Raw genomic sequence first — 144,179 nt, 5'->3', positions numbered from 1 at the left:
CATCGATCTGTTTACAGCGTCGTGTTTAATCCTGTTGTCTCCCGATAATAAAATGATTCTGGCTGTATTGATTTTCCTTCCTCCTAACATCGTGTACCATCGCACCGCTGTCTGTCCCGCCCTCGGCACAGGATTCTGAACGCAGAAAGGGAAATGGATATTCTTAATAGAATAAAATATAGGACTTCAGGAATATAAAGGGTATATTAACTTAATTCCGTTTATAAAAGTAAGCAGCAGGGTAGCGTCGTTGTTAGCACTGTGGCCTCACACCACCAGGCTTAAAGGTTCGATTCCCACCTGAAGTTTGCAAGTTGTCCCTGTGCTTGGTGGGTTTCCTCCAGTGCAAAGACATGTAGATTAGGCTGATTGGTGTCTCCAAATTTCCCATAGTGTGTGACAATGTGTGTGCTCTGTGATGGATTGGCACCCTGTCGAGGGTGAACCCAGCCTCGTTCCCTGAGTCCCCTGGAATAGGCTCCAGGCCTCACGCGTCCCTGTACAGGATAAGTTCTATAGAGAAAAAGTGAGTGAGAGTTTATAAAAGTACTATAATTAAATATACATAACATTCAGTTTATAGAAAAATGATTCCAGTCGGAATTAAGTTCTCGGCTGATTTCCCCCTTTTACAATTTTTACTCTCTTGTTTCATGCTGTTTTAATTTCCTTAGAGCTAAAAGAAATTATTTTAAAACATAATTTTCCTGCAGCCTAATCCCCTAAAGATCAATACGATTAATAATGCGTTCATAATAGGCAATAATATGGAGCAGTAAAACGACTTAAGGCCCCGATGACTATAAGAGCTGGTTAAAGTGATGACATGTTTAATTAAATGAGGTCTGGAGTTATGGAGGAAATAAGAACAGAATCAGATGTAGGAGTGAAAGAGTGGAGACCTGACAGGAGGTGTGATTTGCTGTGAAGGTGGTCAGGTATATCGTCATTCTGCGCTCTAACAGATAACGGCTGAATGATGAGATCCATAAACATGGTTAGAAATAAAAGTTATGATGTTAGAATGTCTACTAAAGCAAGGTGAGATCCAAGTCCAAGTTTTTACCAAAGAGATTAATCCCATTCAGCAGGTAAGTGTTTGCCTCAAAGACTTGGAGATTCAGTACTTTAGTCAGTACATCCTTTCAGTCATTACTCATAAGTGATTGGTTCAAGTGTTTCAGTGTCTGACTCAGTGAATATTCTCAGTCCAGAATGAGATTCATTTCTGTTTATCTAAATGAATCGGTATTTGAGTCAGTGAATCTTTTTTGCATTCATTCAGTAAACCGATGATTGAGTCTATAAAAACACAAAAATGCATTTTATAAAATAAAACAAAATGGCAACAAATAAAAGTGATTTGAATCAATAATCAATCTGTGAACACATCTGAATCTCACTCGATCAAGCTGTTGAAATACAGTAATACAGAAACAAACCATTGAGTTTAAAGCAGCACACTGCATCCTCGTGATGCTACTCTGTTTTTTATTTTACTTATTAATATTATTTTTTTAGAAAATATGTGTATTTTTCTCCTCTGACCCCGACACGAAAGTGAGTGTGTTCTGAAACGTTCTTTACAGCTTATTAGCGTAATTACTCTGTCGCTTTAGGGAGTTTGTCCAGCGGCGAGGTTAATGCAGAGCGTGTTTCTTTGCGACCTCGGAGGACTAACAGAGCCAACAGGAACATGCTTTAACTTAAAATGCACTTTTTATGTGTTTCGTTTCAAAGGGAAGAATAATCACATATTTTTTAATCCTACATCCACACAAAGTGCGTTTTCAGTTGTAATTAAAGTAAAATTAATGCTTATTCATTTGGTCATAATAATTATAGATTCAATTAAATTTTTTTTAAATTTAAGTTTTTAGCAATTGTCATTGTCACAAAGCAACTTTACACAATCAAAAGAATTATTTAAGTTTGTATGGAATGTGAATGTGTATGAATCAAAATGGTCAGTTTGTCCCTGATGAACGAGCCGAGGGCGACATGTTTATGCTATTAAACTAGACATCGAAAGAGAATCTGCGTTCACACTGCAAACTAAATGCCGTCTCTGCTAGTCATGCTTGAGCAACACAAATGCTAATTACTAGCCAAATCTCACTTCTGTGTCCTTAGCCGTATTTTATTTCTCTGTAATCGAGGCTAACTAGATCTGTCGATCTGGAAGCCCACAGTTTTATCTAGTATTATAGTAAATATGCTAAAACACTAATACTAGCCTTATAGCGAACGCGCTAATTCCTGACCCAGCAGTGGCAGGTTGAGATTATCGAGTGTTTTAGCACATTTGTTTTGAAAACATTCATTTTACCATTTGTAATCAAGTAATCAAAGCTAAAGCAGTAGAACACACTCAGAGAGAGATTTCAGAGAAATGTGCATGTTGTACTTCGTATAAAACCCTGGATGACGCATAATTCCAATCAGCGCGCAACATAATTATCTTCAAACAGCCTATGATAATGTTTGTGCTAAAAATGAAACATCGAAACACGATTCGAAGCTGATCCCATTAACGCACTGTTTTGTCTCTCTGGCATTTGACCTGATTTATGTTAATCACTGCAACAGCACAAATCTCATACACATTCAAACACACACACACACACACACACACGCACACACACAGAGCTGAATAGAAGTGATGGGTTTCGATTAAACCTTGTGCTTGTTGGATACAGCGTGTACCACTGCCTCAGAGAGAGAAAGAAAGAGAGAAATTATTTTTCCATCACGCCCCCTATACGCCCCCCCATTTATCCCCCCAACCCCCCCCGCGACGATGGTAACAGTTTTTCTTTACCGTGTTTCCTCAGACATGAGATTAAAAATGCAGTTTGGGGCTAAAACACAAAAATGCTCTGCGCTGACCTCACTGCTAACGTGACAGCACAATTACACTAATGAGGTGTAACAGAGTTTCGCTACATAATAACCTTCTCCTGTGGACCGCAAGGTCAAAGGAGAAAAAACACTTAAAGGCCTGGGCTTCCAGAACGCGGAGATACACATCCGAAATAAGTACAGTACATACAGGGGCCGCGCCATGATTAATGAGGATTTAAACGCTATTCAGAAGTTAGCGGAGCTTATGTAAAATGGGCGTGTCTCAGTTACACATACAGGGTGGAGTTTATGTAAAATAGGGCGTGTCTCAGTTACACATACAGGGTGGAGTTTATGTAAAATGGGGCGTGTCTCAGTTACACACAGAGGGCGGAGTTTATGTAAAATAGGTCGTGTCTCAGTTACACATACAGGGTGGAGTTTATGTAAAATAGGTCGTGTCTCAGTTACACATACAGGGTGGAGTTTATGTAAAATAGGTCGTGTCTCAGTTACACATACAGGGTGGAGTTTATGTAAAATGGGGCGTGTCTCAGTTATGCTAAGCTCACGGAGCTGAGAAGGCTTTTTTCTCCTGTTCATTTTTTTGTTTTATTTTTGTTCTTGTACTATATTTTTGTTTTTTTACTATTTGATTGTTCTTAAGAAAATAAAATAATTAAATTTCTACATTTTGGGCTTTTATTTATGTTGTCTAGCAGCTATGGATTTTAATAATTTTACTTATATCTAGGTAAACATATAGGTGCAGATATGCACATAGGTACATGTATGCATGTATATATGTGTGCATATATGCACCTATATGTTTACCTAGATTTTAGTAATGCGTACATATATGCACGTATATATGTACATAATATAATATAATATGGGAAAACGGCCAATTTTATACTGTATATGTCACATATATTAAAAACCTATATCACACCTATATTAAAACATATATGTTTATATAGGTTTTTTCCATGTGGGAAAGCACACAAAGATACACACACACACACACACACACACACACATACAGTCTAATCCTCTGAATCACAGCACCACGTCATCATAGTCTGGTTTTTTTTTTTTTGTTTTTTTATAAAAAAAAAAACTGTCAACCTCAGGGGTCTGAACTACACTCAGGTGATTTGATTGACAGTCATATGTAGCCCTTAAAGTTTTCTTTGCTGTTGCTAGCAGCTAGCCGCTAGCCTGATAAGTAACGTGTGTAAGAAAGTAAATATAAATCCTAGCGTTTAGGTCACAGAGCGAAGCGGGAGCAGCGCAGCGTTTCTCCGAGCTCATGCTGGTTTATTAAGCGCCTGACTGAGACGTTTATTTATGGCGATACGCCGAGCGTGCTCAGGTTTTAGATCTGAAGATTGATGCTCCTGAAGGCTGTGAAAGTTCACGTTTGATTATTTATAATGACACTTTTTCTGATGCTCTGTGACGAGTGCTAATGGAGAGAAAAGGACTCGTGAACACATCGCGTCTCGACTAATTTCCTCTTCGTCACAAAGCTTCATGAGAGAAAGGTGACCTTCATCTCCACAACAGAGAAGGTTTTTCTCTCTTTACTTCACCAGAAAGCAGATGAGAGGAGCAGCACGGAGTGAAGCTCTGACAGAGTGACACAACACTTATTTATCCATCACTGTCCTGTTATTACTGTATTACTGTCACCGTTGCATTAAAATCATCCATCATTGTATTTTTGCTCTTTTATAACAAACTTCACATTTTGAGAAACACATGGGAGAAACCAACCGACTGCGATTTACAGGACTGGAGACAAACAGTTAGTGAGCCACAGTTAGTGATTATTAACAGTGGGTGAGTGTAGTGTTAAAGTCTGTAGGCGACAGGTGATACACCCTGGAGCTGGTGGACAGTCCTGAGAAACTCACCAGGTTTACTTTATATTTTCACTTATTACACTTTAGAATATCAGATCCGTTAACTTTAGGGTTCTGGGGTTGAATCCAAAACAGCGTTTAAGCTAGTGCACTATGTAGGGTGTACACTCCCTTGTTCCACACACCAAGTAGTGCCCTTGATCAGGGGTTGGAGAGGGATTTGGGATTCAGCCTTGTGTTAGACGCTAGTTAGCTTTGTAGCTAAGCGTTAGCCGCGAACAGAACGACACGGACGGTTCAGAGGCGATTCAGAAGGACTTAGAAGTGATTAGTGCAGAGACGGCGTGTTGTTTAAGACGCCATAACGTTATCAGATGTGTGTTCTTACTGAAAGTGCTTCTGTGACTGGGTGTGAATGTGGGTTTAGTCAGACAGCTGCTCTCTCCTCAGTACTGCGGACCGTACAGACCTACTCTCACCCACGCTGAGACACACAGTTAGTGTCATTAACCACTGGACAACACCTGGGACACGCCCACTCATACACAGAGTTACACCTCACAGTGCTGTTACTGTCTGTTATCAGCATTCATGGAATAACTCCTCTCGTCCAATCAGATTACTCGCTCAGGACTAACTGCTGCTGTATAATTGACTTTTTGATAGAAGGTCCAGCGCTTTAACCCCTGAGCTGCCTCTGTTTCATCACTGTGTTATTACTGAGTTTCTCAGTATTTTAGTATCAGCACTTTTTTGTTTAATGCTCTGTCTGTCTTTCTTCTTAAGTGTGTGCATGAGTATGTGTGTGCGTGTGTTCATGTGTGTGTGTGTGTGTGTGTGTGTTCATGTGTGTGTTTGTGTGCATGGAAAGGGTTTTACGGAGCACAGATGAAGCGTCCGTGTCTAATTAACCCCTGCAGTGTAGTCTCTAAAATTTAATGAGTCAAATTAATTTAAATACATTTTATTCTGCACAGTTGAAATAAAACACTGATCACACACACACACACACACACACACACACACATATGAGACAGAGAGAGAAAAAGAGTACCGTAAGAGAGAGAGGGACACAAACATCACATCAAAGGGACACAAACAGGTTCCATTTTATCTTCCAGTGATTTTGTCCAGACCTGCTCTCTATCTATCTGTCTGTCTCTTTCTCTCTCTCTCTCCCTCACACACACACATGTATTTCCTTTCTCACTGTCATAATTGCCTTTGACCTTCATTGCCAAATTGAGAGAGTGAGAAGGAGAATAATGTTGCCTGTCAGAATCTGCAGGTCTCTTTGGACGTATATCTATATATAAAAGTGAGAGAGTGTTGTAACTCCCTCTCTGACATCGTCTCTCTCTCTCTCTCTCTCTCTCCCCCCCCCCTCCTTCCCTTCCCCTCCGTTCTCTCCTCGGGATGAAGTGGTCCATCTCAGGTGTGTCATTAACTCTGCCGTTCGATGGTGAGGGATGACGGCTATAGGGCGAGAGGCGAGTGTGTAACAGCGACACTCCTTCAACTCATCAGATCAATTCCTCATCACGGTAAAGCTTTAGACCTGATGGAGAGGAGCGGACGCACAGGGGGAAGGAAAACTTGGTTTAGAATGTATTCTGCACTCTGTAATAATAGATCATCATTACTAACGAGGCAGTGTTAATCTCCGCCCAGTGTTTTCCTTTAATGCAAATGTAATAGGGAAAAAACAAATACCGTAAAACAGTGGTAACGGATGTTCGATCTTACATTTTATTAAAAATTTACACATTTATTACATCTAATTAAAAATTCCGCATTTATATATATATATATATATATATATACACACATTACCGTTCAAAAGTTTGGGGTCACTTGCAAATTTCTTTGTTTTTGTTTGGTGATTTATTTTCTACATTCTACAATAATACTGGGGATTTCAAAACTATAAAATAACACATATGGAATTAGGTAATTACGTAACAACAAGAAAGACAACAGTTATTTTGAAACACAGAGGTCAGCCTTTCTGTAATAGTTCTTGCAAGAACGTCTCGGGTTACTTTGCTGTAACCCTGTTTCCTGAAAAAGCGGGAACGAGATGCTGCGCGACAGCGCTATGGGAAACAATTTCTCGTGACCGGTTGTGAAGCACGTGTGTGTCAAACACACCAAATATTTTGGCATGTATAACCTCAGGCAGGTGACGTCAACCGATGAGGTGCACCTGGAGGTTATAAATAGGCATGAACCGGAAACGCCCTCAGGTCAATTTTGTCTGAAGGATGTCCAGTCACGGATGCAGTGCGGCATTGGAGCGCAGCATCTCGTTCCCGCTTTTTCAGGGAACAGGGTTACAGCAAAGTAACCCGAGACGTTCCCTTTCAAAAGCTACACTCAATGCTGCGCGACAGAGCTATGGGAACGAGAATACTCACTCCGCCGCACTGCAAGTGTCTGGACCCCAGGGTTGTGTAGTGTGCGCCCAGTACCCCCAAGGAGTCCTAGACATAATCCTGGGATGCTGACTCGAGGACCCGCGAGCCTGGCATCCCCCTATGAAGCCTGACTGCTCCGGAGCTAACGGCGGAGGACAGAAGGCTTCGACTGTGGGAGATAGTTGGGTAAGAATGCAGAACAGCTTTTTTTTTTTTTTTTTTGCAGAAACTTCCAGCACTGGAACAGTTTGACAGTGGACTGGGTCTACATGTTTTATGTCCTGGAATGTAAAAGATCCTGAAGGACAGAATTTGTCCTGTCCTCCCAGGCTAGGGCACTAGCATCTCTATCCCTACTCGTCTAATGGCGGCAGCCCTTCGGCCGCGGCCCCAAGACGTATGAAACCCTGCTCTAATTTATGGCCCTGGCTAATGCAGAGGTGCACTGTAAATTGAAGAGCATGAGTTGGGCACAGAAGTCTTACTGCTCCGGAGCTAACGGCGGAGGACAGAAGGCTTCAACTGTGGAAGATAGTTGGGTAAGAATGCAGAACAGCTTTTCCACCAGCCCCATCAGTCAGGACGTAGGCGAGAAGCGGCTACATATGTTCTGAGTGTACTAGGGCAAAAGCCCGAGGTCAACTTTCTTGCAGAAGCTCCAGCACTGAGGCGGTTCGGCAGTGGACTGGGGCTGCATGTTTCACCATTAGAATGTAAATGATCCTGAGGGACAGAATTTGTCCTGTCCTCAAAGCAGAACCTAGTGCGCTAGTCTTCTTAATGGTGCTAGCTTAGTCTGCCCAGGCAATATTTACAAGACTGCCGAAGTGTCCGCGCTAGGACTTGATAACCTCTTGACTGCTGGAGGGAGTATTTCAGGGCCAGAAATAGAGTCATCGTTTCGGGGCAATTGATGTGCCACACGAAAAGATGACCTCTCCAGCTCCCTAAGGGAAAAACGTCTGCCGTTAGCAACTTGCGACGACAGGACGGACCTAGAGTGGGCCCCAGAGTCAAGGACGAGGGTCTGAACCACATAAAGGGTACGAAGCTCCCAGCGCGTAACCCTTGTTGCCTCTGGGGATTGGCCCTTGGATAAAATCCCCCCGGCACTAAGTCACCACTGAAACCACTCTGGGAGCGGTAACGTTACTACCTCGCCTAGCTTATACTCCTTTAGAGTATGCTATAATAAATTCGGCGCGTGCAGGAGACAGCTGTGCCCGCATTGCGCTCCGATTCCGCATGACACTCAACTTGATGAGTGATGGTGGTGGCTGTTAGGTGTTCGGTGTCCTGAAACACGGTAGGAGGAACCCAAGCACCTAACACTTTGTCCTGAGGATACTGGTTTTCCACAGTGCTTCGCGCTTAAGGAGACATAGCTGGCAGTAGGTTTCCCGCTGCCAGCCTCTCTAAAGGTGCCCGAACTTTGACACCTCGGCTAGATGGGTGTGTTAGGTGTTCGACATCAGGAGGGGGAGGGGCCATCATTAAGGCCCCCTCTCCTCCGGCCACTCGACAGACACCTGTTGGCTGACCTTGCGCGTTTGGGGGATTTATTTAATTTATTTATTTTTACGGCGAATCGAGGTGTGCGTTAGACCGCGCGTTACCACCTCTAACACCAACTAACACACTGGCTCATCACTAGAGGAGCGCTCTGAAGTGATAGTTTCCATCTCCGCGGAAGCGAGAGAGAAAGTTCTTCCCCCCTTCACAAGAAGCGCCGAAGCGCGCTGGAGAAGTGGAAGGTAAAAGACTCAGATTTGCGCGCAAGAAATGCGCTGCGGGTCGCGGTTTTGCTTTAAGGCGGCAAACCCGAGCGCGCAGGACTTTAATAGGGAGAAAATCGCAATACTTACCTGCTCCCTGAAGCCCGAGGATAGCGTGCTCTTCCCCCAAACACTCAAACAGAAAACGCGGAGATCGCCCTAAGCGAGATATTCTTCTACACAGAGGGACGGACTCGTGTCTAACTCTGCCCTCTTTCTGGTGAGTAGTAAGACACTTTGTATTTTCGCTTTCTGTTAAAAAAATGCTTGCAAACACACACACACACACACACACACACACACACAACATGGATCTTGAAGAGAAAATGATCTGAGGGTGTTTCCGGTTCATGCCTATTTATTACCTCCAGGTGCACCTCATCGGTTGACGTCACCTGCCTGAGGTTATACATGCCAAAATATTTGGCGTGTTTGACACACACGTGCTTCACAAAGTTTCCCATAGCTATCGTTTCCCATAGCGCTGTTGCGCAGCATTGAGTGTAGCTTTTGAAAGGGAACAGTATTGTGTCAAGTGCATTTGCAAAATCCGTCAAGCACCATAATGAAACTGGCTCTCATGAAGGCCGTCCCAGGTGGGCGAGACCAAAACCTACCTCTGTCTCAGACGAGAAGTTCATTTAGAGTTATTAGCCTAAAAAATGACCGATTAACAGCCCCTCAGTAAATGAGTGAATTATATATAATTCACTCATTTACTGAGGGGCTGTTAATCGGCCATTTCAGGAGTCTATCTCAGGGGGCACGAATCTGTGTACCCCCTGTGCCAATCAATCACAGGGCACACACACACACACACACACACACACACTATCAGAGCATGCTCTACCATATTACTCACTAAGTACTTATATTCTTTACGGCTTTATCCTGTATTTAGGGTCGCCGGAACCTGGAGCCTATCCCGGGAGACTTAGGTACACCCCGGACATGGTGCCAATCCATCCTGGAGTACCTGGAGGAAACCCTTCAAACAGGGGAGGAACATGCAAACCCCACACACACACACACAGACTCCGAGGTGGAGATGCGAGGCCACAGTGTTAACCACTACACCACCATGCCGCTTAATTCATAAATTAATACTTTATAAAACAAAATAAAACAAAACCACTTTACACGAAAGTAAACAAATGAAAAATGAAATCAATAGAATTCAATAAACAATTAAAGACAAATAAAGATTAAATATTCTTTTATTTGTTTACTTTTTTCCACTTTTTCTGGTGAAGGCTGCAGTAATTATTAAGCCAGTAAATTAAATAATAAATACAGTAAAAGACAAATAAATAAATAAACAACAAATGTATAGAATGCTTAAAGTTTAATTTAAATTGAAATACTAAATGATCACTCTGTTTTACTTAAATCCTCATTTATAGTTTGTAAAAAAAGATCTGTCTGTATATATACATTTATTTATTTATTTATTTATTTATTTATTTCCCAGGAGGACGTCTGTCCCCGTGATGAACTCTCTCTCCTTCCTGCAGCTTTATGTGTTTTGTGGCCGTTCTTCAGGCCTTCAGGGTGTGATGTGTGAACGCTGTTCTGTGTGCTAACGCTGCTACAGTACATCATCAGAACAGCTGCTAACAGGAGGGAAAAAAAACTGAACACAGAGGAAATAACATGAGCTCAGAGTGCGCTGGAATTTATTTCACTAATGTTATACTGTATGTGTAAAAAAAAAGGTAAATGTTAAAAGAAAGAAGGCTGGGAGTTTCTATAAGACAAGCTTCTTCAAACTTAGTGTAGAAGTGTTTGCTATCATTTTCTTTTTATTCGAGCAGTAGTAATAATTCTGATGTTAATGAATCTGTGCGCTGTTCAAACCAGTGGACTATCAGGGTCAGGAAGGTTTTTACATTAAAATGCAGAACTGCATGATTATCATCTCAGAATGAGCAGCTGAGAGAGAAAAAGCTGAAATCCTGCAGCCCGTATCACCATGACACGAGCGGGAACATCACCCGAACATCAGCTTGCAGAACCAAGTGCAACTCTTTAGATTTTTGGAGAAACAACATGAACGACGATGCAAGAGAAAAGCAGTGAATATGTCGCTTCATATGTAAGGCTAAAGGTTTGTTATATGGTGCAGAAAATTAGTTTTATGGACAAGAGAGAGAATAAAAACGAGAAAGAAAGACATGAAGAAACGATTTGTGGTGCATGATGGGATGTTTGCTCTCACACTCTCGCTGGTGAAGCTGGTGAGTACACACTCGGTTCAGTAACGCTACAGTAAACGAGAACACGCTCTCTCCATCCCGCCGCCATCGCTCATCCTCGGCCTCCCCAACCGCTCGCTGTGATCCATCGTTCCTGCTCTCCGTTTGTCCTCAACAGCAATTTCTCGTCCTCTCCTGAGACACATTACACACATATAATTACCAACCTGGGGACGAACATTACTGCTCTTACTTCTGCTGAACATTCATCACGGCTGAGAGGAAACACGCCGTGCGTTTAATGCGATCGACTTTGGCTCCGTGGTTTCTCTCCTTGTAGCCGATGTTTGTTGTAGCCTTGAAGCTTTTTTCGAACATCCAGGTGCAAAGATTTCCGGCATAAGAGCGGAGAAGGCTTTTTATTAACTGCTATTCATAAATCATCGCACTGAGCTGGAGTTTATTACTTATAACCATCCAGTGGCTAATAAACTCAGGCTTAGACATGATAACATCAGAGAGAGCTTCGTATCTGCCTGAACTTAACGATCGCTTTTCTCTAGCTGTAGATCAGCGATGACAAACTGACCGACCACAGACTAAATACTGTAAGGAAACGTTGCAGTTCAGCGGATCAGTGTTTCAGTCCCCTTTAAAGAAACTAAAGCTAAGAGGAAAACTAGCGCTAGATTACAGAGTGAACAGAGACACAACGCCACCCGGTTCTCAGATTCATCACAATGTTCAGCGAATCTCTTGAATTGTACCTGTTAAAGACACTTATAAATAGAGTTACCTCGTCATAACAACTCCCCACCTCATAGATTTTCGCCTTAAGAACAGACATTTTGCAAGAAATTTGTGTGTGAAGCATTTGCGGTATTCAAGCGCCCGAACCGAACCGGACGCCGGCTAAGTTGGCTTGTTTGGATCAGTGGAAAGCCAAGTGAAGCGGGTTTATTGTGGTTTTTTTTTTACACTTTCTGTAAGATTTAGTGAAGATGCAGCACCATGGGCTCAAGAATGTTAGAAAAAAAGGGAAAAGGGAGCCGCTTTCATTTTGGTTTTTAAAGCAGCTGGTTAAATTAGGTTTAATGTCTATTTATTTCATATTTCACTTTATTTACATGTCTTTTCTAAATGTTTTGATTGTTTTTATATGCAAAAATATGATTATAGTGTTGTAAATGTTGTTGACTGGAACGGATTATCTGCATTTACATTATTTCCTATGGGACAATGTGTCTCACAACACGAAATGTCACCTTGTCAACTCGCCTCCGGGATGGATTAAACTCGCATGTCGAGGTTTCGCTATAAGTGACAGATGAAATGCTAAAAGAGGTTTTGAAAAGCAGCTGCTTTTATCTCACAGCATGATCCTCATCCTTTAGCTTAGCATCGCAGAGCTCTACTGTGCAGCATGATTCCCAAACAGTCTGGCCATCATTATGGATTTTTTGGCAACACATTTGTCTCTGTTCCCACACGTATTAGCACTAAATGCTAACCATGCTCTCATTAATGCTACTCATGATGCTCAGCTCCACCTTCTGCTTCAACCTGCTCAGAAGTTTTTTCTTTAGTGCTGCTGCTACATTTTCTTTTATCTTTTTTTACTTTCTTTAAAGAATTCGCTTGATTTTACACCCTGTGTTGAAACCAGTTCTCCTCTGTGGTCTTTACCGTGCTGTTCCTCAGGGATCGGTTTAATTTATTCTCTCTGCACACTCCCCTGATTCGTTCTGTTTATTCTCATTTCTAATATCATTTTCTGTTTCTGATACTTTTACCACATGTGGTCTATATTTCTCTAAATCATTAGCCACATTAGCATCAAAGCTCCAAAAGCAGAAGCAGGAACTTCAGAGACCGAACCATGTCGTGGCCGATGTGATGGAACGCTCTTTACATTTTATTTTGGCAGGAAAACCATGTTGTATTTTTTTTCTCGGTCAATTAGTTTCAGCGATGCAGTTTTGTTGTGCAAAATGTGGTGATGTTTTTTTGTGCTGAGATTCAGTAATTAAGTTGTTGACTTTCATTTTTAGGAGAGATTTGGATGTGGAATGCAGATGCTCATTATCAATAATTACCCAGAATACTTAAAAAAAAAAGAGAGAGAGAGAAAGAAAAACCTCCGTAAATTTATATTAGCAGCTAATCCTTGGTTTAAAATCTAACGTATATTGTGGTAATGAATTTTAATCCTGCATTAATGTTAGAAACTCTAAATCTCCACAGTGTCGAGATCAGCGGTACACATTACACTGCGGTATGAGCATCAAGGTCTGTTATGAAACAGCGTCGCTCGTTTCTGTAACGATGAAGAAAAACTGTTTTGTCTATGATGTGGAAACTTAATGAGTTTGGTCATTAGGCGGAATTCGCATACAATTACACCATTAATTACATCGTGGCCAAAGTCCAAAGGAACATCGTTTCATTTTTCTGAAAACCTGGATCGACTCCAAACCCAGAGCTGAAGAAATAAAGCGCCAGTAACTGCTTTTACTTAGTTTGAGTTAGTTATATATATATATATATATATATATATATATATCCATATAAATACTGTTGAGTGGGCATGAATTCAAGTCAAATTAAACTCAGACACGCCCCTCTTTCAGTAAACTCCGCCTCTCAATGTGCAACTAAGACATGCCCCTGTTTTAGATAAACTCAGACACTAACAAACTATATTTGTCTTCATCTATTTTTAGTCGACAAAAGGCTAAAATCATTGTAGTCAAAGTTTAGTGATGCAAACTAACTTTCATAAAGAATAATGTTACATTAACTTTGCATTTAATAATACAATAACAATTAAATCACATAATGTTAGCCCACAATTTTTATTAAAATACATAAATTTCAAGTGAAAATTTCACTAAAATGACTCGTGATTTGTCTCATAAACAGTAACAGTGAAGTGAGCACAATCTGCTTTCACTGTGACTGTAGGGGGCGCTGTTTATATCCAGCGTAATTGCAAAAAGCGTCACAAGAACAACAATAGACCACAGTGCTGTCAGAGCATCATGAAAATCTCTCTCCTCATTAAATACGACTGTAACTGCAGATAAACACTGATGCGCGATGCTAAAGCCTGCTAACAGTCCTGCTTGACACGCAGCTGACCTTAATGTGCACCGTTGGCTTTGTCAGTAGCTGCAGTTAATAATTTCTGATGCTATAAAGGTCGTAGGAATTGCATTCACTTGTAGTTCATTGTCTTTGTTTGTGACCACGCTCAGGGTTTAGCATTAACGAGCTAAACAAGAACGCAGCATAAATCTGTTAAGAACGGCTAACGTTAATTAATGGTGTAAATACCCAATGTCAAGGTTAAATAACGCTACACGTATACAGATAAAGTTAACTGTATTAATGTAACACTGTGTTCACAAACTGCCTCACTGTGAAATTAATCTTAACACTAATTTGCTTTTTTTTAAACAAATTTCTGCACGTCTGGTTTTCAAATACCTCTTTATGTTTGTCGTGTTTTTACCGCTGACCGCTGTTTTTTTTCCAACTGTTTTCTTTTCTGTGGCAACACGGCTGCGCTGCAGTTCGTTAAGTAAATGCATGCAGATTATTAGATAGAAAGATAAACTGATTGAATTTTTTGTCCGTTCATGTCTAAATAACGTCAAATCTAAATAACGCTGTAGTTAACTCTGTGCTTAACTCTGAATATGACCTATATATACTTTTTATCATTAACCTTTTCTGTTTTCTTTTATTCCACACATTTGATGTTTGATTATATTTTCGACAGGTGGGAGGAGCTTAGATTAAAATAAACTTTCTGTTTTTTTGTATTTTTTTTACATGAGTAGTCAGAAATAAACCGCATGTTTTCCCCCTACAGCTGTCAGCTCTGTTTCTCTGTTCCCGTGCCCAGTGTAATAATATCTCACGTTAAGCTCTCAGAGACCGTAATTATTGGCGCCCTCGACTCGTGTCCTTCATCACTCACGTCCTTACAGCTTTGACGTCTCCTGGAGCTCGTCCTTCAGTGGAGGTGTGAAAACATTCACCGGCTCCGTGGGGACGAACACCTCAACGTGTTCAGACTTCTCCTTAATTTACCTTCAAGTGACCTGATTTCAAAACTGCACATTTCATCCAAGGAAGAAAAAAGAGTGTTTTATTACACAGATGTTCTGTTGGTGGAATAAAAAGGTGACATTGGGATCCGTTCCAGTTCCTTTATTTCTCATTTAAACCCACACCTGTGCACTTACACCTGCCAGAACGTCTGGACCAGGGGCGTGTCTCAGTTACACACTCAGTGGTGGAGTATATGTTAAACAAGGATGGAATCAGATATGGAAGCCAAATCGTACCTGAACACAGAAGTAGATTGCTGTTTAGAAACAGCATCATTAAATATAATTTGCCATAGCGCGGTTTAATAGCGACTGAAATACCAACCAGGTGCGTACTGCCACCTGCTGTATTGGAGGGTGTGAATATGCAAGTGTACCCGAGTGCGGAGAACAAAAATAAGATGAACGCAGTGGAAACGCCCTTAGAGCGTCCGAGTGAAAAACCTCGTCTCAGATGTTTCTACAATCACTGAGGTGTGAACTACACACAGGTGACTTTAATTTCCACTTAAGCAGCTCCTGTGAACACCAGGACCTTCACTTATATAAAACAAAAAACTGTGATAACATCTGATTTTGGCTTTGACTCGCTAGGACAAACACATTTCACCTAATCAGAGCTTTATAACTAGAGGAATCTGATTTAAAATCAATAGTTTTAACCTAAATTAGTGTTTTAATTTATGATAGTTAAAAGGGTGAAAATTTAAACGTGTTTGGGGGCGGGGCTTAATTGGGCACTTACTGTAGGGATAGTTATAAGTATGTCTCAAACCGCTGAAGTATGGACTGGACATTTATACAACGTGTTTGGGGCCAAAACTGGCACTGCGGTGTGTAAAACAGGAGAGAAAGAGGTGCAGCAGCTCCGGGCGTTTTAGCGATGGATAGCAAGTCTGTCCTCTGCACTATAGCTTTGTCTTCGTTTCTTCTGTTTATGAAAGTTTTTCCTTTTCAGCAAACGCTCTGACACTTTCTTCTCCTCCTCATCCTCCTCATCCTTCTCATGGTGTTCGATTTGTGCAGGTGTGAAGATAATTAAACACTAAACCGACACTTCAGGCGACACGGCGGATTATTCTGATTGACAGCAGAGTGACGGAGCTAACCTGTGTTAGGAAGAGGAGTAAATATTCCTCCTCTCTGTAAAGGTTTTCAGTCATGTCGACTTTCGCACCTCCGCCGTGTGACCTTAACCCGTCTTCCGACATCAGGGGAGGTGTGGAGGTATTAACAGTGTGTGTGTGTGTGTGTGTGCGCTACAGTGTGAGTGAAACACTGAGATGAAGAAGGGTAACAGTTACAACACTGACACAACGAACACACAAGTGCTTTATTTCTCTTATACCCTATTAATATATTACATTTTTAATTAAGCATGTTTGTTTATCCGTTTATGATGATTTTTAACGCGTTGTTATCGAGGAACCGCAGTGAAGAGTAAACTCCTCTGTTCTGAAGATGTGGGAGAACTTACACTTACACTTACACAGCACTGACACTGGAGACTCCTTCCGTAGATGTTGCACAAACATCTCTTAATGCAAAGAAAACCTTTTTTTTTTTTTTTTTTTTACAATTTATTTATTTATTTAATATTTATAGTTGATGAATTGAGGAAAACGAAAGAGAACAAAGAGTAGAAGAGGTGACTGTTGTGGAACAGGAAGTAGCAAATATTGGTAGAAGTGAGGTGAGAAGGGCGTTGAAGAGGATGAAGAGTGGAAAGGCTGTTGGTCCTGATGACATACCTGTGGAGGTATGGAAGTGCTTAGGAGAGGTGGCAGTAGAGTTTTTGACAAGTTTGTTTAACAAGATCTTGGAAAGTGAGAGGATTCCAGAGGAATGAAGGAGAAGTGTATTGGTGCCAATTTTTAAGAACAAGGGAGATGTGCAAAGCTGTGGCAATTATAGAGGTATAAAGCTAATGAGCCAGACAATGAAGCTGTGGGAAAGAGTAGTGGAAGCTAGGCTAAGGGCAGACGTAAGCATTTGTGAGCAGCAATATGGTTTTATGCCTAGAAAGAGTACATCAGATGCAGTATTGGCTTTGAGGATGCTGGCGGAGAAGTACAGAGAAGGTAACAGGGAGTTGCATTGTGTCTTTTTAGATTTAGAGAAAGCGTATGACAGGGTGCCAAGAGAGGAGCTGTGGTATTGTATGAGGAAGTCTGGAGTGGCAGAGAAGTATGTTAGAGTGGTGCAGGACATGTATGAGAGCTGTAAGACAGTGGTAAGATGTGCTGTATGTGTGACAGAAGAGTTCAAGGTGGAGGTGGGTCTGCATCAAGGATCGGCTCTAAGCCCCTTTTTGTTTGCTCTGGTGATGGACAGGATGACAGATGAGGTAAGACAGGAGTCCCCATGGACTATGATGTTTGCAGATGACATTGTGCTCTGTAGCGAGAGCAGGGAACAGGTGGAGGAAAATTTGGAGAGGTGGAGGTACGCTCTGGAAAGCAGAGGAATGAAGGTTAGCCGCAGCAAGACGGAATACATGTGTGTAAATGAGAGTGACCCAGGAGGATCGGTGAGGCTACAGGGAGCAGAGGTAAAGAAGGTGCAGGATTTTAAGTACTTGGGGTCAACGGTCCAGAGCAACGGAGAGTGTGGAAAGAAGGTGAAGAGGCGAGTACAGGCAGGTTGGAATGGGTGGAGAAAAGTGTCAGGTGTGTTGTGCGATAAAAGAGTATCAGCGTGAATGAAAGGAAAGGTGTACAGGACAGTGGTGAGACCAGCAATGCTCTACGGCTTAGAGACAGTGGCACTGAAGAAAAGACAAGAGGCAGAGTTGGAGGTAGCAGAGCTGAAGATGTTGAGGTTCTCCTTGGGAGTGACAAGGATGGATAGGATTAATAATGAGTTTATCAGAGGGACAACCCATGTTAGATGTTTTGGAGATAAAGTCAGAGAGGCCAGATTGAGGTGGTTTGGACATGTTCAGAGGAGAGATGGTGAATATATCGGTAGAAGGATGCTGAGGTTGGAACTGCCAGGCAGGAGGTCTAGAGGAAGACCAAAGAGGAGATTTATGGATGCAGTGAGAGAGGACATGAAGTTAGTTGGTGTGAGAGAAGAGAATGCAGAGGATAGGGTTAGATGGAGGCAGATGATTTGCTGTGGCGACCCCTGAAAGGGAACAGCCGAAAGACAAAGAAGAAGATTTATTTATTTAATATTTGGTGATTGAGCTGTTGCTATAGAAATAAAAACCATAAGGTGTCAGAGCGTTTGTATTAACATAAACCTGCGCTATGGTCAGGAGCTGCTGTTCCACAGAATTAATCAACACTTTTTGACCAATCAGGCCTCAGCAGCGTTGTGGTGTAATAAACATACATGGGGCTTATCTGTGTATTTTTGATCTTGCTGATGGAAAGCGTAAGATAGATGATGCTCTCGGCGAAACAGGCGTTTGGCCTTTAAATGTGATTAGAGCGTAATTCGGGTTTCTCTCCCACGGCGCATGTTTCAGCCGAGAAATGAATTTAAAGATGATATTTTTACCTCTCCCTCCTCCGCACACCCAGTAACCATGGATACTGAGGGAGATTTTGCTGATATGACTTTATCCCCCCACTCAAACACACACACACACACACACACACACACACCTCATTAATGAGGAGTAGTGTCCGCACATTTGGTGTCCTGAAGTTGTCCAAAAACTAACACTCTGAGTTAAGATACCAATTATGCAAATTAGATTATAACGTTCACAAATAAAAATAACACAGTTGCTGCACTAAAATGAGGCAAGAAAAAAAGAAGGAAAGTCAATAAAAGTTGAAAAAAAAAAAGTCCCCAGAAGTCTGCTGTCAGCCGGAGAAGAAGCGCGCAGTGTTAATAATTAGCACAGGACAGATTGTGGAGGAGGAATCGACTTTATTTTTAACACCTGAAGCGTCTCTACAATAAAACAACACCGTTTTCAGTCCAGGAAACTCATATCAGTAAACAGTTTCTACCGTGATTTATGTAACGATCAATCTGATGAAACACAACACACGAGCAGATTTATGCAGTATTGAACTACAGCATTATTTAAAATGCTGTTAGGTTTTAGGGTGGAAAGGTGAGTATTTAACAACTCAGTCTTAGAAGCTTTTAATCAGGAAGTAGGTTAGCCTTTGTTATATGTCCATATGTAATAACACTTGCTATACAGTGCATCTGAAAAAAAATATATATATCATGAAAAAGGGTCTTTTTCTTGTACTTTAATTAAAAAGTAAAAGTCTAATATTTTATATAATCTTATATTTTAGATTTTCAGTGACAATCAGTGAAATATTTTACGCCTTTTTTGTTTCAGTTTTAATGATTACAGCTTCAAAATTACAGTCTCAAAATATTAGAATATTAAATTGAGTAAATGACTTTTCATACATCTGCCTAGTTCAGTACACGCATGATTTGAGGAGAAGATGATCAGCGAACCCGTCCATGTGAGCCACAGAAACTGCCTTTTGGAAGCATATTCATGGAAACTTAACTGGAAGGGTAAAGTGTGGAAGGAAAAGATGCACAAAAAACAGTGATGACTGCAGGCTTTAGAAGATAGGAGAGCTTCAGAAGGAGTGGAGTGAGGCTGGAGTCAGTGCACCAAGAGCCACCACACACAGACCGTCTTTAGGAAATGGACTACAACTGGTATGTTCTTAGCGGACTCCTGAACCAGAGACAACAGCGTCTTAGCTTGTCCAACCCTAACCCAAGCTCTCAGAGTCTGAAGGAAGAACGAAGAGGCACAGAATCCAAGTTTCTGGAAGTTATGGCGTTCCATAGAGAATCTCTCTTTTCTATTGAAATAAAAAAAAAAACAGGACATTTAGGTATAATAATGCACTCTGCACTCTGATTGGTTACAGTGGCATTTGTTCAGCAACTATTTCATATTTTTTTATGGGTGCATTATGGGCGGGGCTTGTGGTCAAATGACCCGAAGTAGCATTGTGGAGTAGCAGGGACTGCAGTCTGATCGTTACAGTGGCATTAGAGGCAGAATATAAAAGGGAATTATAATGAAATTCATTGCCCTAATGTCTTCCGTCACTACATTTGCGCTCCTTTCTTCTTTCTTCCTTCATCATTCAGAATAAAGCCTCGAGTGACCTGAGATTAGAATTTCTATTAACTACCTTCTTCAAAAAGACACAGAAAACTTCCGTTCGCACATGCTTGCTAATTAAAATAAATGCCCTTAATTTAAAGCCAATTAAAAGAAAGAAGACGCTGCAATAATTACAGCAGTGCATATGGAGCGTGAGATGGCCCGGGGTCAGGACTTCAATCTGGACCAGATCGGGTTTACGCGTTCGCTGAACTCAAACACTGTTCCGCTGTAGCTAATTAATTAGCGAGAAATCCCTCTTACGATTCACTGCAGTCGGCAAAAAAAGTGCCGGAGTGCTTCCAGTAATGAAAAGAAAAACTTGCGTGAGATACAGCATGGGTTATTTATAAAAGCCAAAAGTCTTAGCACCTCCTGTTCCAATTTTACATCACTGTCAGTCAAAAAACAAGCATGTTAAGATGTTTTTTTTTTTCTGGATTCTGATTAGTCAGGAGGTTTAAGTATTAAAAAAAAACTTAGTGCTCTTTAGTACTTATTCTAAAACGTTATTGTCTCTATAGTAACAGTTAGGGGTGGCTGATTCGGTATTCTATATCAGTATTAGTCTGATACTGGCCAAAATTACTGGATCAAATAATGTGAGGGGGCGGGGGACGTCAACACTACAAACTTGATTAAACACTTACAGAAGCATCATGGAAAGGACTACGCTGAATTTATACAGAAGAAAAGTGTGCCACAACAACAAACATTGTGAAAAACAATTCAGAAGCGTAAATCAGAAACTTCTCTGGACGGGAACAAAGCAGAGCTGATATCAGAGAAAGTGACTGAAGTTATTGTGCTGGATGACCGGCCCCGTTCTGTCGTTGAAAATCTGGGGTTTTGATGCTTAGTGCAGTATTTGGGTTCCTCGCTACACGTTGCCACTCCGGCATTCCCTCTCTGAAATGTTTGGGAAACGTTTTCATGATTCGTTTCACACCTGACATCTGGAGACTGGTGTCCTATGGCCTGACTAAGCCTGAGTGCACAGTGAATAGACTCAGCATCTTTTTTACTTTTTAAAAAGCAGTGCTGCAGGCTACACAGTTTTATGGCGCACACACAGGAGAGTCCATCGCTCTAACAGCAGAACAGTAAAGAGCAAAGTAAGTGTCATTTTCAGAAACAATGCTAGTAATGTAATAAAAGCAGTTTAATGTGTTGGAGTCTGCAATGCTTTGTGCGTACCATGGTACTTATTAGGGTAGCATAGTGTAAGTGATGTACTGGTTAGCGGCAGAAAAATGGGTGCAGGGATCGCTCAGTGTTTAAGGTGTTGGCCTACTGATCGGAAGGCCTGAAGTTCAAACCCCAGCACCACCTGGTAGCCGCTGTTTGGCCCCTGAGCAAGGCCCTTGGCCCCTAACTACTCGGATGGACAATGAGAAAAGATGTAAGTCGCTCTGGATAAGGGTGTTTACCAAATGCCTTAAGGGTAAAAATCATGGGTCAGTTCAAGCACTCATTGATGGCCTGTTCATGCTTGAAGGACATTTAAGTGGAACTTGGTCTCTAAGGCCTTTGCCAAAAAGATTTAGTGAATTAAAGTTGCTAAAGTAGTACAATTACAGAAGAAGGGGACCCTCTGAACTGGTTCATATTTACTACAGTCTGCTGTCTGATCAGGTCTTTACTGCTTCATTCACAAGAAGAGAAAGATCGTGTCTGCGTGGTGTGAAATTGTTAATTTGATTAGATTATTCTGTCCTTGGGTTCTGTAAGGTGTATTCAGGATTGCTTGTTGGTTTAGTGGCTCGTGTTTTGGGAGTCCTCTGAATGCACAATAATTTTATGGTTTTTCCTTTTTTGTTTTTATGTTCTTTAGAATTAATTGCTTAATCGTGAATGATATGAGCTTTAGAGCCTCCATGCGCTGCAAAAACTATAATAACAGCCAGACGTTCTACAACTAAATTACACCAGTGCTTTAGTTGCGTGTTTTACGTCTGGAGAGAGATCACAGTTTTGGATTCACTGAAGGCGTGAGACTGAAATGTACGGTTTAAAAGTGGTAAGACTAACTCCACTTCATCCCCCTCCTTCTACACACACACACACACACACACATTCAGTCTTTATTACTGTAAAAAAGAAAAATAATTTCATTGTGAATGTTAAACGTAAAGTGCTGTTCCTCTCAGTGATTGGTCGATTGTTATTCGCTGTTTTACTTCATCTATCAGACATTTAGTCATTTCACTTCTGCCTGTCGATCAGTCGGTGTTTATTCCCACATTTCAGCAGTGGGTATTGACTGCAGGGGAATTTTACACAGTTTGACTTTCTCAGTTGTTGTTTTTTTTTCGTCTCAGCTGCAGTTTGTCCTTCACTTTTCCGTCTTTGACTCTTTTACTCAATATCCTCTTGATGTAATTTTTTTCTCCCTTTTTGTCTGTCTTAAAGGTTTTACTTCTGTGTTTTTTTTCTGCCAAGATAAATTCTGCACTCTTTTCCCTCCAAGTGTCTAAGTGTTGGAGAAGATCTAGTAGAACTTTGGAGGATGTTAGAACGTCTCTGTACTTTTCTTTGATCAGGAATGTGCATGGAAAGTTTCATGACTGTTTTTGAATGCATTGTAGTTTTATGTGTTCCTGGGCAGGCGTAACTCAGTTGTTAACACATTGGACTAGTGAACGGAAGGTCACAGGTTCAAACCCCATTACCACCAAGTTCCCACTGTAGGGCCCTTGAGCAAGGCCCTCGACTACGCCCTGGATGAGGGTCTTTACCAGATGCTCTAATGTAAATGTTTCGATGTGTTGTCGCTCTTGTTTGTACGTGCACTTTATGTTTTCTCTTTGTATAGGACTTACATAGTTTCCTGTTAATTTAAAACTTCAGTCTGTTTTCTCTTAGCTAGTCAGTTAATTGGGTTTTTCAGTTTGCTAGTTAGTTTTGTTGATTTATGTTGTTAGTTTATATTGTATGTACTGTAGCTCCTTGGTCCTGGAGGAACGTTGTTTTGTGTCACTGTGTTCTAAACTGTATAGGATTGAAATGACAATAAATACTTGACATGAAAGAAGAAAGAAACCACTTTTAGTAAACCAGTAGTTGGTCAAATAGGTAGATAGATATTTTTTCTAGGTTAATTTTATTATTTAATAAAAATACCTGCTCATTTCATTCTTTTTTTTGTTTTTGTTTGGACTACTACGCTCGTGTTGTTCACTCCTGCTGCAAGTAACAACTTAAAACGTAATCTTTCCCAAAAATAAACTTTTTTTCCCAAAATACTGCTGACCTTCAATGTAATTAAATAGTTTTTGCAATGAAAATAAAAAGCCCAGCACAAGGTGTTAAAGGAAGAAAAACATCCCATGGAGAGAAGTTGGCCTTTAAAGGAAAACTCATGAGATTAAACTGAAAAGATAACTCAATTTATTGATACCAAAAGGCCACAATAAACAATATTACAGTGTGTTTGGAAAGGTCACACCTGCCTCGTAAGTATTGGGATGAGAATATGATATTAGTAGGTGTTTCAGCTTGATCATGACCGTGAAGTTGTTTTACAGGACAGAATTGTAGGAGTGTGCTAACAAGCCATCTCCTTTTACCATCAATTAATTTATAGATTTTCCTGAGAACTCTGTATAAGTCTGACTAATAAGCTGAACAACGAACGAGTCCTGAGTCGTAAAAGCAGCATCACACAATTGCACCCAAAATTATTCAACACCCCGCCCGCCCCAAATGGACAAAATGACTAACTTGCAGCTGTTGGCAATAAATCAGTGAAACAAGAGCAGTTTAAATCGCCCAACACAACTAAGATAACAAGTGGTTTCTGCAAATTCAATACAAAATGCTACTTTTACTGATTGCTGCAGTTTCAGATTTATTTAACCCTCTGAATGAAATCCCACAAATGTGTAAATCAGGTGTCGTCTCAAGCACCGATTAGATGCCTGTTTAGATGAATGATTTTTATTTTTATTCACAGCATTATCTGAAACTTGCAAAAGGTTTACAGCTCAGTTCAGCCCCATTGTTTTGAGGTGGTTGAGGTGTGTTTATCAGTCCAGTCCATGTGTGTAGAACCTGTTACACAGTCTGGATGTGTGTGCCCGAATGCTGACCTTTTAGCTCAGTGGTTAAGGCATTGGGCTACGGTTCGGAAGATCCCAGGTTCAAACCCCACAACCACCAAGTTGCCACTGTTGGCAAGCACGCCCTGAGCAAGGCCCTGAACTCTCAACCCACACACCTCTGCAGTAATGCACGGTTTCTGGTTGGGGCGTGAGAGGACGTTCTTAGAAACAGTAACGTCATCAGCGCGCTTGTTGGTTTAGCTAGTCACCTCAAAGTCGTTGAGGTCGCCATTAGATGCAGCCTCCGTAAGCGGCCTCCAGTCAGCGTTAATGTTGACAGTCATAAGGAGCACAGACGACGGCTTTTCACCTGCTTCAGAACCGAGACAAGATCCAGCGTGTTTTCCTCCCTTGTTGTAAAGTCCACGTACCGATGGAATTTCGGGAGCGCTCACTTGAGATTTGCACGGTTAAAATCTCCAGCCACAATAAACAAACCTTAGGGGTGTGTGTTCTGTAGTTCACTGGTTATGCCATACAGTTTACAGCCTTTCCTTAGCATTAGCGCTAGGTCGAATGTACACACCGATGAAGAAAGGCCTGCTTCCCGCAGCTCATCCTGAATGTAGTTTACTGGGGTTTTGAGTTCCAAAAGTGTCTGGCAGTGGTAGAGTATATACAGAACACCGGTTGTGCTGATGTCCATATACAGTGCCATGTTAAGGAGACAAGCTACAACACAAAGTAGCACCATTTTGGCTCCAGAGCGGCCACTGTGTGCTACTGCATCACCGCCAGCTTCTTTCAATTTAGGTTAATGATTACATTTTCTAAGCAACCAAATCACTAACAACCTTACAAACTTCTTTATCCAATTTTTCTTCTCCATTTTTATCTCCTCTTCAGTTTTATGTTGATTAAGAGGAAGCTTCAGAAAGCACTCTGAATGTTAACTACGCAACATGGAGCTGTAAATGAAAAGGAAAAAGAAGAAAGAAAGAAAAAGAAAATTGACCTTGGGTCATTTTCATTTTATTTCCAATCTGTAATACACACACACACACACACACACACACACACACGCAAACTGCCATGATACTGATTCATGTGAATCATCCTCGTTTGCATATTTTGATGCTTTAGTAAGATTACTAAAGCTGGGCGCATACACACACACACACACACACACGCACACACACACGCACACACACACACACACAAAGCGTTTTCGCTCGAGGTGATTCCTTCTTCACAGAATAATGATTCTTTAACAAAGTCGAAATAACACGATGAACTTGGTGATGAATTATTCATACTCTGAGCTCGAGTTGAATTCAGACGATAAAACATGCGATAGGTCTGAAAAGAAAATGTATTTAATATTAAAAATTACTCGTATAATAATGATTAAGAAGAAGAAGACAAAGAACAACAAGATACCTTTTTAAATATGTCAGTGAGGAGAGCGCTTGTGTTAAATTAACAGGAGTAAATAAACGTGACGATAGGAATCATAAGACTAATGTTTTATCACGTGTCCTGTGGAGCCTGTAGTTCACACAGTTACTGTGGAACCTGATGTCATCCAGCAGATAAGATCTAAATCAGAGCTCCCTGGAACACCATGAAGAGGATGAATTGCAGAGATGTTCAAGATGTTCTCCAGTTTTATTTCTGTCCTGTTCACAGTTCCTGCCATCACTAAAGCCAGAATATTCCCAGCGTCTGCCCCGGGTGCTGATGAGAAACATCCGTGATCTCACTGGAACAACTGGAAGTTGAATCTTAATAGGGTTTGCGTGTTTTTCTGGGACTGGCACGTGTGTTTTCACTGCAGTTTCAGTTTGGACAAAAAACAACAACAACACTGTATTAGGGAGGACAAAAAAAAGTGCAGTTACAGTTTGGACAAAAATACAGTTTAAATACAGAAAAAATGCGATTCTAATGAGGACAAAACGGCAGTTTAAATGTGAGCAAAAGTACAGTCTCATAGTGGACAAAAATACAGTCTCAGAGAGGACAAAAGTACAGTCTCAGAGAGGACAAAAGTACAGTCTCAGAGAGGACAAAAATGCACTTTAAGTGAGGACAAAAGTACAGTTTTAGTAAGGACAAAAATGCAATTTAAATGAAGACAAAAATGCAGTTTCCATGTGAATAAAAATGCAGTTCCATTAAAAACAAAAAGTAGGTTTATTGAGGACAAAAATTCATTTTCAGTGTGGACAAAGACACGGTTCAAAATTCAAAGGTTAAAAATGCATTAAAAAGCAACAAAAAGCCTTTACAGTGTGGACTAGAATGCAGTCTCAGGGAGGACAAAAATACAGTTCTATTGAAAAAGAAATAAAATAATGACCATGTTTAATTTTTTATTTAGTTTGGTCAAAAATTAATTTCAAGTACGTTCACACAGAAACAGATTTTTTCTAAAAAAGAACTTTAACTGATCTGAATGGTTTTAGATAAGATGTGCTCTACATGGATTTTAACCTGATCTTTTGTCTCCACCCGAGCTGATAAAGTAACGTAACGCTGGTGAAGGTGCAGCCGAGGTTCAGAGGAAACGAGCAGGAACACGACCCAGAGTGTGAGAAAATTAGTTAGAAGCTGAAGTGCTTTATTTCTTGCTCCGTTATTTTACTCTGTGTGAGCAGACCTGAGATGGAGGTGTGGGTACAGTTTAAAAGTAAAAAAAAAAAAAAAAGTGTGTGTGTGTGTGTGTGTGTGTGTGTGTGTGTGTGTGTGTGTGTGTGTGTGTGAATGCATTTGTGGGAAAGACTATGGCTGCCCCCTGCTGGAGATAAAAACTGCAGATTCAGGCTTCATAGTGACAACATTAAACTGTTCAGCAACACTTCTCATGTACACACACACACACACGCACACACACACACACACACACACACACAGCTTTAGAAATTAGTGTGTGTGTGTGTGTGTGTAATGAGTTTTATAGCCTGAGAGAGAAAGAGAACACGTTTAATGGAGATAAATCAGATCACGGCAGCAATAAGGACTCAATTACCGCAACTTCGGCACAATACACTCCATCTGAATGAACCTGAATGTGTCACTGTACAATACAGACCGTCAACGTGTGTGTGTGTGTGTCACATCAGCTTCAGGGTGCTAACAGTAATGCTAACAGTAACTCATCACCAAACGCTAGTCCACTGAATCCAGGACATTTTTCCCCAAATCAGCAGCAGCGGTGAGGTTCTAAACGCTAACGCTACAGCGTACGCGGAATATCACAGTTTACTGTGTGTCAGACTATAGACAGCTGTGCCTTAAAGGATGGATCGTTATTTCAATGGAATTCAACAGTCGGGTAAAAACTGACATCTAAAACTGATTTACTGCGACGTTGCCCCAGTTTATGTCTCAACCTGAAGGAAAGAGATCTCTCCATTTATAACACCACCATCATCATCATCATCATCATCAGCACCATCACCATCACCATCATCTCATCATGGGGCTAGGACATGAGTTCCTCACACAGTGATGCAGGTTTAAAGTCCGAAGTTTTTTGTAAAATAAAGAATTAAAGAACTAAAGAGTCCGATAAAGAACCACATGACTGAGGAATCATATAAGTGAAGTGAAGGATTTAATCGTCGAAGATGGCAAGGTCGAATCCCAGGCATAGAGAGAGCTGATTGGGCGATCTCCCTCCCTGTCTCTCTTGAGGGTGTTGGGGGGTGAAGGATGGGTGGAACTCCAACGCTCTCACATCAGTCGTGACATTACCTGATCATGGGCATCTGTGAGCTCATCAAGCGGAAGAAGTGGATAGTAGTGATGGGAAGTTTGAATCATTTTAATGACTCGGTTCTTTAAATCTCGTTCATCAGAATGAACGAATCTTTTTTTGTAATCATTTGGTTAATTTCATTCTTTTGATCAGAAATAAAATAAACTGCTAAATTTTCAATAAACAGACCCCCAACACGTCTACATACACACATTTTGTCTGTTGTTCCAGTAATTAAAATATTACGATGCAGCTATAAGGACATATTATAATAAACAGAATGAGCAGCTCATCTCTTATATCTTCTGTCCTGAGTCGTTTGAGTCTATCGCACTGCATAGCGTCTATGGGAGTCACGTGACAAAAGAACGAATGACTCGGACACTCTCTGAGACGACTCGTTCTTCTGAGTCACGTTAAAGATTCGTTTAAAAAGAACCAATCGTTCATGAACGACCCATCACTAGTGGCTAGCGTTTTGCTCCTCCGCCCCCTACAGGGTGTGTTCAACAATGCAGTTGGCTGTCGTCAGGTGTGTCAGAGGGAACACGTGATAGTCCTCACCTTTGTAGCCTTGTTGGGAGAGAGACCCTATAACGGGGGAAATTGGCAGCGGCTAAATTGGGAGGAAAATTGGAAAAATTTGATAAAAAGAAATGAAATAATTAAGAATCAGATAACTGAAGAATCAAAGAACTCAATTATTAAATAATTAAAAAATACAAAACTAATGATATGAAAAACTGAAGAATCAATTGACTCAATTATTGTAACTTTTACTTAACTTTAGTAACTTTTAATTAGTAAATTTTTCTTATCTCTCAGGGCAGATTTACACTCTTTTTAAAACCTAAAGTTAAAGTTATTTAGTATCAATTCTCTTAATTTCTGTACAAAATTCACTGCATTCAGATATCTTAGCTGCATAATCACTGAATTAGTGCTAAAACCAGGCGCTCTGGCTGTGTGTGTGAAATTTGTTTGTGTTTGTTACTCTAAGTTAGATCTGCCTTTAACCCCATAAAGCTGCTCTGTTACTCAGACAGCATGATCAGCTGTTTGCTTAAAATATACTGTTTAAAACTTATCCATTTTTAAGAAGACCCTGTATTTATATCCCAGGTGTTTATCAGGCAGGTGTAAAGCGGATAACTCCCTGTATGTCTCCACTGAACGTGGGGCTGAATATGTAGAGAGGAAAATGATGATGCTGTACAATGAGAACAGTGAAAGAGGACGAGGACTCAGGATGTGTGCTGGTACAAGAGGAAGACACCCAGACAGGGGTACGAGACGTGTGTCTGATGAAATATGAGCCACTGTTACCACTGCACCATGATATACTGGGAATCGTGGTCTCAGTCTTGAGGAAGCGGCGAGGGCAAGAACGTGCAGGACTTCAGATTCATCCAGAGGTGAAAACTTTACACAAACTACTGCGAATTTGTTATTGCTTTAATTTGTTGTAATGCATTTAAACTAAAATTCATTTTATGCTGAAATGTTTCTGTAAGTGACGTCATGTTTTACAAACTGTAACATTACAGAGAGAGAGAGAGAGAGAGGGAGAGAGAGAGAGAGAAACATCCTGATGGTGAAACACATCTCGAGTGAGGAAGAAGGAGATCGGAGTCAGGATGAGTCTGAATGAGGTTTCCTCCCACAGTCCAAAGACCTGCAGATTAGGCTAATTAGTGTTCCCTAATTAGTATTGCCCATGGTGTGTGAGTGAGTGTGTGTATGTGTGTGTGCCCTGCGATGGATGGGCACCGTGTCCAGGGTGTACCCCGCCTTGTGCCCAAAGCATCCTGGGATAGGGTTCAGACCCCCCACGACCCTGAATATGGGATAAAGCGACGACGACTGAGTGAGTGAGTGAGTAAGTGAGTGAGTGAGTGAGTGAGTGAGTGATATTCACTCACAGATCTTTGGTCTCTGGGAGGAAACCAAAGTACCCAGAGGAAACCCACCAAGCACGATGAGAACATGCATACTCCATGCACACACACAGACCCCAAGGCCGGACTCGAACCCGGACCCTGGTAGTGCAAGACCACGGTGACAACCACTACACCACTGTACCGCCGAATTTATATATTTTTGTCCTTAAATAAGTTAATACATGTGTTTATTGAAAAGATGCACCAAAAGCATTAAATTCCGTTTTGATAAGATCATTAAAATGACTAACACTAACATTTACGTCTTTTCAAAAATCCTTGAGCTTTGTAGGAGAAAATATCGTTCATGTTGCAGGAAAAACTAAATGTTTTGAGAGATATGAGAAATGAGTCAAAGAACCCGAGAAAAAAAAACACTGCAGCAATGTTGTAGAAACGATCGTACGCAACGCTCATGACACAGACTCTCTCTCTCTCTCTCTCTCTCTCTCTCTCTCAAACACAAGTGTGGTGTTCTGAAAATCCTTTGTTCACCAAATAAATAAATAAATCTGAACAGATCTGCGTGGAAAATTGTGAAATATTTAACCCGAGCTCCGCCTGTGCTTGAGGTTATAAAAATAAACAGCAGCTCCGACACACAGAAATGTCAGTGTGTGTGAAGTCGCTGCACAAACACGAGGAAATGTCAGCGCTAACAAAAAACAGACCTTCAGCTTCATCTTCCACGTCTCGCTCTCCATGCAAAATTCACAAACACACATTGAGAGGGAGAGCGAGGAAAATACAAAGTGCATGTGCGTGTGTGTGTGTGTGTGTGTGTGTGTGCATTTGATAAGAGAGGAAATAAAACTGTTCGGGCAAACAGACAGAGAGTTTTGTAGAAACGTGTGCTAATTGTCTCGCGGCTAATCAGAGCATCACATCCACTTTAGTCTTTGCGGTAACCATGGCAACCTGAGCTCCTGCACTACTGAGCGTTACTTCAAACAGGAACACTGAGTCTGTATGTAAATAACATGAAGTGAGGTAGAATAATGAGTGGAAGCTCCGCCCCCTCACATTAACATCTGGTGGGTTCATCCATTTATAGACTGATCACCTGATCACCTGATCACCTGATCGCTCATCCCATCAATCACTTCTTATACCAGTCACTTTCATCCCTGTAATGATGGACTAATACGTCACAGGGGTGGAGTTAGAGGTAGAGGGGCGGAGTCACGTAATGTACTGAGATGAATAGATAGAGGGATAGACATACTAGAAGATAAATAGAGAGACGGATGAAAAGTTCTATGGAGGAATAAACTGATAGATAGATAGATAGATAGATAGATAGATAGATAGATAGATAGATAGAAATAAGAAATGTGTGTGTGTACAGTACATGTGTCAGTGTGTGTGTGTGTGTGTGTGTGTTTAAACTTTCTGCACTGCTTCCTGTCTCTCACACACTCGAGCCTCTCAGGGATTTCTGACCCACATGTGGAAAGTATAAATCTTCAAGCTGCTTTTAGCAGTTTGTATTCTGCGATGTGTGTGTGTGTGTGTGTGTGTGTGTGTGTGTGTGTGTGTGTGTGTGTGCGTGTGTGTGTGTGTGTGTGTGTTTTATCCCCACAGGAGACATGGAGCTTGTGTCTGACATTCACAGCCACCCTTCTCCAGGCTGTTTATAAACCTGTCGACTGTAAAGCAACACTCTCTCCGTGGCTTTAAATAAGGAACAAACAGTGTGTGTGTGTGTGTGTGTGTGTGTGTGTGTGTGCTGCAGGTCTGTAAAAATAATCAGCGACTGAATGATGTGATAAAGCGGCGTCACTGATACATCACTAAAGTGGATTAGATTCATGTTAAGCCAGACTCAGAGAGTGAAGATGATCATTTTTATTTATTTAGGGACATGGGGTGATTCGCGTGTGTGTAAGGAGTCTCCAGTGTCAGCACTGTGTATCAGTCAGAGGTAAAGCCGTGACTTTGCTTTCCGACATCTTTAGCACAGAGGAGTTTATACTGCTGTGGAGTTTCTTATTAAGTTCAGAAGAGAACAGAGGGCGTGGCTGGAGAGGGGACGAGTGTGTAGCGCCGCGACTGCGAGCCGCGCTGCTTTACATTCACTCCGCCTGCGGCATCAATGCACGAAAAGCACATCAATGTTTAATAACATAAAAGCTGTTGGTGGTTAAAAAAAAAAAAAATAAGGAATAAGAAATTAAAATAAGGGATAACACGCTTGAGGATGTGCAGTTAATGTTCTTGCAAGGTTTTCTCGCGTGCTTTGAATGATTTCTCACCGCCGACTTGCACTTTTCATAACAAAGTAGTTTCTAAACATTTAGTTTTTCCTGCACAATAAAGTTTCTCCACACAGAAGGTGATATTCGGTTTATGCCTAAGAATCAAAGTGAGCTAGGATGACATCTTGTCGAAGTGCTAGCTGCTAAAACTGAGCCAGAATCAGCCAGTCGTCTATGTAAGTCAGGATATAAATGCCCTGGAATCATAGAGCCAGGGCTGCATCCGTACACTTTATATGTGCAGGGTGACATGGCTAGGCCAAATGGAAGGACCCGATACTGGTAGGCTTCGCCCCCGAAAGCGAACCTTATGAAAATATGCGTCCTTCAGGTCGATTGTCACAGACCAAACCTCTGGTTGGATTTAAGAAACAATCATTTTGGCTGTCAACATTTTAATATTTAGCCCACAAAAATGTAAAATTGGACGCAACCCCGCGTGTCTCTTGGAAACCAAGAAATACTGACTGTAATAGACTGATTCTCTGTCTGGCAGGGGAGCATGTTCTAGGGCTCCTTTTTCCAGCAAAGTCTGTAATCCTTACAATGCTTCGTACCTAAAGAAACAGTAGGTTCCCTGCTGCCAGCTTTTAAAAAGGTTTTGACACTTAGGCTAGATAGAGCGGGTGTTAGATTAACCTTTCGCTGGAGACCGCTGCTCCCCGAAACACCAGTGCTGGCGGAGATTGAACCACAGCCTCCTGAGGGTGCCAGGAAGGAGTTTATATTTTTCATTGGAACTTTTACGCACCCCTCCCCGGGGGAGACACCCCCATGATCCTGGGCACGTAAGCCTCAGGACTCTTTTTTGGAGATGATGCTTCTTAGGTCCGGCCTCCTTACGCGGACTGCGAACAGCAGTGAGTCCCGCCCCTATCTCTACAAGGGGGTGCTGGGCTCGCAACACTCTCCTTTTGCACTTCACGCCTGGCGAGAACCTGACCTGGTCAGGACTGGGTGGCCGACAGTCCCGACCCCTGAGCACAGCGAGGGAAAACCTCAGAAAAGCCTGCTCGTAGAGCTTTGCCTTCCGAAACCTAGTGGCGAGATGGGGGCATCCGGTTAAGCCACAGCTCTCTCTCCGTGGCGACCATGGCAGCCATGAAACGGCCGATAGCACGGACTGTCTGCTTGGTGGCACGAAGAAATAAATCTGTGGCTCGGCATAGCCCTGCAAACACTGTGTCGTTGATAGACCTGCCAGTGCTCAGATCTCTCAGTAGGTCAGCCTGGTATGCCGGCAAGGCCATGGTGTGCAGGGCAGCACCAGCCTGACCCGCTGCCTGAAAAAGCTTTTCCCACCAATGAAGATGTTAGTCTACACGGCTTGGTGGGGAATATGGACTTTTTCAGGGAGAACGAGCTTCCATGAAAGAGATAACCCGCAAGCGTCACTTCAATCTGGGGCATCATCATATAAAACCACGCTTTTCGCATCAACGACATTCGGATAAATCAATGTCAATAGCACAAAAACATGGGATGAATACGGCTTATTCCATAAAAACTCGTCATGGAGGTCGCCAAAGAAGGGGAGGGGCCACCGTTGAGGCCCCTCCTCCAGCCACCCAACAGAAACCTGTTGTCTAAATTTGAGCGTTTGGGGGATATTTATTTTCTTTTATTTTTATGGCAAATCGAGGTGTAAGCGTTCGACCGCGCGTTGCCAAATGAAATAACTCCTGATACGCTCGCTCGTCGCTAGAGGAGTGATATGAAGTCATAGTTTCCATCTCCACGAAAGCAAAAGAAAAAGTTTCTTCCGCCCCTTCACAAGAAGCGCTGGAGCGCTTGAGAAGTGGACGGTAAAGGCTTATGATCCAGTGAGAGAGCGAGAGAAAGGGAAGATTCCGTCTCATGTGCTTCCTCCAGATCTACATGCAAACCCCAGGACTGCGCCGCGGCACTCGTGGTTTCATTTAAAAAAAAGGCAAGCCGAGCGAAAGGGTCTTTAATAGGGAGGAGATTACAATACTTACATGCTCCCTCAAGCCCGAGAATAGTGTGCTTTTTCCTCAAACACTGAAAAGCGTGGAGATCGCCCTTAGCAAGATATCTCTCTCTCCGAAGGCAGCTCTCCTATCTAACTCTGTCATCTTTCTAGTAAGTAATAAAACACTTTCTAGTTTAACTTGTTTTGCTTCGAAAAGTGCTTGCACACACGCAGACACAATGCGGTCCTTGAAGACAAAAAAGCCTGAGGATGTTTCCGGTTCAGTCCTATTTATAACCTGCAGGTGCACCTTATCAGATAACGTCACCTGACCGAGGTTATATAAGCAAAAGTTTTTGGCGTGTTTGACACACACGTGCTTCACAACAAAGAGATGTTCCCATAGCGTTTTCACGCAGCATCATGTGTAGCTTTTGAAAGGAACATTGTGTGATGGCTCAGTGTGTGAGATTAATTTTCTTAGGTGCGGTTATGGTTTATGGCCACATGATGGCAGTGTGTGGAAAGTGGATAGAGATTTAGTAAAGTGGATTGGTATGCTTTACATTGTATATTTGTCTCAAAAGCATGAACGACTCACTTTGTCGGACTTAAGAACAGATCCAACTTACAAACATGCTTCTGGAACTGAACTCATTCGTAAGTAGGGGACGACCTGGACTGTATTCCCAGTTGAGCTATTACATCACACACCAACACAATCAACAGGTGGCTTCACAACCCTGTAAGTGCTGTACCCTTTACTGTTTGTACAAATGAGACGCTTGCTGTCCCTCATGGTTATGGTGTATCTGAATCAGGCAACACCGCATTGTTACTGTTGTAATTGTTCTCACATTTTGTTCGACTTCTTGGTACGTTTATTTTTTAAATCTGGTTTTAGTCGGCCTAACACAAGATCATGTAAACATCCTACACAGTGTGAGCCACTGTACTCTACATGGTGTCTACGGAGTGTTTTATTACTTCAACACCACAGCAATGTGAAGACCGTTGAAACGTTTAATTCATTAAAGAAATAAAGACACATTTACTTTTTATCCATTTATAGTTACCTGTAATGATTTGGACATACAGTATCAATAACTGTAATAGGACTTTACTCTAAATGAGTTTTGTACTTTAGAACTTTATTCTTTCCCACAAAGTTGGCCTGGGCAAAAAAAAAGGTGAAAAGGGTTAAATTATGAGGCTGTGTCAATCTAAGATAACATTTAAACACAAAAGAACACAAATAACTGTCCAAAACATTCTTAAATACTGGTATGACGGAGCTGAACCTTAATTTTTCAAAAGAAAATCATCCTGAATGAATGTGATGTGAGACTGGATGTGAATGTGATGTTGCATGGTATAAAATGTCCAGTTGAAATTTAAAGCTAGTGAAAGTAAGAGCATTTACACACACACACACACACACACACAATGTGACAAGAACTCACAGGATTGGGACTAAACAGCTGTGTGTCCATAAGAAAACCACTTATTATTGAGACTCATCAGAAGAAAGTCTTCAGTTTGTTAGAGATCATAAAGACTGGACTTTGGAGTGATGGTTGAAGGTCATGTGACCTGATGAGTCCAGACTGAGCCTATTCCAGAGTGATGGGCGTGTCAGGGTGAGAAGGGAAGGACATGAAGCGATGCTCCCATCATGCATAGTGTCCACTGTACAAGCCTCTGGAGACAGTGTTATGATCTGGGGTTGATCAGTTACTCAGGTCTAGACTCAGTAACGTTATGGGGCAATAAAATGAAGTCAGCTGAGCACCTGAATGTACTGAACCACCAGAGGATCACATCTATCTTTGATGGCACATTTCAGGACTCATTTTCACACATGAATAGAACGCTACACTGAGATCAAAGCTAGCTGCAGCGATACGGCGAAGTGGAATTATTTTGTATAATAATTTACAATAAAGATTTATAGCCTGCAGATGGACACCAAAAAAGGTAATATAACTAGAGAGATGATGACATGGTTGTCTGGAGAAGATTATTTAGATGCCTGTGAGGGTTTGAGTTGTTAGAAACGCCTGCTAAATAAATAAATGAACTCTTAGATGTTGTGTTTATTAGATACGTGCTGGTGTATTCAGCAATGAGCTGTCAAGTGAACGTAAGGGAAATACAATAAAGTGAAACAGGAGCTGTGACAGCTGTGCAGCCGGCTGAAGATGTGCACAGCGAGGCGTCACGTGGCCGAGTCTGTATTGAATATTCCGGCCAGCTCTCACTGCGGGAACACGTCCTCTCCTCCGCCTCAGACGCTCTGGCAGGGACGACGCGTCCCTCAGAACCCATGAGCGCTGCCGTCATATTCAGTTTCTCATCACAGATAACATGAGAGATTGTATTTGTGCTTATTTTGGAGAAAAGCTTTTTCATAGAGACGCTCATCTGCTGAGTGTGGGCACACACACACACACACACAGGCTGTAAACTCAATTACAGGCTTAATAATGATAATAAATTTCATTTATATATCGCCCAGGGGTGCATTCCAGATTTAATACTGCAAACACACACACACACACACACACACACACAGGAGAAGATATTTCGTAGAGAAGAATATACAGCATGCTCATAGTGTCCAAATGATGTTTACACATTACCCATAATGCCTTGTGTGAACAAACTGTTATAATTAATAAAATCCATCACTGTACATTCCTTTATCTCTCATTAGGTTCCCTGTGTGTGTGTGTGTGTGTGTGTGAGGCGTGTAGTTTCCCAACCTGTGGAATAAACCATGCAGAGGAATTTCACTTCAGAGTTTAGATCATTTTATGGCTTGTATTAAATTTATAAAAGTATTTAATTTACTTACTATAACATTTAAGCTTTAAAATAAGACTTGGAGATGTAAAAAACTCTTTTTTTCCAGATGGCTGTAAATGTATCCTAGGAACGTACTGTACATTATGGGATGCCAAAACACACTTCCCAGTCACTACCCCATTCAACAGATTAATTTAAATATTCAAATGAGTGGGTGGAGTCTGTTTACTGCAGAAACATGGCATCATTGTGCTTTTGAGATTCACCGTCTTCGTGAGTTTAAAAACTTTATAACAACCTGGATTTGACACAATATCATACAGAGAGCCGTTCACTAAGCCTAAAGTGATAAATAAGGAATAAAAGGGCAGAATGTGTCAATTAAATCAGGTTTATGTTCCACCACACACCCCTCTGAGCTTCACACAGAATGCAAACGACTGCTTCAGTTCAGCACAACGGACTGGAAATCATTGAGAAGGATCGGGTTTATTCCCTTTATTTTCAACAGAGTGCTTTTTAAAAGCGTAATAAAAACCCTGCTGTTTATGTGCCGCTCTCTTCTAATGACAGGTTTATTTTTAATTTTTTTATAAATGGCCTTAAACCCAGACTTTTCAAAATAAAGAAAATTAAATTTATATTTAAAAAAAAAACATCTATTTTTATATAAAAACAAATATTATTTATTAAGTATAAAGTAACAAATAAAGTATAATAATATTATTTTATTTTCCTGTTTTGGTTCTTTTTCATTTTGATTTGCGTGTGTGAACAACACACACTCTTTCTAGTGGATTATCTAACGGTTCTAAGTAGAACCCTATAACAGATTTGATTCTCTACCACAAAGGCTCAGACGATAGAAACGTTTTACTTGTGGGGTGCTAAGAACCCTTAATTATCTTTAACTATTAAAGAAGTCCTGAACTCTTCAAAGAAGCTGAAGCCACACCCATTTTCCCATTGATGGACTTATGCATGTTTATTCAAAGATGAAGGTTAAAGTTACCAGATCATAACCAAAAGTAAAAGTAATAGAATGTAATTATTTCTATTAAACTATGGATTATATTATTAGTTTATACTTTTTCTATACAGTATATTTATAGACTGACTTAAAGACACACATGTTTCTTATAACAAGTTTTAAAAGCACCTCCATTCAAAAATGCTCTCAAAGCCACACCCACATTTACACATAAGCTGATTCAGGGATGCTCAAAGCCACACCCACTTTTTCATACATGGTGTTGATATTTTGCCTACTTTTAGTTTTTACTTTTAAAGGTTTAAATGATTTTTATCAGAAAATATACCCAATGTGAAAACTTATCAAACTCTTAAATGAACTAACAGGAAGTGGAGCAACATTCGGGGATTTCTGCGGCGCTGTACAGTTTCTTTGTTTGTTTTTGTTTTTTCTACACTCGCAGAACAAATACATTCTTAAAAGATTTATAACCCTTAAGGCCTCTTTGGTCTTTTTCTCAGAAAGCGAAACTTTAAATGTTCCACCAGAACATTATAGTCAGTGAGAAAGGGTTTAAAGCAGCAAACGTTTTTCTGAAAACTATAAGCCTTTTTTTATTTTATAAATCCTTAAGAAACCCTTTAAAGAATTTATTTGTCCAAGTGTTCTTTAAGAGGCTTCTGAGGCTTCACGGGATACTCATGGGTTCTCAGCTTTCATTAAAAAAAGGGTTCTGCTTGGGGTTGGAAGGTTCTTGGTTTTTGACTGACAGAAGTTCTTTGATGTGTTTTATGTGTCTGTTGGATAAACAAAGCTTCAGATCTCGGGTTCTGTGCTTTGAACCTGTAATGTTTCACTTTAAAGAATAAATTAGTGGTTTTAATAATTTGTGTATAAAATTGAAAACGATTTCCTTACAACACTTCCTGTAACACTTCCTCTCCACACCTCTTATTCTTCCCTTCAGGTTTCTTTGCTTTAGAGGAATATTTTTACACCGAGCTGAGATCTTGCCGAGTGACTCATACAGGAGACGTCATTATTGCTGGTTGAAACAATAAAGTAAATATAGAGACTAAATGAGATTTTAAGTTGAAAAGGAAACTGAGTTAGTTGTTCTGGGCTGTTTGGGCTCCTGGTTCTTTAACAGAGTTATAAATAAAGTGAATTCTTTAAAAACGCAGAGTGCTTCTCTCATGAGGTGATTAATGAGATTCAGAAATCCTCGGCATTATTTGTAGGGTTTCCTCACTGGTCGTGATATAAGATAAGAAACCGCACATGTGGATAATCCGCACTTCTCTAATGGACAATAAATAAACATCCCTGGTGCCAATATTCTGGGTTTCCTCTTTGTTTTCCGGTTTCCTCCCTCAGTCCAGAGACATGCTATTTGTCGGCTCCAGGCCCCCGGAGACCCTGTGACAGGACGGAGTGGATGAGACCATGATGAGTCTTCAGGTCTTAATTCTTTCCTCTGTTTTTCAGCAAATTTGTCTTTGATTCACTGAATCTTTGGTTCATGATTTAATTCTTATTTAGCGATAATCATTTTCATCACGACCGACAGTCACTCCGCTCAAACAGTGAGTCAGTGTTTGACTCAGTGAATCGTTCACTCATCACATTTCAACATTTCAAATCAGCAAACCAGCGAATCATTTTACTGAGCACATTCAAACAGGAAGTGTTATTTTTTTCACGTGTTTATACTGTTGTTATTTAGGAATGACTTTATTAACCCTGGCACCCGCGGAGCGCTCATTCAGGAGCGGGGACGTCCCCATAAAACAGAAGCATTTCCCTAATTGCTGCGGTTTGACTCCGTTTAGACCCATTTTTCCTCAACCTGTTCCGCTCGCTAATCCGTCTTGTTTTTGTATAAAATGCCCAGGATGACACTTTAATGAATGTGTTGGGGGTTTGGGAGTCTCATTAGCAGCGTCCTACAGGAACGAGTCAGCGCATTCAGAGAATTCAGCGTAGGACTCAAAAAAAACATCCTAAACTCCTGAACAGGACCGCACGGGGACACGGACAGAAGACTCACTTCATTTTCCTGTCAATACAGAGCGTGTGCCCTGTGTGCATGTGTGTGTGTGTGTGTGTGTGTGTGTGGTTACGCCGGTCTTTCTTCTCCCCACAGCCTGACTACACTGCTTTCGTTCTTTTCACTCTTTTGTCTTATGTTTATTTTATTTTTTATTTAAAAAATCAAATTTTTATAGAATCTTCAGCAGTGTCCGGTGTAACTAACTCAGTTTTATCACGGCTCAGCCTTGAGCTTCGACAAAAAAGACAACAATAAAAGGTTTTGTTTTAGGCGACTGCGTTACTGCGTTACTGTATTTAGGGAATCACGTGGACGTGAGCGCAACAGCTCCCCTACTGGTGGTAAGAAAAACACACAGAATGGCACGACTGTGAGAAATGAGTCTGAATATTTCTTCAACCTGGATTGTGGCCGGTAAGTGAGGGTCATGGTGGTCAGGTAGACACGCCCACTAGGTTTGGGGCTGGAATCTTTCGCACCACAGGTGTGTGTGTGTGTGTGTGTGTGTGTGTGTGTGTGAAATACTCTGACGTGTGTAATCAACATGAACATGGTGCATTATTTACTTATACTGTCCTTTTTTTTTTACCCATGATGCCTTTCACGGAGAAAGTAAAAGTGGACAAATAAAAATCCTAACTAAGACATTACCAAAACTAACACCGTAACTAAAACATTACCAAAACTAACACCGTAACTAAAAACGAAAAACTAAACGTAAACTAAAAACGTAACACCGTAACTGTAGCTTTAGCTTTATTTCATTTGAAATCAGATGAAACATGACATGAAGCCGATTGACCGTTTGAGACTTAAAAAATCATAATAATGAGAAACATCATGATTGTAATATTTCTATTCTTTCCCTGATGTATAACACGGTGATCAAAGCGGACAGTTTCATCATTCAGATATTGATAAATATTAGATTTCAGCCTCCCAAAGCCTGCGGTGCCGTTAAAGCCGTACTGGATCGTCAGGCGTCTCAAAAACAAACCGTCTCATCTGTCATCCGTCAGCTTCCTCTTAAACTTCACGCTTTGTCCTGGTTAATACGACCCACTTCACACAACCGGTCTTCGGCCACATAAACACCACCACGGACGCCCGCGGCCACGTCCCCAACCGCTCGTCTCGCAGCCAATGGTTTCCTTATCATTTAATAGAAAGAGCTTTAGCCGTGTGATTGCCTAAAGGCTTCATTTGCTTTGGCGGAATCGAAGGGATTTTGTCCGCGCTCTGGAAAAGCAGTAAAAACTAAACAGCATTTAAAAACTTCATCGTGTTTAAATAGACGCCTGATTTAATAGCGTAGCTGCGATGATGAATAACGTGAGCCGTGTTATCAGAGGTGGGAAAAGTTTTATGTTTAAATATCATTAATTGAAAAAGAATACTTGTGCTTGTGACAGTATTGCAGGTTTACATTAATGCACTCGCTCTGATACGTTATTGTTTCCGTAGTAACGGCTCTTACACTGGGATGTGTACTGTACAGTGGAGACTCCATATAAAAGGATGATATGGTGAAGTTTTCTTAACGTGAGGAGAGGTTTATGTGACGTATGGAAGGAGTCTCCAGTGTCAGTGCAGCCCTGTGTTTAGGACAGAGAAAAATGTAAAAATATATATATATATATTAAAAACAAATATTATAAATCATCATGTGTGTGTTTGATATTCAAGTGTAAATGAACACACACACACACACACCATGGCAGGAATCGAACCCTTGACCCTTGACCCTGGAGGCGCGAGGCCATAGCGCTAACCACCGCACCTCCGCACCACCTCGCTCCTCCCCCAATACTGTAATAATGTTTTTTATTTCTATTTATTTTTATAGCCTGATATTTTTTAATCAATGTTTTATGAAATTAAGCAGTGAGATGTTTTTTTTTTGCACTGAAATGTTGATTTGGTTTCCGCAGGGTGTAAAAATGCAACACGGCACTCAAAAGTCAACATAATTATCTCCTGATGATCTGTTTGTTCGGTGGAGCGACGCAGAAACGAGCGTGTGATAGATGCTCATTTACTCGTCGTTACTGGCAACAAGTTTTTAAACAAAGTGAGACGCTTTAAATTTTTACAAAATTGACACGTTTTAGGTCTGAAGATTAAAGATGCGTTTGCACACCTGATTATCCGGATCATTAACGTCACTGAGTGTAAAGTTGTTTCTGGTGATAATGAAGGTCATAAAACTCTAAACGAACTAAATATTATCATTTAAACAATAAGCGTATTTTCCATTTCCTGTTCTGGAACTTTCCGTTTCAGCTCACTGGATAATTCAGTAAGTCGTATTCAGACGTACAGAGCTGTCGCGTGTCTTCTGGTTAGCGTTCGCTCTCGTGCGAGAACCCGAAGTACACGGGGAATAACAGGAACACAGATGTTGAGTGTATTTAATGGTTTCACGTTTAGTTAAAGCTTCGTTTTTGTGACTTTGTTTTGACGTGAGATGAAGTGGAATTAACCAGCGCGGGCCTGAAAGTCGTGTAAAGTCAGATGCTTTATGTTTTATGAATAATTCATGAATCCGTGCCCCATTTTCTCCTCGTGTTTTCTTTATCACCAGCACAGTCTCATCTGATACATCAATCATCATCATGCCACGACAGAATACTGAGAGAGAGAGAGAGAGAGAGAGAGAGAGAGATGTTTTTTAAAGCTTTTGTTTACAAACTCTTTATTTAAAGAATCTGCTGCGCTCTTCACAAACACATAAAAGAGATCGTGAACTGTTCACTGAGAGAGACCAGCTGTACTCTTCATGAGCTGTTCACCCACCAAGGCTGCCACATAGTTTATTAAAGTATGAACAGTTCACAGGCCACAGGTTTATGAACTCTTCGGTTTATGGGCTGTTCACCAAGAGAAGGTTCTGCTCTGTTTCTAGACTGTTTAAAAACCGTTTCCTTTTTTTTTAACTACATAAAATATCCAGGATATTTTTTGCTCACAGACTGTTCATTAAAACTGTTCCATTGCTCATGATGAACTGCATGATTTTATGAATAGCTCATGAGCTGTTCACAGACCGCAGGTTCACCAAGAGACAGATTTATATAAACTGTTCACCAACGGAAGGTCTATTAGCTGATCATCAGCTATCATCAGATTTACCAAAAAAATGTTCATGAACTCTTCACAGTCAGACGGGATTGCTCCCCAACAATAAAGTTCCGCCTGTTATTTTGTATGCATAATTCAGAACCAAAGCAATTTGCAGTGCATTATGGGACATGATAAGTGCACTGTCTATCCTTCACTATGAGCTCAGATCCTGGCTCTAATGTATGGACTCTGAACGAGAGTGTAGGACATAAACATCTCACTGCTTCACCCGTCAAAGTCCATCAGCCGTCTGAGGATGGAATTTTTTTTTCCTGCAAATTTTATCTGCAAATTCATTTGGATTTGGTTCGGTCTATTCGAGTGCTCTCACCGCAGGGCTCGGGTACGAGCCACTGAAATTAGAGAAGATCAATATGCTCAGAGGGCGTGTAATTAACTCGCCCCTGAACCTGCGACCTCGATCCACTGAGTCCGCTCCGTGTTCGGGCAGATGGGAGTGTCCTGTCCTGTTTAACACACTCGGGAATGTCTTCAAATATGAAAATGTTTTCACTTCGAAGGAAAACAGATTGTTTTAGGGATTTTATTTGGAGTAATCACAGCTGATTTTATCTCCTACTTTTCTATGGATAGGGAGTTTCAGGGGCGGAGCTTTATTTAATAAACATCGCTGTTCAAACACAATCAGACTGAGAAGCTAATAAACTGAACAGTTACATACAGTTAGGGGGGTTTACATCAGAGGCAGAACATTTTGGAGGCAGAAAATTTTGGATAGATAGACGGATGGATGGATGGATGGATGGATGGATGGATGGATGGATGGATCAGGTGTTTGTCCTGTAAATGATTTTCCATGGCTGAGCCACATGTCTTAACCTCTTAACCCTTATTATAAACGCCTGGATCTATAAATATTCTGTACTGAAACGTGTAAATTAGGACACGCCTCCTCATTGTTCCATCGCTGTCTATTTTAACTTGAAATGATGAACATTAGCTGATTTACTGCTCATAACCTTTTAGTTCTTTAAAAGCAAATTCAGCTTTTACTTTTCACAGAGCTGTAAGTTACACATTAAGTTATACATTCTGATTTATATTATTACTTTCACAGTTTACTTTCAGGCAGTTTCTTGTTTGTTGAGTTTGTTGTTAACGTTATACTCAGTCGTTGCTGTTCTTTCGGCTGCCCTTGTTAAGAGATTCTCGTATATATCTGATCCACACGTCCACTGCAGGTTCCATGCCCTTCCTGACACGCCCCTCACACTTTTACCCAGACCTGGATCCATCCAGTGACTGGGACTTGAACCCGCGCCCTCCACATGACCGGCGAGAAGCCCCCTACTGAGCCACCGATGCCCATTTATTCACATTCTCATGAGTTATTAAAAACTCTTTTTATTATTATTTTCCTTTTTCACTTTTCTTTTGTTCTGTTTCTTACCTTCTTATTTGTTCTTGATTTATATGCGCGTGTGTGATCAATACCCAGATTTTGGGGAACTCATCATTCAGACCAGACCTCACACCAGGCTGCGGAGAAGCAGGAGGACATTATTAATACAGGTTTATTCATATTTAATAAACTCATTTTAAACTTTAAAATGGAACTTTTCCTCTGAGCAGAAAGCACAGCACGTCTTAGAGTGTTTTACTATCAAATATTTAGCGTTTGTGTGACATTTGACGAAATTCATCTGTGAAATTGATGAGCGAAGAGTCGTAGCGCAATTAACAAGTTAAATTCCAGTGAATTATCCATGTTTCTGGCCTTCAGAAGTTGCTGTGAAAGTGTTTACTCAAATCGATACGCCGTCGCCGCATGAGTGACCGCGCCGCAGAACCGACGGTGTAACGGCTGCAGGGAGGAGAGTCGGTGTTTATGGGGTTTGATTGAAGGAGGAGGACAAAAAACATAAATAATATCAATATTATAGTAATATTAATGAAATGATTTGACATTTGAATAAAAGGAGAATATTTAAGGAAATGTGAATATGAATGAAACTATGTTTACAGCAAGACAGTCGTGTGTTTACAGGGAAAGAGGAGAATAATTAAATCATTGACGTGGCCTTTGGGTGGCCAAAATTTGATTTCAAATCATTAAAATCGAACCGTAATCACACTTTTCTCTACAGAACCCCGCTGTCTGTCTGCACACCTGTCTCTGTCTCTGTCCTCATGTACAGGACATTTAACTATCTGTATCTATACATCTGTCCTTCCGTTTTATAATTATATATCTGTTTATCTGTCCACCCACCTGTCTGCCTGTCTGCCAACTCATCTCATATGAGTTATTAAGTAAAGATCCCCATCTGTCTGTCTGTCTGTATGTATGTATCTATTTCCATACGCTTGTCTGTCCACCTGTTTCTTCACCTTCACCTGTTTCTTCATGTCTGTTTTCCATCCACCTTTCTGTCTGTCTGTCTGAATGTCTGTCTATAAAAAGTATACATGTTTTAAGCCATCTGTCTTTTTATCTGAATGTCTGTCTATCTGTCTGCCCATCTTTCATATGCCATCCATCCATTTGTCTGTCTGGATGTTGACCCAAACCCCCTCCACCCCCGCACCGGTCTGGCTATCAATTAAAGCAGCTCATTTATTTTTTCATTGTTTAGTTGTACATATAACACACCAGCCCTTGTCCCACCTGTCTGTCTGTAACTGTATAAACCTGTCTATCTCTATTTATGTATCTACCTTTACCCACTTATCCACACACGCAACTATTTGTCTATCTATATACAGTATCTGTGTGTGTGTGTGTGTGTGTGTGTGTGTGTGTGTGTGTGTGTGTGTGTGCCGAAAGCAGAAATACCAGCAGTGTGACGGCGTGAGCGTCTGTATTTACTGTAAATGAACGTACACTTCGATGGACAGAAGTGTTGCTCTGTATTTAAGCTTTGCATGGTGTTTAATCCTGTAGCAGATTTCTGCCCTTCAGCCCGAGGCCATCTCTTTAGATTAGACAGTAATACAACCGTGAAATCCCTTTAATCTAACTTTCCTTACCTGAGTGATAATCGATATAAACCGTCGTCAGGCTCAGGGATCCCGATGGAGAGAAAATCAGAGCCGCGTGAAACCGAAACGCGACATTCGCATTTACAAAAAGCAGCTATTTTTAAATTAGCGCTCTCTTTGTTTTGTTGCTCCTGATTCGGGAGGAAATGTTTAAAACCGAGTCATGATCTGCTCTGGTGAATCAGAAGCTCTTCTCCTGGCTCTCACAACCCGGCCAGCTGTAATCACTCGACGTGCTAAAGCAGGATCGATCGGCCTCTTTAGCTCCGCTGCATGCTGATACCTTTATTCGACGCCCGCGTGAGCGGGATCGGCTCTAATTTATTCGTCTTTTAGCCGCTCTCGACATGTTTAATCTCAGTGGGGACGGATGCTATCGATCCCTCATTCTTTCATCCCGTTTTTGTCCAAAGAGGAAGCGCAGATGGAGGAGGTGGTGTCACTGATAATCGTTTCAGAAAGTGGTGAAATAATGCTGATGGGATTCTGAGCGCTCACACTGCTGAAATAATGAATAATAATAAGACAGAAAGTTGGGCCTGTGTTTGCTTTTAAACATTTAAAACTCTTTACAACTTCTCTATAAACAGGAAACATTTCACATTCAATCCAATATGCGTTGTGACCTGAGACAATGAATAAAATAACAAATGAAATCAGCTTATATAGTAGATATAGGGCACACACACACACACACACACACACACACACACTACAGGCAATGTGGAAACAACAGTTAGTCTTATCTGCAGGTCTTTGGACTTTGGGAGGAAACCCGAGTCCCCAGAGGAAACCCACCAACCACGGGAAGAACAGGCAAACTCCACACACACAGACCTGAGACGGGAATCGAACCCTCGACCCTGGAGGTGCGAGACGACAATGTTAACCAGAGCACTTCGAAACTGATGTTTTTGTTTTTTTTTACTTCCACTGTAAACTATTTGACTTTATCACTGTAAGTAATTTACATGATCAGTACTTATGAAATTTACTATTTTTACTGTTATTGTACAAACAATATGTACTTTACTTTATTTAACTTTAGTGTATTATTGGTTTAATGTACTTTACTTTTGAATATTATGTATTTTACTTTACTTAGTGTACATAAGTACTTTACGAGACTTTAGTTTTTGTACTCTCTCTATCTACTCCACTCTTTTACTGTTACTCTATCTAATGTATTTAACTTTGGAAAGATTAGAAATGTTAGAAAGTTTTTGTTAGTTAGCTTTAGCCAGTGCTAAGATTCCTTCATTGGTTCCTTTATGATAAAGGAATTAATTTAGCATCAGAAACAAAACTCCTTAAATAAATAATTTTTTAAGTTTTAATTTTGAACTCGACTAAAGAATTTGAAACTGTTCTTCAACTCTTTATTTAGATAAATCATTTCATTTTACTCGTGTAAAGACTTAGCGCTAATAAAACCAGCTTTGTGCTAATATCTATTAGATGTTTCAGCAAAGACAAGCTAGTTACCGTAGTTACTCTTTTTACTGTCCATGTTGTTCTGTTCACGACTAAGCTAACTAGCTTCTAACACGAGGCTGAATCCCAAATCCCTCTCTAACCCCTGATCAAGGGCACTACTTGGTTCCCAGAAGCTGGTGCACTACCTTTGTCAGAGGTGAGGGTGGACAGCAACAAAGGAACAATAAAAAAAAGTGGGATAACAGAATCAGCTTTGTCCGTTTGGTTTATAGCCTAAACGGTGAAAGACAAGTTGGCTTTCTGTAACCCAGTAAGACCTCTGTATCGTTTCAGTACAGTTTCAGCTTGACTGTGTTTGCAAATCTCCATTTATCATTTTCGGAAGTAATTCCCCTACCGAGGCATTTGGAACACAGCCCGAATCCATTAGACTTTAATATCCTTGCCTCCTAGCCTTATGAGCACTCGAACCCGAAGTGCGCCATCCTCTAACGATCTGTAGGGCTATGAAATCTCAGTTAAAGTGCTGTTACAGATCCTCTTAGGAGGTTCCTCACATCACTCATTGATGGTTTGTTCTTTGGTATTTTATTTCGTTTATTTTATAGTTATTTGTAGCATATTTTTAGATCATCATTTTTAGAAGTTCTAGGAATAGTATAAAAACAATATATTATAATCAAATGTACAAAAGTACAGAATAAAATCCTTAGTGTTGGTGTAACACTTTAAGTTTATTTAAGTCAAAATGGACTCAAATAAACACTAGGTATGTTAATTCAACACTGTAAATGTTAATTCAATACTGAGGCGTTTGATATGTAATAACATAGTTATAATAACAGTAGTGGTACTGTATACCACTAGTAGTGGAACCTTAGTATAATGTTATTAGTATTTCAAGAAGTAAAACTTTTAGACTAGTATTATATTCACAATAGTATTGGTGTTATTATAATTACTATTATTAAATGTATATTAGTAGTAGTAAAAGTAATATAACTAGTTTTACTTTTCATTAGTAGAAGTTTAAGTCTTAGTAATAAGATTATGAGTTAGTCAGTAGTAGTAATATTATGACTACTAACACAACTCTTTTTACTGTCCATGTCGTTCTGTTCACGGCTAAGCTAACTAGCTTCTAACACGAGGCTGAATCCCAAATCCCTCTCTAACCCCTGATCAAGGGCACTACTTGGTGTGTGGAAAAAGTGATTGATGAATCCCTTCAGAAGTACATAGTGCACTAGCTTTCCATTTAACACTATTTGGGATTCGACCCCAGAACCTGGAAGTTAAGGGATCTGATATTCTAAAGTGTAATAAGTGTAAAATATTAAGTAAATATGATGAGATTCTCAGGACTGTTCGCCACCTCCAGGGTTTATTCTTCTCACCTTTTGGCTACAGAGTTCCACTAAGAGTTTAACACTACTTTTACTTTCCTGTTAATTACACTAACTGTCGCTCGCCAGCAAAATAACTGGTTAAATAAAGAAACAAATCATAATCTGTTGATAATAAATGGTTTTTGTGGAACTGCTGAATAAAAGCGATATCGCACATGGAAACAGTTTAATGCCGATGTCAGTGCGGACATGACAGTGTTTATAATGTTATTATTAATTAAAAACAATACTGCTGTAAACTGTGATAATATCATAGCTGTTATACAGAGGCTGAACTTTAGTAATGTCGTAATTGTAGTAATGTCGCTTCTAAACTAAAAGTTAGTACTTTTAGAATTAATACTTTTAGCTGTGATAATAGTAATAGTACTGGTATAGTTTTTTAAGTTTAATAAAAGATTAATATTTCGATGTAGTGTCAATATAATGAATATTAGCAGCAACAGTAGGATTCGTACTAGTGACAGTTTCATTAGTATTAAAATTAATATAATATAAGTACTTTACAAGACTTTAGTTTCTGTACTCTCTCTATCTACTCCACTCTTTTACTGTTACTCTACATAACATACTCAACTTTGGAAAGATTAGAAAGAAAGTTTTCGTTAGTTAGCTTTAGCCAATGCTAAGGTTCCTTCATTGGTTCCTTCATGATAAAGAGAGTTTAAACTCTAGTAAAAGTTGTAATTGTCCTGTTTTTGATTTCATGTTTTCTTTCATATGTTTATTCTTTTTTTTTTTCTGTCAGTGCGCTCTTAGTAACGCTGCAGTGTTCGGAGTGTGAGGGTGAAACTGAAGCAGCAGGAAGTTAAAGGATTTTTCGACTTCCTCTCGGATCAGAGAGCTCTCTATATATTACAGTCTAGATAATTACATCGAATCATTTGTCCCCTTCTTGCCAAGTCATTTGTCTTGTGTGTGTGTGTGTGTGTGTGTGTGTGTGTGTGTGTGTGTGTGTGTAGCAGGGGGTGGGGGGGGGGACTGTTTTTAATGAGAGATCTGAAGATTCAGAGATTCTGAGAGATTAAATGATGTAGAATGAGCACAAGAGAGATGCAACTGGAGTGTTTCTCGATCCTAAATCACTATTATTGTGTCTATTTTCATCAGGGTTCTGATTCTTAATAACACACCTTTTCTTTTATTGTTTAATTCAAAAGAAGATTTAAAGATCATTCAAACATGATATATCATTGTATCATACGTACACACATATTTGAGATGTAATTCAAAATGTAAATCGTTCATATATTTTAGATTTATTAATTAAATAATTAATAATTATTATTAAATTATAATTATTTATTTAATAAATAAATAAGTCTTCTTTGTTCTTTGGTTGTAATTTTGATGATTATGGCTAACAGCTCATGAAAAAAAAAAAAATTCAGAATATTAGAATATTCATTTGAAGGACGAGTAAACTACTATTTGTAGGGTGCGTGTATCTCACAGTCTGGTTCACTACCTGCATGGTGAAGACTGCTGATTTGACATTTGTGCAAAAGAAAACCATCCACTCCCTCCATCAGGAGCGTTAGCCACAGAAGGTCACCTATTTAGAGTCCTGGCTGTTTATCGAGTGCTGTATAGAAGTAAATTCATGGAAAGGGAAGGAAGGGGAAAGTGTGGTAGGAAAAGTTGCACAGCAAAAGGGATGACTACAGTTTTAAAAATATTGTCAAGTAAAGCTGATTCAAGAGCTTGAGAGAGCTTTGGAAGAAGTAGAGTGAGGCCCAAGCTGCTTAAAGTGCAGTGTAAAATTTCCACAGTTGGTGATGTTGGTCCACTTGTCCAAAGTCAACAGAGAATCTACCAAGAGATTTTAGAGCACTACATGCGTTTGTCTGCTGAGAAGCTTTATGTCATGCTGATTTCCTTTTCCAGCAGGACTCCTGCACACACTGACAAAACTACCACTAACTGGTTTGCTGACTGTGATATTACTGTGATTGTTTGGTCAGCCAATTCGACTGATCTGAACCCTGTAGAGAATCTAAAGGTTTTTTCAAGAAGCAGATTAGAAACACCTGAACCAACAATACAGACGAGCTGAAGGCTGCTATCAAAGCAACCTGGCTTATCGCCTCCACACCGCACTGATGCAGTAATCTGTGCTAAAGGAACGTCAACCAAGTATTGATTGCATAAAAGATGATACTACATTCACAAGTCGGCCTTTTTATTGTAAATCCTCTTTTAATTGATCTTACGATATATTCTAATATTTTGAGATAAAGGATTTTTTATTTTTTTTGAGCTGTAAGCCCTAATAACTGATATTAAAACAAAATAAGGCTTTTTTTTTTATAAAAAAAAAAAAAAGGCTTTATAACCGCACAGCACACTGTTTAAATGATTTATAAGTAAATTTATTCAGGTTTCATTTGAGTTTAATTATTTTGTATCCACAGTCCCACTCAGTGATTGAGTGCATTATTATGCGCAACAAGCTCTGGCAAAGTCCGTAAGCTCTGCAGAGTGTTTGCCCTCGGTGTGACCTCATTACATAAGGAATTATTTATAGCAGCAGGTTTATTCAGGAGCTGTAAGGAAACAGGTGCATTAATATTGTCTATGCTGAATGTATTATACAATGGAACAAAGTTTTAGGTGCTGCACATTTGTCTCATTTGCATGTGACCTCTGACAGTGTGATCCTCAGGAGGAACCATGTTGAAAACTTGAGCATGATACCATACACGCTTTTATTATAAATATCACTATTCTAACTAAAGCAGAGTCATGGTTAAAGTTTCTACACTGATCATGCAGTCATCACTCACCGAGATGAGAAGTTTACACGTCTTTAAAGCATGAGGTCCAAAACGCAGTTCTGGTGAGGACAGCGACCCACCACCTCAAACCAAGGAGCCCAAGTTTGACTGGCATTACAAGTGCTTTGCCTTATAAACATTTTTGCTTTACTTAACGGTACAGCTGATATCTTGACACTGTTGTTTTGTATTTACTTCCTGTCCCCCTGTACTGTATAATGACACTGACAGAAGCTCCTTAGTGGATACACTGATTTTGAGCGATGATATTCAGTTGTACCTCAACGTTCCTCAGCGCCTCCTGTGATTCATCTCATTGTCCTCCATGACAAATGACCCACTGCCTCTACAGTGACCCATTTTATGAAGTAAACAGCGTATCTTCTTTAGCATTACTGATCGTATAGTTGCGTCCTACTTTCACACTTCTGGACAGAAAAAAAGCCCAAGCAAACATTTGTAGTTTTAGGTTTACCTTGTTTATAATATTTTACTTTATGCTTAATTTCTTATATTTAATCTTTTCTGTAAAAAAACAAGCAAAAAAAGAAAACACAAGGGCAGAGCTGTGACAAGTTAAAATAACTTATACATGTATATTTGTTAGAAACAAAACATTTTATTTAAAAAAATGGAAATATGTTACACAAAGAGTGAACAAATACATTATCACAGAAGAGACAAATACAAGGTTACAGAGTGGACAGATACACCAAAGTGGACAAATATGCTGTTACAGAGTGGACAAATACACAATCACAGAGTGGACAAATGCAACATTACAATGAGGACAAATGTCGGGTTACAGAGTGGACTAATACACTATCATGAAATGCACAAATACAGGGTTATGGAATGGATAAATATACTGTTACAGAATGAACAAATGCAATGTTACAAAGTGGAGACATACACCATTAAAGAGTGGACAAATACCCCTTTACAGAATTTACAAATACACTTTTACATAGTGAACAAATACACCATTACAGAGTAGATACATGTGGATTACAGAGTGGAATAATAGACCAGACTGGACAGATACACTGTGGCCACATATGCCATTAGAGAGTGGACAAGTAAACCATTACAGAGTGGACATCAATTCTAGATGAATTTTCCTGTAATTTGATCATAAGTATATTTCAGTGTAGAAGTATGGTTTGTTCCAAAAAAATTAAAGCAGAATATAAAGCATAAAGCTTGACCTGAACTAATCAGTAAATGATCACGTTTATACAATCAGATGCAGCTCAGATCTTTCTGCACTTTTTCACTCTGTGTGTGTGTGTGTGTGTGTGTGTGTGTGTGTGTGTGTGTGTGTGTGTGTCCTAGTTTGCACTTCAAAATACATGTTTATGTGATTTTTCTCTCCTGAGAGATTTGTTATGCTGCTCAATCTGTCTGTGAGATAAGAAGAGTGTGTGAACTTTAGCAGCAGATGAAAAAACAAATAAGACCAACAATCTGAGACATGAAGCATAATGTAAGGAATCTCAATGATCCAACTTTTAAAACTCATCAAGGTTTTACTGTATCGACTAAAGAAAAAAGTAGTTATGGAAATATTGCGAAATCTGATTATGCAACATTATCGTTAGAAACAAAAAAATAATAATTAGCCCATAAACCCTGCTGTTAAGAGTGCAGGATGAGTTATCATCTACAGTACCTTCAACCATTTTTATAAAGATTATAAGTAATAAAATGATGATTATTATATATTAATAATTATTATTTTTATGTCATTTTTTCAGCATATTTGTGCTTTTGACGGAAAGAAAACTCGAGCTCAGTGAAACAGAACAGAAACCATTGTGCATTTTTAATCCATTAATTTCATTATAATCCTACTTCACAGTGCAGGACAAAAAAAATCGAGACGGAGGAAAAATGCGATGTCATGGATTATTAATAACCGAGCTCTTCATTCCTGCAGCACAGAGGAATATTGGAATATTGAGATAGTCACGTTTCCCTGCATGAGGAGGCCTCATCATTAACCTGACAGTGAAAGTGTGTCAGGTTCCAACCCATGTGACCCTTCTGCCATCTAGAGGATGGGAACATCTGAAAGAAAAAAGAAGAGAAAAGTGAGAAGAGAAAAACTCCTTGCAGTGAAGTGATGGTACTGTGGGTTCGTAGATCAGTCGTCTCTTTACTCTTTGTTTACTTCAGTACAAAACCCTGATGCCGTTATGTTGATTCATGAATTTAACTCGAAATCATTCATTAATTTAGGAATCAAACATTGCTGTTGACTGAAGTTACTAAAGTTACCCAGAAGGCATTGCAGAAAAAAAGAGGGATAAATATTCTGTCAACATGGTCCAGTTGAAAAAAGATACTGGGATCCGATCACAGCTCTGTTGTGACTATTGATCTAACACTTGGTTCCTGGCAACAAATTCCTTATTATCTATTGTTGATCTGTTATGATCTGACATCTGTTATGTTTAGTGCTAAATGCTAAATGTTAAAAATAGCATTGACTCGACTGTGATAGAATTTTAATCAACGTACTGTAAACGTCTCTTTTCTCTTCTCAAAATATGATTAGTTCTTTCTGCTGTGCCTCTGCAGAAGTGAGAGTTTATCAGCTAAAACATGACAAAATCTCTTTTAAAAAACTCTCTGCAGGGAAGCTCCGAGTCGCGTCTCCGGCTGTGTCCCAGCGCCGGGCCTGTCAGAAACGGTCCCGCTTTAATTACGTGAGCTCAGAATATAATTATATAATTTACTTCACAGGAGGGATTTTTATCAGGAATGTTGGCTTGGGAAAATAAATGTAATTATAGATAATGCTGATGTAATTAGGTGCCGCTTTAATGAACGGTCTTTCAAAACGACCCGACAGTTGATTGTGGGAATTTGGACAGACCCGCGAACTTGTGAGAATTATACCATTGTCCTCTTTTAGACTCCGTTAAATGTCTCCACAGTCAGGAGTCTTGAGGTGCGAACGTTCAGCCTGCGTAGACAAAAAGGAAGGTGGTGTGTGTCACAGCTCAGTCCCACAAACAGGAAGGAAGCTCCTGAAAATGACCTTTGACCTTGCTGTGACCTTGAGTCCTGTTTGGAGTGATGCTAACTCTATATGGATTTATGTGTCCTTCATCATCTAAAGTTAATCTCAGAGAGACACATGCATGGACAACCCCAAGAACAACGCAACAACAACAACACAACAATACAACAATCATATTTACCGCATATACAAAGAACAATAACACTGCGTTTTAAAGCTACAATGTTTGGTTCAAAAATCATAATTAAGTTTTGGTAAAAAAATGTATTCAAACAGCTAAAAACTAGGGGACTCAGTGTCTTAGTGGTTAGCACTGTCGCCTTGCACCTCTAAGGTCCAGGTTTGATTCCCATCTTGGGTCTGTGTGCATGGAGTTTGCATGTTCTCCCCGTGCTTGATGGGTTTCCCCCAGGTTCTCGGTTTGGCATTCCAAAAATTAACCGTAGTGTGTGTGTGTGTGTGTGTGTGTGTGTGTGTGTCCTTCAATGGGTTTGCACCCTGTCCAGGATGTACCCTGCATTGTGCCCTGAGTCTCCTGGGATAGGCTCCGCCCCCATGATCCTGAATACAGGTTAAAGCAGTACAGAAGATGAGAGGATGAGACTCCTGGAAACCTCGTAATATTAACTCACAGTGATTTAGTCAAAAATACTGGGATTGAACCAACTGATTGTCTTCAAAAAGAAATTTTCTTTTTATAATAGCTTGTGTACTAATACACATTATTAATTCATTAATTAGTTTGTTTATTTACTAACTTTTTTTATTTGATTACTTGTTTATTGGTCTGTTACATAGTAATGAATTATATCTATCTTAAGAGAATATTGATTTTTTTATGATAATCATAATAAATTAATTATAATGTTTTTTCCTTAAAATAAATATTAAGATAAAAAGAAAAAAATAATCCAGCACAATTAAGATTAAAATGAATGATTTATTTATTTATCAATTTTAAAAGCACCAAATGTTTTTTAAATTATGAAATACGCAGTATATGCAATAATAATAAATAAATATATAAAAAGTATAAAATTATTTTAAAACACTTAAAAAAGAGAAAGAAATGAAATCCTGTCTGGAACGTTGTTCAGCACAATATTATCATCAGGGTGACACACAGCAGCGCAGCGTTCATACACTCTTTTCATCCTGTTAGAAACGAACCATGCTTTTATCATAAATCCTAATTTGTTGAATTATTGATGGAGATGTGGCCTTTAATGGGAAAGTGTGTGTGTGTGTGTGTGTGTGTGTGTGTGTGTGTGTGTGTGTGTGTGTGTGTGTGTGTGTTAGCAAAAGGAACAGCAGTGTACGAAGCTTCATTCTGGCTGCTACATTTTCTTTCTTCTTTGCTGACTTTTTTTCACTATTACATGCATAAAATCTTACAAAATGAATCAGTTATTTTTTCATCAGAACCCTGTGATTTTTATCTTGGTGTCTCCATGAACACCTGCTACAGCACACACTTCAAAATCAGTAAAAAAAAAAGATTTCATTTTTGCCTAAATGTTTCCGTCTCAGAAAGCTTTTAAGAAAAGAAGAAAGAGGTTCGTTTTGAGAAACTATATATAAAATCAGCTAAAAAACGTATACACACTTTTTTATTTTAGGATACATCATACTATTTAAGAAAACTTGTATGGCATATATTATGTTAAAATATATATATAATATTATAACATAATAATCATTAAATTATCATATATATCAATATATAATGTATAGCATTAAACTTGGTATTAAAATAAAGTAAAATAAAGTTTTTCTTTTCCTAAAGTGGGTATAAACAGAACAGAGAAATATTGGTAAACAGACACCATTAATCAAATAAGAAAAAAACTGTAATAATTAATAATTTATACTAGCACACAAGCTCTTACATAAACCAATAAAATATATATTTGAAGAAAATCAGCCTTGAACTAAACTGAGTTAATATTATAAGATTTTCAGCTGATTTTTTATGTCTCCATCACTAGCTTGTGTGTTATTTGACATTATTTGACATTATGTTACAGAGAACACAACATAAGATCTATAAATAAATCTAAAATTAATTAGAACCCCCCAAAAAAAGTCAAACTATTTATTTGTCAATTAATTGGTTGTCAGTCTGTTGTTTTTTTCTGCTGCTCCCCATTAGGGGTGACATTACTTTTGACCCAGGTGTTACACCAGACGCCCTTCCCAACACGACCCTCCCACTAATAAAGTCTCACAGCCGTCAATGGGAGTGTGTGAGTCAGTGGGAGTGTGTGAGGCGTCGGCTGGGAATCAAACGGAGGTTTTTCTGCTTGTCAAGGGAGAAGCCCAGCTCTGAGCTGCAGACGTGGCTGAATCAGATTTTTTAAATATGCTTTATTTATTTATTGATTTGTTTGTTTGTTTGTTTTAAACTTTAATGTTTGTTTATTAGAATCTGTCCCTTAAATTGTTTAATAGAATTGAATTCAACCATCTGATAAAAAAATTAAAGAAAGAACGAAAAACAAAAAAGCAAACTTTACACGTTATTTACTGCCTTATACTTCAGTGTTAAGTTTATATTCATTATAGTTTTCTGACTTTCTCTAAAGTCAGTTAAATCTGGCACTATAAAGCCAATTAGCCAATCAGCATTCAGACTGAATCCCCAACACGGTCCAATAACAATACTGTAATGCACTGACAAATCATATTAAACTAAATGAACCTGTTAGGGTATGTTTCGCAAATGTTTATGTTAGATATGGCACTTCAGAAAATCTTCAGCTAATATCAAAGCTAACATCTCACAACTGTACACAGGACTGTGCTGTTGTAGGAAAATCATCAACGTCAGGTTCAGAAGAATAAGAAAGTGTCATCATGCTGCAGGATCACCTGAGCACTTTACTGTTACACACACGAAGCATGTTTACAGCGTAAGATGTGTCTGTGTTTTCACTGAGAGACGGATTGACACTGAAGGACCTCCGTGTCCTCAGCACTCGAGAGCCGGATGTGAGGATGTGAGGATGTGACGGCCTTACTGATGAACAACTCCGCACTGACTGCAACAACAAGTGATGTGACACACTCTAACAGGCTGGAGTTTTCAGGCTACGCCTTTCACCTTGTGGAATAGGAAACAGAGAAACACACTCACACACACACACTCACACACACTCACACACACACCTCTCCATTTAGTCTATAAGGCTGAACTCGTGTCACGCTCTGTCTGTCTCTGAGAGGTGCCTTTTACCATCCGAATGAATTTCACGTCTCAAATGCTGCATTGCTGCGCCTCTGAAATGCAGGAAGAGAAACACATGGTGGACTGTTGCTAGGAAACACAGACATATACACACACACACACACACACACACACACACATGTCAAAATGCCATTTTTGTTCCTACCCTGACTTTATGATGCTAAACTGAAATGTCATGGGACTGTGTACACAGTCTGCATTATGATACTGTTATATTTATATTTCAGACATGCTTATTAATGCTTCTTTACTTTAATTTTATTTTTGCATAAACCTGTAGAGAAGTGTCATTAGCTTATTGTCTGAAGGTTTTTCAGGGTTTTTTTTTATTTTATTTCATATTTATCTTGCTATTGATTCAGGAGCTCTGTGAAATACACTGAACAACTGCTTCTGAAAGTCATATACTGTATAAATAACAACACACACACACACACACACACACACACAGGTCCATAGGTGCGAGGAGACAGTGATAACCATACAGTAAGTCCCCTACATATGATTGCGTATACGATGTCCTATTTGTTCATAAGTCCAAATTGTTTGTAAATAAAGAAACCATTGTCTAGATACAGGCTAGGCTACTAACACATTTGGCTGTACACAGTATAAAACTAACATGTGATCTTGTCCCTTTTCTTTAGAATTATGATGATGGTTGAACGATTCACGTTAAAAGAACCAGTAATGTCTGCCATCTTTTCATCCTGCTCCATTCTCTCAATTATTTTCACTTTTGTCTCTTTCTTCGTTATTGTGCTCCTTAGCAGTACCAGCTTCATTGCCGCTGCTTTAACACTTGCTTCCAGACATCCTGGGATGCGCGCACGTGACAATGTACGCCAGACATGTGATCTAACTTCGTGAGGTCGCGATAGACCATGTGCGAGCTCATGTTCATATCTTGAAAAGTTCCTAACTCGAATGTTCATATGTAGGGGACTCACTGTAAACTGTACATCTTAATAACAGTTTAATAAAATGTCACATAAGTAAAACAGGTAAAGTAAAAGTAAAAACCTAACTAAAATAATGATGTATTGCAATTTTAAAAGGAAAATGAAGATAAGACAACTTTGATTGGCCAGAAAATGCACAAAAAACATAAATCATAAACCATTAAACAATTAATAATAAAATGTATACAGTCCGAATAATTGAATCGCTGCGATTGAATCATGTGACCATCCTGTAACCAAATATAACTGTTTAGAAATATAGTATTTGTGCGAAAGAGTGGGTGTTGATTTGAGTGACGTCAGGAACACACACACACAAACACACACACACACACACACACAACTAGCTAACTAGTAACTAATTTACTGCAAGCTTATGCTCACTAGTGAACTGAATACATCAAAGCTAAGGCTTGTGCTGCAGTTCAGATAGGCTGAACACTGCCCATTTGCACACACACACACACACACACACACACACACACATCCGTCATAGCTCTGTGACCGCCTAAGAGTCTCTCCTGTGTTTAAGATTCAAAGCAGGTAGAAACTCCGGCTGAGCTCAAACACGGCTGCCCACAAATCAGCCAGAAACGAGCTTTTTCCCAGAATTCATTTCCCAGGACAAAACAATTATCATATTCACAGTCGTCTGGGAATAAAAACAGCTCTTCCTCCTTCACACTCTAGCATTAATGCCTGTTTATTTTCGTTGTCAAGTCAGCTGTGTTAAGCCTAATTAACTTGTAATAGATGCTAGACTAATCACGTGTGTGATGAATTGGAAGAAATATAATCATTTTGTTTCTGAGGGCAAAATAACAAGGTGATAATTTGTGACAACGACATTTAAAAAAAAAATGCAGAGAAGTCGAGCAACATCCCTGATGCTGCTAAGGGGGTTGCTACGTGGTTGTTACGATGTTCCATTCAGTTGTTTGGGTGTTTGCAGACTTGGTGGTAGCCCACGTGGTTGCTAGGATGTTGCTAGGGTGGGTATGAATTGTTAGATGGTTCTCCGTATGGTTGTTAGGGTGTTGTTAATATCTCCAGTATCTGTATAATACCTGCCTATTATCTGTAATATCTCTCAGGAGGTTGTTAGGTGGTTCCTATTACGCTTGGAATGATTGCCATGGTGTTGCTAGGTGGTTGCTAGGTGGTTGCTTTATGCACCGGTGATGTATTCAGATGATGTGTTTCTAGGTGATGCTCCAAACGTTGCTCAGGGATTTGTTGTGGTTGTCGGGAGGTTCCTCTGCAGTTGCTAGGCTGTAAGTGTGAACTTTGGGAGAGTGTGTGACACCGAGGCTGTTGTTGAGGAGCGCTGCTCTCAGCCTTGATTAACCCAGTGTGATAAAGGTTTATCATCAGTAATAAGTGTTTCCATGGCAACGCTGATGATCAAAGGCAATGCAGTCAATAAGTGCTGGAAGCTAATCGCTAACTTCTAACCTTGACCAAGTCAGTGAATCTATGATCCTTACTGTATCCTACATTCCCTTTACTCTCTCACTCGCTCACTCCAACCCAGGGAAATGAGTGTGTACCAAACGAGGGGCGCTGCACAGGGATCAGGGTGTAGTGGCGACAGAACACACTTTTAGAAAAGCACACAGTTTACTTCAAACTCTTTGGCGCTATATTCGCCTGATAACAAGTTCAAATACTGTAGAACACTTAAACCAAGTGCAGTCGCTGTATATCCGTAATGTACGACTAGCGTGGCGTTATGGCTAGTTAGCCTGTAGCTAGCTGGGATAATGTCTTTCACAAGTGAACAGGAGAGAAATACTTCCTTCTAACGCAGAGAAAAAGAAAACTGAAAGTTTAACGCGTCAGTCTGAACTCTGCTTCACCGTAGGAACCCCGGCTCTTGTCCTGAAGCCTCATCAAAGATGGGAAATGCTAATCACCTCTGTGTAATGGCCGCCATCAGGCACTAACGCTACACTTAACTATTAGCATATGCAAGAAACTCGAACACCACATTATCCAGTGACCTCTGACCTCTCAGGAGAAACGCAGACTTTCCTTCCAGGAGCTGACGATTTTTTTTTTTTTTATCCATTCGCTTATTATTCAATCTTAATGCGGGTAAAATCTCTTATTTTGGCTAACAAGCTAATCAGTTTTGCCAGTTCAGTTTAACGTTAGCATTAAAATTTGAAGCGAATGTGTAAACTTTATATTTCATAACAATGACATAAATAGTATACGTTTCCGTTTACACAAATTAGCGTAGCGTTATATATGAAGAGATGTCCGTTAGTGTAAACAAATGAAGGAACTGTATTAGACATTTATATGAGGATTTTTACCCAATACGCAATTGTTTAAATTACAGAATATTACACAACAAAGTTACATTTATACCGCTAGTGTCTCATACTTTTAACTTTCTCCTCTATTGCTTTATGTTTATACACACACACTGTAAGTCTATTTTCCCATCTTTGATTGTCTCACACGATCACGTGACCGGACATTCACGCGAGTCACGTGGCTGAGATTCACGAGCATAACGCAGAAAAATAGGCCGTCACGTGACTCTCATAATTACACAAACATTGCTTTTAATTGCTTCTCATCGCCGTTTCTCTTTGGGTTAAAGTGTCTGAAATAATAAACAAAACTGAACTATTACAGAAATATCTGCTGTAAATAACTATATAAAAATATATATTAGAGTAAAAATAAGAAATAACCAATATAAACATAAAGGAGTAAAAAGCTCTTAGTGGGAGAGAAAGAGTTGCATATTTGCTGATTTTACTATTTTAGACGCAAAAAAACAACAAGACTCACAAATACAAAATACAAAACATCCAACTGGAGCATTAAATGTGTTTCAGTCTTGTTTTATTATTATTATTATTATTATTATTATTATTATTATTATTATTGTTGTTGTTGTTGTTGTCGTTGTTGTTTTTGTTGTTGTTGTTATTATTATTGTTATTATCTTTTTCAAGAGTTTTTATCACTTTTGTCACTTTATTTTTAACTGCACAGTTAAATGTGTGTATTATTATTATGAGAGAGATGCAGAATTATTAATACATTCAGCTGTAATACATCACACAGCCACACGATGGCACCACAACCCTACAAAAACTCCACCCACAGCATTAGTTGATTTTAACCTGTTTTAATTTATATCTAATAGAATCAGACTCCTCAGTGATCACAGCACTGTGTGTTATATTTAATGGATTTACACAAGTGAATTCTGTCCCTTCATTTTGTTATAATGTATAACAATTAAATAGATTTATTTGTTTGTTCCCCCACCAATTAAAAAAACTCCCATTATAAAAATTTTAAGTTTAATCATTCATTCTGTATCTCTTATCCTGTATCTCCTGGAGTCGAGGCACTATCCAGAGAAAACACCAAGGTCTGGGCAAATGACACACATACACACACTCATGTGTGTGGACTGTAGGAGGAAACGGGAGTACCTGGAGCAAAACAAGCATCTCCACACACACACACACACACACACACACACACACACACACAGATACACACACACACACACACACACACACACACACAGATGGGAATTGAACCCTTCGAACCTGGACGGCTCACAGTGCTAACCACTATGCAAATTATTATATTATAATATTATTACTAATTATTAATAATAACATATTATTATAAGTTTTATTATTATTAACTTATTACTTGAACAGTAAATTGAAATAATTATTTTTTTTTCACTGATATTAAATTCAAGTGTATTACTCAACATTTTAATATTATAATATGAAAACATAGATATTATATTAGTATTTTTAATATAATTTTTTTAAATACATTTTATATATATATACATTTTTATAAAAGTTTAATAAGTTATAAACACACAGATAGGAACAAAAAGCTCAGGGTATACTCATGGATAAACTTGCTACAAGCCTTACAACTAATTAATAAAAGTTTTAAAGAGTTTTATGAACAAATTATCATTTTTATAAATATTAATAATAAATAAATAGAAACTATTGATGAAAATCACAGTGTGTTTTATGTCACATTTAAAGCATTGGACACATTTATTTACAGATTTTATTTCCAGTCCAGTGAATAAATTAAGGGGGAGATTCTTTGATTGGTCACCCACAAGGACCCAACAACCAATCAGAGTTCAGCCTCGTCCTCCTCACGTGTCACATGGAAGTTCTGAAGAACCACTTCAGAATGTAAAAAAATACAAATTTGTAAATAAGATTTTTATGAATTAAGGTTATATTTATGAGTTTAATGAATTTATTTATTGAATTTAGATAATGTATATTTAAAATAGTGTGTGTGTGTGTGTGTGTGTGTGTGTGTGTGTGTGTGGAAGAATAAAGGAGGTCTTATGGACTTCCTGATAGCAGTCTAGGAGTTGGTGAAGTCCTCCTGCTTGGCTTCAGGACCTTCATCCTGAAAATAAACGCTCTACACCCTTCATATGAGATCAGGCCAAGTGTAGAGTTTTCCACTTGTTGGGAAACTCCCTACAGCACACACACACACACACTCTCACACACACACACTGCAGGGAGTGTTTGGATGTTTGGATGTTTCAGTTGTTTCATGCTACATGATGAATCAGCATTTTGAGTGTTTTGGTTGGATTTTGGGTCAAATCAGTTCACGGTGACGTCGGAGTGGAGCAGGAGGGCGAACACACAGCGGCCCTTTAACCAGGACGACTTGTTGAATCCTGAGGGACGAGACGCAGTGTGTTTCTGGAGGTCGAGAGTCAGCCTCACTGATTGTGACGGAGAGCCGCGGGGTCGGCACAGGGGCGGAGTGTCTGATAAAATGGTTGATTTTAAATGATTTTTGCTGGAGGGTGTGTATAAAGACATGAGGCTTTATTACTATGAGGGAGCGACATGAACAAAACACACAAACTCCACCCTCTTCCACATGAATAAACTTTAACCCTTTATTATTTGAAGAAAATTAAAAATGCATAGGAACGGAAAAAGCATGTGAGAAAAAGGTTTATCTTCATTGCACTCGGTAGACGCCCATGTACGGAGCGACGTACATCTCATCAGACGTCTGAGTTAAGGGCCGTGCTCAGGGGCCCGACGGGGGCAGGTTGCTGGGGTTTGAACCTGGGACCTTCTGATCAGTATTCCAACTTCTACACCACGGTGCTGCTCCTCCCCCTGTTTACTGCTGATGAACTTAAGAAAGACACGCCCCTTAGGGGTGGGGCATATACAGTACATCCTCTAGAGCATTTATTCAGGCTACGTTCACATTACAAGTCAAGTTTCATGTCATGACTTTTATCTGAATCTAATGTGGACACGTCTGTCCTCTGAAATCGATACGTCTTTGCTCGCTCCATCTGGGTTAAAACCTGTCACACTTGTGCGAGCGCTCGTTCATTTTAAACAATGGATGTGATTTTAGTGAAACAATCTGATTGGGGTTTTGCTTTGGAGGATGACGAGCTTTAGCTGTTTCAGCAGCTGTTGCTAGCGCTACAATGTGTGTATGTGTGTATGTGTGTGTGTATATATATTTATATATACACACAGTATACACACATACTGTATAATCATTCAAATTGGGTTTCTTTAATAATGTTCAATTTGCTGTTTAAGTAGAGTTTGGGGAGATTATATGTATGTCTTTATTTAATGGAACCTCAGTATCTTAATTTCTCTCCCTTATGAATTTTTGCCATAAGAATTGTAAACATTGGCTAAGTCGTGCGTACGTCAAAGTAAAGTAAGTAAATAAAATTTATGATTATTTTTATTTTCTTTTGCATTTTGTGTAAGATTTAGTAAATATATCTCACCATGGGTCCGGAGAATGTTATCAAGGACGGTAGCAAGAAGAAAAGGTTTTGCTAAAAAGCAGGCAGTGGCAAGAGGAATCATAAATGAAGGTTATCCCTCCATCCAGGAACCTCTGTAGTCTAACTAGGGACTGTGGTGATAATTAGGGTAATTATTTCCATACCACGAGTGTGGTGCAGTAGTACCTCCGCTCGGTATTTACACACTCATTCACACACTGCAGGCAATTTGGAAACGCCAATTAGCCCAATCTGCAGGTCTTTGGACTGTGGGAGGAAACCGGAGTACCAGGAGGAAACCCACAAGGCACAGGGAGAACACGTGAACTCCACACACACACACACACACACACACACACACCCCGAGGCAGGAATCAAACCCGGACCCTGGAGGAGCGAGGCGACAGTAATAACCACTAAGCCACTGCGCCGCGTAATGAAGGTTAAGGTAAGGTTTAATGTCTAGTTACAGCGGTACCTCGGTATATGAATTTAATCCGGATGGAGATGAATTCTTGAGGTGTTGTAAAAGCCATTGTCCCATAGGGCCACCCAAAAATATAACCATGAAAACAATCAACAAATTTAGAAAAGACATAGAAATGAAGTAAAATATTAAACCTCACTTAACCCTAATCTTTGATTCCTCTCGGCTCCGGCTGCTTTAAAAACCAAACTGAAAGCGTCTCCCTTTCCTTTTTGCTACCCTCTTGCTATATTGCACAAAATGCAAAAAAAATTCACAAAAACTACTCAAACGCACTTCACTTGGCTTTTCACTGACGCAAACAAGTTTTGAACGGCTCCCGGACGTACGCGCAACTTAGCCGTCGTTCAGGGTCTCTTGTTTGTGGAAAGTGCTTTGTGTTCCGAGGCACATTTCTTTGCAAAATTTCAATTCTCAAGGCGAACATTTTTAAGACTGCTCGCTCTTATGCCATGTCTTTTGTAAGTCTTTTGATTGTTTTTTATATGCAAAAATATAATTATATTGCTGGAAATTAATGATATTTTTGGGTGGAGGTAACGGATTATCCTTTGGGGAAACATGTTTCACAGTACGACATTTCTCCTTAAACTCGTATACCGAGGTTCTGCTGCAGCCTCTCTCTCCCTGTGGTCTGTGACTGAGTGAAGTGTCCGAGTGGTTTTGCTGTCTCATGAGTAGTTAGTTAAGTGGTCTTGTGTGTGACGTCATTACCGGGGGGAGTAAAGAGCGCGCGGCCCCTTTAAGAGACGGTCCTGGAAGTTCAGGACAAAAACGCTGCGTTCAGTCCTACGTGGACCTCCAACACACACACACACACACACACAGACAGAGTGTAATATCCTCCAGAACACACACACACTCTCCCTCTCGCAGGCGGATGACACACACCTCAGTCCGCTGGAACTCCCTGAGCTTCGGACCTGTGTGTGAATCCTGCGCGTTAAAGCCGCTGTAGAGTGTTTACTGTTGACTCGGGGTGTTTCTCAGAGTGTTGCTCAGAGTGTTTCTCGGGGTGTTTCTCACAGTGTTTATTCCGGGTGTTTGCGCCACCATGCCGCGGCGGACGGTCCAGGATGTCACAGTTCAGGATGTCCAGAAGAGGAGAAACCCCAGCAAACACTATGTAAGTGTGTGTGTGTGTGTGTGTGTGTTAAAAGTCGAGTTGTGTGTGTGTTTGTTTAAAGTGAACAAAGAGCAGTGAGGATCAAAGCGCTTCACCGGCGCGAGCGCAACACAAGATTACAATGTTTCCAAAACAGTTACAGAAGATTACATTATAGATCCTATTTATATTTATAAACATATTGGATATGAAAGAATAGTGTGTGTGTGTGTGTGTGTGTGTCTCGCTTTCTCTCTCTTTCTCTCTCTCTCTCTCTCACACACACACACACACACACACACACACACAGCGGATCAGATTACAGTCTTTCCTTCGGGCTGCGTTCACACGCGCTTAACATTCCAGTTCATTTATTCTCCTCTCCTCTCTTTTTTCCTCTCCTCCTTTCCTCTCCTCCTCTCCACATGACCCTACACACCCTGAGTGTTTATACTGAGGTGGTAAGTTGTGTTGTTGAGGATTTCTCCTTCCCTCCAGCTCTCTCTGTTAAAACTCATTCCTCTTCTCTGCTGAGTCAGTGGACTAGATGGAAATATTACAACCTGGAAAAGTCTTCATCGCCCTCCTCCTCCTCCTCCTCCTCCTCCTCATCATCATCATCACTCTCAGGACTCTTCAGCGTTTCTCAGCCCTCATGCTAATGCTAACATACTAACATTACTTTTTGTTAACATAAAAACAAAAAGTCTTTTGATTTTCTGACCCACAGTCACGTGCCGCAAAAAGACTTTTATTTTGTACAGTTGGGAAGGAAACATCTGGCTCACGTCCAGCTCACTTCTGTCTCAGACGCTCTGAGACTCCCTAAAGCTTTATTAACTTTGTCTCAGCTCCGTCTATCTGTCTGTATATATGTGTGTGTGTGTGTGTGTGTGTGTCTGTCCTTCTTTGTCTTGTTGTCTCTGAGTCAGCTGTCTTTCTGTATCGTTCTCCTCCTCTCATCCCTCCATCCGTAGACGAGTACACACACACACTGTCAGTGTGTAGAGGATGTGAAGTTCTCATCACGGTACACACATGAAACAGGATGTTCATCACCGCAGCAGCCTCCAAACATCCCAGAAATGTCTTTCTTTCTCTCTCTCTCTCACACACACACACACACACACACACACACACACACACACACACACACACACATAGAGGACTGGACGTCATGCTTTAAATATCTGGCCTCACCTCCTACAGTTTCAAGAACATTTCTGTCTCTCTCTCCCTGTCTCTGTATGTCTCCATTTCTCCGTCTCATTCTTTCTATTTTTCCTTCTCTCTGTCCGTCTCTTTCTCTCTTTCTTTTCATCTGTCCTTCTCTCTGCCTGTCTCTTTCTCTCTGCCTGTCTCTGTCTCTTTCTCCTTTTGTCTGTTTATCTACCTCTATTTCTGTCTCTGCATGTCTCTTAATGTCTATGTTTATCTTTCTGTCTGTCTCTGTCTCTGTGCCTGTTGCTTCCTGTCTCTATTTGTCTCTTCTTGTCTGTGCCTGTCTGTGTTTATCTGTCTGTCTATGTCTGTCTCTAGCATTTGGTCTGATTGTACATCTGTCTCACTTTGTCTTTCTGTCTGTCTGTTTATTTATCTGTCTTTTTTGTTTTCTCTACCCTACTGTCTCTGTCTGTTAATCTGTCTCTCTCCTCTCTCTCTGTTTGTGACTTTGTCTGTTTCTGCTGATATAAAACCTGCCTACCTCTGACCCGTCTCTCTCTCTCTCTCTCTCTCTCTCTCTCTCTCTGCTAATCTGTTTTCCGTCTGTCAGGTTGTCTATCTTTCAGTTCATGAGTTTTCCACGTCCCTCATGTCTCAGGCTTTAAACTCCAGAGTCAGTGGAATGTCAGATGTTTGTCTGATTTACACTCAGAAACTTCTCCATCTCCTCACATCTCAGGTCTGAGAAGCGTGCTGTGGAGAAGCGCTATGCGACCCTGGCGCGTGTGTGTTTTATTCCCCTCGCACCCCAGCGCCCATCCCACTTCTTATCTGTTTATAGTTTCAGTTCTGGTGTTATGAAGATCAGCTCGGTCGTGTTCCACGAGAAAGAAATGAATAAAGAAAAGAAAGAAGTAACAAATGCATGAACAAAGGATCGAATCAGTGGATGAAGTGATGAATTAGTGGAAGATTAAATAAAGGAATAAGTGAACGAGGGGAAAAAACAAGTGAACAATGAATGATTGAGTGAATAAACAGTGGAATGAGTGGAAGAATGGACAGATTAATGATGAATAAAAGAGTAAAGAATGAATCAGTGAACAAACAGCTGAAAGACATGAATGTAAACAAATGAAGCGAAGAAAGGCCTGATTAGGTGAAGCATATCCTGTGTGAGTGCATGTGCGAGTCTCTGATTTGCAGTTAGAAACTGATGTTTTTTCCTTTCTCTCTCTGTCTGTCTCTCTATCTGTCTCTCTGTCTGTCTCTCTGCAGGTTTACATCATCAAGGTGTCGTGGTCCGACAGCAGCACTGAGATCATCTTCAGGCGTTACAGCAAGTTCTTCGACCTGCAGGTGTGTTTACTCGTCCCTTCTCTCCACGCTCAGAGAATTGGGTTCCAACATTAACGTTAATGTGACATTCGGGTTTTAAATTAACAGTTCGAAGTGTTACAACATCGTGTCTTCATCACCCACGTCTTCGTCTTCAGGTCCCCGAATATCCAACAGTAAACAAACTGTACACTGAAATTTCTCTTTTACTTATTGACCATAATTTAACGCTTTGCAGTTTTAAAGTTTTTGATCCCATGATATTTATTGGAGTTTGCTTTAGAAATAATGAGATATGAAGACGAAAGCACCGGCGTATCAGTGATCAATTTCAATTCAATTCAATTAAATTTTATTTATATAGCGCTTTTAACAATGGTCATTGTCTCAAAGCAGCTTCACAAAAAAAATAATAAAATAATAATAAAAAATATATATATAAAATAAAATAACAATAATAAATTGTGTATGTGTGAGAAAAATGTGTCTAGATAATAACGAGATGAATGAATGAAATGTCTCTGATGAGCAAGCCAAGGGTGACGGCGACAGTGGCAAGAAAAAACTCCCTGAGATGGTAATAGGAAGAAACCTTGAGAGGAACCAGACTCAACAGGGAACCCATCCTCATCTGGGTGATAACGGATAGAGATGATATAACACCATGTGTGTTATGCAGCTGAGAGTACAATATAACAGAAATTCTTTAAATTAACATGAAGTCCAGTTCAGCACAGGGAGTCAGTAGGTGCAGAGGTCAGATGGGGTCTGGATCACTGGGAGCACAGGAGCAGGATGTGTAGCTCCAACCATCATAAAGCAGAATCCAGCTGGAGCTTTGTCTACTGAAGCTGGTACAATCTCCAGATGCCTCGGGATGGGTAGAAAAGTACAGAACAGATGGAGAGAATTAGTGTAGTTGCCATTCAGGATAGATGTACTGGAGTATGAGGTTATGGGATGAGTTACGCGTGTGCCAGATTAAAGAGATGCGTCTTGAGTCTACTTTTAAACTGGGAAACTGTGTCTGAGCCTCGAACACTGTCTGGAAGGCTATTCCAAAGTTTTGGAGCTAAATATGAAAAAAAAAAAACTGATCACATCCCTTTCTCTAACTTCTCAACTCCAACTCCTTAGAGTGAATGTGAATCAGGAAGAAACGCACACAAGGACGTTTCCTGTGACGAATGAACAACAGAAGGAACGCATGAATTATTCACAGAATAAACAAATTATAAATAAATAAATAAATAAATAAACACGATTACAGTCTGATGGAGGTGATGTTGAGGCTTCGGGGAGGTCGTTTATCAAAGCTCCGTCTTCACCTACTGGTGTCGCATCGACAGGTTTTATCTATAAAAAACAAATTGATCGCAAATTAATAGTAGGAAAATTAATTATGAATGAATCAAAGCCCTGGGACGCAACAGCAGCTGTATTTAAAAAATAATAAAAATGTAAACATGTATTGGAAATGTAAAAAAATCTGTATTTGAGTTAGAAAGAAAACATTGTGACTTATAGAAAAGTGTTTTTTCCAATCCGTTTCCGGAGTCTGTAAATGTTTTGAATCAGCGTTAACACCAAATAAACTCTGATTCCCAAACTGTGTGAGATCAGGGCGTGGCTGAGTGGACAAAGACTAGAACTAGAACTTGTAGCTGCACAAACAGAAACTGTTCTCAGAATTTTTTTCCATTAGCTCATCTCTAACTCTCGCGTCTAGAATTTGTCTGATCAGACACCCTGCATGACCCGTACACGCTAACGCCGCGCGATACGATCATCAGGACGTACGGTACGACAGGACGCTTCAGCTGTGACGACGGTGTTTGCTTTAGCTTTGCTTTGGCGGCTAAGAATGTGTGTGTGTGTTCAGGTGTTAATTTCACAACAATGAGATGAATGTGTTAATTTTATTTACTTCCGGCTTTAGTTATTAATAACGACATCACCACGTGTTCTGTGAGTCAAACAATCACAAGTGTATCGGAGCGTAAATATAGCGTGATGTAACGTAATCATGTCGCCAGGCTTTAGTCTAAAACTCTGTTTTACAAAGAAAACTAAAAATTTGTTACGCAATACGATCTCTCCCTCTCACACACACACACACACACACACGCACGCACGCGGTTATTACAGAAAGAGCTGTGTCACACACATACTGTTACTCGAGGAACCTGTTCCCCCGTTCCCCAGAGCGAACCAAGGGGAGGTTTCTCCATTAACTCCGCCCACACCCTGGAAAGGTTCTCTGTTGTCGCGCGGTGACGTTATTTACTGCGGCTCGTCTCACCGACTCTCCGCTCTGAGCATCACATCACCTCCGAGAACGCCGTCTCCTCACACTCTCACTGTCGTTTCCCCCCGTCAGGACGCGCTTCCTTATATCACACACGCACACACACACTCATATAGTCACAGACACACACACTCGCCTCACACACCGTCGCACTGATGCTTATTTCATACAGCTGGATAGTTTCTGGGCCGCATGGAAAAGCCATCGCCACACACACACACACACACACACACACACACACACACACACACACACACACACATGTGTATAATGTGTTACACTTACACATGGAAATACTTCAGATTTGACAATTTCATCTGATTTCATTTAGTTTTTAATAAACCGCAGATCAAACCAGTCACATGGGGAGTGTGTCGTCATGGTAATAAGGGCGCGTTTCCATGGCGAGGATGGAAAAAAAAAAAAGTCCTGGAAAGGGTTCATTTGGAATTATTTGGATGTTGGACTCTTGGCCGTAGACATGCATAGCTCTCTGATGCCTGATTTATTTTCCTCTCTGTCTCTCTCTGTCTCTTTCTTTGTGTCTCTCTGTCTGTGTGTCTCTTTCTCTGTCTGTCTCTCTCTCTTTCTGTCTCTCTCTCTGTGTCTCTCTCTTTTTTTCTGTCTGTGTCTCTCTTTGTCTGTGTCTCTCGGTGTCCCTCTGTGTCTCTCTGTCTCTCACACTCTCTCTCTCTGTATCTCTCTATGTGTCTCTCTCTCTGTGTCTCTGTGTTTCTCTCTGAGTCTCTCTCTCTTTGTCTCTCTCTCTCTTTCTTTTTGTCTCTCATGCCAAAGGTTTGCAGGCAGAAAAGAAACTACATAATAAAAAAATGGATATAATTAAATCATGAAATAAACAAACAAGTAAACAGTCAAATAAACAAACGATTTGCTGTGTTCAATTTCCAGTAAGTTTATTATACACATATAGATAAATAATATACAGACAGATCGAATTCCTACTTGATGAGATTTTTCATTTTTAAATTTATTGTAGTAAAAAGCTGTTATTAGCAGTGTTGGGGGACGGTACTGTTTAACGTAACTGTTTACATTACAAAATTACTGTCATTAAAAAGTGATCATACATCATAATTTATACATTACAGATAAACAGACATAAGGAGAGAGAGACAGACAAAAAGAAGGACAGATGCAAAGAAAGAGAGAAAGAGAAGGAATAATAGAAAGAATGAGACGGAGAAATAATCATACAGTAATTTATACATTACAGCGTTACTTTCTGATAAAAGTAACTAGTTCTGTACTTTCCCATTACAGAAAATGAAAACTCCTTTGTGATTCCTCATGCATGTTGTTTTAGTCAAGACCTTTATAATTATTCTAGCATCATCACTCAGTGAAGTTTGGCCCATAATCTGTTAACTACTGATACCCCCATCTCACCCACTAATACCCCTCTCTCACCTACTGATACCCCATACGTGGTTTCGCGCAGTGGCCATAAGTACGATTCATCATAAGTACGCCAGTATTGGTGCTGTGGTTTCCATCTTTCCGCGTGTCGGTCCTCACATAGTCAAACCGCATGGGTGAGATAGTGGTATAACAGCAGGAATAACAGAGGGGGGCGGAGCTTGTAGGACGACTTTCACACACACACACACACACACACACAATAATGGATTAGGAACGACTGCTGTCTGGCTCACGGGTTACATAAATTGTCTAAAAATCGGATTACATTTTTAAAAAGGACCTAAATAACTGAGTACTTTAATGGCGACTCTAACGCGTTAGATTACTTGTTACATCAAAAACGTAATCCGAGGACTCTTAACGCGATGTAGTTCGTCATGCCTTACACCCAACTGATCAACACTGATTGTTATATTTGTCTTGAAGCTCCTGAACATCATTGGTGTAAAGAGAGAGAGGTTTCTATAACATCAGTGGTGGGAGTCTCCAGTGTCGATGCTTTGTGAGGGTCAGAGATAAACCTTAAACCTTTAAAAAAAAAAAGTTTAAATAAAGATTCTATTAATGTTTTAAGTGAATAAATAGACATTGGTGTTTGTAGCTGCTATAACATGAGTGACAACAGGAAGTATTCAGCGTAACTTAAATATAAACAGATAAGTGTAACGGCTCGATGTTTAATTAGACATTAGACGTTACTCGGCGCGCTGCAGGAAGCGTCTCTCTCTCTCTCCAGCGTGGTTTCTTGCTCGGGGTTTTGGGCCGGCTCAGGGAAACGCATGTAAACATGTTTCAGACGAGTGTTTCCTGTCTCTCAGCTATGTGCTGAATCAGCTGCTTGTAAACCAAACGGCCGAGCCGAGGAGGTCCAGAAAAGAGCTAGCAGCAGACGAATGAGAGACAGAACTCCCTGAAGACCATCTCGAGACTCTTGGCTTAAAACCAGAGCGCTCGCATCGAGACGTCGTAAAGAACGGAGCTGGAGACGTGAGGCAGCGCACGAGCCCCGGGGAGGGGGAGGAGACTAGAGGAGGAGGAGAGGTCACGACCCTGTCGTTTATCAACTCCTACAAGAGCACAAGGAGAACGTTGTGAAGATGTTTCTCTGTGTCTCCGCTAGAGATCGATCCCGATGCCTGTCTGAGATCGTTTGCTTTAAAAGCTTCAGAGGAGGGACGCTGGTGTACGTCAGCGCAGTGAAACCTCACTCTCTTTAACACGAGCACGTGAAGCAGACGCGAGCGCGTGCCGTACGCCGAGGGGGAAAATAATGTTTCACGTGATACACTGTGAGCTAAAAAAAAAATCATATTTGAACCAGTTCTAGCCCCGCCCATTTCATCTGATATAAAAACAAAGGTTTTTCTTTCACAAGCATTTGATTAAGTTTGTGATCTAAATGAATAACATTTATTATGACGGATGTGATTCTGACAGCGTAAGATGACGCGCGCTCACAACTGCTTTACGTGTTTGAGTTAAAGAGACCCAGGATTTACTCACGACATTATAATTAGGGCAGAAAGATGGAGGGAAAAATAAGAGAAGAAAAGGAAGAAAATAATTTAAACGCACGTCCTGATGGGATACAGCAACATGACAAATGTGATGTTTTTATTTATTTTATTTTTTTTAAAGAGAATAAAGAGTTGTGTGTGTGTGTGTGTGTGTGTGTGTGTGTGTGTGGCTGATATAATCTGAGTAAGAACGAGAACTAACGTTACATTTGACTGTAAATTGATAAAAAGCAAACGTCTTGTTTTTTCTGTAAATAAAGTCTGTAATTGTCGAATCGCTCTGGAGGAATGAAACACTCGGGGTGACGTTACAGGAGAACAATCAATAACTGGGTGGTGAGGTGGAGTGCATCACATTAAGATGTTGTTGTTGATTATTTTCCTGTAACGGTGTAGACACAGACACACACAGAAAGACACACACATACATATATACACATGTGCACACACACATACATGTACACATATATACATAGACACATATATATGCACACACACACACACACACACACACACAGCGATCCCCAGTGCTCTGACACAGTTGTGATAAACGTCTCCGGTGAAGGAAGACCTAAATGAATCCAAATCCAACAGGAAGTCGGTGAAGGTGTGTACTGCAGCTGAGAGTAAATCTGTAAAAGCTCCGCCTCCTGCAGCTGGAATCAAATCCAGATGTGCAGAGGTTTTTCCTGTAAGATGCAAAACTGATGATGAAGCACTTCCTGTTTAGAACAACGGAGCGGCGTCGTGTCGCGGATCACGAGGAGGTCTGTGTGTGTGTGTGTGTGTGTCTATGTATGTGTGTTTGTTTCTTCATGGCCCACAAGTTTGAGGTTTTAATAATGTCGTCATCATTATGATATTGTTCCTCTTAAATCTTTCAAAGGACAGCAATTCAACCTCACACACTCACACGCACGTCTGTCCCATGGAAACATTGCAGTAAAAGTGAGACGCACACGGTCATGTGATGTCTCACAGCGAGAATGTTGTTGAGAAGGAGAGGAAATTCCTGTAAAAAAAAAAAAAAAAGGACAAAAGTGGAAAACAGCTCGTACATGATGTGGCTCAGCTGCCACAGTGACATTTACAGACTGTAGCATTGAGGAGTGTCTCTCTCTCTCTCACACACACACACACACACACACACACACACACACACACACACACACACACAAACATCGAGCGCAGTGCAACATGGGAGTGCGCTGGTGCGAGCGATCGCTCACGGATTTGAGAACGTGACGGACGAGTAAATCAGCCGTAACGTCAGTCACGTTAACGTTCCCGGGATTCCACGTGTTCTGCAGGCGTGTGTTGCATTTCTGATTTTTATAAAAAAAGATTTCAGAATCGTTGAGAGTAAAGATTACGATTTCTTCACATGACTCAAGTCTCATGTGCGTCTGTTTGTTCTTATTAAAAAACAGACGTTGATGACATTAAATATATAATCATATACCGGATCACTTATCTATTTCTATTTGTGAATTTGAGGTTGTTGTTTTTTTTCCCAATCGATCTGATGAGAATCGCACCTGCAGAGTCGGGTTCGAGTCGTGTGGAAGCGCTCCACAGAGTTCCTGCAGGACGCCGAGTCGGGAACACGGAGTGGGGTTCAGTTACTGTAGAGTTAATCGGCTCTTATTCCTGTTTTCAGATGGAGCTCCTGGATAAGTTTCCTGTGGAAGGAGGACAGAAGGATCCGAAGCGTAGGATCATCCCCTTTCTGCCAGGTGCGTTTCACTCGCTCCAGTTTATTATCGTTCTTAAACGAGAGGACGTGAGGACGAATACCGTGCTGAGACGGCGCATGTCTCTCTCGGCACCCGCCGTCTACTGTAATGTCATGAATTAAACGTATACGTTATTTGGGACCGCCCCCTGTGTGTGAGTGAAAGATGGAGTAATAATTGATGTACATGACATTTTAACCAATCACTCCATCACTCCATCACTCCATCACCCATCATTAGCCGTCACTCCTTCCTCCATCACTTCTTCACTCCATCACTTCTTCACTCATCCTGCCATCATTCAGGTATTTTTTACTGGATTATATCACTCGACTCGACTCACTGATAAAACCAAATGGTGATGTTTTTTTTCCGTCCTTTGTCTAATTCTGGTTGATCTTGACGTTAAGGATGTTTTGCAGCTCAGATCTCCACATGGTGTTTAATGTGGATCAGTATGAACATGGAGGTGTTCACACTGACGGATGGTGATGGTGGTTGCGTGATGGTGGTTGCGTTTGATCGGTCAGACCTTACATAAACATAACTATTAACATTTCCAGAAAGTATTAGCTCATCTACTTCTTTCACTTCCTTTCACTATAAAACCAGCAGAGCTCTAAATTTATCCTTTTCAGAAGCAGACCTGAGTCACTTCCTTCCTGCAGAATCACCACCGCATCACCGACGCAAACAAAACTCAAACCAGTCCTGAACCAGTCCTGAACCAGTCCTAAACTTAATCCTAAACCAGTCCTAAACTTAATCCTAAACCAGTCCTAAACTTAATCCTAAACCAGTCCTAAACCAGTCCTCCTGCAGAGTTCAGCAACATCAGAACTGCACATCGTTTATAGGAATTATTGTTATTATTTCTAAAGCATCGTCTTAGCATTTATACTGAACTTTATCTTCCTGAGTCACAGCGTGAACACACACACACACACACACACACACACACACACACACACACACACACACTGACTGTGTACAGTACCACAGACTGAGCTGTGGGCATGCGTGTGTGTGGACATCTGGAAATGGTTTAAGGAGCACACACACACACACACACACACACACACACACACACACACACACACACGGTCACTTCTCTTGGCTGTGTTTATTTATCAGACCTTTGGGTTTGGAAAGAGAATCTGATCTACGGCTCTGACGGTACTGCGGGTTTATATTTGTGCATTTGATCAAATACCTTATCGTTTCCATAGTAACAGATAAGAGGACGGAGGAGTTTACTCTGATTTGAATAATAGGAGGTTTAATTTTATAGTAAATAAAAGATGATTTGTTGCTGCTCTGTGAATGGAATCACACACAAACACACACACACACACACACACACACACACCTGAGAGTGTAGCTCCAGAAGCCAGGTCGGGCCTGTGATGGTGGTGTCTGTGTGGAATTTCCCTCCTCCAGTTGTTTTTCGGTTAAAGCCCCTGACTCAGGATTTGAAGTCTCTCTCTCACACACACACACACACACATATGGAGACACATGAAGACACACATGGAGCCTCCGACCAGACCTGACCGCAGTGCTGATGCGCGCTAACGCTCTGAGGAACGGAGTCGAGGATAAACAGCCTTAAAGCCACTTCAGAGGCTTCCTGTATTTGCTTAGAGGGGCGTCGCCCTGAGACCCCAAAAACCTGAAACTCCCGTCTCATCATTTTCTCATTTGTGTCTCTCTATAATTTTTCCTCTTAGAGCACGTCCTGTTACTTTTACTCAGGTTTCTCTGAGAGGTTCAGGAGTGTGTGGTTGAGGGGTTTCAGCATGGACATGAAGACCGACACCAACACTGAGCGGTTTTACCACAATAGAGCCGCGTGATCGCTTCTGTAAACACGTGACCCAAAGTCTGGTTCATGTTGATCAGTGAAAGCACAATCGTCCGCTGGGGAGGGTCAGGGATCGGGCAGGGACTGGATCAGATCGGATACCAAACGTACCTGAACATGGAGGTAGGCCGCAGTTTAGACGTGACGTCATCACTTCCGTCTGTCTCCTCTGAAGTCTGTGTGTGCGCGCATCACGCTCCAATCTCGTCCAGTGACCTACACGGCCAGACCCGATGCAGAAGGGAGCCGCACCAGGACGTCAGGTACAAATAAATTGCGCCTAGTGTGAAACGCCCTCTGGCGTGGACATGGACCGACGGCGTTAATGTCCCCTGTCCCTGTCTCGGGCACTCACGAGCCGGGTCGCTCGGCTTTAACTCCAGCTGCTTTTTGGTGTTTGTTTTGGGAGGTGTGGAGGGTGGGGTTTGACCCCAGACAGGTCCAGAGCTCAGTACTGAGTGTGTGAGCGAAGTGAACGCCGGCGTCTCCGACTCGGGCCGATGAGGAGCGTCAGATTGCAGTGTAATCCGTTTAAACCCAGACCAGGTTGTTTTGTACCACCGATATTTTTCCTTTGGCCCTTTTAAAAAAAATGTATTGTATTAATGCCTGCTGTTATTATTGTACATCTTCAGAATAATTAATAACAATTCCATCATGATGATGATTCTTATTATTTCCTCAAAAAATCCTGATGAATCAGGGTCTCACAGATGGAGCGATGGGGCCGTAAATAGGCAATAAGAAATGAAATCGGGAGTTTTCTGTAAATCTTGTTTGTCTGTTGCTCCAGTCCTTCCTCACGGAGTGCAGGAGTGATTCAGCTAAAAACCACCTCCGAGTTTAGCCCACTTCCACGTGCACTATTTTGCTGTCACCCTGAACCACCTTATATCACAACAGAGCCGCAGGTCTCCTGCCTGCTCCAGGAAAACAACAGCGAGGATCTCTTACACCGTTTGAGAACGGTCCCGCTCCATTCGGGACGCGACCACAACACGATTTTGTCACAGGAATAAAAGTCAATATCAACACTGGCTGATTAAAAAAAAAAACATGCTCTTAAACCACTTTGGAATAAACGTCACCCTGAGCTTAGTTTTTAAATATACACACAAAATGTAACGTTACGACTTGGAGTGGCCCCAGCCACGCCCCCTAAACAAACACACACACACACACACACTTCTATCTCTGTAACTGTTTGGAACGACACGAGCCGTTTTCAATGTTCAGTGATTGTATCGTTACACTCGACTCTTTTCTTCCTCCGTCACATGTTTCTTTCTTTTGTTTTCATTTCATCACTTTAGTAACTTTTTCCTTCAGCACTTCTTTTCTCTTCCTCACTTTGTTCTCTCGCTGTCTTTTCTCCAGAAATGTAGAGGAGGAATGACATCATAAGAAACAAACTAATTATTCTGTATTTGTAATTCTATTCATATATTTCTAGACTTATATTCAATTACTTATTATTTTACTCTATTACTTGTATTTAATTTTTATATGAAGAATTTATTCTATATTATAATAATTTATTAATAAACAGGTAATACATCTGCTCTGTGGAAACGTTTAGGATCGGGTTTAATGGGGAGTACACTAACTACACTAGACTAACTACACTACACTAGACTAACTACACTAAGGCCTTGTTCACACGGGCGATAAAATCAAGCATTTTTCTTGCGTTCGTAGCGTCCGGTGAGCGCTGATCAAGCGCAGAGTGTTTTCTACATGTAGGAGTCAATGAGAGTGTTCACACAGGCTTTGGTGACGTGCGTTTGTCCGGCTGCACGTTTATACGCCATTAAAAAAAACGTTGCATGCAGCTTTTCCTGGCGTTCAAAACCCAACGAACGCAAGGAAACAACTTCTAGTTCATCTTTGTTTACGTTCATTTTACGCTTCGGAGGACCGGATATATCCCATGATCCTTCATGCTATACATAGGGAAATGCGGAAAAGGGCAAGTTAAAAAAAAAATTTTGAAAAACTTACGCGGAAATTTTCGCATTTCTTCATAAACCACAAAAAACTTTCTTTAATCCGACGTTGTGCGGTCAGAGGGTGAACCCGGTAGCGGCGGGCTTTCATATCCAGTTCCCGACACACTGCCCCCACAGGTTAACACACGAACTACAATTTGGGCTGCAGGCTGACGTTAGACAGAGACAAACGAACGCTGGTCAATCGATCGCCACTACAAAACACAACATAAACGTCTAGGACGTTCAGAGCACGTTTGTTTATCCTAAAACTTATCGCCCGTGTGAACAAGGCCTAACTAACTACACTAACTAACGAGCTGAAAGGGAGCACAGCGCCACCTATTGTATTGGAGTCACACATCCTTCAGTCAGTACATCAGCTCACCCGCCGTGCTCGTACACTGGGACACAGACGGAGTCCAATCACGTGTCCGAGTCGAGCTCCACCTCACTCCGCCTCTACACGTCCTAAAGCGCCCTGCGTGAGGAGAGAATTATTTGCCGAGTTTGTTTAGAATAACAATGAAATCAGCTCTGATGATACGGTTACTGATTAATGTGTTTTATTAGACTGTGTGTGTGTGTGTGTGTGTGTGTGCATGCTGCAGACTGAGAGAAAAAGTGTGTATGATGATGTGTTTTATTTCTGTGCAGGAAAGATTCTGTTCAGGAGGAGTCACATCAGAGACGTGGCCATGAAGCGGCTGAGACCCATCGACGAGTACTGCAGGGTGAGCACGTGTGAGAGTGCGCGCGTGTGAGAGTGCGCGCGTGTGAGGGGGTGCGCGCGTGTGAGGGGGTGCGCGCGTGTGAGGGGGTGCGCGCGCGTGAGAGTGCAGAGTTTTCTGATTTCTGTCTGTAGTCTGAGGTTCACGCATCATCACTGTGTTACTGAGTTTAACATTCAGGAGTCCTCGTCTATCTCACACACACGCGCACAATCCTAACTCACTCACTCAATATGTCTCTCTCCTCTTCTCTCTGTCACACACACACACACACACACACACACACACACACAATCAGGTTAATGCAGCAGAGGAGGCTCTACAGTAAAGGCGCATTAGCTGTAATGCAGCGTCTCTGAAGAGAATACTAACGACTGAGAGAAGGTCAGCCCCAGTGCATGATGGGAAACATCCGTCTGCTCACTGAACAAACTAAATATAGCACACACACACATACACACAATTCAATTTTACTTGTATAGCTTCATTGTCACAAAGCAGCTTTACACAATCAAAAGAATATCATGGAACTGTGTGTGAGTCAGATGATCAGTTCGTCCCTGATGAACGAGCCGAGGGTGACGGTGCTGAGGGAAAAACTCCCTGAGATGGTAATAGGAAGGAACCTTGAGAGGAACCAGACTCAACAGGGAACCCATCCTCATCTGGGTGATAACGGATAGCAGGGATTGATCTGCACTCATACTGTGTGTTAGGAGGCTGGAAGTTCAGTATAACAGGAGATGTGGAGAAGTTCATATGGAGTCCAGTTGGTTATTGGAGGCTCAGGTGGTCTGTAGGAAACTCCAGGAAGAGAGAGTAGGAGAGATAACAGTTAGGTCTGGTCACAGTCACACAGTGTATAATGTGAATGTATATTAACTGTAGAGTGCAAGCAGAGACTCCGGCAGGACTAACTATGACATCATAACTAAAAGGGAGAGCCAGAAGGAAACACAAACATGAGGGGGAACTGAGATGTAAAGCAAACAATCACCTCACCGTCAGCAAACCTGAGTGATCAATGAGAGTGAGGAAGACAGCATCCAAACATACCAGTTCACCATAATACTCTACGTCCATGAGTCCCCCAGATCTGCTCCTTTACCTAAGGCTAATCTATTTATAAAAATGCTTGGCTAAATAAATAGGTTTTTAGCCTGGACTTAAACACTGAGACTGTGTCTGAGTCCCGAACACTATTTGGAAGACTATTCCATAACTTTGGGGCTTTGTAAGAAAAAGCTCCGCCTCCAGCTGTAGTTTTCATAATACGCGGTACTGACAAGCAGCCTGCATCCTTTGATCGAAGTAGGCGTGGCGGATCGTAAGACACTAGCAGTTCGCTCAGGTACTGCGGCGCGAGACCATTTAATGCTTTATATGTCAAGAGTAGTATTTTAAAATCAATGCGAAATTTCACAGGGAGCCAATGGAGTGAAGATAAGATAGGGGTGATGTGCTCATATCTTCTGGTTCTGGTGAGGACTCTCGCTGCTGCATTCTGGACTAGCTGAAGCTTATTTATGCATCTAGCTGAACAACCAGACAGTAAGGCATTACAATAGTCCAACCTAGAGGTGATAAAAGCATGAACTAGTTTTTCTGCCTCGTTTAGCGACAATAAATTTCTTATTCTGGCAATATTTCTGAGGTGAAAGAATGCTATCCTGGTAATATTATCTACATGAGCTTCAAATTAAAGATTGCTCTACATGATGAGACACACACACACACACACACACACACACACACACAGGTCAAAACCAGCAGAGGAGAACCTGCGCGTGTGAGATCTGTAGCGTATGTATTTAAAAATAACTGATTTGTGACTAAAGGGCACCTTGAACACACCTCACTGTCTCTCTCACACACACACACACACACACACACACACACACACACACACACACAGCTTTCAGACTAAGTATGATTTGTGGTTGTGTGTGTGTCCAGACAGAGACACTCCCCAAGCACTCAGCTTTATTAAACACTGAAATTAAAATATGTCACTCAAACACAACACAACACACACACACACACACACACACACACACACACACACACTGACTGATCATTGAAGTAAGACAGTAAATATTTCAGTTTAGTCTTAGCTGTGATGGCTTTTACTTTGCTCCCTCACACACACACACACACACACACACACACACACACACACACACACACACAGGAATGTCTTTGAAGCTTGACAAAAGGTTAAAGGTCAGATTCACTTTAAAAGGTTAAACTCCGGCTGTACATTAGTGTGTGTGAATTTGTTCTTTCACAAATGCATGTTAATGTTCACTTTGAAACCTGTGTGTGTGTGTGTGTGTGTGTGTGTGTGTGTGTGTGTGTTTCAGGCTCTGATCCAGCTGCCTGCGTACATTTCTCAGTGTGAAGAAGTGCGTGTGTTCTTCGAGACTCGACCTGAGGACCTGAACCCCCCCATCGAGTCAGTACACACACACACACACACACACACACACACACACACGTACACGTATAGCGGTGTGTTTCATTCTCTCACCCCTCTCTCTCTCTCTCTCTCTACAGTGAACCCATCGGGAAGAAGAAATCGGGTAAGTAAAAGTTTTTAAACCTTAATGAACTGATTAAAGAGTATTATGGGGTGTTCAGGGTTTACCTAGTTGCTATGGCGACTCAGGAAACGCAAACACAAAGTTTTCAAGATTTTTCAGTTAAAGTTCAAATAATGTAAAGGTGCTAAGAGAGGCGGAGTTACTGAAGGCAGAGGGGAGTGTGTGTGTGTGTGTGTGTGTGTGTGTGTGTGTGTGTGTGTGTGTGTGTGTGTGTGTGAGTGTGTGTGTGTGTGAGGGACGACCAGGGAGATGAATGAAGAAAAGAAACAAGGAAGGAAAGAAAATATCAGATTTAAATACTAACAGAAACGAGGGATCTTTTTTAATTTCTATTTAAAACATTACGGAGATATCAAAGGAGTTTCGTCACAGCGTCGCTTCGTTTAAACTTAAAGTTCAAATAAACACACACAGCTTGAAACCGTGTGGGCGGGGCTGGGGGAGGAGCTATTGGGAGGGGCTGTAGGCAGCTTGTTGTCCTGTACCAGACCAATCACAGTTCAGGGCGTCGCCTTAGCTGTTTAATAACTCTGCAAGGTTTTGTTCATCAGTCTGTTTATTTTCTTTAGGAAAATAGCTGCTTTCTTTCCCCGCCCCCTCTTTTCCTGACTCCGCCCTTCATTCTGACTCTCATCCTTTTTTCCCTCCTCATCAGGCATTGTGCAGAGAGCGACTTCTTTCCTAAAGAGAGGTAGTAACACTGCTCTTGTGGCTGGGTGCTGTTCTCTGTGTGTGTGTGTGTGTGTGTGTGTGTGTGTGTGTGTGTGTGTGTGTGTGTGTGTGTGTGGTGCATTAGCCCCTAAAACCTCAATAATTATTAACAATATTACTCCTTAATAAAAGATCATGGCACCGAGCTGGTGATTAGCAGCGCTAGCTACACGGGCATTAGCATTAGCAAGAACTCACTAATTTTTTTCTTTTGATTGTTTAAAGCCGCTTTGTGACAGTGACCGTTGTTAAATTAGCTTTACAAATAAAACTAAATTCAATTCGACCTCTGAGCGAACATCTGCAGAACTGAAGTAAAACTAAACCGCGTGACATCGATGAGTCCTGCGTCTCTGTATTTACACTGAACCCGAGTGTTCGAAGAAAAAACAAAAAAACACTAATCTGGGCGAGTAATCTGATAACAGACAGTAACAGCACTGTGAGGTGTAACTCTATGTATGAGTGGGCGTGTCCCAGGTGTTGTCCAGTGGTTAATGACACTAACTGTGTGTCTCAGCGTGGGTGAGAGTAGGTCTGTACGGTCCGCAGTACTGAGGAGAGAGCAGCTGTCTGACTAAACCCACATTCACACCCAGTCACAGAAGCACTTTCAGTAAGAACACACATCTGATAACGTTATGGCGTCTTAACACCTGAAGCGTCCCGCCAGTGTCACCTACTTTTAACGCGGTTCACCGGTCATTTGACCGCCTATTGTTTTGAATGGGAAGCTGTCGCTGACGCACAATGATCGCTAGATGGCGCTTTTCTACCAAAGCAAATAGTTTAGCCCCAAGATCAACTTGCACTTGGACAATGCGCCATTCATTCCCGCGTTGGTAATCAGCGATATATATATTTTTTCATATTCAACTGAAAACCTACTACAGAGTCTCTAATGGGACAAAAGAAGAAAAAAAAAGGGAAAAAAACGTAATTTTATAACGAGAAAATTCACTAGTTCATTCATTCTATTTTAAGCTTTTAAATGGCTTGAATGTTTTTTTTAGTGTAACAGTGCTTTAGATGGAGCAGGAGCAGCGATTTAGTTCTGAGCTCGCTTCCGTGAAATTATCGCTAAAGCAATGTAATGACCCCTCCTGAGGATATAAAGCTTTATTATTGGGTTTAAATAAATCAAATCTACCACAGATCATAAACTATGCTATGTCATAACCGAAGCAAACACCACGATTATGCCTCGTTTCGTTCAGTGTTGCTAGGCAACAGACCACACGCCTATTCGGTAATCTCTCTCCGTTTAGCTCTGAGGAAAAAAAAGCTGTATTTTGTTTGTTTGTTTGTTTATATTTAGAATTTTTATAACAGTACAAAAGGATAACAGGTTGGTCTGTGCAGTTAGTGCCCTTTGAGAGGTTGTGCGCGCGCGGTCCACTACACAGCAAAAATATGTTAGTATATAATGACTGAAATAAAGTCATGTTAGTATATAATGACTGAAATAAAGCAGCTCACATTAGCGTGTTTCGCACAGCGCCACAAACATAGCGCTTATTTAACACGTATAAATTTATAAACTGTTTAACTCTTATAAATCTCTCAAATCGACACGACGGGTTCACAACCACATTTCAGCCATTCACACACATGCATTGTGCTGTGTTGTTGGTACACACTTTCACTTTTCATCTCTCCTTTGATCAAAATGCTCCCGATATGAGCCGATACGAGCAGCTTAGTTTCAGTCAGAATATTCCTCTATCATAAAGAGAGGCGACATGTACTTGCTGATTAAACACTGCATTTTTTAAAAGTGAAAACGCAGGCGATGTGAGCAGCTTTAATTATTAATAATTAAATAATTATTCAATGCTGGTCAGAAATTATTATTCGTTTGATTATTATTATTATGTTTTTTTGAGTTCAGCGTTGAATGACTATTTGAAACTGAAACCCTTCGTGTAGATTCATGCCACAAGTCATTTGATCATACAAAGATTATTACGTTGTGCTCAGACCACTGAGCTTTTGCAGATTTCAAAATTGACATTTTTTCCGTTTTTTTTATCACTGGAATGGAAGAGATAGAAAGTTTCCTCATCATAACACGCCTTGTATTGTTTTTAATGCTCAATACACAATCCATAATTTTTTTCATGCTTCTTTACAAAGGGAAAGTACAAATGGAATTATTTTATTTGGTTAATTAATTAATTCATTTTTAAATAAAATCTAAAATTAAAACAGTGTAGAGTGATTAATAAATTCAAATTTAAATTTATTTGTCACGTACACAGTCATACACAGTACGATATGCAGTGAAATGCTTTTTCGACTACCAGTGATCTTAAAATAAAAACTTAAACATAAGAATAAATATAAATAAAGGTAATACGGTAGAAAATAAAGTTAACTGGTAAAATATACTGTACAAGTAAAAATAAAGACATATTGCAGTAAAAGAAATATTGCAGGAAAATGAAATTAACTAGTAAAAGTAAAAATATACTGTGCTACCTAAGATAAAATTAGAATAAAATATACTGTACAAATAAGAACAAAAATATATAATATAGAAATATGAAAAAATATATAATATATAAATTTGAAATTTGAATTTAATAACAATACCACGCATGTTATGCTGTTTGTCTTTTGCTGTTTGTTGCAATGTTGAATGATTATGCGAAACTGAAGAGCTTCGGGTAGGTTCATGCGTAACCACTGTGTGTGTGTTTGTGTGTGTGTATATATATATATATATATATATATATATATATATATATATATAACTGCATATATGGAATAAAACCTGAGATAGTTACATATACACACTGAATGACGCATAGATAGTATGCGCGATCCCTTGCGCCATCTGCTGAGAGAAATGAGAATCGCAGGTTCGAAAAGGCAGGAAATGGCATGACCGCACTCAGCTGTCAGCGATTTCACGTAAATAAGAGCAAAATAGCTTTATACTGGCTTTTACTGGTGCGATTTTGAAAATGTAAGCAAACAGGGTGATTAAGGTCACAGATCTAGGAAAAGTCATGAAAGGAGGTTCCTGGAATTTGATCGAGTGTGAAGTTTTTTTTTTTTTTTTTTCCCTATTGCAGTCAAATGACCGGAACTCGGCGCTTCTAGTGTTAAACACCACGCCGTCTCTGCACTAATCACTTCTAAGTCGTTCTGAATCGCCTCTGAACCGTCCGTGTCATTCTGTTCACGGCTAACGCTTAGCTACAAAGCTAACTAGCTTCTAACATAAGCCTGAATTCCAAATCCCACTCTAACCCCTGATCAAGGGCACTACTTGGTGTGTGGAACAAGGGATTTTAAAACCTACATAGTGCACTAGCTTTCCATTTACCACTACTTGGGATTTGATCCCAGAGCCTAAACGTTAACAGAGCTGATATTCTAAAGTGTAATAAGTGTAACTATAAAGTAAATCCTGTGAGTTTCTCAGGACTGTCCACCACCTCCATGGTTTATTCTCCTCACCTTATGGTTACAGTGTACCACTAAGAGTTTAACACCACTCTCACCTCCTGGTAATTACACTAACTGTCGCCCGCCAGTTTTCAGTCGCCAGCTCCGCCTGCTGTTTAATTAGTTCTGCCATTCAAGGAAGGATACGTGTGGGCGGAGCAAAATAACTGGTTAGATAACGGAACAAATCATAATTGGTTAATAAAAGACTTTTGTGGAACTGTTGTAGAAAAGTGATATCACACTCGAGGTCGTGCTGTTGTACTGAATATAAACGCAGGTTTATCTTGCCATGTTCGAGGTTTAAGGGTGTGTTTTCAAACTTTGTGTAAATCTGGGGTTTTGATTTTCTGGGTTGTCACGTGATCCTGGCAGTCATCTGCTCATGTTGTCACGTCGGTGTTTTTGGTGTCGGTTTCTTTCCTTCTGTCTCCTTTTTCATCTCTTTTCACTAAACAGCTTCTTTTTCATGACTAACGGCGACGCCTTTCGCTCGCTCCAGCTTCTCTCCGCTCGTTAGCGTCCCACGCATTGGAGAGAAACTCCATAACCCCCTGCATGTTTTCCATCTACAGGAGACTCGAGCGGCGCCGACCCGCTGCTCCTGGATCAGTACGTCGCCGTCACCGACTACGAGAAGCAGGAGAGCTCCGAGATCAGCCTCCAAGTCGGCCAGGTGGTTGAGGTCATCGAGAAGAACGAGTCGGGTATGAGTCCAGAGAAAAACTCACAACACTTAATCTCACACAGGTGGAGTTTAAGCTGTGGAACGGAAAATCCTGAATTCTAAACATTTAAAAAAATATTTCAAAAAATTAAATACCACAAAGTTTTGGTTAAGTTTATATTAAAACCATTTTATTAAAAAATCTAACATAAAAAAAAAAATTATAAAATAAATAATGTAAACAAAAAAAAAACAGCATGACTAGAAAACCCAAGAATGGGCAAAACAAAAAAATCTATAGAAAATTACCCTTAAAAAAATAGGTTTAACAATTTGTTTGAAATTTAGTTTGAAAATTAAAATTAAGAAAGTAATCTTGATTTTGAACAAGAAATATCATTATTTGAAACTATGTTTAGATCTTTTAAAAAAAAAAAATCCAACTGAAAAATGAAAGTAAAGCTTAAATTATTTTAATTAAAAAATAATAATAATTTAAATCTCAATTTGAGATATTTATCTGATTTAATGTGGTCTTTTTTTTAGAAAATCAAAAATAAATTCAAATCTTAAAAAAATTGTCTTAAATTATTAATTGAAATCTAAATTCCAGTTTAAAAGTATAAAAAAAAGCCTAGATTAAAAAGAATACATTTGTTTATGTGCTGATAAAAAATATATATATATATATATATATATATATATATATGGATTGTTTGGATTTTTACAACATTATTGTTTAAATACACAGTCCTGAAAAAGGGATGTTTCTTTTTTTGCTGAGTGTGTATATATATATAATATTGTGTGTGTGTTGCAGGTTGGTGGTTCGTGAGTTCTGAGGACGCTCAGGGTTGGGTTCCTGCCACCTGTCTGGAGGCTCAAGACGATCCTGACGATTACAGTCTGCCTGCAGAAGAAGGTACTGAAACTGTGTGTGTGGGAGAGAGAGTGAGTTAGTGTGTGAGATTCTGTTCCTCTTCACACCTCCTCTACATTTTAAAGTTAAGGCTGTAGAGAAGTTCAGTGAAAGTGTGATTTTATAAAAATCAGTCTTAAAGGAAATTCCGTCACAGCGAGACGTAGCGATGACAAGCGGAGGTTTGCAGCGACAAGAAATATTTTTATCTCTGTAATTAGCCATTTCTGAGACTCTCGATAACCCGCAGGTTTATTAATAAACTGACCGCAAACGTCATTGTTTCATTTACAAAAAGAGCTGAAATTTCCCAAGAACTTTTATTAACAAGAACAGCTAAATATAAAATTTTTATAATTATTTACAGAATCATTTAATCAAGTCTAATCTTGGTTTCCTCCAGCCTACATTTGGGCTTAAACTGTAAATAAAAAATAAAAAAATTATGCTCTCTAAACAGATCGCAATAGCGAAATTCAATCTTTAGTAAAAAAATAAAAAATAAAAAAAATAAATAAATAAATCTCTGCTTTAAATCGGTGTGAGTCTCCTGGTCTGATGATGACACGACTGACGTGTTTTTGTTCAGCGTGACGTCACGGCTCTGTCTACAGTCTTCACTTAGCACAAAACTTTATGGCTTCTTGATTTTTCTGTCTGTCTGTCTGTCTGTGTCTGTGTCTGTGTTCCCCTGCTGCTGGAGTGTGCCGGAGGTTCTGGTCACTGCCGAGGCTCGGGGGTCGCCGCCGTACTTTAGGCGATCTTTTCAGCCTGAGTTTCAGCCAAGGTGGAGAGAAAATCCCTCTCTTCTTCTCCTCCCGTCCCTCAGCGTTATTTTTAGCTTTTTTTTCCCTCATACTAGCTGCATGGTGCATGAACTAAAATCAGTGTGACGTGTTTTTATGGGTTTAATCCCTCAGATCCACTGGATGCTGCATGATTCCTTTACCAGCTTTTTGTGTTTTTTTTTCTTTGCCTTCATACAGAGAAAATACTCTTATTCGTTCCCTATAGCGCTCCTCCTGTACCGGGCCTGGAGGCCTGGAGCCTGACCCAGGGGACGCGGGACACAAGCTGGGTTAAACCATGTACAGGGTGCCAGACAGTTGATTATCCGGAGTGTGTACTGCACACACCCCCTGTGAATGAGCGGTTACTATGGAAACAATAACGTACCAGAGAGAGCGCATTAATATAAACCTGAATTACAGTCAAAGCTGCCTTTTTTTTTTTTTTTTTTTTTTTTTAGAGAATTACATTGCAGAGACGTTGCAGACGTTTTACCCCAAGTGCCTGCTGCCACCGTCATCTACTTATGTTTGTTTTTTGTTCATTTGTTAATCAAATGACAGAATTCCACTTTTTTTTTTATACACAAGAGTAAGAAAAGTTTTGCTTCATTTGTTTCAATGAGGTTTTTTATTTTTTCCTCCAGAAGAGAAATACGCAGTGATTTACCCGTACACCGCTCGCGATCAGGATGAAATCGATCTTGAGAAGGGAATGATGGTGGAGGTGACGGAGAAAAACCTGGAGGGCTGGTGGAAGATCAGGTAAATTAAGTAAATAAAAAAATGTAAATACACACTACCAGTCAAAAGTTTGTGATCTTTTTCTAACTTCATGGTCGTTCTTGATGTTTATTTTCTTCTACACTGTAAAACAATGCTGAAGGCGTTTATTATCCAAAATCCACAATAATCTCCTCTGAACAGTTGATATTGAGATGTATATCTGCTCCTTCTGCTCTGTAAAGCTTCATAACGGCTCTAATCTGAGGTGCTGGTTGTTAATTGGTGATTTCTGAGGCTGGTGACTCTAAATGAACTTCTCCTCTGCAGCAGAGCTCAGTTTTGGTCTTGTTTTCCTGTGAAGGTCTTTATGAGAGACAGTTTCATCATCATGGAGCTTGATGGGTTTTACAAACACACGACACAAAACTGTTCCTGTGAGAACTGATCCAGAACATCTGACCTCCATGTCTTGAAATAATAACCGACTGTTGTTGTTGTTGTTGTTACATAATTAACAAATTCCTCATGTGTTATTTCATGGTTTTGAAATCTCCAGTATTGTTGTAGATTGTAGAAAATAAATCACTAAACAAAACAAAGACATTTGCAAGTGATCCCAAACTTCTGAGTGGTAGTGTGTGTGTATAGATATATTCATAATAAAAATTAAATAGTTACAATGTAAATATACGCCCCATACTTTTATTTAAAATCTTATGCTTTGCTTTTTCATTTATTAATTTATTATATATTGTGTTTGATTTGTTTGTTAAAGCTTCTAAATTGAGGTACATTGTTTTCATTTTGTAAAAATACTTTGACTGTGCATCATTTTAATAACGTAATAAGCATAGTGTGTCAATGTAAATATTATATTTTTCACACAGAGGTACAAATGTCAAGTGGTTGTATGTTACAGATACAGGGTAGATTTTTATTAAGTTTGTAATTTAAATCCTGCTTAATTGTTTTGATTAAATTAACCTATAAATTGATTAAATATTTAGATATTAAAAGTACTTCCTGATGTTTTTAATCATCTCGTGTTTATTTTCTGCAGATATCAGGGGAAAGAAGGCTGGGCTCCGGCTTCGTACTTAAAGAAATCTGAAGCCTCGAGCCAAAAGATGTCATCGCATTCGAGTGCTAACGATTTAGACGGAGCGTGTAAACAGCAAAGCAGCAACAAGGAGAATAAAGAGAACCAGAGGGAGAGATTCAGTCCTTTTAGTGACAACAAGAGAAGTAAAGTCATTTCGTTTGTTTTTATCCACAGAATTATTTTTACTTTTATCGGTTTTCTTAAATCTTAAATTACATAACCTCTTTTTTTATATTGGACTTTTTCACACTAAACCTCACTTTACACAGAAGTGTTACCTCCTTCTACTGTGATCTTTAAAAATGTTAACCTAGTGGTTTTAAGAGAGTCATAGAAAATGCTGTAATAATGTACTCGTACATTATGATAATGTTTAAACAAGAACTATGTTTTAATTTTGCAGGAGCAGATGTGCGTCAGAGACTTCCACCACGCCGAGACCTTTCAATAGTACGAACGTTGCAGCTTTTCTTTTACATTTCTATATTTATGTATAAAAAATGTAAAAAAAAAAATAAATGAAAGGATAGATTTCTTTCTCTAATGCAGTGAAAAATCTGATCTGTACACTTCATCACTCCGTTTGTTCTTTAGCCTCGCGGGACAAACCTGCCGAAGCCACCGGTGCCTCCACAGGTGGAGGAGGAGTACTACACCATTGCTGACTTTCAAACCACCATCCCGGATGGAATCAGTTTCCAGGCGGGAGTTAAAGTCGAGGTGAGATAATCAAGAGAAAACAATCAGGAACTCTGTTTATTGTTATTATATACGTACATATATACTGTATACATACATACATATATACCGTATACATACATACATATATACCGTATAAGCTTGCTAAACCCTGGTCCACTATTAGTTAGTTGGCTAATAATTAGGTAACTGAGAAGGGAAGAAAGAGGAGACGAATTAAAATTCTACTTGTTTGTCTAATCACCGAGAGGCTGAAAAGGAATGAAAACGAATGAAACAAACCCTATTTTTATTCTTTCTGACCTGAGAGTCTTGGACTAATCAGTCATAACTTCCATAAGCACTATACATTGGCAGGAAATTCCCCAGCATGAAGATTTATCCTTGTTTTCTCGCAGGTCATTGAGAAGAACTCAAGTGGCTGGTGGTACATTCAGATCGATGATAAAGAAGGTTGGGCTCCTGTCACCTTCTTGGATAAATACAAGAAGAGCAGCAGCGCATCCAGGCCCATTTTTTTAGCCCCTTTGCCTGGAGAAATGGCTCAGCTAAAGCTAGAGGATGGTCCCGATAGTAATAACAGCACAGAAGATAACTGGTCCAAACCTCTCCCGGACGAGCCATCCTCCACTGCAGACTTCGCCGCTCGTCCCAAACTGAGAGACTGGAAGTCCAATGCCGCAAAGAACACCTCCCCTTTCTCCAATCCGCTGCCTCCAGCACCTTCTTTACCTCCTGCTGAGGAGAAACCAGCCCTTCCACCAAGGAGAGAGTCCATCAACAAGAGCCTGGAGTTAGAGGAGAAGCTTAAAACAGATGTTTCCAAACCGCTTCCGCCCAAACCTCCAGCTCCGGGCGTCATTGTGCCCCTGGTTTCCCCCAAACCAGCTCCATTCAAATCCGAAAAACCTCCTGAACCAAAGAAGGACGAAAAGAACAAACCCCTGCACTTGAAGAATGAGATGGGGTTGGAATGCGGCCACAAGATTTCCGCCAAGGAAGTGAAGAAGTTCAACTTGAAGCCGGTGCCGAAGCAGCCACCGAAGCCCAAATCTGAAAATCAAGAAGAGAAAGCGGAATGTGCCAGTCCCGCTCCTTTCCTGAAACCAAAACCGGTTGTTAGACCAAAACCTCCACCAGCCGCTAAACCAGAACTGCCGAGCAAGAGCGAGCTCGATATCACCAACCTGAGGAGCAAGTTGCGTCCCTCCAAACTTCCTGACGCAGACTCCAGTCAGCAAAACGGAACTTCCTCGAATAACGGCGAACCAAAATGTCCGCCCAAACAGCAAAACGGCCACGATTCGGTAGAAATCCCTAAACCTCAAATGCCTGGTCCTAGAGAACCACCTCAGAGACCCAGCTCTGCTCCGAGACGACCTCCACCACCAAAGAAAACTTCAGAGCCAGAAAACAAACGAAATTCCACAGAGATCAAAGCGCCTCTAAAGGACATTCAGGAGAATAAACAAGCCCAAACTTCTCAAAACCGACCGCCACCTCCGAAACCAAAAGCTGCCGCAACTCCGGCTTCCAAAGACAAGGAGGAATCTCCAAAGGCGAAAGTCCCGGTACCTCCGAAACCGCTCGCTAAAACCGATAAACCACTGCCGCCGAAAGACAAACTTCCTCCTCTCATCAAAGATCCAGCTAAGGAAGAGCTCTTTTTGGCGGTGGCGGACTTTGAAGGTGACGATCAAACTCCGGGCTTTAAAGAAGGCGCGGTCTTCGAGGTGCTCGAGAGGAACACCACGGGTTGGTGGTTTTGCAAAAATGTAAGCGATGGTTCAATGGCTGAGGGCTGGATCCCCTCCAACTACTTAGCCAAGAAACACTAGGTACCTGTCTTTCATATCTATTTAATTAGTCTGTGTTATTTATGGGTACCTTTACAATCAAAGTCTCTTTACATTCCATTCTTTTGCGAGTTCAAACACTGTTCGTTTGTGCTTGCGTTGCGTTTTTACTGTCCCTTTTTTTTTAGGGGCGTCGGGTGGATTTCTTTTTTTTTTTGTGTGACATTTCTTTGGGAGAAAGCAACAAAAGTGTCACACTGCTAAACCTGTATTTTTAATTTTTATTCATGCATGCTAACCAAACTCATACTATTTTTATATTTATATAATCTTTAGCTCTATAACAGATTAGCAATATACATACATATGTGACTTCTTGCAGCCTTCTTGCTATCTATCGTGCCTCGATTATGTACGTATTAATATTAACAATATTAAAAGCCAAGTTCTCAGAGCTTCTAAACGTTAGCAAAAATGTCTCTGTGGAGGCGTTGGGGGGCAACTAGCCTTATGCTTCCTTATGCAACTATCACAATGCAGAAAACCTTTATAAAAAGTGTTACACCAAAAAAAAAAAAAAAATTTATACTGCCTAACTTTTAATTATTATTATTTTTTTTTAAGTTTTAATCCATCTTCAAGCCTCATATAAGGAATTTTGCTGCAATGCTTCAACTTGCACATTTTTACAGGGATGCATGGCTAGCAGCTCACATGCTAACACAACATGTTTTGAAATAAAGTGATGAACGACTCATTTCATCAATGCGTATTAATAAACACATTTTCGTACGCCGTATGGGAAATACAATGTTAGTGATGCATCCCTAATTATTTTTTTTTTTACTTTTTAAGAGATGAAGTTCACAGATTTCAGTTCTGTGGCACTGAGAACAGAATGACAGCAATCAAAAACCTAAAACTAATCTAATCTAATAATGGGCAAAGTTTTAATAATTTTAATAAATCTTGGGGGAAAAAAAAACCTCTTCGGTTCTGTTCAGCAGTGTTGCATTACTGACGATGGTGCTTACATTCAGTATTTTATGATCATTTTCGTGTTTAACCTGTTTAACATGTGCGTACTTGACTGGTTTCAAGTATACTTTTTAGTGAGTTAACACTACATTTTGTTTTTATTTGTAGATTGTGTTGGGTCGCTTTTAAAGTGTCAATGTTTTTGTGCTAGATTTTTGCGTCTTTTACACGAGAAAAGTTTGACGATGCTCAGAGTCACGCCTCCACAAAATTTACAGTGTAAAATAACAGTATTAACAGTTATTTTTTGTTTGGTCCAGATTGTAAGACTGTTAAGGGTTTAATTGGGTGATGGACATTTATATCCTTTTTTTTTTTTTACCCAAAAAGTGTGATGGTAACCTTAAACTAACTGAACGTGAAGGAAATACAACGCCACAAAAAAAAAAAAAAGCCTGCTACATTAACGGGAGTGGGCAGTTTATCAGAAACACCATTTTACATGTACACAAATGGTACGTTCCAAAAGTATTCAATCAAGAATGCCGTTCTCCACGTGGCGTAGTGTTTAGATATGAGACGACTGAACGTATTGATGATAAACCTGATGCTGAAATGTGATGCAATCAATGATGCTTAGCTTGTTTACTGTAGCGCCCCCATCTGGACTTCAGGTAGAACTGTTTTAAGGATTTCAAAATTGTGCAATCGTACAATCCATGTTTAAAAAAAATAATTTCAGGCATACAGGTCAGGAATCTCTACTGATCTTACACAGAATGAGCCAAAAAAGGTTTACTACAGAGTCAAAACTGTATGAGAACTATTTTTGGTTCCATGAAGAACTTTTCCTTTAATAAAATCATGATTCTTAGTTTCTTTTTTTGTTTTTGTAACAAAGTTGTTTTCCACTTTTTTTTCTTTTCTTTTTAAATCTCTGTAACAGTTCTTCAGAAATAAAAATAATTTGTCAGCTTTTCTACAACTTGTATGTTCAAGTGTAAGAAAGTCTACTGATTAATATTTCTGTATTTTAAGACAAACATAATTTAAAATACAACTTAACATTTATTTTAAATTTATACATTTCCTACTTTTTTTGCTTCTGTTTGCATTTTCAATTTTATAAAAGGTGATTTTGTGTAAGAAGTCTGAGCCAAGACAAAGTGTTTAAACAGAAGGTGTAATAATACTGAACACATGGACACGGCTACAACATTGTGTAAGAGGACCGTTTCGTGAGGGGTTTTATATTCTTGGGAGAGAGATGAACTGAAACGTGAAGAGAGAGCTGTAACTGGTTGGGAACACCGCACGTGAGTCCGAGATGTGGAAAAAGAAACGAACAAAAAAAAGCTTTCACAGAGTTGATGAATCTGGTTGATTTTTGCAGAATGCAGACATTTCTGTAACCTGTACGCTACGTGTTGTTTTTTTTTTTCATTTCATGTCACGTGCAATTTCTTTTGTTTCTTATAAAACCTAAATAAACATTTCAAATCAAATCTGTTCAGTTTGTGAAGTCTGTAAATAAATACTTACCTGTAGAAGTAAAAAAGTGGAGAAAGCAAAATTAAATAATAAAGTTGACTTTATTAGATTTCTGTACAGCGAGGGGTCAGTTTACACCCTTTTGGTTAAAATAAAAATAGCAGTAAATTAAAAGGCCCAAAACAAAAGATAATCAGTGCAGCAGACAGATAGATAAATATAAACTGGTTTCAGTTACCTGTGGGTTTATTAAGGAAAACATAAGGCCTACCTGTACCTGATTATCTGCCCCACTTTAAATAATAGAAATAATTGGTAGAGAATATTGCATTAGGAAAAACACATTGCACTTTGTGTGTCAGTGATTAAAGAGTCAGTAAACTGTTTATCAATAATAATGTATTTTTGTTCTATTGCTGTTGGATAAAACCTGTAACAGGTGGGGTTATATATATTTTTCTTGCATTTGTTTTTTATTTTTATCTTTAAGTTAGATTTTTCTTCCAACTCTTGATGTATTGAGTAATTTTTAATTTAGTAACATTTAAATAAAGAAAATATTTAACAATTTTTAGTAAACAATACACCACAAAGCCCTTCTTTATTATTTTAAGAAATTATTACTGTAATTGTTAATATTTTGTGTGGATTGTTAGTCTTTTTTGTGCTTATATCCAGTGTTGTGCTTTACAGTAATTCTGTGACAGGAAAAAAAAAAAACAGTAAGAAAACACGGACTATAATAATAATAAAGTACCACTTTACCTTACCGTCACTTATAGCTAAAAGATCTGACAAACATTTACACAACATGCGTACAAGGTGACGCTGTTAGAAAGAACTTCGTTAAAGTGTTTTAAATATTTGCTTTCTTATAATTTATAAAACAGAACAAAATTAAAGGAAATAGAATAGAAAAAAAAAACTAAGCTTTTTCCTGTACATTTCTTTGGCGAAACTAAATATTTTTCTGACTTGTCAGAAAAGAAATATTTTGAAGTTTGACAAATTTCTACTGACTATTAATAATAACAATAATAATAATAATGCCTGATTACTGGCTTTGGTGTGAAAATACAGTTAAAGTGGTTTAATTAAGCTTTTTGTTGTTGTTGTTTTGTGTTTAAATGTACTTCTTTTTCACCCGTTTAGAAAAAAAGCTAACGTAAGTTTTTAAAATATAAGAACTTGTATCTTCCTCCATGACTTATTAGGATACCTCACTCTTTATTCTATATTATTTACCGAAAAAAAAAAAAAAAAAAAAGATTCAGATTTTAATAATACCGCACGGGAACGTTGAGGGTGTGCTAATCCTGTTCGCACAAATGATCTACCTGGTCGAGTGGGTGGGGCTACAGAGGAGCACAAGTCTGTCTGATAGTGGCCAGTGGGCGGAGTCCTAGGTGGTGGAGGAGTCTGTGTACGGCAGGAATTTGGTGTATTTGGTGGAAGAGCTGCGGTTGAGACACTCCTTGTCCTCGCTCATTCGGAAGAAATCCTCCTGCTCACGCTTCTTTTGGTTAAGCTCCTCCTCCAGAGCCTGATGACGACAATGTTAGGGCAATTAACAAACAAAAAAAGTAAATTGTACATCATTATATAAAATAATAACAATAACAACAGCCACACAAATAGCTGCAGGCAGTGATTATGGGGGCCAAGCACTTTTTGTCCCTACCCCTTAGTGATGAAGGAAAGACCAGAAACGCCTGGCGCTGGATTCAACTCTTACTCCATGGAAGATTAATGGTTACTGATGTGTTGCCTCACTTCCTGTTTTCACCTCACGTGTGGCAAAATGACCCGAAGCCTGCTTATTAACATCATGTATTGTTGCTAAAAAAGTTTTTAAATGTATCCGATACTGCCCTGTGGCACTGGTGGCACTAGAGCGCTCGAGCAGCATACAGCAGCACTGTACACTGCGCCAAATACATTTCTTAAAAAGCAAACACTGTTGTAGACTGTAGGCTCCTGTGGTTGTGCTTGGCCCCCTAATTATAATAATAATAATAATAATAAAAACAAGAAGAGCGAGATGGAATTATTTTGCATTCTAAATTAATATATGGATTTTTAATTATATTTTAAAACAAAAGTAGCAAAACACATTGCTCATTGTGAGTGCTAATTACGTATACTTTAGTGTGAAGATTATAATCCTAAAAAACTCCAAATAAGAGGGAATATTATTTTATGAATTGAAGCTATAAACATTTACTCTAGGAATAAATGATATTTAAATTTGATGATAAATAAATTTACAACATAAATTAACAGGAATCTCTGTTAATTTATGTTGTAATGTATGTTTACAACATGTTATGTTTATGTTGTAAATTTATGTTGCATGTAGCACCTTGGTCCTGGAGGAACGTTGTTTCGTTTCACTGTGTACTAACTGTATATGGTTGTAATGACAATAAAGCCTACTTGAACTTGAACTTGAACTAATAAAACGTTATATTTAGGTACTAAACACTAAACAGTGATGTCTAAAACTGCTCCTGTCTCCTGCTGGACCACTGCTGAGGATCTGTTTAGGTTCTAAATTTACACATAACGGACAACGTAGCAGAGAGAGATTAGCCCCAGAACCTTCTTGCGTGGTTGCAGTTGCGCTCTCCACTCCTTCAGCAGCTGGTTGTGATGCTCGTCCAGCGATTTCAGCCTCTGAGTCTCGTTCTCCACCAGCAGGTGACATTTCTCATTCTGAAGGAAGAAGATTAACAGCAGGGATAAACACAAGACCGATTACCAGAGTCAGGTGTGGATGTTTTTCCACTGTCTCACTCATCTGCTGAAAATTAAGAAAAAATATAGAAAACAGACAAAATGGGGAAGAGAGAGAGAGAGAGTGTGTGCGCTTGTGTGTGTGAGGGTGAGAGAGAGACAGATTGCCGTACACACCTGTAGTTGCTGGAGTTCTCTGAGGTTGCTCTCACACTGCCCGATCATTTCTCTCATCTGGTTGTCATGTTTTTGTTGCTGGTGCAGCCGCTCCGCCTTCTGCCTCTTATCCTCCTGCCTGGAAAACTGTACACAAATACACACACACACACACTCCAACTGTCAAAATTATGGACCACTATAACCTATTGTACATGCATAAACAGCTGAATGTTCTGGAATTTTATTTCACGCTGGTTATAAAAAATTATATAAATAAAAATGTTGTAAGGAATAAAAGGAGGCGTGGCACTGACCTGTTTGATCCTCTCGCGGTCCTCTGCATTGTTGCCGGAGGAGTTGATGCGGAGACTCTTCTTAAACATGGCCATGCGAGTCTTTCCTTCACTGCGCTGGATCTTGGGCAGTCTGTTCCTCTCCTGCTGCTGTCGCACCTTCAGCAGCTCGATCATACGCTGGTTATAGCAGGTCATATGCTCTTGTTCCTGTAAGCACACACACATACACACACACCAGCGTTATCACCCTGAAGATTATTTTCCTATAACAAGAATTTTAGATTAACTAGATGTGCCTGTGACTTTGTTCGCATGGAATTTAATTGAGAGACAAAAATTCTAAAAAAACAAAAAAAACTAAACTTGATGTGTTCTTTTACTTATCTTGCGTCCTCCTTAAAATATATATTTTTTTTTCAAATATCTTCAAATGTACAGACACGCCCATTTTACTGTTTCATTATATGTATAGAAGATTAGAGAATGGCACGGGATACTTTTTATTTGTTTATCATTAATGTTTCTTCACTGGCTTCTATCTATCTATTCTATTAATATGCCTATTGAAAAAGAAAAAATCCACACAGATTTTTGGAAAAATCTACAGTTACAACTTTACCTCTGACCGTTATACAACGCTGACACTGGAGAATCCTTAAACATCTTTTTTTATTTTTATTAATTTATATAAGTTATTTGAGTTTATCATCAGTGGACCACGGTACACACAAGAACGTATTAAAACGACCTGCACTCTCTGTCGAAGGTGTTATTATAGAGAATGAATCAACACCTTCTGACCCAATCAGGAGACAGACTTCAGCAGCGCTGTGGTGTAAAGTGTTATTCGACCAGTTGTACAGGGCGTGTGTGTGTGTGTGAACCGGAGACCTTCTCGTGTTTTTTCAGAAGCTGGTGTCTCTGCAGGAAGTACTGTTCCTTCAGCTGCTGTTTGAGGAGCTGCCATCTCTCGTGCAGGTTCTTCTCCTCCAGCTCCCAGATCGTTCCTTCCTTCTCTAAACATCACACAACAAAAACGCAACCAACTGTTTAATGATGTACACACTTCCTGTGCAGTTAGACACTCAAGCATTGTATTTTTTCTTTTATTCCTTTGTATGATGTTTGTGCAACAGCATGTAAAATCTCAAGTTTTAATTTTTAATATTGTTAGTTTTTTTTTATTTTGATTTTTTTCACTTATTCTATTTTGCTTCCTTTTACTAACTTTCTTTAAGTTTTTTTTTCTTTATTCCATCATTTTCTTTCATCCTTTCACTTCAGAAGCTTTTTTCTTTCTTCAGTCCAATGCTGTTGTGGGGTTTGTTTTGTTGAACTGTGTGTGTGTGTGTGTGTGTGTGTGTGTGTGTGTGTGTGTGTTGCGCACCTCTGATCAGGTGCTGTTTCTTCTCGAGGCAGCGGCGCTCCGTTTCAGCGATCTCCGTTTTGTTGCGAGTGATGATGCTCTGTACAGTCGCCTCCAGATAATCACTCTGATCTTTTCTGAATTGTTCTTCCTATAAACACACACACACATATGTATTTTATATATATAAAATACAGCATGAGATGATGACAAATCTGACAGAATTGCAGGAAATTATTAACCAGCTTTAATATGTACAGTACATATTAAGTATGTACTGTAGATAACTTTAGTTTTCTTTCTCTCATTTTTTTCTTTTCTTCTTTAATCTCGCTGACTCCCACTCGGCTCCCACCCCGCTCTCACCCCGCTCTCACCCCGCTCTCACCCACCTCCTGAGTTTTTTGCAGCTGGAACTCGTTCATGCGGATCTTTAAACTGTCCTTCCTCTGAGCCCTCGGTAACTTCTCCACTTCGTTTTTCACCTGGAACAACACATAGAACGTCAGAATGTTGGAGGCATCAACACGTCTACACATCACAGACGCTCTAACTCTCAGCGTCTCACCTCCTTCTTGCGCTGTTTCATCTGCTCCAGGAACCGGTACAGCGCTTTCTCCTGCTCCTGCCGGATTCGCCTCGTCTCATCCCGCAGACCCACGGTGTGCTCTATCTCCATCTTCTCGATCATCTGCTTCTGCTGCTTCTCCAGGTTTTCCAGCTCTGTGTCATAGTACTTCTTCTTCGTCTGAAAAAACAGATCACAAACACAAACACACACATTGAATAATTCTTAAATAAATAAATAAATAAAACCTAAGCTGCTTTGCGAAAATGACAATAGTTAAAAGCGCTTTACAAATAAGATTGAATTGAATATTGAGCCAGACTACACATTTCCATACTGAACCTCTCTCTCTCTCTCTCTCTCTCTCTCCTGTCACTGTAATCAACTTTCACTTCTCTATTCTCTTTATTTTTGCTTTACTCACTTTCCTTTTTTACTAAAAGAAACTCTTAAGGTGTTTGTGTCCCTTTCTCTCATTGTTTCCAGTCCTCTATTTACATTTCTTTTTCTATCTAAATCTTTTATTCCTTTTTTATTCATTTCTTATTTAGTTTGGTTTTGGTTAGTACTCTCTATACATCTTGCTTATTCATTTTTCATCTTTCTCTTTTTTCACATTTCTTATGGACTTTTTCCTTTCTGATTTAATTTACTCGTTCTATTTTTTACTCTTGACATTCTGTCCTCTTTTTCTGTTCTTATTTATCCTTTTCTTTCTCTTTCCTCTCGTATTCTATTACATCATGTTCATGTTATTTATTATTTCGCTCAGTTCTGATCTATTAGTTCTTTAAATAAATATAAATAACATTAATATAAATGAAAAGAAATAAAATTATGTGGTTGCGTAAATGATTGATCAGACTGGATTTGTTCATCTGATGAAGTAAGTCCTGTGTGTGTTGAGCTGTTACTGGTGCAGGGTACAAATGAGAACTATGTCTATCTGATAAAGTGGACGAGTGTGTGTGTGTGTGTGTGTGTGTGTGTGTGTGTGTGTGTGTGTGTGTGTGTGTGTGTGCTCACGTTCATCTCCTGGTCGAGGCGTCTTTGCATGAGTTCTCTTTGAGTCTCCAGTTTGGTGTTAAGAACAGACAGAGCACGATGTTCCTCCTTCTGGATCAGACGAAGCTCTCTCAGTTCCTGTCGCCTACACACACACACACACACACACACACACAGAAATCTCATTTATTTTCTGATTGACAGCTCTTTAGTATTTTACTCAGTGTAGGCTATAGATTTTTTTTCCTGATTATTTTATCATTATTGTTGAAGACGTGACAGCACACACACTCACTTCACTTTCTCACACACAATACCCATGATGCATCACTCCTCTGTTCTCTCTCACACACACCCCATAACTAACAATGCAGCATTTCTCTTTTCTGTCACTCTAAGCTGCTGCGAGTGAAGAACGCTTCATACAGAACGATTTATCTGATGATTCACTCGCTCCACACTGAACTCTACGAAAGAAAAAAGTTCATGGGAACAAACTCGCTCTGTTTCTCACACAGATGCCGAAAGAGAAACACAACAAACAGAGCAAAAGGAAGACGGATAAAAAAGATAAAAAGGAGCTTAGAAAAAGAGCAGTGAGAAAATATGAAGGGGAAAGGGAAAAAGAAGAGAAAAATAAGAGAGAAGAGAATTATTCACCAAAAAAGGAAAAAGATAGAAAGAAAAAGAAATAAATAACGTGAGATGGAACAAAAAAGTGTGACAACAAACGAAAAAGGATTTTTTTTTACGATGAGAAAGGAGGAGGAGGTTGTGACAGTCACCGCTAGATGGCAGTAAATTAACAGATAAAACAGATGAATACACAGTCATGAATAAAAGTTTACTTTATCCGTCTATAAATTACATGTTTCTATATTAAAACTTAATTTTTTTTGTTTTTCCTAGTTTTATTCCTCAAGCGGAGAATTTAATGAGTAAAATAACGATGAAGATTTAAAAGAAAAAACTTTTAAAAGCTTTTGAGGTTTATTTATATTTTATAGTTTTTTTTTATACTTATTAATGATATAGATTTTTTATTAAAAGTTTTATTTGTTTTTATTTTTGTAAATGCTAATCTGTTAATCTCTTAGCTACAGTAATTAGACGTCATGATTAGCTAGTTAGTTTTTGTATATTTGTGTTTTGTATGCAGCACCTTGGTCCTGGAGGAACGCTGTTTCGTGTCACTGTGTACTGAATGGTATGGGGTTGAAATTACAATAAAAGCTGACTTGACTTGAAGTTGCGTACATTTTTATCAGTATATAATATTTATTTAATATTAAAGTAGTCAATAATTCATAATTATTCTGCCTGTGATATATTTTATTAAAAGTTCCAGACATGGAAACGTCACAGTACTGGAATCCGTGCCTTTATAGCCCTGAGCTATAACTGGTTATAACACCTCATATCCATGACATAAGAAGAGAGAAATTACACACAGTGCGCAGACTAACAACATTTTAACACCAGGGTCTCTCTCTGCTCCATTCCATTAGGGCACATTCGTTTACTTACTCTCACACACACACACACACACACACACACACACACACACACACACACACCTCTGTGCATTAATGTGCCTCAGCGAGAGGACGGAAAGTCAAACAGGATGCCGAAAATAGATTATTTACTTTGAGAGCTCTGTGAGAGACGACAAGAGAGGGGGAAGAGACAGAGGACAAGGAACGGGAAGACGAGAGGAAAGAAGAAAGTATTAAAGACTAAAACACAAGTAGAGGAGAGGAAATGGAGGGAAACAAAAGAAAAGAGTGTGTGGGGAAGAAGATGGGATATAAACAAGAGTGAAAGAAGAAAGATCAAAGTACAAAAACAAAAGTAGGAAAGGAGAATAAATAAAAATAAAAAAGTAAAGAAAAGAAAGGATGAAGGGGAAAACGGGTGAAATAAGAGAGTGATTGAGGAGGGAAAGGAAGAGAGAAAATAAAAGGAAACAAGACATGAACAGATCAGAGAAAAAGAAATAAAGAACCAAGGTGTCATAAGTATGTGCACCATATTCCAAGTCATGGGACTGCTCTGAGCGAACCAATCACAATTAAGCCCACGTGCGTGCGTGTGCATGCGCGTGTGTACCTGAGGAATCTCATCTCCTCGTCCTTCTTCTCGTCCTCCCCGATGATCTTGGACGTAGTGACGCTCACCTCCACACCGTCCACCACATACTTTCGAGTGCGCTTCAGAGTGCGTCTGAAATCGCGGGAGTCCTGCACAAAATAAACAAAGAAACAGGTTTTTTTGTTTGTTTGTTTGTTTTTATTAAATAATTCTTTCATTGTTATTTAATTGCTTGTTCCCCACTACTGCTACAACCCTACGATTCTTCACGCGCACACACCTAACATTAAACATTCATTATCTCATCACAGGACCACCTGTCAGGGGACGGGACATATTATGCAGCAAGTGAACAGACACGAGCGACTTTGACTAGACTGTGATGTCTGGACAACTGGGTCAGAGCGTCTTCAAACCTGCAGCTCCTGTGGGTTGTCCACCTTCTGTAGGGGTTAAGACCTACCACAAGTACCGCAAGGAGAACCAGTGAACCAGTGACGGGATCATGAGCGGTCGGCCAGCGGTCACTGGTGCACGTAAGGAGTGAAGGCTTCCCCCTCCTTTCGGAGGTCTAGTGAAGTCCAGGCCTCGACGCCTCAGAACACAAGGAGGGCGTCATTATAACAGGCAGCTGGTTTTAATATTATGGCTGATCAGCATGTGTATGTCCCTGTATAGTGTGGGTTTTAGGGATGGAAATCACCAGGAACCACCTGATACCATATTATTACGTATACATAGTATAATTAGGTGACGATTCAGGCTGCCATCTGTAGGATTATAGAGGAATAGCAACAGTTCTGGAACAACACCTCTTTCTCGTTGTTTGGCTTTTCACAATAAATTTCTCCTGAATGCCTTTTTGTGTTTAAGCCTCTGCCTCCTGTATGTGTTCATTGTGTGTGTGTGTGTGTGTGTGTGTGTGTGTGTGTGTGTGTGTATGTTTCTGGACTGCGACTCTATTCATTAAACAGAGCAGGTCACTGGAAATAAATATCCTCATATTTTCCAGAGAACTCTAAATCAGTAAAACTGTATAAAACACACACACACACACACACTACCAGTGCATGCCCTACCCTATTACTCACTCAATCTTCTATACCGCTTTATCCTGTATTCAGGGTCACGGGGGCCTGGAGCCTATCCCAGGAGTCTTAGGGCATGAGGCGGGGTACACCGTGGACAGGGTGCCAATTTATCACAGGGCACACACACATACATACACTACGGGCAATTTGGGATGCCAATTAGCCTAACCTACTTATCTTTGGACTGTGGGAGGAAACCGGAATACCCAGAGGAAACCCACCAAACACGAGGAGAACATGCAAACTCCATGCACACAGAGACGGGAATCGAGTCTGGTCTGGAATCAAACCCGGACCCTGGAGGTGCCAGTCGACAGTGCTAACCACTACACCACCGCCGCCTACCCTATTACTGTTTTAAATTTTTGTCACTGAGTGTATAGATATTTAGAATCGGTACGGTTTCCACAAAATAGTGTTTACTTACGAAGAAGAACAAAACAGAAATTTTACAAACAGTTTGTGTGCAACTTTTTGTACAAACCCTGATTCTTCATTTTCCTGTCTCTCTCTGTTTCTCATGCTCTGCGTCTCACCTCTTCACCTTTGTCTGTCTTTCTATCTTTATCCATTTATATTCTTTATATCTGTCCATCTCTATCTGTTTCACTTCGTCTCTATCTGTTCATCTTAGTCTCTCTATCTCTTTCTCTCTCTCAGTGTGATTACAGTGGCTTTATGTAAACAGCTGTGTGTTGTTTGTTCAGCTGCATCTACAGACTCGTAGCTTCCAGCACTGACAGATAAAGGGAGAGATAGACAGAGACTAAACTTCCTGATCCATTTAATGTACACTACAGTGCTGTTGGATTGGGATTAGTCTGGATGTAGTGATTAATTCTCTAATGAAATTCATGCTGATGCATTCACTTGAAGGAATTCACAAGCAGAAATTCCTAATATACTGTTTAACATGGCAAATAAAGATTCTCTCTCTCACTCACACACACACACACAAACCCACTGTGTTTGGTCATTTCCAGAGTAAACACCTTGACTCACTAGCTCTACTATACTGCAGAAGCCCTGAAGTCTGGACCTCATTCACACCTCCACCTACCTGCTACACCTCCTCTACTGTGTGTTATTGACCCTGAGCCACACAAACACACACAAACACACACAAACACACACACACACACACACACACACATACACACACATACATACACACACATACACACACATACATACACACACATACACACACACACACACACACATACACACACATACACACACATACACACACATACACACACATACACACACATACACACACACACACACACACACACACACACACATACACACACACACACATACACACACATACACACACATACACACACATACACACACATACACACACATACACACACATACACACTCACTCTCTCTCAACAATCTGCGTTAAGTTTAATATTATTTTCACTAATAAACCCTGTTATAATAATCATTTAAGGACATTTTAAAAACCTACATGAAACAACTTGAGTGTCGTCCTTCGATTCATTCTGTAGCTTTGGCGCACTTCCTTTTGAAACAGGAAGTCAGATTGATGGCATGTTCAAGTGCTTGAACAGCCAGTAATGTCTAGATTATGTCACACCACCACACGCCATGCCACACTCCCGCCCTGTCTAAAGCAACAGGACGACTTAAACATCTGTCCACTTTACCTGGGAAGATTTCTAAATTCCTAGACAAAGTCGGAATCCTCCTTCAGTCTGACGTGCAACATTTCAACATGGATTATTAGAAAGTTGTACAAAGTCTCCACAAGTGTCTCCGTTTATTTCCTTTTGGAAGTTAAGTGTATGAAGAACACATGAACCATGTTTAATGCTAAATAGCTGGTACTGTAGAGCAAGACATAAACCCTGTCACAGAGTGAATGATCCATGAACTTTCATTCTTTTTTCCTGAAAGTGACTATATACATGACTATAGTGTTTATTTGTTGTATATAAACACACACACACACACACACACTTACGCGTGCACTGCCAGATCCGCTGTCTCTAGTCCCCATGGAGCTCAGGCTGATGTCGAGACTCTCCGACATGAGACTCCCGGCGTCCGAGACTCGCTTGTTCAGTCTCCCGTTAGCGTGAGGCGCAACGTCCGCTTCCTGTTCATGTTTTTCATATGTGCTTCCACTCCGCTCCACCAGTGGGCGCCTTGGTATCTCGCCCTCATCCTCAGCTCTACCTTCAGACTCGACCCTTTTGAGGACAGGAAGCACCGTTGATGGTGACTCGCACTCGTAATCCAGAGACTCCGCCCCTTTTCCTTCTTCCTCTGATGTCGGGGTGCTCTTTCCGTCCTCGATCCCCGAATCGGAGCTGGAGGGTTTGTCCCGGTCCTCGCTGGAGAGCTTTTTTTCCAGTTTCAGCGGCTCAGAGTCGATGGGACTCTCTGGAAGTGGAACGTGGTCACCTTCTAAACTCGTCTGACTCGTTTCTGAGGGATCTTTCGCCGGAGGCTGGAAGGAGGAGAGAAAATATTTCAGCTATTAAGGATATTAAACATGACCTAAATATAAAGTGAAAAAACTTCCTCATTGCTCGAGTGTTTACTGCACAAAACAAGATGGGCTGATCAGGGGTAGACTAGGAGACTAAAAAGCGTATTTATTTATTGTGAAATGTGATTAGAATTGGCAAACGAATGACTCATTTCAAATGTTAGCTGTAATGCTAAACACATCATAAAAATCTAACCATGCAGGTCTTTCACTCAACACCAGTTTACATGTCCAGATCGCCAGATCAAAAAGACGATTCTTCGCGACACATAAACCTCATGCACGATTACCTGTCTGCAAACACGCGACCGCCAATTCCAAGCGGTTTAGTCGGGTGGACGGAGCTTCAGAGATCAACTCTCCAAAAAAAATTCTCATAAAGCGATAGACTGCTTGTTATGGACAAATTTTTTTTTAAAAAAAATTAAACAATCTAAATTAACAAGCTCCTTTTAGTTCCTTCTTAAGTTTTTAATACTTGTAAAGCTTCTTAAAAAATAGTTTGTGCTTAATCCTGTCATTAGGGATTAGTGATTTTGAAAAAGTGTCTTAGTGTCACATCTTACCTCAGTAATAATCACCATCAGCTAAACCTAATCATTTATTACTTTTCTGAACAGAAAATCTATTGGATAACAATTCCAGAAAAAAAGTCCAGCTTTTTATTAATTTTATTCTTTCTATCCTAACACAAAAGCACAGTTTGTTATTAATGACCCTATACTCGGAGTTCCCACCTTTTACACTCTATCCTGACTTTTCGGACACTTTGTGTTTATCTAAATGTAAACAGCAGATTAGATGCCTTTAAGGACATTTAATGAGCCACACGGATCTATGAGTCACTGAACAGTATGTTTGAAATGACAGAGAGAAGGAAGTGAAGGAAATTACATGGAGCTAATTTGTGTGTGTGTGTGTGTGTGTGAGTGTGTGAGTGTGTGAGTGTGTGAGTGTAATTTTTTTTTTGGTCAAGGTTATCTAAGAGTAAAATGCCAGACAGATTTAAAATAGCACTTTATACAGAGACGCCAATTTGGGTGGGACGTGCCGAGTACCGATTCAGCCAGAATAGGTTAAAGGAAGTTTTATACAATGAGGGAGGGGGAGGGAGGGGTAGAGCAGAGAGAGAGTCAGCTAAGGTGTGTGTGTGTGTTTGTGTATGTGAGCACAAACCACCAAATTTAATATTTATCTTTTAATGTCTCCATACTCTTAGTTGATAGAAATGTGTTAAGTCTTGACTCATCAGTTATTTAGAAAACAAATCCTAATCTGACCTTTGACATCATCATCAAGTTTTAATCCAGTACCTAAACTTTTATACTGAAACTAAACCTTTTTTTTAAGTACAGATTTCCCTCCTGGCACAATGTATAAATTAACATATATATTTTTTTTAATATAAAATAAAAAATTATATATATTATTTCACCTTTATCAGACTGGAACAGTTCTTACAGAACAGATATTTTTCTTGTTATTTCTGCCAAGTTTCTTAACAAACCTTAATTCCCTAAACTACAGAAATGTCTTTGACTTTTAAGATGTGATATTTTGGTTGAATCCCATAACCCTGATTACAAACCTCATCATCCTCAGATCCAGAAAACTGTTTATCTAAAACGCAGCCCTTCTGCTTAATCACACCGAGACATGTAGTTCAGCCGTTTTAATCCCTGATCCTTGATCTGAAACTCTGCCCTTTGACCTCTTTGGAATAAACATTTGACTTCTATAAAGAAATGAGCCCCGTAGGTCTGAGCGATCTCTCAAAGGAAACTGGATCCTAACAGGGATAAAGATGTTAAGTTTATCTATGAGTTTCTGAAGCTGACCGGTGTCTGAGGTGACACACACATACACACGTGAATATCAATGTATTTGTAATGTAGATGATAGAGATTCCCAGACAGTCTTGTTTATTCATTTCAGCTCCTGTGAGTAAATTTGGAACGCAGACCTCTGATCCTCAAGTTTTGGTCTTGGGCCAAAGTCATGAGTCAGTGCGCTTGTTTTGGGAATTATCTGCTCCCTACTCCATGTGTGTGTGTGTGTGTGTGTGTGTGTGTGTGTGTGTTTGTGTGTAAACCAGAAAGAAAGAAGTACTTACCACTGTAATGTCGTGGTTCTCATCCTCGTCCGCTTCCTCGTTGCTGTCCTCCTCCATCTCCTCCATGACCTCGGCTTTGGCTTCAGCCACCAGCTCCATCAGAGGACGGTTCGTCTTCACAGAGCTCACAAACGGGTGCTAAGAGAGACGAAGAGGACAGCATGGGAACAGAGAAAGGGGAGGACAGGGATTACACACAGTGAATACAGTCAGTGTCTTAAACCAGAGCCTACGCAGACGGCCTTAACTGGGTATTAGTCAGGCTTCCCCCCCCCATGTCTTTACATGCTCTTAGCCATGTACAAGCCACACCCTAAGCAGGTCATAGACAGAAGGTCTTATCCAGGTTCTAGACAGTTCCTAAAATATATTAGCCAGGTCTTAGCCAGGTCTTAGCCAGGTCTTAGCCAGGTCTTCAGAAGCTTAGAACCTGAGATAAGTGAATGCAGCCACCACACACTTTTAAACGTCCATAGTCATTACACATGCACTAAAGGATGCATTTAATCAGCTAGAATCAAGAATCTAACTGACATCTGAAATCTGGAAGGTAAAGGCCATGGTAATGTTGAGCAAAATACTGACCAAATATTACATCTTATATATAATAAAAATATTATATATATATATATATATATATATATATATATATATATATACTTATATAATAATAATAATAATAATAACAATAATAACAATAACAATAATAATAATACTGTATAATTATATATACATACATTAAAACAAATAATAATTTTATTTGTCACATACACAATCATACCCAGTACAATATGCATTGAAATGCTTATATAAGTTAATAAAAATTAAATAAAATAAAAAAGCAAAAACGAACAAAAAGAGGTCGGCGCAGTCGTGATGGCAGCCAACCTCACCGGTCTTATCTATTATTATTATTATTATTATTATTATTATTATCTTCTCATACTACTATCTGATTATAATAAACTTATTCATGAGATCTGCTTCCATTGTTCTTAAAAATTACAACTAACCGACTAAAACAGGACTACAACTACACAATAACAACATGTACACTGGGGCGCACCCAGGGTGTCTGAAATAAAGACACACTCAAACAGAAGGTCAAACATTAAAGAACACTAACGTAACACTTTCTGTACTGTGTCGCTGACAACGATGAGCTGAAAAACATTTCACACACTCATTTCCATCAAAGCCTTTTGACTGAAACGCATCGCTCTTCGTAACCCTTGTGTGATAGCACGTAGAGATGGGTGATATAAATTAACTTCAGAAGATATCTATATAAACAGTGTGGCCTCAACTGATCTCTCTTATTAAAATACATCACCCGGCCCTAGAATATACAACTGGAATATGCATTTACATGAGGTGTTAACACGACATCAGCAAGAGTAACTGGTGACAGCTTGTGGGCGGAGTCTCTGAGAACGTCTCGAGTCCCTTTATAAAGGGAGTTCTCTTAATTGTCCACAACACACACAGAGCGAAATCGGCTTGGGTCAGCAAAGTTAATTCAGGGTGTGATGAAAAACAAGGCTCGGTTGGTACACAGGTAGGAGGGGCAGAGTTACACACGCACACACGCACAGAGCTGTGAAAGGAGAAGTGTAGCGGAGAGGGGAAAACTAATGTTCATCCATTATTCATCCCCTCTGCATGCGCCCTAATTGAATGAGTCCAGGTGGTGAAGGTAAAACTCATGTGAAAGAGGAACATGATTAGACCTGCAGGAACCAAAGGAACCCTCACGGAACCCTCACTGAACCCTCCAGCAACTTCCAATCACTTTCTACGCACTTCACTTATACTCGCATGGAAAAAAATATATATAGCAAATCAAAAGATGAGTTTATCCTCATAGGTGTTATGGAAAATGTCAATTTAATTAATAAAGATGTTTTTATAATTTTTTTTTCATGACGAAATGGAGGTATGATTTTTTTTAAAGAATTTTAAAAGAAATTAAGTGTTTAAAATAGGGCTAAACTTTTTTGCTTCTAAGGCCAAAGTAATTACAACAGAAAATATTTGAAACAGACAGACGAGAGGAAACCACAAGATCACTTCCTGTTGTCTCACACACACACACACACACACACACACACACACACACACACACACACACACACACACACACACACACAGAGAGAGAGAGAGGAAACGCTCACTCTTAGCTGCAGCTCTGTGACCTAGATCCAAATCAAAACTTATTCATTTCTCGCCTGGTGTATGAAGCTCGATCTCTCAACTATCCATTAGGCTTCGAGAGAACGAGTCAGTGAGGATTATGGCCATGGCCTAATCATGTACAGGTACACACACTGTACTTATACTGTACTCGTACCCCCGCGCGCGCACACTCGTACCCCCGCGCGCGCACACTCGTACCCCCGCGCGCGCACACTCGTACCCCCGCGCGCGCACACTCGTACCCCCGCACGCGCACACTCGTACTTACACACTCCTCTAGTGGACCAGAGCTTAAGTCTGACTGAAAGTGATTTTGGATCATTTTGGTCTGATTTCACATTGCAGAAAAATAAGGAGGAAGGGAAAAAAATTGAGTGAGTGAGACACAGACACAGAGAAAAAGAGAGAGAGAGATCATTGCTTTCTTTTTTCAATAGTTTTCATGAGCTTGACTTCATCTCAGCTTCATTATCTGCAGAGATAATTGTGTACTCATTCTTTAATTACTACTTTTCTTTAATTATTTATTCCTTTTATTTTCTTTTGACTTATTTCTAAACTTTGACATTACCAATGTCCATATTTGTCCTGCCAATAAAGCACCTTTGAATCTTTGGTGAGAGAGCGAGAGAGAGAGAAAGAGAGAACAAATACTTAGCATAAAATAACGAGAAATATAAAAATAATAAAGTGTTTTTTTGTGTTTCTCTGACACAATAAAGTGTCAGAGAAACACAAAAAAACTATTAATCAACTGAAAACAAAAGGAAAGAGACAAAATGTGAAAGAAATGAAAATTGAAAAGTGAGAGAAATGAAGAATAGAAAGAAAGAAAGAATTAAAGGAGATACAAATTAATGAGTGAAAGAAAAAACAAACAAGCAAACTAATCTAATTCCATGTTGTCTGTTCCTGACTTCTATCCAAGCTTGTGTGTGTAACATCTGGAACACGGTGACAATAACAACAAAGGACTGACACAGAGCCTTCACTTTTACACACACACAAACACGTTTACCATCTGTTAGCCTGTCACTGACCGCGGTGTCCCATCATCACACTATCCTGTTAACACTCTACCATTACACACACTTTCCCATGACATTCAGCAGCTACATACACTCTTCTCTGAAGCTGACGTTTTACTGGAACCAGTGCTTATCTGTTATTGTACTGTACTCCCATACAGGTTTTACTTGTTTATTATTATTATTATTGTTATTGTTGTTATGCAACATCATTGAAAGGAGTCTCCAGTGTCAGTGCAGCGGAACAGTCTGTAAGACCAAGTGTAAATCTCCAGGACAGAGGAGTTTATACTTCCTTCTATGTTCCTTTTTTTTTTTTTTTTTAAAGTTATTAACTTAAAAGATAGTTTGAGGAACAAAACGCTAAAAGGATTAAAGAGTATGACGTTCTTGCTAAACAGAAAACCTGTTGGTTAAGCTGCGGTGGTGTGAGGGGAAGAAAACTCATCAGAAGGTTCTTCTGATCGAAAGGTCCAGGGTTTAGACCCCATCAACACCAAGTTACCACTACAGGGCCCTGGAGCGAGGCCCTCAACTTCTCAGAAGAATAATGATATAAAATCTAAGTCGTTCTGGATACAAACTGCTGTGAATGTTATAGAAAAGTAACCAACGCAGTAATGAAACTACTGAGAAATGTATCTGATGTAGCTGATGCTGAGAATCCAGCTCAAGTGTTTCCCCTCTTATTCTTATTCTCCTCCTCTGAGAGAAATTATGCAAATTATCCACATTCCTTCCAAATCAAAACAGGAAGTGATGACGCCCACTTAAATTGGCGTATACACATTCCCATCGCATCTCCTTCATCTACACCCCTTACTGTGTGCGTGTGTGTGTATGTGTGTGTGTATGTGTGTGTGTATAAAGAGAGCGACACTCTCACTCACCTCGAGAAGCTGAGACGCCGATGGCCGTGACTCAGGATTTTTATCCAGCGCTCTTTTCAGGAAATCCTTAAAATTAGCCGACCTTCAAAACACACAGGCACACATTAGCAATGTTAAAATTTTAGTCCTTTAAAGCACAGCTTGTTTTCATTATTATTTTGTTAATAGACTGAATTATTTAAACTTTATGGGAAAGCACATGCAAAACACAAAACTAATTTAAACACACACACTAATATCCATCCACATGGTCACACTAACACACAAACACAACATTAGACAGAGTAGAGTAAGATCATTTGCCCTAATAAACAGATTCCGAGAGAGAGAGATAGAGAGAGAGAGAGAGAGTGCAGATGTTTGAGTTATGATTTCCGCTTCCTCACATAAAATACTTTTCCTTCCGTTTCTTGTTAGCATCAAATTTAAACTTTTAACTCTAGTACATCCACTGAAGCATTATGTGCATGTGTGTGCGCGCGTGTGTGTGTGGGTGGGTGTGAGAGGGTGTAGATATACTCAGAATTTCCACTTACACCCTAAACGTGAAGGAAAGAAATACAAACGGATAATAGCAGTATCGGTGATCGTGACTGGACCCGTGTTCCTGCGGGATTAGTTTTCCATGTAGAGGTGTGTGATGTAATTACTCCTGGATTATCTCTTACTCTGAAATCCATGTCATGTCATGCATTGCTAATGCTAACTATACAACAAATCACAACAGGTTACTGAGGCTCAGGTGTGTGTGTGTGTGTGTGTGTGTGTGTGTGTGTGTGTGTGTGTGTGTGTGTGTGTGTGAGCATGTAGACGGGTGGAATAGCGGCAGGGCTCAAGGATTAAAAATAAAAAAATTAATAATTAAGAAACATCCGCACACAGTGTCCGAGCAGCGACCCAAGTGTTCCTGCACGTCTCACCATTTGGACGGCTGATCCAGGGTGGGTGGATCGGACTTGGCGATCTTCAGCAGGACCCTCATGGGGTTGAGTTCGTGGTGCGGAGGTTCGATCTGAGCCAGCTCGATCAGCGTTATTCCCAAAGACCAGATGTCTGCTTTATAATCGTATGGAGCGTCCTTAGTGGTCTCGCACATCACCACCTCGGGAGCCATCCTAAACACACAGACACACAATAGACTTTAAATCTGTACATATTTCTGCATCTAATATTTTAATTAAAAAAGTAAATAAAAAATAAAGTAAGGAAGCAAAAAAGAAAAGCAAGAATAATGTCGAGGATAAAGGGAGGATGACAAAGAAGAAGAGGAAGAAAAAGTTTAAGAAGAGAAAAAGACCCAAGAATTATGAACAGTTCAGATTAAACAATTGTATCACAAATATTGTATTAAAAATAATTAATTTTTAATTGTTTAAACCTGTACCACATTTTCTTTTAAACATTCACAAGTTTAAATAATTAGCATATAAGATTTTATTTATTTATTTTCAAAGGTTAGTTTCTGACTGATGTAAATGTACTTTATAGTGGTGCTACACACTGTGTATCGTCATCATGTCCAATATTTCCTCCATATCGCTCACCTCCAGAAGATTACTTCACCCACACTCTAATTATTTAGAGACAGATATGCTGATTAGACTGAAGTGTGAATGTTCAGGACTTGTCACTGCTGCCATGCTCTACTGCTTACGCTACAACTTTTTTTTACACTTCTATTATGATAACATTAAACCGATAACCTGCTCTCTCTACACTCATCTAAGGATAATTTATAGTTCTCTCTCTCTCAAACGTACAAAGCTTTCAGAAATCAGAGATCAGATTGCCCAAGGTCTGTCAATCAGTGATCACCCTGAACCAGCGTTCACACTGAGTGACCCGTTACACCCCGGGGACACGTGTTTTTTTTTTATCTCTTTTACGTGTTTACAATACAGAGATATAACTGGTGTACGGTTAGAGAGAGAGAGAGAGAGAGAGAGAGAGAGAGAGAACAGCACAAGCTGTGTAAATGTAAACTAAAAGGTTCTAATAACATTACACTAAAATATAATGAAAAAAATATTCAATATTATGTTGAATATTGTTTTATAGTTCAAACCTACGTAGACATTTATACTGTGTGGAAAGATATGAAAATAAACAAATAAACACATTTTGTATTCAGTTTAGGAAAGCAACTAATGGCTATTTTGATAATAATCGATTAATCTATTACATTACAAATGCCGTATCTACTCAGTAGCGTTTATTTAGCGATCAGCTTCTAGAGTTTGTTTTGTGCATACGGGAAGTAACAGTTAAGATAATAAAGCTGATATATGTTAATAAATTTTCCTGATTAAACTAATTCTAAAATCAAGGCATCAAAGCAAAGCAGGGGCAATAAAATGCAACTATTAATTAAAGCTTAAAGCAGCTGGGAATTATGGGAGTTTAGTTAAAATGTAAAGAAAACTGAAATTAAGTCTGTGGTGAAGGGGCGTGGTCAAGCAACAGGGTCAAGTGAAGTGAAGTGTGAAGGGCCAGAGTGAGGTAAGTGGGGAAAGGACACACACACACACACACACACACACACACACACACACACACACACACACACACACACACACACACACGAGGAGAATATGGCTAGCTAATTTTGTGTTCTGGAAAAAAGTACAAGACAAGTGTGTGTATGTGTGTGTTCGTGCGAGAAAGAGAGAGAAAGAGCAAGGGAGAACATGCATGCAGAGCGCAAGAAGAAGTGCGCATGTGTGTGTGTTGCTGTGAGATGAAAAAAAAATGGAAGAGTTCAATAGTGTGAGAGATAAAATGCACTTGCAGCGCTCAAAAGCCAACAATAAGGCGCACGCGCACACGCAGGCACGGAGTTTATGAGATTATTTAGCTAAACTTCAGAGTTTTTTTTTTTCTGTGTGGCCGATTATGACGTGTTCTTATTACATGTACTGATATATGATGCATGTGAAGCGCGGTGGTGGGAGCGTCACACAGATTTATCCTTGGTGGTTTCCATGAATGATCCCCTCTTTACCTGGTTACTGACTTTTGTTCTACAAACTAAATAAATGAATAAATAACGGCTTTAATGACATTCTGAGGAGTGTTCAAAATTTAGGATAAATTTTTCTACCAACCTCAATAATGTAAACCTTAAAAACCTTGATACGAAGAACTGAAACCTTTAAAAGATACAGTCTGGGTTGAGATTATTCCTCTGGCCTCTTGTTGTTTTTTGATGTTTTAGGTTTATTAAACATCAAGGTTCTTCCAGGAACAGATGTGTATTTACATTTTAAGGTCATAGGTTACTCAGTGGATTTAGGATGTATATTTAGTCTGAATTAAATCTATGTTCCACAGAATGTTAGATATTACATCAGAAAGTACAAGTATGCCTTTTTTTTTGGGTTGAATAGGAGAGGACTGCTCATGTGCCGCGAGAGTGAACGCACAGGTCAAACATTATCAGACAACATGACATGACAGGAAGGTCAACGGGCAGCAGGAGTTTAAAATCAAACCCTGAGCTCGAAGTCACAGTGAGACGTGTCATAAACTCAGGTACGGTGTAAAACACTTTAATGTGCTGCTCACCAGTACGGAGTCCCAATGAAGGTGCCTCGCCTTTGCAGGGTTTTGGTGTTTTTTGCTGAGACACCAAAATCAGCTGGGGGGGGGGGAAACAAAAGCATGAGACTGACTGTAGAGAGACTTTAAAATACATGACTTTACATTAATATTAACAACAGGATTATAATTTTACAGATATTTAATCATTATTAACACCTTAGATTAATTATAATATTTGTGTATAAGCACCATGTACAGTAGCATAAATAAAGCTTTAAACAAACAACAGCTTGTAGATGAAACTGTATATCTTTATAAAAGTGGAATTGTGGAACCCTGGAGATACCCGTGTTATGTATAAATTGTTGTGTCATCATCTCGTGATGATGTTTGTAACAGGAGTGTGTGGCTTTAAGCTCGCTGCACTGTTCGGGTTTGTGAGGGCAGACACAGAAGTATGTTTTGTTCTACTCCTTTTGGCCTGACATTTTAAAAATCCATTAATGAGCGCAGCGGGTTGTAAGCGTATCGCTTCAGCTGCGTTTCAAACCCTACCGAGGAACGCAGTTTTGCCTGAATTTCGACCCTGAAGTGAGAACGGATGGAAATTATATCAGTTCTGTACAATATTAGTTACGCTTGAGAGGCGAGGCAAAACATTGTGTTGATTATTTTCCTCTAACAACACTTCCACATGAGTTTTATTCCTCTCACACCACAGCGATTTACAATCAACAAAGCACAAAGAAGCGTAAACTTTTTTTTGTCCTGAAGATGTCTGAAAACGTTCCAGCTTTACTTCCAACTATTACTGTATACAGCACTGACTGACGTCTCTTTCCCTGGACATTACATACATACTGTACAAAATTTCAAGACTGCCGTTGCAGAGAATTAATGAACACCTTCTGACCAATCAGGACACAGAATACAACATTACTGGGGTGTAACAGTGTGATGCAAAAAGGTATAAAGTCTGTTCAATGGTTTAGTTACCACTAAATACTCTCTCAGCTTTATTATTATTATTATTATTGTTGTTATTCTCATCATCATCTTTGTTATTATTGACACTAACAGCAGTACCATACATACCGAGTTTGATGTCTCCATCCAGCATGAGCAGGATATTTCCCGCCTTCAGGTCTCGGTGGATGATTTTCATACTGTGCAGGTAAACCAAAGCCTCCAGCATCTGTTTACAGATCACCTGAATCTGTTTCTCTGTCAAACCACGGTCCAAATCTGGAGACAACAAAATACATAGAGGACAGAATAATGCTAGTTACCATAAAAATCACAAGGATTCCACTTAAGGAGACTTTAGCAAGTGAATAAAAAGTTAACAGAAACCAGAAAAATGTGTAGAAAAAAAGTGTTCCTTCACATGGGTTTGGCCTGATGATGCATGTAACTGTGTGGACTTAATGGAGACACTAAGCAAAAAAAATAGTGTATAAAAAGCTAAAATTAAGAAGAGGAAATAAAATCATGGAGAACTCTCCCCCGAGGTCCTGAACGATGAGGAGACGCCTCGTGTACACACGCAAACGTTGCTGATTATGAATGAAAGCCTGTATGAGGAAAGTGAATATTCCTGTACATGAGACTCGAGCCAGAAAACTTGCTGAAAAGCTGCTATTCATGTTTCCAGGCGCCCCGGAGTTTACAGGACGGAGTGACGTGAAAGCTGTATTCATAACAACTGGACCGTTCTGGCAGCCATTTTATTTATATAAGACTACAGTTAGTTAAAGTGTTTAGCAGAGCGTAAAAGCATGCCGTGTTTATAAACGCGCACCAGCTACAGGCTGAAGGTTCGAGCTCCATCTACAGGTAGACGAACTTTTAACTGTCGATGGCCACAAACATGAAAGAAGTGATGAAGACTGATGGGTTTATGTAGCAGCTCATCACGCACACGTCACGTATATGCAATTTAACTTCTCACTTATATAATAATACATAAACATACAAACAAACAAACAACAAACAAATAAATAAGATTGGGATTCTTACCCAACATGATGGCATCTACAGCTCCTCCAGGACAAAACTCGATCATGATCTGTACACGAGAGAGAAAGAGAGAGAGAGAGAGAGAGAGAGAGGGATCTTCAAACCAGACGAAACAGAATGTGTTTTATTCCTCTTATATTACAACGTGTTCAAATACTGATATTAGGCTTTTTATAAATTTATAGTCACGTTTAATGTTTTATAAAAAGAAAAAAGAAAAACTTGCATTTGTACTAACGACAGACAATTGTTAAAACCTGGCCTTACAAACCTTACTTTGTAAAAATGTTTATTAGCGAAGCGTCTGCTCTACACGTCTTGCAACTGAGCTATTACTATAGAAACGATAAAGTATTCAAACATTATATAATCACGTTATATAAAGCTGTGATGTGGAGCGGCACTGCTGTCCTAGGAACTTAATCAACATCTTCTGACCAATCACAATCCAGAGTTCTCACATCTTTCTAACCCACGGGTCATGACTCTGCTGACACAAACATCTCTCTCTCTCACTCACACACACACAAAACAATTTACAATAAGATAATTTTCCAGTGTAATTCCAAAGTATATTTCCAGAGACTCAAAAATCATTAAAACACATTTTAAAGACCTAATGCGTGGGTTGTTTCCATGGTAACCACTAGCTAGATAACAAAATCAAAGCACAGTGAGTGCGCAGTCAGTGCATGCCATGTAGCAAATCTGTTCCCTTTAAATGTTTCACTGTATCTTCATAACAGTGAAATGTGCTGCGACGTCAGGAGATTATCGCAGAATTCCCAAGTGAATATTTTGGACTGCTCACGGCAGAGGTGGAATTTTTAACGTCCGTATGAATAAGGCCATTTAAACCAGTGACTCTGAGGAAGAGAACAAACTCTCATTCTTCTCCTCCTCCATCAGTGCATTCAGATAAAGGCCACTGCAGGGTGACGTCTTTCACACCAAACGCACTACGGAAAAAAACTGTCTGGTTTCAGATGCATCTCTGTACAACACATCTCTGCGGGTTTCTACAGAGTAACGGGTGACGCTCACCTCTAGCCTGGCAGCTGTTCATTTCTTACGTGTAACATCTTATTTCATGCCAATTTAAGTTTAAAAAGTGTAGAAAAAAATCTCTTAAGAGAAGAAATTAAGATTTTCTATTCATTTATTACAAACTGTTTTATTTGGATTGGGTTTTAGTTTTCCATTTCATTTCATTTTAATGAATATAATGTACGGTCAAGTCCTCTGTACTTGTCCACACTGATTTTGAAATGAAACATTTACGATGTGAGCAAAATTATAAGACTTTCAGCTTTAATACAAGGAGTTTGATAAAGTGTGGCTTTAACCATTCAGAAATTACAGACATTTACACGCGCGCACACAACCATTCTGCACTTAACCACTGCAGTTCTCTTCCGATTTCTTCACAGCCTTTTGCTTGACAGTTTATTTCTTCTTTTTAAGCCCTCGCCTCCAGGGATAATTAGCTAAGGGGTAACGAGAAAACAGGCCACACCTGACCATGCACCTGCTTTTCAGCCATTTGTTTCATTAAATGTGTGTGTGTGTGTGTGTGTGTGTGTGTGTGTGTGTGTGTGTGTGTGTGTGTGTGTGCGCCTGTATATAAAAATGTCTGTAATTCCTGAATGATTAAAGCCACAATTTTGTCAAACTCCTTAAAATAAAGTTCTCAACTTGGAACATTTTAAATTCAGTGCCGTGATGTACAGAAGCTCAATGGCAGAAAGACTGCTCCAAAATTTTATGGACTTGACTGTAAATTAGCACTTAGTAAGTTTTTGTATTTTTTTGTTTACTGGTGTGCCTGAGTATTTTTTTTTTTGCTCCTAAAATTTTAAAATCCCTTTTCATTTCCATCCTTATTAAAACCTCCCATTTATTTAACAAGTAAACAATAACTATTTAATTTCTTATGAAAGTAAATATCTAATAATAGAAATCATTTCCATTAACCAAATTTTTCCCTATAAACCACACATGTAGGAAATGAGCTATTTAATAATAATTATTTTATTTTTTTATTTTCCCCTCCTTCCTAGAGATTTGATCAGACGCTTCACTGTGTTTTCTTGTCCAGATTCGTCTAATATTCTGGATGACGGGAATGCCACCATGCTGAGATCACACTGAGGAAGGCAGCATGACCGGTTAGAGGACACACACACACAGAAATATTACATTTCTTCAAGTAAAACAAAAAGCTGGTTGAACAGGAAACAAAAGACAAGACAATCCGACCGGTTCCACCCGCATTAGAGAGAGAGAGAGAGAGAGAGAGAGAGAGAGAGAGAGAGAGAGATTTACTGATTTCAACACTACAAACTTCTGACAGAAAAAAAAGTCATACTGTCGATCTTTATCACTGGTTTGCTATATGCGTAATAAGTGCTGTCCACCCTCTTGTGGCTATGATTGACAGGAGAGACATTATGCCCCTCCCACTCAGAATGCACAGACAAAACTATGTGCCCTCGAACCCGCTGTCAGGACTCCTTGATCGCGCATCGCCAGAGCAACTCAACAGATTAAAAATGTAATTATTTTCAATAACTTTATAATTATTTAAAGATATAATACATTTTAGCACCCTGAGGATGTTTGTGGGTTCTAAATATTTTCCAGAAGAGGTGCAGGAGGAACATAAATGCACAGAAATGCACAGAAATGCAGCTGAAGTAGCGTCTATACAAACAGAACCAAACACAGTCATTAGGGTTATCTAAAAAATATGTGGATTTTTATACAACCACTCAGCTGATTGTTGGTACGTGTGTGTGTGTGGGCGTGTGTGTGCGTTCATTCTCCTTTGGCTGAGTGCCACATCCACACCCAGACACGCATGCTTTTTATGTGGAAGCCCAGGGACTGTTCCAGCAGCTTAGTGTGTGTCTGTGTGTTTGTGTGTGTGTGTCTAATATCTAGTATTTATTCCTTAATTAAAATAAATAAATAAATAAATAAATAAATAAATGATAAAACACTTAGTAACTAAAAATTAAACATTTCTGGTATAAATAGCGTGAATAAAAATAATCATTTAAATATTTTTTTCCTAATTAACTCGCAGTTGAAACCTGGAAGAAATTAATTAATTTCCGGTGTGCGTGATAAACAAAGCTAGAGTGCGAGAACATTTTTTAAAATAAAATACTTAACTACCAGTATAATAAAATGAAACCAGCATACATAAAGAAGTAATAAGACAAACTAGACTGGTTTATAAGCCATCTTATCTTATATTTAGATGAAACTTAAAAAATAATAATCTCTCTAATACTAATAAACTTTAAATGTGTTTCTTTTTAAAAATTAAAGGATTATCTACACTATAGCAGCAACATTGCTAACATTAACCCTATTCATTTTAGATCATCCTATCTCATTACCACCATCATCATCCTCACACTCCTGTTTGAAGTGTAAAAGAGTAAATACAGTTTTACTGAGTCGGTGATGAGCTGAACTAATCAGGTCTGTATTCACTTTGTTCACATAGACAGAAAAGAGCCTCTCTCTTTTCTGTCTGTGTGAACAAAGTGAAGACAGACCTGATTAGAGAGAAATTTACCTCTTTTCATTTCCTCGAGAATTCCAGCCACGCTTTCCCGAGACATGCTGTGTTTATCACCGTCAAAATGTCAAACATTACAGAAGAGCCTAAACTCTTGAGGCGAACAGGGTTTAGAAATAAAAATATTATATTTAATATATAAGGTATTCATTAAAATAATAAATGCATGTCTGTAATATATAAAATGTTCAAGTCAAACCGGGACTTGTGCTGAAGGCTCATGTGAATGAAAGCGTAAAAGTGATTGACATTTACAGAAAACCCTCTCAATCACAGTACGGTGATGAGACTTTTAGTGGCAGTAAAACATGTACACGGGGCAAGCTTTTTAAAGAGAGCCATACACCTGTGAATGATAATCCCGGTCGAGGTGGTTTGTTGCTTGCTCTTTTAAACAGCGAGTGATGCGCCTTTTTCGAAGAGACATCTGTCTGTGTGAACTCTACACAAACACTCCTTCACCAACACCACTTGCACATTACAGAAACTTGGCTGGGAGTTATCGTCAAATCCCTACAATCCTGGCCTTGCTCCAAGACAATTTCCACATGTCTGGCCTGTTGAAGGAATTCCTGGGAGGCCAGTGTTTCAGATGTGAATCAGACAGGCAGTGTCAGACTGAGAAAACTTTCTACCTTAATGGTACCCAGCACTAGTGAAATGCCAGAATAAGGCCATCAAAAGTTTTTACTTGAACGCCATTCGTATTTACAAATGTATAATTTTCCATAATTTGATTTAAATACATAAAATAAAAAATGCAGTGAGAGTGTTCAAGAATGAAACAAGAGTTCCATCTCTGCATTTCACACACTATAAGCAGAACCACCAGAGATACTACAGCTATAAACACACATCTGTTTATATATGAGCCATAAATCACTACACACACCCCAGTAAAATAAAAATAAAAAACACATATTTCAGTATTAGAGATTTCTGTTAGAATTCCAGCCTATAGTGTTTTCTAGCATAACATCACAGGTTAAACCTGATTATGTGATGTAACACTCATTTGAATGTTGTACTCATTGGAAAGGATTTAAAAACATAAATATGCGCTTTTATAGAAACAGCTCACCTACAAGGTGTTTACATAACATTTATGGAACGAGTCTACAGTATCAGAGATTTGTTATGGGTATCAGGGGAAAAAATACAAAGTGGAAACTTTGTAGAAAAGGTGTGGAAAAGGTGTATAGTGTAAGTTGGAGGGAAGGGGTGGAGCTTGCAGGGTTATCAGTTATTATCTGAAAAGTTAAAACACCAATGCGACTGTCAATCATTCAGTTGTATGGTGATTTGCATATCAACGAGTTTTAGTCCATGGAAAAGCTCCGTTTGAGTATTTTTATAAGAGAGAACTCGCAGCAGTGTACTCGGACGTTAAACCGTGGAGTAGAACGTGTTTAATCTCACCCATAGCTTCTGATCGTAGTAGAATGCATCGAGCAGTTTGACGATGTAGTGATGGTTGCACGTAGCCAAGATTTCGATCTCCACTATGTAATCCTCCAGCTCCTCCTCGCTCTTTGTCTCGATCACTTTGGCAGCAGCCAGGACACCCGTGTCTTTGTTCCGGGCCTGAAAAGAAAAGAAAATTATTATGAGCTTTGATATCAGCACAATTTGACATCAGAGATGTGGAATGATTATTCATGTCTCAGCAGGATATGTTTAATTAATCACAGAGGAAGTGTGTGACCCTGAAGATAAAGATGTGTATCTCAGCTTCTGTTCATCACACTGTGACACAAACTTACTGGATGTGCCAGAACATGCTGGTGATGTCACTGCACAGGTGTCATGATGACAAGGACACGGCAACGAGCCCTCATCAACTTTCCTTTATGACTCGAAGATCACCTGCGTGACCATGGTGCAGTCTGTAACTAGGGCTGAGTGGAAATCAATACCAAAAAAAGTAAATAATAATAAGTGTCCCTAAAACCTTTCCCTTTGTTTTTTCTGCTTATATGTTTCTGTATTGTTTACCTATTTATTTTTATGTCCAGCGCCATATAAAGTTAGAAAGGCATAATATAAACAGAACCAGTACCAATAACCTCAAGCATCAGAAGATAATGATACCGATACCAATTTGTTCATCATTTTCAATACCAATTTCTTCTTTTTAAGAAGTGAAGTGATTAGTACCACATCTAATTTAAACCTCTGTGTGTTTGATGTGCTGTGTGACCACCAGCATCTGAGTCTAAATTGTGATATCAAGCTGGAGCAGTGACTGTGGGCGGAGCATTAACTAAAATGCTACAAATATATATATATTATATATTAATTATATTATATATATATATAATACAGTATATAAAGACAGTATGTAAATATTTCTAGTTCCAAAATAAATCTTTTTTTACATAAATCCTGTAACAGTGAAAAGACTTGACTTAAGATTTTAACACCAAAATTTGAATTGTGAAAGTTTTTGTAAATAATTTTTCATTTATATATGCTTGCATTTGAACAGGTAAAAGATTGCAGATCTTTTATAATCACAGGTGTTGCACTTTAAACTATTCACACATTGGGAGGCAGCACAATTATTTGCTGAGTTTGTTTAGAGTTGTAACAAAATCTGAAAAAAATTTTTTTTATTTTTTTTATTTTTTAAAATAGAATCGCAAAACAAAATCGACTCAGCACAGAAGTATCGTGTTAACATCGTATTGGGCTGCCCCTGGTGATTCCCATCCCTAATGTTACACGTTTAGCATGAGGTGTAATAACTCTGTCGTGTTCTTCACAGGGCTGTAATCAATTTGTCACACTGACACTTTCAGTTCCAGGTTTTCAGGTTTGTTCCACTTTTCAAACATAAAACTAGGACAATGGGCCTCCTGAAACAGCTTTAACAAACCTAGAGTCACTTAATCACGGATTTACACAATGACACGTTGTACTTTTATCCGTCTGTATAAATACATTGTGTCTTTTTCTTCAATTAACTTTTCTTGCTGCAGTAACAAAAACAGTAAAGAGGAACTCTGAGACACGCCAACCTCATGACACACCACACCCATTGGACTTCAGCACAAAAAAATGAAAAAAAAGACTGTTTAAAGCAAAATTTTCCATAGACGATGCAAAAGTTGTAAAGCTGTGACCTCAACGTGACCTAGGTATGATCAGGAAATCAGTGAGTTTCACACTTGGTTCCATCGTGCTGTTGGTAGAGAGGGAGAGTGCCGCAGGGAAATGTGCTGGCCTGACATAAAGTTGGTGGGACTCTTTATTGCCTATTAATCAACAAGCAATCATGCGTGCGTGTCAGCTCATGTATGCAAAAGATGGTGAATAGCACTTCCCCTTGAGTGGGTGACGCCACCCTAAGACACTGAAAGAGAAAAGCTAAATTTTTAGGCGAATCCCATATCACCATAGCAATGGTTCAAAAAGAATAGTTTCCACTAAAGCTTTATTTGGACACAAAACAACTACGATAGGGTCGAGAGGCACTGTTTTGACAACAATTACAAGAATGTCACATGCTAAACACCTAAGATGGATAATCTGAGGCAGCTTGTGTTTCCCTTATTAAAGTCTTCACTTTAATACCCTGCATGACACACACATCTTTAAACTAACTGTGCTCTAAATAGCACGTGCAGTTCTTGACCTCTTCAGTTCCTCCCTCTTCAATCGTCTTTAATCTCATTCAAGTTTATTTTAACAAATAAAAGTTCCATCTTTTCTTGCATCTTATCTTTGGATGGGGCAAAAGGACAAAACCAGGAAAAAAGGACCGATTTAAAAAAGAGAGAGAAAAGATAAGAAGCTGCACATGTTTATCACTGAATAAAAGTCAGCTCACTTGCAGGTGTCTGAAACAGAACGGGGTGCCAAATCACAGACATTAACCTTAAAAGTCTACTTGACATACAAGTAACTTATTTTTTTATTTTAAATAATCACTGTTTTATAATTAGAGAAAAATATAAATAAATTCATCTTGGAATTATTTTTCATAACACTACAGGTTTTTTAAGCTTAAGATAGATTTTTTTTTAATGAATTATTTAATTATTACAATTAAACTATTTAATCAGTACTTTTTTAGGACAACAGTGATCAACATATTGTGAAGTTTGTTATGTATCATACAAATATCCTTATGTGATTTAATATTGTTTTTTGTTATTTTGCCCAGTTGAAGTTTTTTTTGTTAAAAATAAAATCTTTAAATCAAGGCGGCGTCACAATTCAGAAGTTCACTTCATGAAAGTCCGAGTGACTGTTCCTCTATTTCTAAAAACACACACACACACATAGCGTGTAAATTTATAAAACTTAAGAAACTAATTCAGAAACCCCTCGTTTGCACCTCATGTCCACGTGAAGATCATAATGCTGTGTGTGAACGCCACACCCTCCAGCTAGTCACTGATGCTGGAGAAAGTGGGAGGAAGTAAAGCTTGTGAAATTCGCGCCCCCAACGTGAAGCTCATTTCCGTTCGCACTGAGCTGGGAGAGGTCTTTTACCTTCACTTGTCTGAGCATTTTAAGTTTCCATATTACAGATAAAAGTTGCTTAACCAGTGTTTAACGGGAAGAGAAACTCTTTTAAAACACTGTTAAACTCTGGGTCAAAGCGCTAATGAAGCAGATTCAGGGTAAAGAAAAATAAAAAAAAACAAGAGGATTAAAAATAATTTTGATCAAGGAGGGGTTTTTTTGTTGATAAATTTCATACATTCATGCTGGCATATAAGACTTTTTTTGTTATTTATTGTATTAATACATACAAGAAGCTGTTCAAACATGTAACAAACATGAATTATGAATTCTTAACTACAATCAATTACATTAATTGTTTACATGTTTAAAATTGTTTGAATATGGGAATGGCAACAAATACAGTACAAGAGACAAACATGACTTAAAAACCTTTAGCAGATCTTTATTAAATTTTTTTTATTAGTGTGGTTTAAGTTGTAGATGAGCATCAGACTAAACAGCAGATCCAAGGGAAAACATCTGTACAAACACAGAAGCCTCTCCCTGTGTTTAAAAAAGAGAAAGAAAAACAAAACAGGAAGTACTCCTAGATCAAACTTCAGAGAGATAGACAACACACAGCAGAGGAACAAGGTCAAGCCCCTGTTTAATACAGCAGAGTAAGTTAAAAAGGTATTTGTTGGAAGATTTTTTAAAGAGATTCACAACAGGAAAAAGCTAATTAAAATAAACAGATTGTCACAGAATTGTGAAGCGATCGATTACAATAAATTAAACTGCAAGAATACAAGCTGATGGCCCATCAGCTCTTAGATCATTCAACACACACACACACACACACACACACACACACACACACACACACACACACACACGAACTTTGTAGCTCAAATGAACATTCATCAAAAACCATGTAGGTGAACAGTGGTTTTCTCCCCACAAAGTTAATGTCAATAAGTAACAGGAAGTTTAACTCGAATCTCTAACTTGCTCTCACTAGTACGCGTTTTGTGACCAAAGTGAAAGTGAAATACAATTAAACTGATTACAATTGAACAGTGGAGTTCTAAACTTTAGTGTAAGTGAGAAAATGTATAAACACACACAAAAGATCGGAAGGAGGAGGGGTCAATTCAGTTAAAAATCAATATGGGTAATTCATCTATTGCCACACTGACTATATTTACATTCATAATAGAGATGACCCGGTCGATCAGTCAGTGAGCAGAATCGGCTGGTTTTCTGATTGATTGGTCCTGACAGGTGATTGGGTGATCAGTGTAAAATTTAAACAAGTCAGTCTTAAAATACCACCAGCGCTACTCTTACTCACTCATCTTCTATACTGCTTTATCCTATATTCAAGGTGGCAGGGGGCCTGGAGCCTATCCCAGGAGGCTTATGGCACACGGCGGGTACACCATGGACAGGGTGCCAATCCATCGCAGGGCACACACACACACACTCATTCACAAACTACAGGCAATTTTGGAACACCAATTAGCCTAACTGCATATCTTTGGACTGTAAGAGTAAACCGGAGTACCTGGAGGAAACCCACAAAACACAGGGAGAACATGTGAAGTCCATGCACACAGAGACAGGAATCAAGCCTAGCCGGGAATAGGGTTGGGTACCGAAAACTGGTGAGAATACGGCACCAGTACCTATATAACTGGTATGTACTGGACCGAAACAGAACGCAAATTTCGGTGCCTCATTTAGGTGCCACTTAAATGCCTGATCTGTCGATTGAAATATTTGTTCTCTGGGGCTATAACGACAGAGTTGTAATAAGCATCAGATTTATCAACACACATGATCGAAGATAATATTTAAAAATTGCATTCATGGGGCGTCAGAAATGATCGGAAAAATAAATTATTTCCTTAATTAGAAAAATCTTGAGAACTTCAGAAAGCTTTGATAATACAAATCCAAAACATTGTTGCAGTAATGTTACTATTTTATTTTTGTAGAATAAAGGTTTATTAGATAAGTTAAAAAAATTAAAAGCACGAATCATCAGGAAATGAGACCATTGGAGATGCGCGTGAAGGCAGCAACTAACGTTACACTTGCTCTGGCGGCAGCAGGCGGTCTACCGCTAGCTTAGCTTGCTAAATTAAACAACTTTAGTTAAAATGCCTAAAACTAAACGGTCGAAAGTGTGGCTATATTTCACAAGAAAGGATTCCGACACCGCGATGTGCAGGGAATGTTTTACAGCAGTTGCGTGTAAAGGGAGAAATACGGATTAGCACACGAAATAAACTTAAAAGCAGAGGGAGGCACTGTGTTTGACAGCTTGCGGACAACAGCTGGCACTATCGGTGTGGGTGAACCCCAACACCCAGTCATACCAACCGTAGCAAAAAGGAGTCGATTATGATGACGACAGCAGCCTTTCCGCAGGTTAGTAATAGGCTAATGTAATGTTAATTACAAAATGCTAATCTTGCATTCATGCTAACAAATGGTCAAACGATTTGTAAAATACTTATGTAACATGGATTCTGTTTATAATAATGGCTTTCCAGCTAGTATTAGTAGTACTACAAAAGTACTTATATATTCATATATATACTTTAAACTTGTAATACATTGTTCAATATTAAGCATAAATTTTTTTGTTTTGGCACCGGTACCGTTTTAAAAGTATCGATTAGGGAACCAGTATCGAAAAAAATTATAATAAAAGAAACGATACTCAACCCTAGCCAGGAATCGAACCCGGACCCTAGAGGTGCAAGGCAACAGTGCTAACCAGTAGACCCCAGCGTGCCGCCAAACCAGCACTAATTAGTCGATCATGTGCATTAAAAAAAGTTTTGAGACTTTGGAGGAGTAAAATTGCATGCTTATAATCCTAAATGTAAATTGTTTATACGTTTTCCTTGTGTGTGGTAGTGATAATAAGTTTGTTTAGAAACAATAATTATGGCAGATGATAGATACATGCTGCTCAGTTAAAAGTTAAACTCTTGTATTTGTACAAAGTTAGTTTGTATTGTTTAAATGCTGCGCTTGGCACAGACTTATCGGGATAATATCGTATCGGAAGAAGGCTGGTGATTCTTATGCCTATTACACACATGTAACAGTATATATGTGTAAAACCTTTTGTTCATAATTTATGATGCGGGTTTGAGATGCCACAAAGGAAAATGAGGGGATTCCCTGCCCAATAAAATGTATTTTCTATTAATTAGAATAATCAGAAATTTAACAGTTTATGGCTTTCCCATCAAGCACAGCTGCATGTAACAAAATACTATTCTTAAACAATTCTAAGCAATTCATCTATCTCCACACTGATTGTAAAAAAGGGTTTTTCAAATACATTTTTATTGATTTATGTTCGCATTTGAAGTTGTTGAATATCGCTGGACCCCTATAATCCTTCAGGTAGTGTGATCAAATTCAGCACCTGGGTATCATGATGATATTGAATCGCGTGATCCCTGGGGATTCCTGTCTGTAGTACTAAAGATGTCTGACTTTATGAAGCACATATTTGTAGCCTGTTGCAGGACGCCTCAGCCCTTAATTTCATCGCTGAGGTTTGGACTAGCAGTGTCAGCCCTGTGTCTCTCATCAGGTTAGCCCCACAGTGGATAGGTACTCTAATATACAGAGAGTTGCTCTTCATTCCAAGCAGTTTTGAGATTTAACACGGTCATGGGTACGTTTGATGATGTGCTTAATAGGACATCTGTCTGTAGTTCTGTTTATGTTCAATGTTGGGAAAACACCTTGGGTGTATGGGTGCATTCCTACAGGCATCCCTGGGGTAATGATACTATCACAAACACTGTTCCATCTAAACCCACTCACAGCCAGCTAATAGACCGCACGCTGTTGACTCCCATCTCCTGTAAATACCTAACTAGACATTAACATGGTACAGTTTTAACTGCATTTTGTTTGAGACCTTGTCATTTTTAGTGTCTTGGTTAGCTGGGGGTTAAAAGAAAACCTTATAACCAAAATTTCAGTATTAAGAGCCAAAATATAGAACCTCGTAAGTAAATCTAAATAGTAAATCTGGACAACAGACTTTAGTCACAGATGAACAACCATGACACAATTCTTCTTTTTCAGCTCCGACTACTAAAATGGGGTTTATCTACTTCCCCTGAGAGCTGACAAACTTCCTGTATGCAACCACAACACACTAACGTCATTCTGCTGACTATAACAAACCAGGTTGTCAATTCTGTTTGGGCAAAAAAAAAAAAAAAAAAAAAACAACATAGCATGTAATATGGCAACTGAGTTTATAGGTGTGGTAAAGTATTAGAAAAAACAACAACACTCTTTTACAGTAATGACAATCGTGTTTTTTTTCTGAGTTACAAATTAAATGGTGGTTTATAAGGACGATGTGGGTTCGCATCTTTTAATGAAAATACTTTCTAATACTCATGAGACACATGTAGAAGTGTTGCTTTTGTTTGTCTTATTACTGTACACTTCTTGATTCATTAATTACATACAAACGTCTTTGTATGTTTCTGATTGGCTGCAAATCCTATAAATCTACTGTGCAAACACTGACATCACTGCAGTCATGATTTCGTTTTCTGAAACCACCAAACTGTGATGATGTTTTTTGCAAGTGTTTTTGTGTTTTGCAAGTGTTACTACACTGTGTAGTATTTGGATAAAATATGTATATAAAAAAAATGACAGCTGCTGCTTGTGTGTTTAATGAAAACCCCTTCCACTAAAATAAAACAGTAAATACTTAATGTAACTTAAATTAGTTTTTCCTCATCACTAAAAGTACACTATGAAGTTCACCCTACAATAAACATTACTTAGTTCAAGGCTCCAGACGGTAAATAAAATGACCACAAATGGACCTTTTTTTTTTTATTTTGCATCTATCCGCATAGGCACCCACAAAAAAATCTTTAAACTTGTGACAGACTCACACCTCTGCTGCTTCACCCAAAGATGAGAGTACAGGACCGTGCAGGATCGTACAGAAGGGGTACATAACAAGGTCACGCAGATCGCTAAATTATCATAGATTCGTTTACACCTGATTATGTCACGAAAAGACTTGCATGTCGGCTTCTAAATATTTTGGGTACAGAAGCCAAAGGCTCAAAAATCTATCATAATAATTCTGTTATTCCTGTAGTTTTGTCATTATCTTATATCCTTCAAATTTACCACAAAAATTTTATCATCCAGTTAGATTTAAAAGTTTCTTGTCATTAGAAGTTGTAATTTTCCAAGCACTATTTATATTAACATAAAAACACATTATGGTTGGAGTTGAGGCCCAGATTTCGTTATACCATCAAACTTAAAGTTTTTAAAGAAAGTAAAGGAGGAGATGTTTGTGGTTGCGCGTCACAGTTTTAACTTTCACACCCGCAGTGTAATATCTTATCACCTTCGACCAACACAGCTGTGGAGCAACGATTACCCGGCTTCTTCTGTCACCCTTTACAGCTGAGTGTACGGTCCCTTTAACAGTCTACTCATGCACGCACACACTCATATATACACATATACACTCATATAGATACATACACACTTCCCCAACACAGCAATTTGCTCTATTAGGGGAAAGATTTTAGGGGAGTTTTTTCTCCTGAAGCATTTTAAAGATATTTAGCCTCAAGTAACGAAAGGGAGAAACACATACCTTAAAAAAAGAAAGAGATTAGACAATGTAAGTGTGTGAGCTGGCTTTGCTACATCATGTACTTGTACAAACTAGCATTACTGGTTAGAAATATTTGCAGATGATCCAGCTGCTCGGTGTTTGTTACCTCCATACCTTATTGTTTAAAATGTTTACACCCGAGACATGACTCTGACATAAGTCACACCTCTTGGGTGTACAAACATAGCTGGAGTCCATGCTGATTTTTAACACAAAGCCAGTTTGTTTTCTGCAGGGCTGAGCTAAACTGATGGGTGTCATGAGCACGATCATTTTTAATTGCATACCTCTCTGACTGCTGCCTTTTACGTGAACCAACTAAAACTTGACCATCATTTAATTTATTTTGCTTTAACAAACTTGTGTTAAATTTATATTTATATAAAATCATAAATTTAGATATCAGGGTCACACTTTTACTTAGGCGTTTTCTATGACAGACACATTTAACATGCAAATTCAGCTTATGTATAATATCGATACAGTCACTTTTTCGATACCGTCACTGAGATATTTCCGACATATCATTACCGGTAAAAGATCCTTTTCTATTTTTATTAATTTTTTTCAAAATGAAAATAAATAAAGGCCTAGAACCTTTTTATTTTGTACTTATTAGAGAAAAGTTTTATCAGAATCAGTTAAAACAGTCTTGACCAACTTATTTATTGTGACATGTCATGAATTTACATTTAGAGATATAATGATATGGCCAAGTCTGCTTGCTGCAGGCTCTAGCTTACTTTTTGTATTTTTAATAACAGGACTTTTTTTTACTACTTAACACTAAAAGGAAAATAAGCATATTCGGTTATGAAATTTGTCCTAGTGAAAATCTAAAAATTTCTAGCAAGTAGTTCAATTTGTCTAACCAACTATAATGTTAGTACAGACCACCAAAACAATACTGAATGTACCATAACTGAATCCACACACAACTGTTCATTGCCACTGTTTATTGAATTTAACAGCATTTATTTAGTAGAGGTGTGACAGTATGTACAGTCACAGTTCAGCAAGTTTTCGGTACATAAATTGTATGTTATACGTGAGACCCAATAAAATAATAATAATAAATTTATAAAGAATACAATTTTGTAAAACTCAAGAAGTTTGTACAAGTTTACACCATAATATTAGTGCCGAACCGGCCAAATTTTCTGAACAAATAAGTAATGCACAAAACTTAGTTAGGGTTTTTTTATAAAAGATCTAAAAAAGATAAAGTCACTGCCTTTATTTCATCTGCGTCTCTTTGCCCAGTGCAGTTCACTGTAAACCCAGATTTAAGAGACGAATTAACACAATAGGTTTGTGTTTGAATGATATGAGTAACTGTGATGTGCTGAACAAATGAAAACCTCGACACTGAGGAAATGCTGCAGTGCACGCAAAGGTCATGCTCAGCTAACAGGCTTGCTTATGCTAGGCTATGGAACCTTAGCGTAAGCTTTCATTTCCTGTGGAACTGCTTACCATTTTAGCTGATGGAAAAACATTTAATGATTCTTTGCTGCCTTTTCATTTTTACTTAGTTAATATTAGCCAGCATGTGTACTGCTGAGAGGCTACAGGAAGCTCCTAAGGTGAAATGTTGTCTTTTATGCTACTCAGTGCAGAAGTTGTGAATCAAACACCACCTTGACATTACACCATTTTATTTGCTTTCATTGAATCTCGCGTATAACATAGTGTACTCATGATGAGATCCATAAACAAGGGGAAATGTTAACCGTATTTAAAAAAAAAAAAAAAAAAAAAAATGGAGCACTGTACACCTGCATCCCTGAGCTTAAGCCAAATCAGTTGCTAAGTTACGTCTCTGTTATGGAATTGGAAAGAACGCCGAGTTGTGAATTTTAAGACACGCTGCATCTTATTTATAAGTGTCACTTTATTCTCTATCATTTTCATCAAATGAAAATTTTTTTTTTTTTAAACAGTATGACATGTAGTGAAAGCTAGACTCTATTCACTCGCATCATAGCGTGCACCGAACCAAACATGTTGTTGCATGAGCCTGAGTGTGTGGCGGTATGTGAACCATACAAACACGTGTACCGCCACGCGTAACACTCACATGCACATTTCAAGGCATGCTGCTTAAACTGAGAGTCAGGAACCTCAGAAACAGGACAGGAAGAACGTGGAGATTTCCAATCCATTTGTAAAAAGTTCCAGGAATTTCTGAAGCAGCAATGACAGTCAGATTAAACAGGTAGGTCTGAGTGTCCTACCAACACCTTCCTGCTAAACCTACACAGCATCCGATGCATGATATTGATTCAACACCTGGGGGGGATAAACACAAGCAAATGTACTAAAATACTATTTTGGAATATTTTACTTAGGTAAACCCAATCCCCTTAAGCTGAATGACTTGGAGGTTGTGTATTGCAGTGATGCACGTTTGTGACACGGATTCACATTAAACAGCGCTTTAACATGCTTTTCTTACAAATGAGCTGTTTTTTCTTTTTTTTTTTTTGGGGGGGGGGGGGGGGGAGTTTTTGCTTCATTCTGGGTAAGAACTATTAACTCTTACATGAAAACAAGTAAACAACTTAAAAATTTATTCTAACAAATTATTCTACATTTTAGTTTTGTAAATTATTTAGTTGGTTAATTAATTAGTTAGCTAAGTAAATTAGCTAGACTGTAAAATTTAATAAGTTTATTTTTTATTTAGTTAGACTAATTAATTGGATAAGTTTTGCAAATTAGCTTGATAGCTCGGTTCCATTCCAAAAAGTTTATTCTATCTTGGCTAAGCAGAAAGACAAATTCTAGGATTGTCCATGTTAGTGGAATGTTTCCATTATTTCATGACTGCTTAGTGAACAAGCGTGTCATGCAGGAAAAACCCTCTAATTTTTTTTGTGAGACAGAATGAAAATCTAAACAATCACCTGACATCATGTCTCACCTCCGCTCCTCCACCCAAGCATACAACGTCAAGCCGGTTCACACACACAGCTGAACTGCTATGCGGACTAGGGAGCAGCTAGCAGGACGGGTATAACGTGTATGACAAAAACAAAAACAATCTGTGGCATTACACCTATCCAGGTATGCTTTGACATATGTCATACCGCAGGGAGGGAGACAAGTCTGATCACCAGGTGGTAACCAAGTGTTGTTAGCTGAGGTAACTACACTACCGTTCAAAAGTTTGGGGTCACTTGCAAATTTCTTTGTTTTTGCCTTTCTGTAATAGTTCTTGCAAGAAAGGTATTGTCAAGTGCATTTGTAAAATCCGTCAAGCACCAAAATGAAACTGGCTCTCATGAAGGCCGTCCCAGGAGGGCGAGACGAAAACCTACCTCTGCCGCAGACGAGAAGTTCATTTAGAGTTATCAGCCTGAAAAACGACCAATTAACAGCACCTCAGATTAGAGGCGTTATGAAGTCTTTACAGAGCAGAAGTAGCAGACACATCTCACCATTAACTGTTCAAAGGAGATTAATGCATTTTTTGGACACCTACAGCATTCCTTTACAATATAGAAAGACATAAAAAATCAGAAACAATCATGGAGTTAGAAAGTGACCCCAAACTTTTGAACGGTAGTGTATGTCAGATTATCAGGTCCAACTGCTAGTGAACAGTGATGTCCCCACACATGGAGTATACATTGACAGGTCACCCAAGTATATTGACTGCTTCCCAAGTATATTTGCCGACCCGTTTTAAAAATCTGTCCAGGAGAACAATGCCATCCATAATCAATTATATAGTGGTGGATACTTACATGTACATGTGTATTCTGCTAGCACGAGAGTGGTGCAAAAGGCTGCAAGTGTAGCAGATTCCAGCTACGGTAAAAATTAATAAGAAGGGCGTATTGACTGACGCACATGCTCTGCAGAGAACCATAGTTTTGCACACTGAACGGGCTCCACTTTAAAAAAAAATTTTTTAAACCTTAGGAAGATTAAATTAAATTTTAAAACTCAAGCAGCACGGAGACACAGCATTGATCAATGACTGATTTAAAAAAAATGCTTGTATGAATGCCAGCGTGTATTGACAGAGGAGACTTCAGACATCACATTGGTCATTTGGGTTTTCTGATACGTCCTGATACGTCCTGTAGAACCAAAGTTATCATTACTTTTAAAACGTGTACATTTTACTGCTACTGGAATATGAGAATGATGTCACAAAAATGTAGAATTCACAAAATGCTCACATTATTATTATTATTTGCTCACAGAAACAACGTAACATGTGTCCTTAAACACATGTGATCTTGCCTATGTGACCCTTTGAATTTCCTTTTTTTGCTCAGGCATGTGTATAGTTGGTTAATATGAAATAAAATTCAATAGACCATATTGCCTAGGGTGTTTAAAAAAAAAAAACTCCTATATTACACAATCCTGGCCCCTTTTATACATAATGTTTATATAAAAATGCCCTGGTTTTTAAAAGCTACATGCTCTAAAACAGCACCATGTTTGTTTATTACAGAGTGTTTAGTTCTTGATTTTTTTACTTAATGTGTTTATTGTTCGTTGTATGAGGTAGACCACTTTTACGCTGCAGGTAATGCCGGCTTGTTCTGATGACTACCACCACACATATATTTCAAACGTGTGGCACTATAAATCCATTTGAGATCAGAAACAGCTGATTAGAAGATGGGTGTGTTTACTAATTATTGGAATGTTTTAGGTGTAGGGTTTAAAACATGTGACAGCAGCACATGGTTTAACTTTTAATTAATACAGTGATAACTCTGCATACAAATTTAATCTGTCCTGGAGGCGAGTTCTTAAGGTGAAATTTCATATTGTGTGAAATGCAGTTTCCCATGGGAAATAATGTAAATGCAGATTTTTGCAAAAACAATTAAAACATATAGAAAATACATGTATAAAATACACAGACAATAAACCTCAGTCAACCTTAATTTATGATTTCTCTTAATTCTTTTTTTAGAGAAACTGAAAGTGGCTCTCTTTTCTTCTTGCTACCATCCTGGCTAACATTCTTGAGACCCATAGTGATGAGTCTTTTCTAAATCTTACACAAAATGCATTAACAAATTTCTTTGTGAAAAGATGTGACCATAGTGCAATGAAGACAGAATGTATATTTATTGTGATGTCAGAGAAAATCCCTCTGCTGACACAGAGCACAAAGTTATTGTAAAGTCTAACTGCAGTTGACAAAAAAGACTTTAGTAAGAAGTAACTATAAAATCTAGTTAACTGGAAATATCGCGAGGTTTGTACATAAAGTACTGTAAAACCCAAAGTATCGCGATATGATATTTCAGTCCAAACCGCGCGCTCATTGCGATCATATTTTGTGTGTGACATGATAGAACGAATGCAGTCAGACTGGTTTGGATACTGTGTGTGTGTGTGTGTGTGTGTGTGTGAGAGAGAGAGAGAGAGAGAGAGAGCAATGACTTTTCCTTCAGCTCCTAAATAGCTAATGGTAGTTAACTTTAAACCAAACTCACCTTATAAACTTTTCCGAAAGCTCCATCGCCCAGCTCCCCCACAAGGTCCCACACATCCGCCGGGTTGACGTTCCGATGGACGTGCTGGTACTGCTTCACTTTCTTCTTATCAGTCGGAAGACGAAAGATTTTACCGAATAAAGACATGACTGATTTTTTTACAGTTTGCGCGTTTACAGAAGGACAGCTCCCGCGTGAGGAGAGCTGTGTGGTGGATTTATTTTCCTCACAAAAAAAAAACAAATAAAATAAAAAATAAAAAGGAAAAACAAAAAACTCGCGTAATATCCTTCTATGTGACAGCAAACCTCATGGTCGTCAACGGAGTCTTTAAATAAGAAGTAAAATATGAAGACAAATCTCGAGTGGACTGAAACAAACCGCTGAGGGAGATGAAGCTAAAATGCTAATCACACCATCCTGAGGGGCACGCAACACACCGCTCGCGCCCACCTGTAGGGAGTGCAGCGCGTGCTCGAGGACTCTGAACAACTCTGCGACACGACACGACACGCCCACTCTTCCAAACCACGCCCTCTGATATTTATTTATTTATTTAAATAAGACTTCATGGCGTTTGCAGTTTTAGTAAGAAACAAAAAAGAAATACACAACGTTTAATTTAATATTACCAACATCGCTTAAGTAATAAGATACTAATAATATTAAATGAATATTCCTAGAATCGTACATGATGGTGTGAGAACTACTTTTCTCAAAGTTCTAGTCACTTTATTCAAAAGAATAGTTCAGTATGTTTACCTCCTCTGGATGTTTATGGAAGGTTTAATATTCAAAACATATTCCCATTTCTGGGTATTTAAAACCAATATATTTTTTACTTACATGTGAAAATTTCTAAATTATTTAATCGAAGCTAATTAATTACTATTTAAAGTTGTATTTAAAACAAAAGGAAGAAGAAGAAAAAACATAGGAAACTTTATGAAGTTTTATCGCCCTCTTGTGGTCATCAGACGTAAGCAACGTATTTTGAAACATTTCTCACAGTTACATTATTAATGCGTTAAATAAATTTAATTAGCACTGTGGCCTTGCACCTTCAGGGTTAAGAGTTCGATTCCCACCCAGGGTCTGTGTGTGTGTGTGTGTGTGTGTGTGTGGAGCATGTGCTTGGTGGGTTTCCCCAGAGTACTCCAGTTTCCTCCCAAAGTCCAAAGACATGCAGATTAGACTAACTGGTGTGTGTTCCCAAATTAGCAGTATTGTGTATGAATAAGCATGTGTATGTGTGTGTGTGTGCTTTGCATTGGATTGGCACCCTGTCCAGAGTGTACCCTGCCTCGTGCCCTACAGTAAGTCCCCTGGGATAGACTCCTGGCCCTGAATACAGGATAAAGCGTTATAGATGATGAGTGAGTGAGTATAGATTTAGGGTTTGTTTGAAATTAAATGCAAGATAATAACTATATATAAACATGCGAAATTGTCGTGCTTTCCACTCTTATTCCTTTACTGTTTTACCAGAAGTGTTTTTTTGGTGATCTATAGGACATGCAGCTTCATATCATGAAAAACATTCAACAGATTTGTTCATGAGAGAGTGACTTACTGCCCGTGTCACGGCTCTGTACATCTCATCAGGAAGTGATCACATCTCATATCATCACTAGAACTTTAGCCCTGTTTGGATGTAAAGGATTTTTAAGCTTTACACATTCCTCACGTCTCACGTTCACACCTCATGGCGTCACTGCATTCTCTACACAGAGCGGCTCGATTTCCAACAGAAACCTGACAAATCACCTCCAAGATCCCAAACTAGCAGATGTCTTCTAAGATGATATCATCTCTAAACCAGCATGACTAACACTGGTTGGAATGTAGCATTAAAGAAAATGAAGGTGTGTGTGTGTGTGTGTCTGTGATTTTCTTGTGTGAATAATACATGAAGGTAAAGTTCACCCTTATATATCTCTGTAATCTGTACCTTTGGACGTGAGAACAGTGTATGATCATGAACACAAAAATGAAACCACATGCTCTGAAAGTTCAAATTCACATGTAGAGGCTCGACGACTTTTTTTTTTTTTTCACTTCTGAACCCTCCACAATCTACTCCACTTCCTACACATCACAATCACATTCTCATTCCTCTTCCATTATCATGTTTTCCCACAGAAGCGATCCTGCAGGTTATTATAAGACCTCTTTACCTTGCACCTGGACAGAGTGCCAACACATCAGAGGGCACAAACACACACACACACACACACACATATCACACGCCATCATACACTTCCATCATTTGGAAACGACATCAGTCTTCACTGCATACTTTTTTATTGTGGGAAGACAGAAGGGAAAAGTTCTCTCCTCCCAGTTCCACTTGCATGAGGTCACAGATACCCATGATTGATGAGACTGTGATTGATGTGAGGTTGAGTTCGGCTTATCTGCATTCTAGGCTTCTCCCAGGAGATAAACTTGTGATCTCCCAATATAAGAATAATAATAAGACAAACATGTTTCTTTTTCTTTCTTACCTGAACCACCCAGTCAGTTGTCTGTGTGTACTGGTGACCGCTCTGGGTTACTGGTCAGAAGGATGGGGTAGAACAACCAGGCTGCTGCTGTTGAACCCTGCTCCAGGGGCACGGTGTCATGCCTGGTCCTTCCTCTCTGTCCCAACCTCTCTAACAAGCTGAGATATCCAAATGACAAAATAACGGCTTCTTTTCCTTCTTTCCCAGAACTTCCTCCAAAATCCAAACCAGTCTGATTTCCAAGCAACACCTTCCACAGACCTGCCACCAGTCCCTGTCCTCCACGGTATCAGGGTTGGATCAGCGTCTTATCACATCAGGTGACACGGAGGGGATCCGTATCTGCTCCATGCGGAGTCTCCACTGTTGTCTCACAAGATTTCATTCAATGAGCGGTCCTCTTCTGTTCTCGGTCTATACTCCGTCTCTCTCACCTCACTGCGGATGACATGCAGCTCGTCCTCTCCTTCCCGTCCCTCTGTCTCTCATGTGTTTCTTTGGATCTCAGCATGTTTAACAGATATCTCATCATGGAGGCTAGATCATCAGGTAAGCTGAGCTGTACTGTATCTCCATGTCAGCATGACTTCCAGGTCATTCCACATCCTGCAGGTTTCCACCACAACACAGCTACACAACTTGTTTTGTATCACAGGTTTGACTACCCCCACCTTCACCAAGCACTTGGATTAGAATATTATTTATGTATTATTCAAATGAGACACACTCAAACCTCCCTCCTTCCCTCCACAACAGGGGGTTTAGACTCATGTTAGTCTGATAACAAGTTCATTGTCTTTATTAATCAGGTGATGTTTTTCAGACTTTTCAGTAGGATTCAGCATCTCCAGCATGTTTGAAATGTGTGTGTGTGTGTGTGTGTGTGTGTGTGTGTTTATGTAGTAGCCACTAGATGTCGCTGAACACTCTCAAACAGATCTGTAGGCTTGGGATCTACTGTAAACCCTGTAATTTAAGCAGAAAGAGCTCTTTTAAAAGTAAAAATAATAATCATAATAATAATAATAATAGCCTAATAATAATAACAACAACTATACCAAGCAAGGTAGGAAACTAACCATGGTTTATGTGTTTCCAAAAACAAAAAGTCAATTTCATGTTAATTATTATTATTATTATTATTATTATTATTTTTATTATTATAAAATCAGAACTAATGATGTCTATTCAAGGTTTCCCTCAGAATAAAAACTAAAGAATGCTTAAGGGTCCCTTTTATTATTACGTAAGTTAAGAAATAAAAGTTAAGCAGAGAAAACCGAGAAAAAAAAGCTAAGAAAACAGAAAAGCCAGAACAAAACTAAACTGCAGATAAAAACAAATAAGTCATTCATTAATTCACTCCTTAATTCCTTTATTAGTTCATCCTCGGTTTTGCTTTGGGGCTACAGAACCACCAGGGGGCGCCATGATATCTGTAAACAATATGCAGAAATAACACTCACTCACTCGTTGATGAACCGCTTTATCCTGTGTACAGGTTGGGGGGGCTGGAGCCCATCACAGGGGACGCCCACGATGAGGTGCCAATCTATTGCAGGGGACACACGTATTACGGGCATTTTGGGAACGTCAATTAGCCTAATCTGCATGTCTTTGGAGTGTGGGAGGAAACCAGAGTACCCTGAGGTAATGGGAAGAACATGCACACACACACACACACACACACACACACATGGGAAGAACATGCACACACACACACACACACACACACACACACACACACACACACACACACAGACCTGAGGTGGGAATCAAACCCGGACCCTGGAGGTGCAAGGCTACAGTGCTAACCACTACATCACCATGCCGCAATTAATAACTAAAAACAATCACATTATTATTCTGATTCAGTGAGTCGCAGGACGTGGTGTAAAATAGAACCTGCATTTCTTTTGAATTGAATCAAAGCAATGCTGAGAAATGACTGCTAATAATTAAGATTAAATAAACCGTGTACTCGCTCATTTCCACTTGATATAAATGGAATGGAAAAAAACATAGTGGCTAAATATCTACATTTCTTTTGAATTATCCTTGTGTTAAACTAACACATCTTAGGTTGTTAACTTATTACTATTACCTACAACAAATGTAACTTGTTGAATTATTTATTTTTTCTAATAATTTTTATTCCCATTTTAATTAATTTAATTGATGTGGTTCACTTTTTTAGTGTTGTTTCGTTGGCTTCATTTTATTTGTTTAACATTTTTTGGCCCAAAAGGTTAAAGGTCACGAATCTGGCTGTAGGAACGCTGGATGGATCATCA

General features: G+C 39.4%; 2 protein-coding genes across 3 annotated transcripts; one reads left to right on the top strand and one right to left on the bottom strand.

Moving 5' to 3' along the window:
• The first annotated feature begins 66,251 nt into the window (after positions 1-66,251).
• Positions 66,252-95,339, top strand: sh3pxd2b (SH3 and PX domains 2B). 2 transcript variants are annotated; one of them, XM_053479168.1, is made up of 14 exons: positions 66,252-66,521; positions 68,943-69,023; positions 75,928-76,003; positions 80,513-80,589; positions 82,950-83,041; positions 83,143-83,168; positions 83,845-83,880; positions 87,932-88,063; positions 88,844-88,945; positions 90,378-90,495; positions 91,517-91,701; positions 91,962-92,008; positions 92,153-92,278; positions 92,656-95,339. In XM_053479168.1, exons 1-14 carry the CDS (start codon positions 66,450-66,452, stop codon positions 94,093-94,095), a joined length of 2,610 nt encoding a protein of 869 aa, XP_053335143.1. In that variant the 5' UTR covers positions 66,252-66,449; the 3' UTR covers positions 94,096-95,339. The 2 variants fall into 2 exon arrangements, with proteins under 2 accessions (XP_053335143.1, XP_053335144.1); XM_053479169.1 differs by lacking the exon at positions 83,845-83,880.
• A 1,265-nt stretch (positions 95,340-96,604) lies between these two features.
• Positions 96,605-139,860, bottom strand: stk10 (serine/threonine kinase 10). The gene is made up of 19 exons (XM_053479167.1): positions 139,379-139,860; positions 125,162-125,326; positions 120,151-120,199; positions 119,227-119,376; positions 118,156-118,228; positions 115,512-115,706; positions 114,592-114,673; positions 110,478-110,615; positions 107,834-108,322; positions 104,762-104,892; positions 102,674-102,797; positions 101,648-101,827; positions 101,472-101,564; positions 101,101-101,230; positions 100,605-100,729; positions 99,732-99,920; positions 99,436-99,561; positions 99,124-99,237; positions 96,605-98,065 (listed from the first exon to the last, which is right to left on the bottom strand). The coding sequence occupies exons 1-19, from the start codon at positions 139,523-139,525 to the stop codon at positions 97,925-97,927; spliced, it is 2,841 nt and encodes a 946-aa protein (XP_053335142.1). The 5' UTR covers positions 139,526-139,860; the 3' UTR covers positions 96,605-97,924.
• Between the last annotated feature and the right edge of the window lie 4,319 nt (positions 139,861-144,179).

Source organism: Clarias gariepinus, chromosome 19, assembly GCF_024256425.1.
Source record: "Clarias gariepinus isolate MV-2021 ecotype Netherlands chromosome 19, CGAR_prim_01v2, whole genome shotgun sequence".
NCBI classification, from domain to species: domain Eukaryota; kingdom Metazoa; phylum Chordata; class Actinopteri; order Siluriformes; family Clariidae; genus Clarias; species Clarias gariepinus.
This window is presented reverse-complemented; position numbering and strand designations above follow the sequence as displayed.

Excerpts from the sequence above, each read along its gene's own strand:
- sh3pxd2b (XM_053479168.1), top strand. The coding sequence starts at position 66,450 with ATGCCGCGGCGGACGGTCCAGGATGTCACAGTTCAGGATGTCCAGAAG. Across the intron at positions 88,946-90,377 it reads CAGTCTGCCTGCAGAAGAAG|AAGAGAAATACGCAGTGATT; the intron begins GTACTGAAACTG and ends TTTTTCCTCCAG. Across the intron at positions 91,702-91,961 it reads TTTTAGTGACAACAAGAGAA|GAGCAGATGTGCGTCAGAGA; the intron begins GTAAAGTCATTT and ends TTAATTTTGCAG.
- stk10 (XM_053479167.1), bottom strand. The coding sequence starts at position 139,525 with ATGTCTTTATTCGGTAAAATCTTTCGTCTTCCGACTGATAAGAAGAAA. Across the intron at positions 114,674-115,511 it reads CTGGATCAGCCGTCCAAATG|GTCGGCTAATTTTAAGGATT; the intron begins GTGAGACGTGCA and ends TGTGTTTTGAAG. Across the intron at positions 101,565-101,647 it reads TGAAACAGCGCAAGAAGGAG|GTGAAAAACGAAGTGGAGAA; the intron begins GTGAGACGCTGA and ends GTGTTGTTCCAG.